Here is a 144179-nt window from a genome sequence, read left to right as displayed (position 1 = left end):
GCAAACCAAAAACAAATACAAACTTCCAAAGATATTGCAATGAGAATGCAATACTCAGAAGTTTACCACAAGCCTTCTTAAGGTAGGCTTATTAGAAAAGCCTCCTAAGAATGCTTAGGTTATGCTCTCGTTAGAAAAATCGATTCAAAACACTTCAAACAATGAGAGCAAAACCTTTTTGAATATACACTCAAAGCATTTACAAATGATTTTGAACTTGAGAAGGAAAGCTAGAGTGTTTGTAGGGAAAGTATAAGCAATAGGAATCAAAAGAGAGTATTTTTTCTTAAAAGAGAAATTTTTAATCCTTTTGCTAATCGATGCTTAATTCTCCCAAATGAAGGAGTATATATAGACATACCAGAATTTTTTACCGTTGGGGACCTACTAGGAATTGTTAGAAAAGTTTAATGACTTTTAAAACATTTTAACCTTGTTTAAAATTTATTTAACCACGGTAAAAGTTAGAGGAACCCGAGAGGTCTGGTCGACTAGGTCACATATGGTTCGGTCGACCAAGGGGATTTTGAACTGAAGTCTCGTTCAACCAGAAGAGGGCGATTTTCCAATTTTCCGAGATTCCGTTAACCGGACCATTTTGAACTTGCTGGTTCGGTCGACCAGTCTGCTGGGATTTCTCCCAAGGACCCTCGGTCGACTAGGTAGTTGGTGTATAAAAATTGTTCAGTCGACCAGATGGTCAAAATGTTGACCAGAGAGGGTTTCGGTCGAACGGGGGGTTTTGAACTACATGGTTCAGTCGACCAGGACCTTGGTCAACAGTTGACCTAGGTCTGGTTTGGTCGACCAGGCCAAAATGAACTGAGTTGGTCGGTCGACCGAAAGTGCACAATGTGTGCATTTCGGCCATGTTTCAACAACCAATTACCCTATTCAAGTGCCTAATAAACATAGATTCAAATGTGTGTGTCCTAGGGTCACTTGGGGTCCAAAATTAAGACATCGAAAAAGTTTGGTATCGGTCGATCGAAGATGAAACCCTAAGGTCTTTCTACGGTCATTTTTAGTTCATTTTTGGGTTGAGCTCACCGAATAAACCATGCATGTGTTGTGTGTGCTTATTACAAACCAAATATCCTAATTACTATTACAGACCATTTTGACCACTAAATATATATTACAACTGAAAAACACAAACTGGTCTTCAAGCTTTAAGCTTTCACATGTCATCAATGTGTCTGCTAATATAGACCTACACATGAGCTGGATACTCATTAAATACAAGAGTATTTGTTATTATCAAAAACGGGCGTGACCCATAAGGTCAACAAATTTCATTCTCTACTTGGATTACAAACATACACAGGATTGTAAAAGCTAAAACTTGTATAAGAGCTAAATCTTATATCTTGGTTGAATATATTGTGGTTGATTGGTTTGATTGATTGATTGGTTAATTAAGTTTTTGTTTAATTGTGTGGTTGAGGATTAAATAAAAAGAATCAAGTTTTTGTGTGATTGCTAAATCAACAAAAAGTTAAGAATTCATTGAAAGTGTAGACATCCTAATTTTTACCAGGCCTTCCTAGAAAGACCCGATGTAATAAAAGTTGACTTCGAATCCCGAGAATTGGAGGACCCTTTCGAAAAACCATATTTTTCTAAATTGAGTCCCAGTATTTTAAATTAAGTCCTAATGTCTTTAATCGAGTCCCGGTGGTTTTAATTGAATCCCGAGTTTTCAAACTGAGTCTTATTTTATCTTAAATTAGAGTCCTGTTTTAAAATTGAGTCCCGTCCCGATTATTTTCAAAAAAAAGTATCTAGGTTGTTTTCCAAAAAGTAATAATAATAAAAATTCAAAAATAAGTCATAATATTTTTAAGTCGAGTCCCGGTATTTTCAAGAAATAAGTCTTTTTGTTCTAAAATGAATTTTAAATTTCGTCGGTTTCCTAGAGGTCTCGTTCTTCTCAAGCTTCGGGAGCATATCGATATCATTCATACTAGCTCACCAGAACAACTATCAGCTCCAGCCTCCTTCACGGATCCCCTCGCAGCTGCATGCATGCTTGACACGCCACATTTGTGGCTATTGTGGGAAGGAGGACATAAAATAAAAAGGAAGGGGCCTCAGCCATGGCTAAACCTCTCCCAATGGGTCATTGTTAAGTTCTCCTTCTAGTTCAGGGAAGGTTTGATTTCCAATTCATTTGTTCTTTAATTCTTTTCGTTCGCGTCATCCAAATCTTTTCATTGATGTCTGTTCAGATGGGTGTTCGCAGGAATTTCAATGTTTTTCTTTTTCTGATCGAAGCTCCATTTTCTCGATTTCCTATCTGTGTTGCGGCGTGCATTTACAGCACTACTGAGATCTGTTGTTCGCTCACTGTTCAAGATGTTATTGCTTCCGCGTGGCATTGTGCATGCATACACACACCACCAACCCAAAAAAAACAGAAATCACTCACACTCCACTCACTTTTTCATGCATATGTATATATGTATATATTATATTTATGTCTTCAATCACCCATGCACGCACCACTCACACACCTCTAACACTTACTGCTACACACACAAAACACACAATAGAAAACACCTACAGCTACACGCACAAAACACACAATAGAAAACACACTCTGTTCACACACACACACACACTGTTTCACGAATACACAAATACACACACTGTTAATACCCACACAACACACACGCATTCACACAGAACCACACATGTAGCACACAATTTTGTTCACTTCAAATACACCCAGTAAAACACACACTGCTCACATACACAGGTACACGCACGCATTCATTTTTATTATGTTCTTTTAATTTATATTCGTGGGACCTTCTTGTTATGTTCATTTTTATTTATTTGTGTATGTTTGGTCCAGCATGTTTTTTTGGGTTTCTCTCATTCTGTGTTTAATATTGATGCTAACATGACTTTTTATTGTGTATTGTGATGTTTTTTTTTATGTGACATTTTTAGCATTTTAATCCTATCATGCCTTTTGTTTTTATTTCTTTTCCTTATGGTTCATGTTATGTTCATTATTACGTTCCTCATGTTAGTTTATTGTCATGTATTGAGATAGTTTGACATATTAATTTACCATTATTAAGTGTTATGTTACTATGTTTAGCTTATGTTTTATGGCATGTTTAAGTATTTTAGTTTATAATGTGTATGTGTAAGTTGTATTAACATGGCCTTTGACCGAGCCTAAAACGGGTCAACCCTCATTGGATTGGTTCTTTCCCGAATCGGTTGGATCTTCTGAACCGGTATGAAACTGGTTTGGTCTTCCATTTTATTTCTTATCATCTTTTCAATTTTTGTGGATTTTTCCTTAATTTTTTTTATTTAATTACTTCGGGAAAAATATTGAAAAATCACCAAAAAATTAGAAATTCCAAAAAAATTGTCTTTGCACTTGAAAAAATCACAATACAAGAAAAGTTTTAGAAAAACTACAAAAAAATATTTTGAGGTCTGTGTCGTCTCGAAGGAGTCCAAAACCCTCCTAGAATATTATTTTCATACTTAGAAAAATCTTACAGATTTCAAAACTCCGGGAGTGTATTTTCATATCCTATTTTCTTGATTTTCCGTCCCGATGATTGCAACAAAGGGCATGGACTCTTCAGAATATTGGATTGCCTCGGTTCTAAGGGAATACTTATATAGTATTTTTATTCTTTCGATTTTTGAAAAGGAGTAATTTTGAAAGGCTTATTATATTTATTTTGGGATAATTTTCGATTAATCTGGTACCGTTCATAAGAACGGGCACATAGGGGGTACTAATACCTTCCCCTCGTGTAATCGTACTCCCGAGCCCGACTCTGGTGATGCAGATCAATTCTACCCCTAATGAGGTAGCAATCAAGTGTTCTAACCGCACTTCAAAAGGTTAGTGGTGACTCCATCACACATTGTTTTTCCACGAAAATATCTTTTTCAAAATACACATCCCATTCTTCCCAGTTCGCAGCCGCACCCCATTTTTGCCAGAGTGTAGGTCCTCTCTAGCAGGGTTCGGGACGTCGCGACAGCTTGGCGACTCTACTGGGGATACTTGAGAGTCGAACCAATAATTTGTTTAAGATTATCCCAAAATTCAAATTTGATAAGCCTTCTTGATCACTCCCTTTCATTTTTGTACAAATTGATAACTTGATTGCACATATGTGAATAATTATGTGTATAAGACTAATTGTAAATGCTTTGCTTACTTTGGTACTTGGATAAGCATGCAATTAGTTTTGTTTTTTCTAGATAAGCATGTGTTTAATTGTAAATATTGTGTTCAAATAAGCGCATGGATGAATGTGGGACAGAAGGTTTAGGCAGAAAATAAGATTTCACACACTCTCATAGCCCTATACCCGGGCTTTCCCTTGCTAGGATTAGAAAAGAGTGTAATAGTGCTAGTTCCCATGTGGCAGAGCCTGTGGGGTCCCACGAACCACTCCGCTCAATGCGAGCTTCGTCCGGACCTCTATGAGGGAGGATAAAGTTTCAATCTGGGGATCTTTTGTTTATAGGGACTAGAGCCTACCTACATATGATTGTCCATAATCCCTTGCCTAAGGTAGAGCATCAGAGAACCCTATGTACATATGTTCTCTTGGGTTGGGACAGAAGCCATATCCTTCTCCACATGTTGTAATGCATGTCTGTTGTATATATGTTTTGAAAAATGTTTTGTGTTGTGTACATCCTACATCCATGTTAGGTATTAGTATCACTTAGAAAATGTTTCAAGAAAAGCCTAATTCACTTAAAAGTCAAATTTATCTCTTAAAGAATCCTACCTAGGGGAAAATGGATTATGCAGGGGACCACTAAGGTTTTTCTCTGAACTCTAGCCAAATGATTGTTTAGGTTGCATTACATGCATACATGCATGGATGTTCTTCTCCAATGGGCTGATAATCACTTTCCAACTTCCTATCAAGCCAAATTAAAATTCATAATTCCAACATTAAGCCCACTTCTACTCACCACTACAACACCAGGAGTAAAGCAAAGATCATGGCCGAACAATTGGAAGGTAGAATCCTGGGAATAGAACAGTGGCAAGAAGAGCTGAATAACAAGATGAATAAGCTTTTGGACCTAATGATGAGCAAGGGTAAGACTGTGCAACCATAAAATGTTTAGGAGGAGTCAGACCCCACCTATCCTCCTGGATTCACCCCGTTACACAGGCAGACCTCAACACAACCTCCGGTTGCTGCAAAAAATCTCCCACCAAATAGTGCTTCATTAATTCCTACCGCACCAACACTAAGAGTCCCAGCAGTAGGAATACCCTCGATGATGATGACAGATATGGGAGCAAACAGAATCACAACTGAGCGTCACTACGATGTACTTGAAGAATGGTTAGGGGCCATCGAAGGGTCTAATTCATTTGGTCCCCTTGATCCGACAGACCTTTACTTGGTACCGAAGATTACTCTGCCACCGAAATTCAAGATTCCAAACTTTGAAAAGTACGATGGAACCAGGTGTCCTCGAGCCCACTAATTGATGTACTGTTAAGCCATGGAGGCATACTCAGATGAGAAGAAGCTAATGATGCATTGCTTTCAAAGCAGTTTGACTGGGTCTGCTATCCATTGGTACATTTAGCAAGATAAGGCTCGAGTCCGTGCAAGATAAGGCTCGAGTCCGTACTTGGAAGGACTTGGCCTACGCCTTTATCACTCATTACTGCCACGTGACGGAGATGGCACCTGACCGCATGACTCTGCAAGAAATTGAAAAGAAACCTACTGAAACATTTAGGGAGTATGCTTATAGGTGGAGGGATATGGCGATCCAAGTGGATCCCTCTATAAGCGACCGAGAAGTCATTTCTTTATTCGTGAGCACGCTAAGAGACTCCTACCGCATGCACCTTCGAGGAGTAATTCCCCATGATTTCATGGATATTGTGGCTATAGAAGGGAGAATTGAAGCCGACATCAAGGCAGGTCTAGTCAAAGATGGTGGAAATGAGGCAAATCCGGGCAAAAGGTGGATGGGTAGGAAGAAGGATGAAGAAGCTCAAATGATTCAAGGGCATTATTACCAGGGAGGTGGAAATCGGTGGCCTAAGAAGAAGTTTGCTTTCAGACCCTCCATTAATCAAATTGCACAAACAAGCATGAGGCCTCAGATGGTTCCTCCCGAGCTTAGACCCGCCCAGCCAATTAACTAAGCACAAGAAAGGGGCATCCGAAGAAATGTCAGAAAGATAGACCCCATTCTGATAGCATATTCAAACTTATTCGCTCAACTGGTGGAACAAAACATGGTTACAACCATTCCAGGGATTTCTATCTCACCCCCTTTTCCTTGTTGGTACGAATGGGGTGTTCGTTGCATTTATCATGCCAATACTCTTGGGCACTCCATTGAGCACTGTTGGGCATTCAAAAACAAGGTGCAGACATTGAGGGATGCGGGGTTGTTACAATTTGATGATAAGCAGTCTGGAGTTCAGAGCAATCATTTACCTGATCACGGGGAAGGCGGCAGCAAGTAAAGGTCTGAGAGCCACGAAAAGGGAGAGAAGCTCATCGATGACAGAGCAGATTGACTTTTTTTTCAATCACTAGAATAGAAAACCTTTTGCTACTAGATTTACTTCATGTCACGCTTTTGTTATTTTTATTTTCCCTTGTAATCCTTTGACAATTCCATTCAATGAAATTATGCATTTTCGTTATGAGTTCAAGTGCTAAGATTTTTGTTTGCTCATGTCTCATGCTAAGATTAAGAAAACAAAAATACTAGTATTCATGAGCCATGAAAATGATGAAAACTTAAGTTGGGAAAGGGAGGATGAAAAGACGAAACAATTTCCCTCACCCCAAGGATTCACGTGAAATAGTGTCTTTTGTGCCATAAGCCTATAATGCTCACCATTTCTATTTTGATCAAATGATAGATGGCAATTGTTGGCTGACCAGTTTTTCCACAAAAAGAACCAAGCACAAATTTATCGTTTGTTACACAACTTGAGCCTGAATGTCAAACCATATCTTCTAAAAAGTCATTTTCCCAAAATTAAACTGGGTTTAGGGTTTTAGGAGTCTAACAAATTGCATGAGACAATAATTGACTATCCAAAATGATGGCAGGCCATATTTCTACTACCAAGAAAGGAGATCTAAAAATCCCTTGCTAGCCCTGTTGAGTTCAAAATATTCAATTGTTAATTTAACCCGTTAAGGGTCACACCCCACACTAGGGCAATTTTGAAAAGTTTAGTCCCTATTGAGCTCCCAACGAGCATGATGCTCAAAAATCCTCCATAAAAGGGAAAGCAAAAGATAAGAAAATGCATAAAAGGAAGAAAAATAAGGGAAATGAAAAGGGACATGCATAAGATGTGACCCTTTACCAATGATTACCCTTGATGATATCAACAAAATTTGAGCCTTATCATACCTTTTTATTCAGTAACCCTTATCCCTAAGCCTACATTACAGTCCAAATGAGAGTCCTAACCAGATTGGTATACGTTGTTGTCTCAAATGACTTATCTAACTCAATATTGAGTCTGAACTATGTAATGACCTGATCCCGAAAAGGGTATGTAGGCAGCTTGTTCAAAAGGACAGGTTCGATCAATACCTTGCAAGTACCCCGCCACAAACTGGGGCAAAAGATATCATTTGGGGAAGGGAATTTTGAGCCCTAGTTTACTTATTTTTATAAGATCCCATGTCCCGATGCCTACATTTCGTCCTGAGTCATAAAGTCCATATCAGATCAAAATAGAGGTAAAAGCTTCATTAAGCTATGGACAACAACCAGAGTAAGGAAGTATCAATGGTTCCCCATCAAAATACAAAAGGGGAATATTTCTTTCAACAAAATTGGGGCAATCAACAATGGGAGAAAGCCAATCATTCAAGCTGAAAGACCAGCATTAATATCATATGACTTTCGAATACTGGTATAAAATTTTCCTATCAGGCATGAACATAGTAAAACATCTATCTTGTACCTATCCCCTTTTGACTCCTCAAATTGATGTCCAAAGTGCATGATTTCTCATCCACAAAAAACCCATTCCATCTTTCAAAAGCTCCAATGAAGTACCCCGCAAAGCTCGCTGATTTACTAAAAGCCAATTCAGAGATTTGCTTACTCAAGAAGGATTTGAAGAGAAAGCCAGAAGCAACTACAGATGCATGTAACTGGGGAAAATTCTGTGAGGAGTTTCATTATAATCAATTCTGGTGCCTTCGCGTCAAATTAGGAATCATAGGATGAAAGCTTGGTCATGATTAGTGGCAACTGGGGCAAATTTTGAGTTGAGCCTTACTATAGCTAGTCTCGGTATCTTCACATCAAGGTGAAATTTGAAAGAATTTAACTGGGGCAAATGATGGGTTTAATTTTTGACAAACCAATTCAGGGACCCTCATTTTGGATTGAAATTTAAAGTGGCCAAAGTAATAGTTGAAACCGTTGATTATCGACGCATTGAAGAATAAAGTTCATGCATCAACATGCATTTCAGCATTGCATACACATGGTATTGTTCAACATGCATATGTCCTTGCATTCTAGATTGTAGTTAGAAACATGCATTCACATAGTAATAGAATACCATGCATTCACACTTTTCCTGTTGAAAACGTTTCTTATGGATCCCCGTTTGAGTCATCCTTATCTTTAGAGTACTTGATATTGGGGCAATTGACCCTAGGCAAAGAATGACATAGCTTGAAACTGGGGCAATTGACCCTAGGCATAGAATGACATACCTTGAAACTGGGGCAATTGTCCCCACGAACAGAATGACATGCTTTGAAATATCACTTTGAAACAGGGGCACAGGCCTTCAAATTCAAAATATGTCTTCAACATTCAAATGAGCTTTTCTAAAATTTTCCTCATTTGTTATAGTACTCAGGTTCATCCCGGTATGAGCGATCATTTGCTATAGCACTTGGGTTCGTCCTAGTGCAAGTTATCTTTGCTATAGCACTTGAGTTCATCCTAGTGCAAGATGTCTTTTCTATAGCGCTTGGGTTCATCTCAATGAAAGTTGTCTTTGCTATAGCACTTGGGTTCATCGCAGTGCAAGCTGTCTTTGCTATAGCACTTGGGTTCATCCCAGTGCAAGTTGTCTTTGCTATAGAACTTGGGTTCATCCCAATGCAAGTTGTCTTTGCAATAGAACTTGGGTTCATCCCAGTGCAAGTGGTCTTTGCTATAACACTTGGGTTCATCCTAGTGCAAGTGGTCTTTGCTATAGCACTTGGGTTCATCCTAGTGCAAGTGGTCTTTGCTATAGCACTTGAATTCATCCCAGTGCTTTGCTATAGCACTCGAGTTCATCCTAGTGCGAGTCATCATTTGCTATAGCACTTGGGTTCATCCCAGTGCAAGTCATCCTTTGCTATAGCACTTAGGTTCATCCCAGTGCAAGCTGTCTTTACTATAGAACTTGGGTTCATCTCAGTGCAAGCTGTCATTTGCTATAGTACTCAGGTTCGTCCTGGTACAAGCTGTCATTTGCTAGAGCACTTGGGTTCATCCCAGTGCAAGCCATCCTTTGGTATAGACCTTGGGTTCGTCCCAGTGCAAGCAATCTTTTGCTATAGCACTTGGGTTCATCCCAGTGCAAGCTATCCTTTGCTATAGCACTTGGGTTCGTCCAGTGCAAGCCATCTTTTGCTATAGCACTTCGGTTCGTCCCAGTGCAAGTTGTCTTTGCTATAGCACTTGAGTTCGTCCCAGTGCAAGCCATCCTTTGCTATAGCACTTGGGTTCATCCCAATGCAAGTGGTCTTCGCTATAGAATTCGGGTTCATGCCAGAGCAATTCATCCTTTACTATAGCACTTGTGTTCATCCTAGTGCAAGCCATCCTTTGCTATAGCACTTGGGTTCATCCCAGTGCAAGCCATCCTTTGTTATAGCACTTAGATTCATCCCAGGGCAAGCCATCCTTTACTATAGCACTTGGGTTTATCCCAGTGCAGGCCATCTTTTACTATAGCACTTGGGTTCATCCCAGTACAAGTCATCCTTGCTATAGCCCTTGGGTTCATCCCAGTGCAAGCTATCTTTGCTATAGCACTTAGGTTCATCCCAGTGCAAGTTGTTTCTGCCATAGTACTCAAGTTCATCCCAATACGAGTTCATCATTTGCTATAGTATTTAGGTTTATCCTAGTATGAGTCATCAATTGTTATAGTGCGCAAATTCTCAAATCCAATTCGAGATACCATGGAATCCACTACAATCACCATTCCAAAAAAAAAAACACTCCCTGATGATCAATTTTCTTTGGCCTCGTAAAAATTGGCATTTTTATCTTTACAGTCATGTTGCTCTAAAATAGTAGAGGAACAGTCTTCACTGTTATTTTGAGCAACAGTGCCTATACAGAGGGGCAACTGTAGACACCCTAATTTTTACCAAAACTTCTTGGAAAGACCCGGTGTAATAAAAATTGACTTCGAATCCCGAGAATCAAAGGACCCTCTTTGAAATGCTTGACTTTCTAAATTGAGCTCCGGTATTTTAAATTGAGTCTTGATGTCTTTAATCGAGTCCCAGTGTTTTTTATTGAGTCCCAAGTTTTCAAATAGAGTCCTATTTTATCTTAAATTAGAGTCCTGTTTTAAAATTGAGTCCCATCCCGGTTATTTTAAAAAATGCGTCCAAGTTGTTTTCCAAAAAGTAATAATAATAAAACTTCAAAAATGAGTCATAATATTTTTAAGTCGAGTCCCTGTATTTTCATGAAATAAGTCTTTTTGTTCTAGAATGAATTTTAATTTGAGTTTTTCCAAGTTTTCAAAATTTTCGGAGTTGAGTCATTTTAATTTTTAAAATTTAACTTTTTATAAACACTTTTATCAAGTTATCTTTCCGAGTCTGGATCCTTCCAATTTCTGGGAACTGGGTTTTAATTTTCAAACTCAGGTCTTTCTTTTTATGAAAACAAAAATTTGATGACCCAAAAATAATGAATACAAAATAAAAAGATAAAATACGAAAAGGGAAAGTATGTTTACACACACTCCCTAACAGAACCACGCACGTAGAGAGAATATTTTAGTATTGGGGAGTTCAGGGAATATTCTGTTTTGCTTTCTCGCGGGCTTTTTGGTGCCATTTCGCACTGCCCAGACTCTATAAAGGTGAGCATTCGCTCACTTCAAATACACACAGCAAAACACCCAGTAAAACACACACACTGCTCACATACACAGGCACACGCACACATTCATTTTTATTATGTGCTTTTAATTTATATTCGTGGGACCTTCTTGTTATGTTCTTTTTAATTTATTTCCGTATGTTGGGTCCAGCATGTTGTTTTGGGTTTCTCTCATTCTGTGTTTAATATTGATGCTAACATGACTTTTTATTGTGTATTGTGATTTTTTTTTATGTGACATTTTTAGCATTTTAATCCTATCATGCCCTTTATTTTTATTTCTTTTCCATATGGTTCTTGTTATGTTTATTATTACGTTCCTCATGTTAGTTTATTGTCATGTATTGAGATAGTTTGACATATTAATTTACCATTATTATGTGTTATGTTACTATGTTTAGCGTATGTTTTATGACATATTTAAGTATTTTAGTTTAGAATGTGTATATGTGTAAGTTGTATTAACATGGCCTTCACCGGGCCTAAAACAGGTCGACCCTCCTTGGATTGGTTTCTTCCCGAACCGGTTGGGTCTTCTGAACCAATATGAAGCTGGTTTGGTCTTCCATTTTATTTCTTATCTTCTTTTCAATTTTTATGGATTTTGCCTTAATTTCTTTTTTGTTATTTAATTACTTTGGAAAAAATATTGAAAAATCACCAAAAAATCAAAAAAAAATTTTAAAAAAAATGTCTTTGCACTTGAAAAAATCACAAAAATCCAGAAAAGTTTTAGAAAAACTATAAAAAAATATTTTAAGGTTCATGTCATCTCGAAAGAGTCCAAAAACCTCCCGAAATATTATTTTCATACTTAAAAAAATCCTATAGATTTCAAAACTCTAGGAGTGTATTTTCGTATCCTATTTTCTTGATTTTTCGTCCCGATGATTGCACCAAAAGGCATGGACTCTTCAGAGTATTGGATTGCCCCGGTTCTGAGGGAATACTTATATAGTATTTTCATTCTTTCGATTTTTGAAATGGAGTAATTTTAAAAGGCTTATTATATTTATTTTGGGATAATTATCAATTAATCTGATACTATTCGTAAGGACAGACGTGTAGGGGGTGCTAATACCTTCTCCTCGCGTAATCGTACTCCCAAGCCTGACTCTAGTGACACAGACCGATTCTACCCCTAACGGGGTAGCAATCAAGTGTTCTAACCTCACTTCAAAAGGTTAGTGGCGAGTCCATCACACATTGTTTTTCCATGAAAATATCTTTTTCAAAATACACATCCCATTTTTCCTAGTTCGTAGCCACACCCCATTTTTGCTAGAGTGTAGGTCCTGTCTAGCAAGATTCGGGACGTCATGATAGAAAGAATTAAAAGAGTTTAAAAATTCATAAAAAGATTTAAAAGAAATTTTTTAAACCCAATTCACCCCCCTCTTGGGACTACACCTTGACTTTCAATATACCTTCATACCGCTCTTAAGAATGGTCACAGCCTTGGCTTGCTCATGATACGTCGAAGGACTAGTAACCGACTCACATTCAACCTCATACTAGCCCTTAAGGTTCACTAAAGGCTGACTTTGCAACTTACCTTCATCTCTCCTACTCAAAGATGTAGCTAGTTTGCCCATGGTGGCTTCTAGCTTGCCAATAGGCTAGACGTGATAGTGGAGTAATTACCTATCAACTTAGCAATCAGCCTCGATGCCCTTAAGGGCTTTCAACATTATTAGAGAGTTACAACTTGAATATGTTCGTGTATCTAAAATGTTAGGCAAAATGACCAAAGAAAATGATAAATTGAAAAAGAAATGTGAAAATTGGTCAAAACTGTTTAATATTGCGAAAACATCTCATGCTTCCATTTTAAAAGAAAAAGACACTACTATTTTTGAGCTCGAGAAGAATTTGGAGGACAGCTACAAAATAGTTTTTAAATTCACTGAGGGCAAACGCAATTTTAAAAAACTACTTAGTGCCTAAAGAAATTCCTTAAGTAAAGAAGGTCTCGGTTTAATGGTGTTGAAAACGTTAATCGACCTAATCTTTACTTAGGACATTTTACGCGTGAGTCGAAGTCCCATATTCCTCCTAAAGAACCTAAGTGCTAACTAAGATGCTTTAAATGTAAACAAATTGGCCATATTCAATTTGATTGTCCACTTAGGAAGAAGCATGCTAGAATTAGGAAAGTATGGATAGTTAAGGGAGGTTCGGCTACTAACCCCTATGGACACAATAAAATTTGGGGACTAGCATCAGTTGCTTAGTTTATCTTGTAGGTTTTCTTAAGATCGTCCTCTTCCAAGGACCGGTGGTACTTGGATAGCGAGTGCTCTCGGCACATGACTAGCAACAAGAAAAAATTCTCTTCAATTGTTCCCAAGGATGGATGCTATGTAACATTTGGCGACAATGTCAAAGGACTCATCATCGGGGTACGTAAGGTTGGTAAGGATTCCTTTCTTACCATTGATAATGTTTTATTGGTTGATGGGTTGAAGCATAATCTACTTAGCATAAGTCAATTGTGTAACATAGGATATAAAGTATCTTTTGAAAATGACAAGTGCATAGTAGAAAACAAATCAGATCATAAAGTGTTTTTTACTGCCTATTGCCATGAAAATGTCTATACTACCTCTCTTGATAATCTAGCTTCACAACAAGTAACATGTTTTTCTGCTGTAAATGAAGCTAGTTGGTTATGGCATAGATGCTTAGGACATGCAACCATGGATTTATTGTCAAAACTTGTTCGAAAAGAACTGGTAAAAGACTTGCCTAAGTTGTCTCTTGTAAAAGATAAAATTTGTAATGCATGTCAAATGGATAAGCAAACAAAGTCTAGTTTTAAGAAAAAGAAACTCATATCTACTACTAGACCTCTAGGTATGCTTCACTTAGATTTGTTTGGACCTAATTCTGTGCAAAGTCTTTGTGGCAAATCTTATGCTTTTGTAATTGTGGATGACTTTTCTAGGTTCACATGGGTATTATTTCTTGCACATAAAAATGAATCATGTGAACAGTTCACCAAAATTTGTAGAAGAATTCAAAATGAAAAAAGATATAAAATAACTCACATAAGAAGTGATAGAGGCACGGAATTTAAAAATAAGAATATAGAAAAATATTGGACTTAGAGGGCATATCACATAATTTCTCTACACCTAGGACACCTCAACAAAACGATGTGGTAGAAAGAAAGAATAGGTCACTGCAAGAAATGGGTAGAACAATATTGAATGAACATAATTTACCTAAATATTTTTGGGCCGAGGCCATTAATACTGCATGTTATGTTATGAACAAGGTGTTAATTAGACCATCAATTAATAAAATCCCATATGAATTGTGGAACAACCATAGACATGATATTTCCTATTTTCATGTGTTTGGTTGTAAATGCTTTGTTCTTAGGGATAATGAACACTTAGGAAAATTTGACTCTAAATCTGATGAAGGTATTTTCCTAGGTTATGCACTCAATAGTAAAGCATATAGAGTTGTCAACAAGAGAACATTAACTATTATTAAATCTATTCATGTTGTCTTTGATGAATCCAATTCATTTTCTAAGAAAGGCGATGAAGATGATATTGATGTAAGAAAATGCTTAGATAAAATGTCTATTGATAACAATGCAAATGAAAATCAAGAAGCAAATGAAAAATCACCTGAAGATAATGAAAATGGAAATCAGGAGTTTCCTAAAGATTGGAAATTCATCAAAAATCATCATATAGATCAAATCATAGGTGAACCATCCCATGGTGTAGCCACAAGATCCTCCTTGAGAAATCTAGTGAATCATTATGCTTTCCTATTCCAAGAAGAACCTAAAAATATTAAAGAAGTCATAGAAGATGAGTCTTGGGTAATGTCCATGCAAGAAGAACTTAATCAATTTGAAAGAAAAAAAGTGTCGACTCTAACTCCTAGGCCTAGTGATCATACCATCGTTGGAATTAAATGGGTATACAGAAATAAGAAAGATGAGAATGGGGTAGTAACTAGGAATAAGGCTAGATTAGTTGCCCAAGGTTATAACCAGCAGGAAGGGATTGGCTTTGATAAAACATATGCTCCTATTACTAGGCTAGAAGCCATTCGTATGCTACTTGCTTTTGCCACTTTTAAAATTTTCAAATTGTTTCTAATGGATGTTAAAAGTGTTTTTCTAAATGGATTTATTAATGAAGAAGTATATGTAGAACAACCACTCAGTTTTGAAAATCTTAAACATCCAGATCATGTTTACCAATTGTCTAAGGCCTTATATGGATTGAAACAAGCTCCTAGAGCTTGGTATGAGAGGTTTAGTGGTTTTCTACTAGAAAATGGGTTCACTCATGGCAAAATTGACACTACACTCTTCATCAAGTCTAAAAATGATGATATGCTCCTTGTTCAAATATATGTGGACGATATCATTTTTGGAGCAACTAATGATAAGTTGTGTAATGAATTTGCCAAATGTATGCAAAGTGAGTTTGAAATGAACATGATGGGTGAGCTTAGTTTCTTCTTAGGCCTACAGATTAAACAAGTTAAAAATGGAACTTTCATATGCCAATCTAAATATATCGGGGATTTACTAAAGAAATTTAATATGGAAAATTGTAAAATTCTTGGTACTCTTATGAGTTCCTCCATTCTGCTTGATAAAGATGAGAAAGGGATCTCTGTTGACGTAAAACTGTATCATGACATGATTGGGAGACTCTTATATCTCACTGCTAGTAGGCCTGACATTATGTTTAGTGTGTTTATGTGTGCTAGATTTCAGGCTGCCCCTAAAGAATCTCATTTAAAAGCTGTTAAAAGAATCTTTAGGTATCTAGTTAGAACTATAGAGTTAGGCTTGTGGTACCCTAAGCATACATCCTTTGAGAATGTGAGTTATACGGATGCTGATTTTACTGGTAGCAAGGTTGATAGAAAGAGTACTAGCGGCACTTGTCATTATTTAGGAGAATCTCTCATTTCTTGGTTCTCCAAGAAGCAAAACTCGATCGCCTGATCCACAGCCGAAGTAGAATATATTGCGGCTGGAAGTTGTTGTGCCCAAACTCTTTATATGAAACAACAACTTGTGGATTTTGGATTGCACTATGAAACAATACCAATTAAATGTGATAATACTAGTGCAATCAATATCTGCTAGGAAATATTTGCACTCAAACAGGTTACAATTATATAGGATTTATTTTTGGAAAGTTCAATTTACAAACGGCACTCTACCGAAATTTTTTCTAAATCTTTCCAAAATGTCTCATGTATAAACGTAACATTTATCCATTGCCTAGAGTATTCACACTTACGGCCCTTTTTGCTGTTGCCAAAAGGGGGAGATGGAGAGACAAAAATAAATAATGGGTAAAATAATTAATTTGGCTAAAATAAATTGGATGCATATTGATAGGGGGAGCCGTCTTAGGCTATACCCATATTTTTGCATGGTATATTTGTCATCATCGAAAAGGGGGAGAATGTTGACCTTATAGGTCGCACCCGATTTTAATAATGACAAATACTAATATTTGATGATTGACAAGTGCTTGTGCAGGTTCAAATTAATATTCCAAGGAAGGATACTTGAGGAAACAAGAAGACCGTGAAGATTTGTAATTTGTAATTGAAATTCATATCGGTCTGTAATAATATGGGTCTGTAATAGTAACTTAGGCATGTGGATGTATACTTATCACATGCACATCATGCACACAAGATATAGTGTAAGCTCAACTAAGACCATAGCAAAACCCTAGGCTCCAACACTCGCACACACATTGCATAAAACATGAGTGTGAAATAATTGTGTTGAAATTGATCATATCTAAGCAAACTAAGAGGGGTCGAGCGACCGAACCTTTGAAGTACAATACTCCTCGGGCGCCCGAACCTTGAAGGTCAAAATGTTGACCTACCCTCAGGTGACCAAACCTTAATTGTGCATATTTTCCTAAGGCGCTTGAACGCCTCGAAAAGAACATCCCACCAACTGGGGCAACCGACCACCTCAGTTCAAAAAGTGGCTCGGGCGACTGAATGGCCTAGTTTGGTTAATCTAACCCAGGACTGGGCACCCTAAACTACGAACAAATGCTTCTAACTTTTGTTCAGGTTGCTGAACCAAGACATGAGCGACCGAATTAGCTTAGAACACTTTTATTGTTGTGTCTGTTCAGGTGATTGAACCTCGGTTCAAATAAATTAATCGCGGTAAAACAGGGTTATTTCGGGCTAACTGAATTTTAATCTTTTGAGACTTTTTAATAATGCCCATTATATCCCAAACGATAATAATTTTTTACCTGACTATAAATATGAGTCCATTTGCTCAATTAATGGGTAAATTAAGAAAAGTGATTAGCAAAAATTCTCTCTCTTGAAAATCCATTTTGTGCCCTAACACTTTCAAACTTGCATCCCTTTGATAAAATCTGAGAGTGCAAGAGTTTCATCTTTGTTTATGTGATTATTGCTCTGTGCTAATACTCCCATTGTTGTGTGTGCTTGAAATTCATTTTATTGGAAGCATAGCTTAGGTTTATCCCAGAGATTTCTCCTTTATAAATCTCGTGTGGGATTAAACCAAGAAATCTTAGGATATTTGCATTCCATTGCAAGTGTCCAAAAGCTTTGTTTTTGGTGTGCAAAGAATTTTTCAAAACAAGCAAGCAAACTTTTCAAACTTGCTTTGTGCTTATTTCATTGAAGAAAACCATTCTGAAACTAGTTTGCTAATCTACCTAGTATACTTAGAATATTGATGTTTTGTTCTGTTTAGATTCCAAGCCACTGCTTGTGTTAATTATTCTTGAGCATCATACTAATCATATTGTGTTGAATACTCTTAAGCTTTATATTGACTATACTGTGTTGAGTATTGATAGAACAAATCTTGCTTCATTGAGCTTACACTATATCCATGCTATTGATGCGTATTTGATTGAGCATATTATTTGGGTACAAATATGCTTTATGTGAAAGCACTATTTCATTGTACCATTTGTTTGTAAATCTGAGTGTTTCTAGGAGTGGCCTGAGGGGGCAGTAATCCAGTCCGGTAAGGATTGTTGTAAAGGTTGAGGTCAGCCTTATGCTAATTAACCTGGGTTGTATAGGTGTTGCTCCACCCTTTAAGTGAGCAAGCTATAGTGGTAATCCTTGTGCTTGTTACCCAAGGTGGGGACGTAGGCAATTGGCCGAACCTCGATAACATCTCTTTGTGTCACCCTTACTTTACTACTTTCTGGTGCACGTTTGTTTGATTAAATTGCTTTATCTGCTTTCTGGTATACATTTACATTACTTGCACTAGATTGACCATAGGGTTGTGAATATACTGGTGTTAGGTGATTGACCTAGAACTTAAAAATTAAAAATACCAATTCACCCCTCCCCCCCCCCCTCTTGGGATCACAATAAAGCTAACAAGTCTTCAACGGTTCATCCTAATATGAATGCATAGAATGAACCTTAAATAAATAAAGGTAATCTGCTCGAGTAGTATAGCGTATCCGGGTTTGCACCAATCATCTGGAGCATGATCAAGAGAACTAAGTATACCTATCTAGTGAACACAGATTCCTTTCCATTAATCTTATTGCATGAACATAGATTTGTCTTGGCCCACTCTAATCTAAGCACTTTCATTATGAAAATTAATTCATAAAATCCTAAATAACATCATGCAACCAAACCCTATTATGAATAATCAATTAAACCCTAGCTTCACAAATCTAACTTAGGGTTTCATCACAACTAAAGAATCTGAGAAATTAGCCAGTCATTATGCACCCAATCAAACAAAATAATGAGATAATAAACAATAATGTAAACATGGCTTTCACTCAAAATCAGAAACTTCATACAACACAAATGAAAACCACATTCAAAACTTTTGCAATCCTAAAAACTAAATTCAATACATGACTTGATGGCTTGATAGCATCCAAAACCAACCCACATTATCTCCTAGAAGTTTAATTTTATACCCCTTAGGGTTTACATGCGTTCAAATTCAAATCAGTAAACAATCAGCAACAAAATCGCAAACAGATTTTTGAAGTCAACCAGCATTGACCTAATCGCACTGCCAAGGTCCCCTGGTCATGCCATGGTTAACACAGTGTAGAAAATCTTCAATTATTTATATGTTCAATCGATGGCATCATCGACCAGGTTGCACTTCCAAGGTCTATTGGTCACACCCTAGTCAAGGATCTCTATGAACCTATTGTTTACTAACACTCTAGAACTTGCTAGTTCGACCTGGTCACCCTTTGTGACTTCTTGGTCACACCATATGATCGATCAGGGAACTTATGCTGCAATTGAATCAAGGCTGTGGAGACCTAGTCAAGTTATGAGTTACACTTGGTCAAGCCTTCTGCTTCTAAATTGTTGCATTGACTCCTTGCACTGCATAACTCTTTGATTTAAACTCTAATTTCCTAAAACAAAAAATATACCACGTGTAACTCCAAACAATAACAAGAAGTGGTAATTACAGAGTAACTAGAAACATCACATAGGTAAATGGGGTACTAAATCAGCATATTTAGGAACACATTAGTAAGACACCACAACAAAATGGTGTGCTGAAAAGGATGAATAAAACTATAATTGAATGAGCACGATGTCTTAGGTTATACATACATGTATATAAACACATTACTTTTTCCTTATATATCTATGCATATATATATATATATATATATATGCATAGATATATGAGGATAAAGTAATGTGGGGCTTGCAAAGAACTTGTAGGTAGAGGCACTAAATATGGTGTGTTTCTTAATTAACAGATCACCAAGGGCATCACTAGATGGGAAATTTTTAAAGGAGGTGTGGAAAGGTAGCGCATTAGACTACTCTAGTTTGAGAGTGTTTGGATGTCCAGCATGTGTGCATGTTTCAAGTAAGGAGAGATTGAAGCTTGATGCAAAGTCTAGACAGTGCATCTTTCTAGGGTATCAAAAAGGGGTGAAAGGGTTCAAGCTATGGGATCTGAAGGCAAACAGGGTCGTGATAAGTAGAGACATGGTTTTCTATAATAAGTCATGTTATAGGAAACTCAGAGATAGAGGTGCAAGAAAACTGCAGCAGCAATTGAGCATATGGTGCAGGTGGAGTTAGAGACTCACGGCAGAGATGACAATGTTTAGAATGCAAGGACTTCTAGCTCCTAGACAGACCCAAATGCACTATCAATCCACCCCCTAGGTATGGATTTGATGATCTAGTTTCTTATGCCCTCATTACTTGTAGTAAGGATCCTACTACTTTTCAAGAGGTGGTGTATAGTCAAGAGAAAAGTATATGGATGGGTGCTATGGTGGAATAGATAGAGTTTTTGAATAAGAATCATACGTGGGAGTTGGTGGAGCTTCTAGAGGGAAGAGAGTGATAGGTTGCAAAAGGGTGTGTAGGAAGAGAGAAGTGGTATCAGAAAAAGAAGAAAAAAAGTTCAAGGTTCGGTTAATAGCAAAGGGTTTCTTATATAGGAAAGGGATTGATTATGATAAGATCTTCTCCCCTGTGATCATACACACTTCCATCAGGGTAGTGTTGGGATTGGTGGTGCATTTCGATATGCATTTGGAGCATATGGACATAAAGACAATGTTTCTCCATGGTGATTTGGAGGAGCTGATTTACATGGTATAACCAGAAGGGTTCAATCAACCTAGATAGGAACACTTGATCTGTAAATTTAGGATCCAAGGCAGTGGTACAAAAAGTTTGACTCCTATTGACTCACTCAAAAAAATGAGCAGCTCGGAAGCTATCTCAAGTATAGGAGTTCTGTCGTATAATATTAAGCCCAAGGGCTAGATCGTCTCCTCAGGGAATGCGTCTTAATCTCAAAATTTACATTCGTCCAATCGAAAATAAAAATATACTGAACTCAATTCAAATTTTAGATTTTCAAGGTTGTTTCAATTTTACTTTTGACAAATTAAATAACACGCGAATTAAAACTCTAAACCTAGCATGCATTGAAATTGAGAGCAAAAACGAAAACTCTAATCTACTCATGGAAACACTGAAACACGTGTTAATGAAATATGGCAACCTAGAACATGGAATCAAAGATGCACAATGGAAACTCAATTAAACACTCACGCGCACAATAAAAATCGAACCTTTAACAAAACTACGAAATTGAAGCAAGGACCATAATTTGAATGCAAACACGAACTCAACAAGAATTTAAAATATGAAAACAATAATTGAACACGATAAAAACACAAACTTTAATGTTACTAAAATAATACAAGGATGAATGCAATTTAAATTAAATAATAACAACCAAGAGAAGGAATTAAAAATTGATGCTTTAATTAAAATTCACAAAACAAAGTTTAACAATTATTCAATGCTAAAAAAAATTGGAAAGAAAAGAAAACTAAACAAATAGAAGGAACAAAATAAGAGAGAGAGAGAGAAGCTGGCCGTGGTTGTTGTAGATGATGGAACACGGTTGTGTGCTAGAGCAGAGGGAGTTGTAGCAGAGGAAAATTGTTCGGATGCAGCAGCTGGAAGACCTTCGATGGAGGCTGAGTTTCTGGAGCAGAGGAGAGCTGTGGCGGTGCTGAAGCTACTGTGGCGGTGCTGTGTGTGGTTGCTGGCAGCAGGCAGTTGAGCTAGTGAAAGGCTATGCTGCTGTGTGCAATGGTTGCAGAGGAGGCCTGGTGCTGTGCTCTGTTCTTCAGTGGTGCTGTTGCTGCAAGAGAACATAGGAAGAGACAGAGAAAAAGGGAGAGGAGAGGGGGAGAGCTAAGGGAAAGGAGAGACAGAGCAAGAAGAGGATAGAGGAGAAGAAGAGAAGGAGACAAGGAAGAGGCAGAAAAAGAAGAAAGGGAGCATAACAAGAAGAAGAAGAAGAAGATGAAGGAGAGAAGAGAAGAACCGGCTGGGGCAGCGCCCAACAGGGGAAAAGAAGGAGAATGGGAAATTTAAATAAAGGATAAGGGAGGCTTTCCCTAAACCCATGACCCGGATGGCTCAACCTGGCCCAATTGGAGCTGACCCGGCAACTTGACCCAACCCGAATTGTTATATATTTTTTTTATTTTTTTCATTCTATGTTCATCACAAATCTGACTCTTCTGGAGCCCATTTCTCACAAAACTCAAAACATAAAAGTTTTAGATAATCCTTTCCTATTTCTCAAAAATTTGAATCATCTCGATCAGAGCTTGGACAAAAAAGTTATGCATGAAATACGAACAGGTGTCGGTTTTGGTTTCTGAGATTTTTCCTGCAACAAAAAATTACCAAAACTTTATAAATAGTGCAATTAAGTTCAAGAATGATAATTTTGGCACTTTATTAAAATATTGGACAGTTTTGGACATTTAATTAAAAATACAAACCGTAAAGCCGGTTAAGATGTCCAATTACGCAATTTTGACGCGTAATCACACCCCCCAACTAACGTTTTGCTAGTCTCTAGAAAATGACGTCAATGAATTTCAGGGCGGTGTCTACAACTACATACTCCGGTGATTATGAAATCAATGCACATGCAACACAAGCATACCATCTCATATACGAGAATACTACTGAATTTCACACAGGCTTGTTCATATTTAGTACACACAACTCCAAAGCACGTCACTTATGCAAGTTTCATCGTTTATATGTCATTTAAGAGCAATATACTCACGTGAAGTTAATCAGAGGCACATTCAAAGTTAATGCAATCATATAAGTTCGAGTATAAACAATTAAACTCTCGAGGTGTGTGTGATGTGTGTGACTCAGTACACCTAGGACGCCAGTGGACACCTACAGAACGGTCGCTTTGACTCGGCCTAACTGGTATACCCTCAAGAACACTCAAAAAAAATGGGTTCACTCATCATATGTTAGGAGGAGTGTCGCGATCAAACATCCCACATATTAAAAGGAACAACGCTAAGTATATGGAGTGCACTAGTCTGGAAAGGATCTAGCCTATCTATGAGGTGTCGGGCCCTTCACCCTAGCATCTTCTCACCTACACACCATATCCAATCGAGACCACCCTAGATCAACTTACTCATAAACTTGTCGTGAATACATCTGAGGCATTAATCGGTTGAAAAATCTTCATACGTGGAAAATATGTGTCATGTCCTTGTGATATATATTTGGATCGGCATTGACATTTCATTTTATGCGCATGTGTATTACTTATTCTTTATTTTGCTCATTCTTCATTTTCTGTCTTTTCTTGATCAATTAGGATAATCATAACACTTCTTTTGTAATCTTCATACCATCAATGGGAATTGAGCTCGAATAGGAGTTCATGAATTAAGTCTAACTCTAGGGGTGGCTTAGCCTTCACATTTTGAGTAGGCTACAAGACCTAGGTTTCTATCTCCCCACTAGGTGTCACCTCTAGGCTAGCAAATCAAAAACAAAGACTAATGTACAAAGGAATCGTCCAGAAAAAGAGAATTGAGTTCCATGAACTTTGATTTGATATTAACGCTCAAAAGGACGATAAATAGCTCAAGGATATCTCACAAGGTGTCATAGTTGCCACGGGTGTTCTCTCAGTGCTCACAAGGAACCCTAAGTGCAATAAATCACGTAAATGTGTTTATTTAGCCTCGTGAGATGCATGTAGATACAGGAAATTATATAACCAAATTAACACGAGTGTACTACCAATTAGTTCTTCATGGAGTCATAAGATCATATAAAGAGAAACTATGCATGATTGACTCAAGTGTGTCATTCTTAAGTTATACATGAGTATGTAAAAGGGTATGAATCAGTGTTAAGCATGGCATAATGCAGTGTAATTCCTCAGTGCTCTTCCTTTCTTTCTCTCTTTCTTTTTGATTTTTTTAATTTTATTATTATTATTATTATTATTTTTTATATAAAACCCGGTACGTGTACGTGCACAGTGTTACATGCGAATGCTCATCCCCCCCCAACTAAAGTGGAACATTGTCCTCAATGTGAAAGCATAGGGGAAATAGAAAATACTGTGCACGGGAAAAGTAAAGCGTACCTGAGTGACGAGTTAATGGAAAAGAAATACTGAACTACGAGAAAATAGACCTAAAAACTATCTAAAAATAAAATGAGATAAAATAAAAGGAAAATAAGGCAAAGAAAAACATCACAATTGTTTGGTGGAGGCTCTGGAGGAATTTCGTCTGGTGGCCGCAGGTCTATAAATTGCAATGGCGATTCTCCAAATTTGAGCCGCCACAGTTGATCAGTCTTCATACCTGCACAAAAATTAGCCTTAAATGAATAAATACGTGTCAAAATACCAAACAATATGTGCACAGGTCGACCCTCTTGTGTGGACAAGAAAGGGTCTTTATTCAACATCGTGTCTAGGAAATGTGCTTCTTTACGAACTAACGTGTGATGGGAAGTTATTGGAGCAATTACCTATGGTTCTTCAGAAGCATTAACACTGAAGGTTTTACCTGGTTCTTTGAAAATTATATGCTCACCAGACTGGTCACCCTCTTTATCGGGTGTACATATCATCATACCACTGCAAGAGTCTGCCTCCACATTAGGCTCCTTAACATCTGATTCAGGCGGGAGTGACGGTTTCACAGTTTCTGAGTTCGGAGTATGAGGTACCACAGGTTGGTACTCCGTATGAGTATCAGTCTCCTCATCAACTAACTGCTCCGCTTCTAGCCCCGTTTCCTCTAATTTTTCGTTAAATTCATCTATTTCAGCCGTAACTTCCGGTGCGGGGGCAATTGAATGTCCGACGATGAGCATCTCAGGTTGGGAGATTTCTTTCTCGCTTCTCGAGGTAGTGGCGGTCTCTGCTATCTCAAGAGAAACATCGTGTATTTGTTGTTGTTGCTAGTAGTACTCTTGAGAACTAGGCTAAGGTTTCACGAGTGATTCCTCTTGTTCTAAGATGTCCAACTGCATGCTCATCGCATTAATGGTATCCCGCAATTCATTATTATGATTGACTTGAGTTTGCATGAACTGCTGAAGCATGTTCGCCATCTCTGTTATGCTTTCCTCGAAAAGGTCTGATGGCATATAGCTCTGAGAGATCTGTTGTGGCTGGTATTGAGGCGAAGGATCATCTGGATAATATGTTGGCTCATACGCTTCTCTACCACTAATTGTGCTGATAGGGTGTGCAGTCATAGGTTCCTGATCGTAGCGTGTATTGCATTGTGGGACATTGTCAACTAGGTAATCGAAGAATGATAATACCTTATCTGGATCCTTGCTGAAGAGTTCTCCATTACACATGGTCTAGACAAAATACTTGCAATCAGGGATAAGAGCAGTATAAAAATAATTAGCTAACCTCCATCAGTCAAACCCGTGATGTGAGCAAGTACTTAGTAGATCCTTGAATCGTTTCCAGCAAGCCCCGAATGTCTCGTCATCCTGCTGCACAAAATTAAGAATCTGTTTCTACAAAAATTGAGTTTTCTGTGAGGGACAAAATGCATGCAGGAATTCACCCTCCATATCAACCCAATTAGTGATAAAGTAAGGTCTCAAGGAATGAAACCAGATCAGTGCCCTATCCTGCAAAGTAGCAAGAAATAAATTCAGTCGAATAGATTCATCAGTTTTAGCATGAGAGAAAAACATGTTGCAGGTTAATTCAAATTCTTCTAGGTGCTGATAGGGGCACTCAGATTCCGACCCGTAAAACTTGGGTAGCAATGACGTCTTCCCGTACTGCATCATGAAATTAAGCTCGTCATAAGGCAAAACAGTGGAAGAGGATGCAGTGGCATATTCAAGCTGCAAAAAGTCCATTATCCTGCGCGGTGCAGGTGCAGCCATTTTTTAAAACTCAAAATTTTTTTTGTTTTTGTTTTCTATTTTTTTTCTTTTTCATAAAACTAATATAAATGACAAGAAAAACATAAATTTGAGACTAAAACCAACATTCCCCGGCAAAGGCGCTAAAAACTTGACTTACTCAAAAAAATGAGTAGCTCGGAAGCTATTCCAAGTATAGGAGTTCTGTCATGTAAAATTAAACCCAAGGGTTAGATCGTCTCCTCAGGGAATGCGTTTTAATCTCAAAATTTACATTCGTCCAATCGAAAATAAAAATGTACTGAACTCAATTCAGATTCGGGATTTTCAAGGTTGTTTCAATTTTACTTTTGACAAATTAAATAGCAAGCTAATTAAAACTCTAAACCTAGCATGCACTGAAATTAAGAGCAAAAACGGAAACTCTAATCTACTCATGGAAACACTGATTACGCATCAAAACTGCGTAATTGGGCATCCTAACCCGGGCTTTACGGTTTATATTTTTAATTAAATGTCCAAAATTGTCCAATATTTTAATAAAGTGCCAAAATCATCATTCTTAAACTTTATTGCACTATTTATGAAGTTTTGGTAATTTTTTATCACAGGAAAATTCCCGAGAACCAAAACCAACACCTGTTCGTATTTCGTGTATAACTTTTTGTCCGAGCTCCGATCGAGATGATTCAAATTTCTGGAGAAAGAGGAAAGGATTATCTACAACTTTCATGTTTTGAGTTTTGTGAGATATGGGCTCCAGAAGAGTCAGATTTGCGATGAACAGAGAATGAAAAAAATGAAAAAAATATAACAATCCGGGTCGGGTCTCCTATCCGGATCCGGGTCTAGGGCTTTCCCCCCCTATCCTTAAATTCCTTTCTCTTCCTCCCCCTGCGCAGGAAGCCCACGAGGGCTCCCCCTCTTCCTTCTCTTCTTCCTTTCTCTTCTTTCTTTTATTTCTTCCATGTTTTTGTTCTTCTTCTTTTTCAATCTTTCCTTCTCTCTGCATCTCAGTTATTCCTTTCCTTCACCTTATCTTCCTCTACTTTTCTTCTTTCTCAAACCTCTCTGTTTTTCAACCTCTCTCTCACTCAGCTTCCTCTTCCCTCTGCAACTCCCCGCAGCAGCCGAGTCCCTCCACTGCAGCTGCTCTGGACAGCCACCGCAGCATCAGCCTAAACTGGTCAACACCAGCAACCCTCTGCTTCAGCCATGCACACACCAGCATCGGCTCTATTCTAGGACTCCAGCCCAGCACCACATCTTCTTGCAGACACAACAGCAGCCTCCATGAACACAGCAGCTCCAGCAAAGGACAGCAACCTCCTGCACAATCACAGCGACCCGAGCACATTAACCCACTACCATACCTACTGCCAGCAACCCATCTCTCTCTCTCTTCCTCTCTCTCTTTTCTTTCTTTCTTTTCCACTTCTTTTAGTTGCAAAAATAACACTTGTTTATTTATTTATTTATTTAAGTTTATTGCTATGTTTAGAAGATGGTTTTTCTTATTTTATTTTTTTTATTGAAGCTTAAATTTTCTTATCTTGCTGTTAGTAGATTTAAAATTTTTAAATTGTTTGTTTTTATCTTTCTCTTAATTTAAATTCTTGGTTTGATTAAAGGTTATGTTTTTATCATATTTCGTCATTGTTTGCGTGTTTTAAATTCTCGTTGAGTTTGTGTTGCGTTTAGAATATGATGCTCGATTTAATTTTTGTAGTTTTGTTAAAGGTTCGATTTTAGTGTGTGCGTTTGTGTCTAATTGAGTTTCCATTCTTGCATGTTTTAGTTCCATGTTCTAGGTTTCCATCCTTAATTAATGCATGCTTTGATGTTTCCTTAAGTAGACTAGGGTTTCCATTATTGTTATTTAATTTAGTGCGTTCCAGTTTTAGGACTTTAATTTGCATGTGTATTTAATTTGTTAAATTAGGTCTCCACAATTTTGAAAATCCCAAATCTGAACCAAGTTCAGTGCAATTTAATTTTTATTGGAAGAACGTGAAATTGAAATTAAAACGCATTCCCTGAGGAGACGATCTAGCCCTTGGGCTTAATATTACACGACAAAACTCCTATACTTGGGATAGCTTCCGAGCTGCTCATTTTTCGAGTGAGTCAAGTTTTTGGCGCCGTTGCTGGGGAATGTTGTTCTTAGTCTCAATTTTGCCTTTTTCCCGTCATTTTTATTAGTTTTAAGAAAAAGAAAAAAAAAGCATAAAACAAAAATAGATATTTTTTTTTTAGTTTTGAAAAATGGCTGCACCTGCATCGCGCACGATAATGAACTTTTTGCAACTTGAATATGCCACTGTATCCGCTTCCACTGTTCTTCCTTATGACGAGCTTAATTTCATAATGTAGCACGGGAGGACGTTACTGCTACCCGAGTTCTACGGGACGGAATCTGAGTGCCCTTATCAGCACCTAGCAGAGTTTGAGTTAACCTACAACATGTTTTTCTCTTATGCTAGAGCTAACGAATTTACTAGACTGAATTTATTTCTTGCTACTTTGCAGGATAGGGCACTGATTTGGTTTCATTCTATGAGACCTTATTCTATCACTGATTGGGTTGATATGGAGCGTGAATTCCTGCATGCATTTTGTCCCTCACAGAAAACTCAATTTTTACAGGAACAGATTCTTAATTTTGTGCAGCAGGATGACGAGACATTTCGGGCTTGCTGGGAGCGATTCAAGGATCTACTAAGCACTACATCACGGGTTCGACTCATGGAGGTTAGCTAATTGTTTTTATACTGCTCTTACCCCTGATTGCAAGTGTTTTGTCCAGACTATGTCTAATGGAGAGCCCGTCAGCAAGGATCCTCAGGTATTATCATTCTTTGATTACTTAGCTGACAATGTCCCACAGTGGAACACACGATGCACTCAGGCACCCATAACTGCACACCCTATCAGCAGAATTAGTGGTGGTAATGCATACGAGCCACAAAACTTTCAAAACAACCCTCCGCTTCAATATCAGCTACAACAGATCCCTCCGAGCTGTACGTCATCAGACCTTTTTGGGGATAGCATAACACATATGGCGAACATGCTCCAGCAATTCATGCAAACTCAAGTTGATCATAATAATGAATTGCGAGATACCATTAATGCGATAAGCACACAGTTGGATATCTTAGAAAATGAAGAATTGCTGGAGCACCTCAGCCTAGTACTCAAAAGTACCAGAAACCACAACAACAAATGCACGATGATCTCTTTGAGGCAGCAGAGGCCACCACTACTTCGAGAAGCGAGAAAGAATTTCCCCAACCTGAGATGCTCATCGTCGGACAACCAGTTGTCCCAGCACTAGAAGTCAAGGTTGAACCAGAAGAGGTCAAAGAAAAATTAGAGGAAACGGGGCCAGAAGCAGAGCAGTTAGTTGATGAGGAGACTGATACTTATACGAAGTACCAACCTGTGGTACCTCATACTCTGAGCTCAGAAATCATGGAACCGTCACTCCCGCCTGAATCAGATGTTAAGGAGCCTAGTGTGGAGGTAGACTCTTGCAGTGGTATGATGATATGTACACCCGATAAAGAGGGTGACCAGTCTGGTGAGCATATAATTTTCAAAGAACTAGGTAAAACTTTTAATGTTAATGCTTTTGAAGAACTGCAGGTAATTATTCCGATAACTTCCTATCACACATTAGTTCGTAAAGAAGCAAATTTCCTGGAAACGATGTTGAATAAAGACCCTTTCTTGTCAACACAAGAGGGTCGACCTACACACAAATTGTTTGGTATTTTGACACGCATTAATTTATCTGAGGTTGATTTTCGTGCAGGTATGAAGACAGATCCACTGTGGCGGCTCAAATTTGGAAACCCGCCGATGCAATTTATAGACCTACAGCCACCAGACGAAATTTCTCCTGAGCCTCCACCAAACAATTGTGATGTTTTTCTTTTCCTTCTTTTCCTTTTATTTTATCTTATTTTAATTTTAGTTAGTTTTCAGGTCTATTTTCTCATAGTTTGATCTTTGTTTCCATTATTTCGCCACTTAGGTACGCCTTACTTTTCCCGTGCACAGTATTTTCTATTTCCCCTATGCTTTCACATTGAGGACAATGTTCCACTTTAGTTGGGAGGGGAGGAGCATTTACATGTGACACTGTACACATACACATACCAGGTTTCATATAAACAAAAAAAAAAAAAACAAAAAAAAAAAAATCAAAAAAATCAAAAAAATCAAAAAGAAAGAGAGAAAGAAAGGAGGAGCACTGAGAAATTACACTGCACTATGCCATGCTTAACATTGTGTATACCTTTCACATACTTATGCATAACTTACGAATTACACACTTGAGTCAATCATGCCTAGTTTCTCTTTATGTGATCTTATGACTCCATGAAGAACTGATTGGTAGTACACTCGTGTTAATTTGGCTATATAATTTCCTGTATCTACATATATCTCACGAGGCAGAATAAACACATTCACTTGATTCATTGCACTTAGGGTTCCTTGTGAGCACTGAAAGAGCACTCGTGACGACTATGACACCTTATGAGATATCCTTGAGCTATTTATCGTCCTTTTGAGCGTTAATATCAAATCAGAGTTCATGGAACTCAATTCTCTTTTTCTGGATGATTCCTTTGTAGACTAGTCTATGTTTTGATTTGCTAGCCTAGAGGTGACACCTAGTGGGGAGATAGAAACCTAGGTCTTGTAGCCTACTCAAAATGTGAAGGCTGAGCCACCCTTAGAGATAGACTTAATTCATGAACTCCTATTCGAGCTAAATTTCCATTGATGGTATGAAGATTACAAAAGAAGTGTTATAATTGTCCTTATTGCTCAAGAAAAGATAGAAAATAAAGAATGAGCAGAAAAAAGAATAAGCAATACACATGCGCATGAAATGAAATGTCAATGCCGGTCCAAATACATATTATAAGGACACGACACATATTTTCCATCTATGAAGATTCTTCAACCGATTAATGCCTCAGATGCATTCACGACAAGTTTGTGAATGAGTTGATCTAGGGTGGTCTCAATTGGATATCACGAGTAGGTGAGAATATGCTAGGGTGAAGGACCCGACACCTCATAGATAGGCTAGATCCTTTCCAGACTAGTCCACTTCATATACTTAGCGTTGTTCCTTTTAATATGTGGGATGTTTGATCGTGACACTCCTCCTCACATATAATGAGTGAACCCATTTTCTTTGAGTGTTCTTGAGGATATACCAGTTAGGCTGAGTCAAAGCGACCATTCTGTAGGTGTCCACTGGCGTCCTAGGTGTACTGAGTCACACACATCACACACACCTCGAGAGTTTACCTATTTATACTCGAACTTATATGATTGCATTAAATCTGAATGTGTCACTGAATAACTTCATGTGAGTATACTACTCTCAAATCACATATGAACGATGAAACTTGCATGAATGACGTGCTTTGGAGTCGTGTGCATTGAATATGAACAAACTTGTGTGAAATTCAGTTATGTTCTTATATGTGAAATGGTATGCTTGTGTTGCATGTGCATTGATTTCATGATTCTTTGAGTATGTAGTTGTAGATACCACCCTGAGATTCATTCACGTCATTTGCTAGAGACTAGCAAAACGTTAGTTGGCGGGTGTGATTACGCATCAAAACTGCGTAATTGGGCATCTCAACCCAGGCTTTATGGTTTATATTTTTAGTTAAATGTCCAAAATTGACCAATATTTTAATAAAGTGCCAAAATCATCATTCTTGAACCTTATTGCACTATTTATGAAGTTTTGGTAATTTTTTGTCGCAGGAAAATTTCCGAGAACCAAAACCAACACCTGTTCATATTTTGTGCATAACTTTTTCGTCCAAGCTCCGATTGAGACAATTCAAATTTTTGGAGAAAGAGTAAAGGATTATCTACAACTTTCATCTTTTCAGTTTTGTGAGATACGGGCTCTAGAAGAGTCAGATTTGCAATGAACAGAGAATGAAAAAAATGAAAAAAATATAACAATCCGAGTCGGGTCTCCTCTCCGGATCTGGGTCTAGGGCTTTCCCCCCTATCCTTAAATTCCCTTATCTTCCTCCCCCTGTGTAGGCAGCCCACGAGGGCTCCCCCTCTTCCTTCTCTTCTTCCTTTCTCTTCTTTCTTTTATTTCTTCCATGTTTTTGTTCTTCTTCTTTTTCAATCTTTCCTTCTCTCTGCATCTCAGTTATTCCTTTCCTTCACCTTATCTTCCTCTACTTTTCTTCTTTCTCAAACCTCTCTATTTTTCAGCCTCTCTCTCACTCAGCGTCCTCTTCCCTCTGCAACTCTCCGCAGTAGCCGAGTCCCTCCACTGCAGCTGCTCTGGACAGCCACCGCAGCATCAGCCTAAACTGGTCAACACCAGCAACCCTCTGCTTCAGCCATGCACACACCAGCATCGGCTCTATTCTAGGACTCCAGCCCAGCACCACATCTTCTTGCAGATGCAGCAGTAGCCTCCATGAGCACAGCAGCTCCAGCAGAGGACAGCAACCTCCTGCACAATCACAGCGACCCGAGCACATTAACCCACTGCCATACCTGCTACCAGCAACCCATCTCTCTCTCTCTCTTCCTCTCTCTCTTTTCTTTCTTTCTTTTCCACTTCTTTTAGTTGCAAAAATAACACTTGTTTTTTTATTTATTTATTTAAGTTTATTGCTATGTTTAGAAGATGGTTTTTCTTATTTTATTTTTTTTATTGAAGCTAAAATTTTCTTATCTTGCTGTTAGTAGATTTAAAAATTTTAAATTGTTTGTTTTTATCTTTCTCTTAATTTAAATTCTTGGTGTGAGTAAAGGTTATGTTTTTATCATATTTTGTCATTGTTTGCGCGTTTTAAATTCTCGTTAAGTTTGTGTTGCGTTTAGAATATGATGCTCGATTTAATTTTCGTAGTTTTGTTAAAGGTTCGATTTTAGTGTGTGCGTTTGTGTCTAATTGAGTTTCCATTCTTGCATGTTTTAGTTCCATGTTCTAGGTTTCCATCCTTAATTAATGCGTGCTTTGTTGTTTCCTTAAGTAGACTAGGGTTTCCGTTATTGTTATTTAATTTAGTGCGTTCCAGTTTTAGGACTTTAATTTGCGTGTGTATTTAATTTGTTAAATTAAGTTTCCACAATTTTGAAAATCCCGAATCTGAACCAAGTTCAGTGCAATTTAATTTTGATTGGAAGAACGTGAAATTGAAATTAAAACGCATTCCCTGAGAAGACGATCTAGCCCTTGGGCTTAATATTACACGACAAAACTCCTATACTTAGGATAGCTTCCGAGCTGCTCATTTTTCGAGTGAGTCAAACACGTGTTAATGAAATATGGCAACCTAGAACATGGAATCAAAGATGCACAATGGAAACTCAATTAAACACTCACACGCGCAATAAAAACCGAACCTTTAACAAAACTATGAAATTGAAGCAAAGACCATAATTTGAATGCAAACATGAACTCAACAAGAATTTAAAATACGAAAACAATAATGGAACACGATAAAAACACAAACTTTAATGTTACTAAAATAAGACAACGATGAATGCAATTTAAATTAAATAATAACAACCAAGAGAGGGAATTAAAAATTGATGCTTTAATTAAAATTCACAAAAAAAAAGTTTAACAATTATTCAATGCTAAAAAAAAACTAGAAAGAAAAGAAAACTAAACAAATAAAAGGAACAAAATAAAAGAGAGAGAGAGAGAGAGAGAGAGAGAGAGAGAGAGAGAGAGAGAGAAGCTGGCCGTGGCTGTTGTAGATGATGGAGCACGGCTGTGTGCTGGAGCAGAGGGAGTTGCAGCAGAGGAAAATTGTTCGGATGCAGCAACTGGAAGACCTTCGATGGGGGCTGAGTTTTCGGAGTAGAGGGGAGCTGCGGCGGTGCTGAAGTTGCTATGGGGCCTGCTGTGTGTGGTTGCTGGAAGTAGGCAGTTGAGCTAGTGGAAGGCTACGCTGCTGCGTGCAATGGTTGTAAAGGAGGCCTGGTGATGTGCTCTGTTCTTCGGTGGTGCTGTGTGGTGCTGTTGCTGCAAAAGAACATAGGAAGAGATAGAGAAAAAGGGAGAGGAGAGGGGGAGAGCTAAGGGAAAGGAGAGACAGAGCAAGAAGAGGATAGAGGAGAAGAAGAGAAGGAGACAAGGAAGAGACAGGAAAAGAAGAAAGGGAGCATAACAAGAAGAAGATGAAGAAGATGAAGGAGAGAAGAGAAGAACCGGCTGGGGCAGCGCCCAACAGGGGAAAAGAAGGAGAATGGGAAATTTAAATAAAGGAGAGGGGAGGCTTGCCCTAGACCCACAACCCGGATGGCTCAACTTGGCCCAATTGGAGCTGACCCGGCAACTTGACCCAACCCGAATTGTTATATTTTTTTTTTCATTTTTTTCATTCTCTGTTCATCGCAAATCTGACTCTTCTGGAGCCCGTTTGTCACAAAACTCAAAACACGAAAGTTGTAGATAATCCTTTCCTATTTCTCCAGAAATTTGAATTGTCTCGATCAGAGCTCGGACAGAAAATTTATGCATGAAATACGAACAGGTGTCGGTTTTGGTTTCCGAGATTTTTCCTGCAACAAAAAATTACCAAAACTTCATAAATAGTGCAATTAAGTTCAAGAATGATGATTTTGGCACTTTATTAAAATATTGGACAATTTTGGACATTTAATTAAAAATAAAAACCGTAAAGACCGGGTTAAGATGCCTAATTACGCAGTTTTGACACGTAATCACCTACATGATCCGAATTGGCTATAGGAGATGTGAGTATAATTACTGTGTTTATGCAAAGAGTTTGGATGATGGTTCACTTATTTTTCTGTTACATTATGTGGATAATATGTTGAATGCTATGAGAAGTATGATAGATGTCAAGTAGTTAAAAATTTTGTTGAGCAAAGAATTTGACATGAAGGATATGAGTGCGATCACAAAGATATTTGGAATGGAGATTCATAGGGACAAAGCTTCAGGGAGATTATGGTTATCTCAGGATAGTTGTATTAAGAGGGTGTTGGAGAGGTTGAGCATGGATAATGCAAAACCAGTGAGTACACCACTGGTAAATCACTTTAGATTGTCTACCACCCGGTGCCAAAAGACAAATGATGATGTTTATGACATGTCCAAGGTCTCATATGCAAGTGTAGTGGGGTGTTTGATGTATGCTATGGTATGTACAAGATCAGATTTGGTACAAGTTGCTAGTGTGGTGAGCAAGTTTTTTTCAAATCTGGATCAACCGCTTTGGGATGTAGTTAAGTGAATTTTCAGATACTTAAGGGATGGCATCATGTTTGGAAAAATATAAAGTGATCCTTCAGCTGCGAGATATATGGATGTAGACTATGCAGGGGACTTAGATGATAAGAGGTCCACCATAGGGTATGTGTTCAATTTTGTGGGAGGGCCTATTTTTTGGAGGACAATGGTTTAGTCTTTAGTTGCACAATCTACAACTAAGTCAGAGTATATGGCAGTGACTAAAGCTCCCAAGGGGGCATTGTGGCTAATAGGATTGGCCAAGGAGCTAGGTATTCAGTAAGGTGGAGTTTAGTTGCATTGTGACAGTCGAAGTGTCATTTATTTGGTAAAGAACTGGGTGTATCGTGTGAGGACCAAGCACATAGATGTGAGGTTTTACAGGATTAGGGAATTGGTTTCTTCCAGTGAACTCTTGCTTGAGAAAGTTAACACTTTTGAGAATGCAGTAGACATGTTGACAAAGCCTATTACCATGTACAAGTTCAAGCATTGCTTGGACTTGATCAACATCTCCAGATACTAGATAGGAGGTGTCCTAACCTATCGTCCTAGGTGGAGTTGCGGGTTATGTTTTCATTTTCTCTTAAGGGGTGTATATTCGCCAAGGTGGATATTGTTGTAGTATTTAGCTAACATCCTAAGTGGAACATATATACAAATAAAGCATGGTGAAGAAAAATAGAGAGGTTAGTTTGCAAAAGAAATCGTTGATGGTTTGTAGAGACACATTGACGGTGTCAAGATCAAGAAGAAACCATCGATGGTTTGGCAAAGACCATTGACGGTTTGGTCTCAGGAAGAAATTGTTGACAGTTTTGTTTGGCACTATTTTTGAATTTTAAATTAGGAAGTTGAATAGGTTGGGGTTTTGAAGGGAAAACCTCAGGGCGGTGATACAGGAGTATTTAAAGAACTTTCTAATTACTCTGTATGAAAAAGGTTAGCATATATACAATGCAGTAACCCTGATTTTTTATGATAGTGAAAATTTGAGCTGCTTGATCTCGTAAACATAGACACATTTCCGAACCACATTAATATTTTATGTCATTGTGTCATTCCTTTCCTTATAATTTGTGTGATTGTATTTTTCGTATTTTTCATTATTAGTTGCTGCATTGCACAATCGATTTTTGTATGTTGTGCATTGATTTGTGAATCATCACCCCCACGTTGGACCTACCATTTTTTTTTTGTGGCACGGAGGGCCCCTCCCCTCCTCGTTTTTCTCTCTTATTTTCTCTCCCATGACACCCTTGCCTCTTTCCCATCATTTTTTCGTTTCCCCCATGCCTTCTATCTCCTTCAGTCCCTTTCCCATCTTCTCCCAACTACATCATCATACCTTTTATTTTATATTTATTTTTATTTATTTTTTTTCTTTTCCTTTTTCTTTCCTCTAGCCTATAAAATCCAAGAGGGGGGTTCTTGGGGAAAGATGGTTTTATCTTTCCTGAGGGGGTCTTCTCATGTGTGGTGTGTGCTCAAGTGTGTGTGTGTTGTGCTTAGTTGTGTGTGTAATGGTGTGTTTGTGTGTGCGTGTGTTTGTAAATGCATGGATATGATGTCAACATGCATGAGTACATATACATATGCATGATGTCATGATGCATGTGAGCATGGTTACATAGATGAATTGATGCATGGTTATGTGTGTGCCTGCATTCATGATGTTGGCGTATGTGCATGAGTAATATGCATGAATGATGTATGTATGTATCCATGGCATGGATGCATGAATGTATATGTATGTGGTTATGTTTGTGTATGGATGTGAAGATGCAAATATGTATGTGAATGTATGTATGTATATATGTACGCATGTAAGCATGTATGGATATATGTATGTATATGAATGCATTTATGTGTGGGAGTGTAAGTATGCTGCATGCATATGTGTGTGTGTGTGTGTATATGCAATTATATGTATGTATGTTTATAATTATGTAGGGATGTATGCATGTATGGATATATATGTGTGAATGCATGTATGTGTCGAAGTGTAAATATGTTGCATGCATATATTTATATATACACTATATATGTACATGTAATTATATGTATGTATTAATATATATATATATATATATATGTTGACTTTTTGAGTCTGATCTCTATTTTGATACCGACAAAGCACAAGCTACTTATGTGTGTATTTAGCATGTGAACAAGTTTATATTTCAAATCACACATAAGGGACAGGAAAATGGAAGCCAAGACGGATCTTAAAGCCTATTTCATGTGGCATTCTCCAAGGATGACAAATGAGCAAAAGAAGAAAGAAGAAGACAATTAATTTTATTATAATTGCATTTGGTTTTCGGGTCTATAATTATAATATAGTCTGTAATATTTGCATCTCATGCATAATTAAGAGTTTATACTCAAGAGGCCTTAGAATGACCATAGGAACCATCGCCCCTCAAAATTAAATGTCATATGCTTGTTCACATAGGGTTGATGAAGCATAAAGACCAAACATGACTTAAATGCACAATTTTAAGTGGTCTCGGGTGACCAAACCCTTGGCATTATAAATGCCTCATTCAACCGAACAAGTTAGGGGTCAACAGTTTGACCAAACCTCAGCCGACCGAACATGATTTGAACACATTCTCCTTAGTCGATCGAACCTTAGATTTGACCATCTCCACCTTCCTCAACCGATCGAACTATTAGTTCAAATTAACCTTGATCGACCAAAGCTCAAATCTAAGCAAACCGAACCATCACCAGGCAACCAAAACCATGAGCTTTGGAAAATTGTCTGGCTCAGTTGACCAACCATTGGCCACAGTTGACTAAACTAGAAAATTGCATGTGTGCAATTGTGAGTGTTCGGGTGACCGACCTCAAGCATCAGGCGACTGAACCTCTTGGGTTGGCAAAATTTTACTGTGGATAAATAGGGTTAAATTTATTTAAACACTACCCCAACGACTATTTTTCATGGATATCTACATATACTCTCTCATTTATCTTAATTAAGGGCAGATTAGCAAATATCATTAGCAAAAATTCTCTTAATTGTAAACTCATTTTGCTCATTTTCTTTCAATCTTTCAAAGCATACTAATCATTCTCCTTATGCTTTGATTTGAAAAACTACTTTTGAGGAGAATTATTTGTTCTACTCCTTGGTTGCAAACTAACTCCAACTTGACAAGGAGTTTGATTTTTGATTGTTGTGCGGATTTCTTACATCTTCTTGAAGCTTATGTTGACCTTTTTCGTCATATCTCGTTTTGATTATGACAAATAATATAATATTTAATGGTTAATGAGTTTGTGTGCAGGACCAATCAGAAGTATCATATGGTTGATTACGCGCCAAAACTGCATAATTTGGCATCTTAATCCGGGTTTTACGGCTTATATTTTTAATTAAATGTCTAAATTTGCCCAATATTTTAATAAAGTGCCAAAATTATCATTCTTGAGTTTTATTGCACAATTTGTGAATTTTTGGTAATTTTTTTATCTTAGGAAAGTTCCCGGGAACCAAAACCGACACTTATTCATATTTCATGCATAACTTTTTCGTCCGAGTTCTAATAGATATGATTCAAATTTATAGAGAAAGAGGAAAGGATTATCTATAACTTTTGTGTTTTAAGTTTCATGAGAAACAGGCCCCAAGAAGGTCAAACATGGCTGTGAACGCAAAGAACAAAAAAATAAAAAGAAAAATGAAAAATAATATATATATACAATGACACTTGATGTGACCCGGCCATGCATGGCCGGGTCGGTTTGGACAATCTAGGTAGGGCAGCCACCAAGTCCTTTTAAAATCCCCTTAACCGTGCACAGCCCACACACCCTTCTTTCCTTCTTCCCCTTTCTTTTCTCTTTTCTATTTTTTTCTTTGTTTTCTCTTGGCTCTCTTCTTCTCCTCTCTTTGTTTTTCTTGTTTCTGTTTTTCTCTCCTTCCCTAAACTTCTCCCTTCTCTATCCCCTGTTCTTTCCTTCTGTTATCCTTCTTTCTTTCACTCAGCTTTCTCCCGTACGATCCCCTGTTCTAAGCTGCCGCTGCAACAGCAGCTTCGAGTCACTACAAGCCCTCTTCTTCTCGGCCACAAGCCCCTGCAACCTGAACAAAAGCTGCTGCTTCGGCCACAGCCACCAGTAGGACCAGCCGTGAGCTCCATCACCACACCAGCACCTTACGACCAGTCCAGCACTCTCATGCTGCAAACCTCTAGCACCCGCGGCCTCCCTCTGTCTTCAGCAGACCCAAGTCCTTTTCCATGCACCAGACCAGCATTGAGCAACACTGTCATGGTCGAAAGCCTCCATGGCTGGATTTCTCTCTCTCTCTCTCTCTCTCTCTCTCTCTCTCTCTCTCTCTCTCTCTCTCTCTCTCTCTCTCTCTTTCTATTTCTTTCTCTTCTTTCTTTCTTTTCTTTTCTTTCTAAATGCAACAGAAGACTAAATTTTTATTATGCTTGGATATTTGTATTAAATTTTACATGTGTTTTTTTTATTTCAAATTTATTTTTTTTTCTTTATCTTTTTTTTCTTAATTAAGATGCTATTAAGTTTATGGAATTTAATTCAGTTTCTTTTATTTAGTTATTGTTCCTTTAATTTAAAGTTCCAGTCTATTTCTTTTAAAAAAAATAATAAAAAGGTAAAAATAAAATAAAATAAAAAATAAAATACAAAAAAGAAAAAAAAATCATTTTTGTTTTAGAAATTAAATTAGTTGTTTTTTTTAAGATTTAAATTTGTTTATTGAAGTTCGGTTTAGTTAGGGTTTATTTGATTGAAGTTTGTGTTTTTATTGTGCCCCATTAACGTTAAAGTCGATTGATAGTTTAATTTCAATTCAAGTTCTTGGTTCGTGTTAAGGGTTCGGTTTTTAGTGCGTGTTTGAATCTGATTAAGTTTCCATTCCCGGGTGTTTTAATTCCATGTCCAAAGTTACCATCTTTAATCTGCGTGTGTTCCGATATTTCCTTGAGTAGATTAGGGTTTCCTTTAGTTTTCTTTAATTCACTGCACATTAGTTTGAGGGCTTTAAATTGCGTGTCATTTAATTTGTCAAAAGTGAAATTGAATAATCTTGAAAATTCTGAATCTGAACTGAGTTCAATACATTTTTATTTTTGATTGGACGAACGTTAAATCTGAGATTAAACGCATTCGCTAAGGAGACAATCTAGCCCTTGGGCTAAGTATTATATGATGTAACTCCTATACTTGGGATAGCTTCCGAGCTGCTCATTTTTTGAGTGAGTCATGTTTTTGGCGCCGTTGTCGGGGAATGTCAGTCTTAGTCTAAAATTAGCATTTTTTCCATCATTTTTATTAGTTTTATGAAAAAGAAAAAGAAAAAAAAAACAGAAAACAAAAACAAAAACAAAAAAAATTGAGTTTTGAAAAATGGCTGCACCTGCACCGCGCACGATGATGGATTTTTTGTAGCTTGAATACACCACTGCACCTTCTTCCACCGTTTTACCTAATGACGAGCTTAATTTCATGATGCAGCGTGGGAGGACGTCACTGCTACCCAAGTTCTACAGGACGGAATCTGAGTGCCCATATCAGCACTTAGCAGAGTTTGAATTAACTGACAATATGTTTTTCCCTCTTGCTAGGATTGATGAATCTATTCAACTGAATTATTTCTTGCTACTTTGCAGGATTTGGCACAGATGTGGTTTCATTCCTTGAGACCTCACTCTATTACTAATTGGTCTGATATGGAGCGTGAATTTCTACATGCATTTTGTCCCTCATAGAAAACTCAATTTTTGCAGGAACTGATTCTTAATTGTGTGTAATAGGATGACGAGACATTTCGGACTTACTGGGAGTGATTCAAGGACCTACTAAGCACTTGTCCACATCACGGGTTCGACTCATGGAGATTAGCTAATTGTTTTTATACTGCTCTTACCAGTGATTGCAAGTATTTTGTCCAGACCATGTGTAATGGAGAACTCTTCAACAAGGATCTAGATCAAGTATTATCATTCTTCGATTACCTGGTTGAAAATGTCCCACAGTGGAACACACGCTATACTCAAACAACCATGACTGCACACCCTATCAGCACAATCAGCGGTGGAGATGTATATGAACCACCGTATTACCCAAACTGTAACGACCCAGAAAAATATTGATATTCAAATATTAAAGAGAGAGGAAAATAGATACAGAAATAGAAGGAGGCCGTAGACTTCGTTGACGACATTGCATTTTGGAGATAATATAATTTCAGAAAAATTGCCAAGCTTCGTCGACGAAGGCCTTCAGAATTTCGTCAACGAACACAGGGCTTCGTCGACGAGAAAATACCGAGAAGGGTTCTGAGGCAGCCTGAATTTCATTGACAAATACAGGGCCTCGTTGACGAAATTTGTGAAGCACTCGTTGACGAATACAAGATCTCGTCGACGAAATCCTCTGTTTATATATACGCGAATCCGAGAATAAATTCATTTTAAGAAGTCTCTCTCTCTCTCCTTTCTCTCCCTTCTCTCTTCGTTTCCGGCCCCACCAGTTGCTGGATCGACGATCCGAGGCTACCACGACGCTCCTGGTGGAATTCCCTACAAGTTTGCCGGAGCGGATCGTCGAGAAAACAAAGTTGGATTTCATCCCAAATTCTGGGTAAGGTCTTTTATTGAGTTTTTGGCTTTATGGTAGTTATAAGAAATGATGTAGGCAGAAAAATAATAATATTTTGTTCTACGATATTGTGTTTTCAGGAGGTTGATCTAGGAATCCTGCGGGAATAGAGCCAAATTTTTATAGGGGCTTTTCAAAGTTGAGATAAGGGAAATATGTTATGTTAGGAATTTTAATAAAATTAATAGAGATTTTATAAGCATATTTTTATGTCAGTCTATTATACAGTTTTTATAAAAAATGAGCATAAATGTTTGTGTGGCCTAAGTAGACTTTCATGTGAAGAATGAATTTATATAGTTATTATGAAACATCATACTATACTAAATATAAAGATATAGATAGTATATACATTTGATATGGTTTTCCAGCATATGAGATTATATAGAGATAGATTTATATTCACAGAGAAATGTACATGCCTATACAGTTTTTATATGAATAGTTCAGGAAACAGCTATATATATATATATATATATATATATATATATACATATATACAGATACATGTATAAAGTATTATTCATATCAATATTTATACCACAGCTTTATACAGAATTTGTAATGCTAGGTTTCCTATTACCGTCAAATACAGACAGAAATACGGAGGTAGCATCAAGATGCTACAGATGCAGTATACAGTTTTATAGTATATATATATATAGTACATAAAGACAGTGTTACGGTAATTTTGGAAACATGATGAAAACAGTAAAAGAATATATATGTATATATGTATATAGTAACAGATCCCTAAGGAAAGGTACACAGACAGATATAGATTACAGAGCACGATACCGTTGCTACATACAAATAGAGTGCAACCACATATCTCAGATAGTATGTTGGTACCGTCAGCCGTGCTCGGAGAGTATGCAGCTCCCCAATACACTGGGTTGAGGGGGCCAGTTTGACGAGGTAGTAGTCAGTCCCAAGCTTAGGAGAGGATGCAGTTTGGCCGAGCTGAGGTAGTGTAGAGTATGATGACTTATCTTGAGGGCCAACCAAATAGAGTCCCGCCTACGGGCCGCACAACCCTGTCATGAGGGGTCAAATCATGACGTACAGAGTCCCAAGGATAAAAGCACAGTTATATATATATATATATATATATATGTATATATATTTACAGTTTTACAGTATATGATGAGAATAGTATGATATATTATCAGTATGAAAAGTAGAAAATACAGACGATACAATGTATTTTAAATTGAGAAAGATAAATATGTTTGAAAGATATGTTTTACAGATTTTTGTATTACAGTTCAGTTGGTATATTTTAAAGTACCTTTAACTTAGTTGCCACACACTAGTGATAGTATATTTTCACTTACTGAGCGTCGACTCACCCCATTACTCTAACATTTTTTAGATAAGCCAGTGAGGCGAGCAAACTAGGCTCGCGAATAGAGTGTAGCTCAGATCACCCCGGGTTGTAGGGTGAGTTTTTGGTAGAGTTGTGTATGTTTTTAGGATAGATGATACTGGAGTGGCATTTTTGTATGGTCTGTATATTCTAGAATCTGGTATTGCACAGTTTATGTATAAATGGTTTTATGATTTGTGTTTCCGCTGTGTAGGAATGTTTATTGTATATAGATATAAAAAAGAAATGATGAAAAATGATAAGAAATTTGAGGTCGTTACACAAACAACCCTCCGCCTCAATATCAGCCACAACAGATCCCTTAGAGCTATACGCCGTCCGACCTGTTTGAGGAAAGCATGACACAGATGGCGAACATGCTCCAGAAGTTCATGCAAACTCAAGTAAATCATAATAATGAATTGTGGGATACCATTAATGCGATAAGCACGCAGTTGGACATCTTAGAAAACAAAGAATTGCTCGTGGAATCTCAGCCTAGTCCTTAAGAGTACCAATAGCCACACCAACAAATACATGATATTTCTCTAGAGACAGCAGAGGCCGCCACTACTTCGAGAAGTGAGAAAGAAGTTCCCCAACTTGAAACGCTCATCGCGAGTCAACCAGTACTCCTAGCACCAAAAGTTACGGCTGAAATAGATGAATTCAAAGAAAAATCAGAGGAAATGAGTCCGGAAGCAGAGCAGTTAGCTAATGAGGAGACTGATACTAACAAGGAGTACCAACCTATGGTACCTCACTCTCAGAGCCCAAAAACTGTGGAACGTCACTCCCGCCTGAATCAAATGTCAAGGAGCCTAATGTGGAGGCAGATTCTTGCAGTGGTGAGATGATACGTACACCCAATAAAGAGGGTGACCAGACTGGTGAATGTCTCATTTTCAAGGAATCAGGTAAAACTTTTAATGTTAATGCTTCTGAAGAACTACGGGTACTTGCTTCAATAACTTCCCATCACACGTTAGTTCGTAAATAAGTAAATTTCCTGGACATAATTTTGAATAAAGACCTTTTCTTGTCAACACAAGAGGGTTGATCTGCACACATATTGTTTGGTATTTTAATGAATATTAATTCATTTGAGGCTGATTTTCATGCTGGTATGAAGACTGATCCAGTGTGGCAGCTCAAATTTGGAGAACCGCCGGTGCAATTTATAGACCTACGGCCACTAGATGAAATTCTTCCTGAGCCTCCGCCAGACAATTGTGATGTTTTTCTTGTCCTTCTTTTCCGTTTATTTCATCTTATTTTATTTTTAGTTAGTTTTCAGGTCTATTTTCTCGTAGTTTAGTCTTCCTTTTCCATTACCTCGTCACTTAGGTACGCTTTACCTTTCCCGTGCACAGGCTTTTCTATTTCTCCTATGCTTTCACATTGACAACAATGTTCCATTTTAGTTGGGGGGGGGGATGAGCATTCACATGTGACACTATGCACGTACATGTACCGGGTTTTATATGGGTTTTATATTATAAAAAAAAAATCAAAAAGAAAGAGAGAAAGAAAGAGGAGCACTGAGGAATTACACTGCATTATGTCATGTGTAACACTGACTCATACCCTTCACATACTTGCATATAACTTAAGAATGACACACTTGAGTCAATCATGCGTAGTTCTCTTTATATGATTTTGTAACTCTATAAAGAATTGTTTGGTCATACATTCGTGTTAATCTGGTTATATAATTTCATGTATTTACATGGCACCTCACGAGGCTGAATAAACACATACACGTGATTCATTGCACTTAGGGTTTCCTGTGAGCACTAAAAGAACACCTGTGACGACTATGATACCTTGTGAGGTATTGTTGAGCCAATTATCGTTCTTTTGAGTTTTTTACGTCAGCTCATAGTTCATGAAATTCAACTTTCCTTTTTTTCTGGATATCCTTTGTACACTAGTCTATGTTTTGATTTGCTAGCCTAGAGGTGACACCTAGTGGGGAGATAGAAACCTAGGTCTTGTAGTCTACTCAAGATATGAAGGCTGAGCCACCCCTAGAGATAGACTTAATTCATGGACCCCTATTCGAGCTCAATTCCCATTGATTGTTTGAAGATTACAAAAGAAGTGTTATGATTGTCCTAATTGCTCAAGAAAAGACAGAAAATAAAGAATGAGCAGAAGAAAGAACAAGAAATAAACATGCGCATGAAATGAGATGTCAATGTCGGTCCACATACATATCACAAGGACACGACACCTATTTTCCATGTATGAAGATTCTTCAACCGATTAATGCCTCAGATGTATTCACGAGAAGTTTGTGAATAAGGTGATCTAGGGTGGTCTTGGGTGGATATGGCAAGTTGTGAGAAGATGCTAGGGTGAAGGACCCGACACCTCATAGATAGGCTAGATCCTTTCCAAACTAGTCCACTCCGTACACTTAGCGTTTGTTCCTTTTAATATGTGGGATGTTTGATCGCGACACTGCTCCTCACATATGATGAGTGAACTCATTTTCTTTAAGTGTTCTTGAGGGTATACCAGTTAGGCCGAGTCTAAGTGATTGTTCTATAGGTGTCCACTAGTATCCTAGGTGTACTAAGTCACACACATCACACACACACCTCGAGAGTTTACCTATTTATACTCAAACTTATATGACTGCATTAACTCTGAATGTGCCACTAATTAACTTCATGTGAGTATACTGCTTTTAAATGACATATAAACGATGAAACTTGCATTAGTGACATGCTTTGGAGTTGTGTATATTGAATATGAACAAGCCTGTGTGACATTCAGTTATATTCTTGTATGTGAAACGGTATGCTTGTGTCGCATGTGCATTAATTTCATGATCACTGAAGTTGTAGTTGTAGGTACTACCCTGAGATTCATTCACGTCATTTTCTAGAGACTAGCAAAACATTAGTTTAGGGGTGTGATTACGCGCCAAAACTACGTAATTGGGCATCTTAATCCGGGTTTTGCAGCTTATATTTTTAATTAAAAGTCCAAATTTTCCCAATATTTTAATAAAGTGCCAAAATTATCATTCTTAAGTTTTATTGCACAATTTAAGAATTTTTGGTAATTTTTTTATCGCAAGAAAGTTCCTGGGAACCAAAACCGACACATGTTCGTATTTCATGCATAAATTTTCCATTTGAGCTCCGATCAAGACTATTCAATTTTTTAGAGAAAGAGAAAAGAATTATCTACAACTTTTGTGTTTTGAGTTTCACAAGAAACAGGCTCCAAGAAGGTCAAACGTGGCTGTGAACACAGAGAACAAAAAAATGAAAAATAATATATATATATATATATATATATATACACAATGACACTTGATGTGACCCGGCCATGCATGGCCGGGTCGGGTTGGACAATCCGGGTAGGGCAGCCCCCAAGTCCCTTTAAAATCCCCTTAACCGTGCGCAGCCCACACACCCTTCTTTCCTTCTTCCCTTTTCTTTTCTCTTTTCTATTTTTTTCTTTGTTTTCTCTTGGCTCTCTTCTTCTCCTCTCTTTGTTTTTCTTGTCTCTGTTTTTCTCTCTTTCCCTAAACTCCTCTCTTCTCTATCCCCTGTTCTTTCCTTCTGTTATCCTTCTTTCTTTCACTCAGCTTTCTCCCATACGATCCCCTGTTCCCAGCTGCCGCTGCAACAGCAGCTTCGAGCCACTACAAGCCCTCTTCTTCTCGGCCACAAGCCCCTACAACCCGAACAGAAGCTACTGCTTCAGCCACAGCCACCAGTAGGACCAGTCGTGAGCTCCATCACCGCACTAGCACCTTACGGCCAGTCCAGCACTCTTCTGCTGCAAACCTCCAGCACCCGCGGCCTCCCTCTGTCTTCAGCAGACCTGAGTCCTTTTCCCTGCACCAAACCAGTATAGAGCAACACTATCATGGCTGAAAGCCTCCATGGCTGGATTTCTCTCTCTTTCTCTCTCTCTCTCTCTCTCTCTCTCTCTCTCTCTCTCTCTCTCTCTCTATTTCTTTCTCTTCTTTCTTTCTTTTATTTTCTTTCTAAATGCAACGGAAGACTAAATTTTTATTATGCTTGGATATTTGTATTTAATTTTACATGTTTTTTTTATTTGAAATTTAATTTTTTTTTCTTTTTCTTTTTGTTCTTAATTAAGATGCTATTAAGTTTATGGAATTTAATTTAGTTTCTTTTATTTAGTTATTGTTCCTTTAATTTAAAGTTCCAGTCTATTTCTTTTTAAAAAAAATAATAAAATAAAAGAAAAAAGAATAAAATACAAAAAATAAAAAAATAATAGTTTTTGTTTTAGAAATTAAATTAGCTGTTTTTTTTAAGATTTAAATTTGTTTATTGAAGTTCGGTTTAGTTAGGGTTTATTTGATTGAAGTTTGTGTTTTTTTTGTGCCCCATTATCGTTAAAGTCGATTGATAGTTTAATTTCAATTCAAGTTCTTGGTTCGTGTTAAGGGTTCGGTTTTTAGTGCGTGTTTGAATCTGATTAAGTTTCCATTCCCGCGTGTTTTAATTCCATGCCCAAAATTACCATCTTTAATTTGCGTGTGTTCCAACATTTCCTTGAGTTGATTAGGGTTTCCTTTAGTGTTCTTTAATTCACTGCAAATTAGTTTTAGGGCTTTAAATTGCATGTCATTTAATTTGTCAAAAGTGAAATTGAACAATCTTGAAAATCCTGAATCTGAACTGAGTTCAGTACATTTTTATTTTCCATTGAACGTACGTAAAATCTGAGATTAAACGTATTCGCTGAGGAGACGATCTAACCCTTGGGCTGAGTATTACACGACGTAACTCCTATACTTGGGATAGCTTTCGAGCTGCTCATTTTTCGAGTGAGTCAATGGTGCATGCACATGACACATGAAGTGAAGACCTGAAGACCCTGGTTATGTGGTATTGTAATTTAATCCTTTATTTGGGTTTGTAATAGTAATTAGGAGAACATAGTCTATAATAATTAATGTCTTACTTGCATGGTAGGATGGATACGCTCAAGACCATAGATGGACTTTAGGGAGCACCCTTCAATCGACCTTTGGTTGACCGACATCAAATTTTTTCAGTGTTCTCAAACTAAAAAGGACCTATAAATGACCCTAGGACACTCACACATGCATATATATGAATGGTCATTTGAATAGGGTGTTTACATGCTTAAAAAGAACCGAAATGCACTTAAGTTGCATGTTCGGTCGACCGTACTGCTCAAGTACAAATTCCCTCGGTCGACCGAACCGGTGCCGTATCAACAATTTGACCATGGCCTGGCAACCGAACTTCCTAGTTCATTACCTACCGGTCGACCGAACCCTGATCGAGTCAATAGATTGACCATAGCCCAATTGACCAAACTTATATAGTTCATTTATACCCGATCAACCGAACCCCCTAGGGAATCAACTTTTTGACCACCTAGTCGACCAAGCCCAAAATATACTCCAACGCTCTAGTCGACTGAGGGTCCTCAGGAGATGTCCCGACGCTATGGTCAATCGAACTATCTAGTTCAAATCTTCCCGATCGACCGAACCTCAAGAATTTCGGTCGACCGAACTTGTCCTGGTCGACCAGTGCTCTTTGGTTGTCCCACATTTTTTACCGCGAACGGGGTTAATTAGGGTTAAATTGGTTTAAAACAATATTAGTAATACCCTACATGTCCTAACGGCTATAATTTTTCCTATCTCTATATATAGGCCTTCATTGGCAAAAATTAGAAAAAGATTAACAAAATAACTAGAAAATATTCTCTGAATCTCAAAAAGCCCATCTTTGCATATTCAAGCCATATACTCCTCCCCTTACACTTTCATATTAAAAATACTTGTTTGTAAGAGTATTCTTGTGCTTATCTCACCAAGCTTAAACTATCTCTTGGTTGTTCTGATTAAGATTTATTTTTCATAGAGAGTAAGCTTCAAATTCTCCTAGGGGGCTTCGTAAATAAGCCTTCCGTAGGGAAACTTCTTAAAGCTTTTGAGTTTTGCATTTTTCATTGCAACACTCAAGAGTTCATATTGTGTTTTGGTTGCAAAAATATTTTTCAAATCGTTTTTCAAATATCTATTGTGCTTATCCTTGAGAAATATTTTGAGATATTTGCTTGTGTGCTAAAGGTCTTTGTTGCTATACCTTTTCATTGAGATTTTCATTTTATCACAAATATCAAATAAATATTTTTACGAACCATTATTTGAATATCTCGTGTGGTTTATATTGACAAAAATATTGGTTGAGATGTTTGAAGTATGCTTGTGATCTTTGCTTGTGCATTGTAATTGAATATATTGTGTGATACAAAGATCATGTCATTTGCACTCTCATGCACTAATTACATCACTGATATAATTATTTAAGAGTAGACACATAAACTACATTGAGCTTATCAAATCCTAACTCTTGGTAGTGTTTTGATTATACTGTCCGTATTGGGGTACATATCTACTTTACATGAAAGCATAATCACTGTATCATTTGATTTTATTGAGGAATCTGTTGTATTCCAAGCGTGGCTTGAGGGGGCGGTAATCCAACCTAAAAGGATTGTGTAGGTTGAGGTCAACCTTGTGTTAATTAACCTGGTTGTAAAGGTTGAGGTCAGCCCTATGGTAATTGACCTGGTTCTTTAAGTGCTGCTCCACCCGTTAAGTGAGTCTATAGTAGTAATCCTTGTGCTTGTTAGCTAAGGCAGGGACATAGGCAATTTGCCCGAACCTTGATAACATATCTAGGTGTTGTCTCCTTTACTGCTTTATTGTGCATGCTTGATTAAATTTCTATTGTAGTTTAAATTCCATTGTATATTTGCATTGATTTATTTTACATGCACTAGATTGACCTTAGGCTTTTGTAATACTGTTGATTAGTGGATTGACCTAGGGGATTCACCATCCCCCCCCCCCTCTTAGGATTGCACCAAAACTAACAGCTTACAACTCTCTCATTTTGCATTATCTTAAATTGATCTTTAGAGAGTAAGTTAAATTTATTCTGGTTCTATTTTATTGATAAATATTATTCGGGAAGAACTCATTCTTGCTTCTGAGTCTTGGCATTCTTATTGCCACATTCAAGGGCTAGCTTGTGCCATTTGATAAAATATATTTTTGCAAGCTTGAATCTATAATCTCAATTGTGCTTAATCTTTGAAAAATATTTTCTAAGATATTAGCATAGAAGTTAATGGTCCTTTGATTATTTGTTTGTTGAATATATTATCTTAAATCAAAGGTACCACTCTCACGTATATACAATATATACACATTGGTTGAGAGTTGACATATAGCTTGACCTTATCTCACTTGAGTATAAATTACTATTATCTGTGAGTGTGCATTGATTGTGCGTATTGGTACATATTTGTTTATTGGAGAAGCACATAAATTGTACACAAAATTTGTATTGATTATTATATTCCAGACGTGGCCTGAAGAAGGTGTACTCTGCCCTATGAAGGAGTGGATTGTAAAGGTTGGGGTCAGTGCTATTAATCTGACTTGGGGTTTCCCTTGCCCAGTAAGGAGAGGGAGGTTGTAATCGGTGTCGCTCCACCTACAAGTGAGTTTTAGTGGAATCCTCGGGCTTATAAGTTAGAGGCGAGGATGTAGGCAGTATTGGCTGAACCCCAATAACATATTGTGTGTCGCTTTCTCTTTCCCTTGTCTCTTTACTTTTGGTATATGTATGCTTGCACTTAAATTATCGTGAATGTTTTATTTGGTTTGAATTTTTGAATACATATCTTATTGGGAAATATTGAGTTTGCTATAACTTTTATAACTTCTGCTCAGTGTTTAATTGTTGGGTGAATGGTATTTGCATAAATAGACCCTACGTTGTGAAATACTTCTTGTGATTTGGATTTAACCTAGGAAGAATTTTAAATTTCCAATTCACCCCCCCCCCTCTTGGGTTTACACCAATTCCAACAATATATATATATACACGAATATATAGTACCATGTATATAAATAGTATATTATCGGTATATATTGGCACCTATATATGTAAATATGTATATGAAACTTATAGTTAAATATTTGTTGGTATATGTATACGTGGACATATTTTAATAATCAACATGTTTATACATATGTCTGTGTGTGTGTGTGTGCGCGCGCGCGTGTGTGCACGCATTAATAAATGCACATGGTGCATGTAGTTGTTATATTAGTATACTTATGTACTATATAAATGTGTTTAAATATGTATATTATTGTTTATTTAAGTATATCGGTATATGTACGTATATGTGTGTGTGTGTGTGTGTGTGTGTGTGTGTGTGTGAGTTTATATTAGGGTGTGCAAATATACATATGCGTGGGTGTGTCCTTGTGTATTAAAAGTTATATATGTATATGTATGTGTTTGTGAGTTAGTATGTGTATTAGTGTGTGTTTTCTTATAATTTAATCTTGTCTTTATTGACCCCCAAAAAATTTTAGAAAATGTAGAAATTCTCAAAAATATAAATTTCGTCTATTAGTTTCCATAGTCGGTTTCTGACTGATGATGGGATAAAAGGGAGAAATCTACTATATAAGGCCTTCTTCCCCTTATCCCTAGGCATGGTAAAAGTTGTTAACCTTCAAGAATTGTATGAATTGAGAAGGATTATGACTCTGACCAACAAAATTAGATCGAACGAATCATGTTTTCTTTGTTAGTGTGAGATTTTTATTTTCCTGAAGATGATTTCGAAAATGCCAAAGATATGCTTTCTTTTAGTGTTTTCTTGACTTTAAAAGGTCGATGATGAAGCCCTAAAATTTCTAAAACTCGTGCATTTCACCATGCATTTCAACTCTAACTCCCATTTCCAAACTCATTTTTTTCACTTACCTTTTCAAATACCGATAATATCAACCCAACCCCCTTTTCTAAAACTTTAATTTTTTTTTTTCAATCGGTAATACAAACCCAATATTTTCAAACCAATTGTTTTCTTTATTCACCATCATCATTATCATGTTTTCATCAAACCTAGAGCTCTAAGGCAAACCCTTTTAGAGAAATATTTCTAGTTCCTTGAAGTCATGTTGGAGTGCTCGAACACTAAAGAACCAAGAGGAGTCTTTTGTTTTAATATTTTGATTATTTTTTTAAGGCAATACATGTGTAATTACGGTAATCGTTCTACGAACAGATGTTGTTGGCAATGTTGAAAAGCTAATCATTATAGAGATAGTTAGATAATCACCTTCCCTAGACACATATGTACTCTCAATCTCAAAATCTAGATTTTGTATACCTTTTTCAAGATTTTTCTTTATTTTTCCTATGCTTTTTCTTAAAAAATAAAAAAATAAGGTGGCAACTCTGTGTCATGTGCTTTTTAACTATTTTAACCCCTTTTTCTTTACAAAGTCCTTGTTGTTTGGGCACCGTCATTCCCTCTTCATCGGCGCCTCGAATCGAATTTCAGCGTCAATAGTTTGCTTTTGATTGGCTGGGTATTTTGGGCATGCCACCTATTTTTGGATGCCACATATCAACCTCTGACATTGATAGTTGATAGTTGGTAGTTATTGGAGATTGCATTTTGATTTTGAATTTTTTAATTTTAAATTTAAAATGGGTTTTCCCTCCCTTCCATTTTAGGTCTATAAAAGAACATCCTTAGGGAGAGATTAGGGCACATCCAAGTAGGGGTAAAGAGAGAACTTTCTAATTGAGATTAGTGTTTCATAAAGGATTGTTTATAAAGAAAAAAAACAAGAAATCATTTTTCTTTGCTGGCGTTTGAAGTGTTTTTGGGTTTGACTAAAGAGGGAGGTGTCCTCACTTGATCTACAATGTAAAGTAATCTTTCACAAGGTCAGTGTCTAATCCTTCTCCATTTCAATTTCCACTCATATTCATGAATGCTTGTATTTATGATACATAAAGGTTTTTTCATGTTTTTGTTTTAATTTTTTATTTTTACAATGTTATTTCATGTTGTTATTTATGTTTTAAAAGTGTTAGGATATTCATATTTCAATCCCATGAATTAAAGCATGCAAAAAAAAAAAAAAATTAGATGCACTTTTGTTTTTGCATTTCAGGTGGTTGACTGGCCCATACAAACGGTCGATCGGTTTCCTTCATTTTGAAAAAGTAGTTGTTGGTTACCAAGCAATCAACCAATCCTCTGCAAATGCTCAACCGCCAAATCCTAAGAGTGCATTTTTTGCATTTTTCTCTTGATTTATACTAAGATTTTTCCAATTGATTCTTTACACTAATTAGAAAGTAGTTGGTTGAGCTATTTATTGATTTGATTATGGTTTTGTGGTTTTTTTCATAAAAAAACCCAAGTTTTTTCATGATTAAATAAAATTCAAGTTTTCAAGAATTCTTCAAGTTTTTCATAATTTTTTTTTCCAAATTTCCTTGGAGTCATGTGTAATGCGGCTTTTGGATGTTCTCCAAGTTTTAGATGAGATTTCAAGGTGGGTTTGTGGTTCTCCCACCAAAAATCCAATAAATTTTCAAGTTTCTACAATGAAAATCATTCTTTCAAAGCAATCACCTATGAAGTGGGTTGAAGGTGGAGAAAAAAATGATTTTTGTAAGTATTAAACTTTATTTCACAAAGGATTTGTTGGCCTAACAAGGATTACGGCTCTTATTTTGATGATAACAAAGCAAGGAAATTTAATATCCTTCAAAGTTATGATGTTTCAGGAAAACGGATCTTGAAAGCTTAAATTCAGGAATCTATGCATACAACAAATGATCACAAGGAATATTTTGAAAACTTACATCAATTCAAGTGATCTAGAATGAAAGCTCAAACAAAGATTAAGTTCCGGACCTAAAGGACTCAAAGCAAACAAATTCATATGCGAAAACTTCAAGGAATTCAAGAATTGAAAAGTTGAAAGAGACTATAAGACATGTTATGTAAGAACTTCAAGTATACACCAATATGAGATTATTTGAAGCTCATTAGATATAAGAGACGTAGAGACCTACTTTTGAATCTTGGAAAATATTTTCTAAGTAAACAAAACAAAATTTCATGATTTGAGAAGCAAAGAGAGCTTTTACAAAAACTTTAAAAATAGTATTTTTGAACTAGACCGAAGCCTGACTGAATACCCTCAGTAAGCTACCATATTTAAAGCTTTTAAGATGGACATACAGAAGGTTGTTAGGCGACTGAACAAACCTTGACAAAAGCCTAACGTGGTAAAATGAGAAGCCTAATTATGTTTTTCTTGGCGACTACCACCTTTCTACCTGTGAAATTAAAATAAGTTTTGTTGGCCTGTTTAGGCTTACAAACTCTTGATTTTGATGATAATAAAGTAAAGTCATCTCATGTGTTTCCAAGTGATAATATTTCAGGCAAAGATGATTTGCTCAAATTTTACATACCCTGACATGAAAGCTTACAAGAATCAAGGAACAAGGAAAGTCACATAGATCCATAATGAAAGCTCATAGAAGTTTGGAAGATTAAAGAGCGGCAACAAAAGGACTCAAAGCAAAGAAGTGTTAAATTTGTTTTTTAGAACAAAGCTTTCTAAGTACTCTAAGTTTATTCAAATATGAATTTTCATATTGAAGCTCATTAGGTAAAGACACACTCAGAAATCTGAAGTCTTAAAATCTTGGAACATGTTTTTCAAAGTTAAACAAGTTTATACTCCAAGAATAACTAAGCAAAAATGAGAGAGATAAAAATGCTTTTAAAAGAAGATAAATCTGCTGACAAACGACTGTCACATGACAGACGACTGTCTGTCACATGACAAACGACTAGCATATTTTTGTAAGAGTTTAAACATGTTATAGAAGCCTGACAGATGACTATTAACCAGCTAACAGATTACTGCCAGTGTCAAGTGAGATGTCTGTATGTGTTCTACTAGCCGACTGCCATCATTCAATGTGTTTTGAAAAAACTGATTTGCTTAGTGACAAACGACTACCACCATGAGGACAACCGACTGCCACCTTTCTATTTGAAAAAAATATGTATGATTTACATGGATAGACGACTGCCAGTGACTACACAGTCGTCTGGCTCGCGGCAGATTTTAATATTTCCAATGGGCGTATTTTTGAAATTTAAATTATTTGAAGCCTAAACTAATTTACAACTTGGACCCTACTCCAAGTAAACTTGGGGAACAAGTTTACTGAAATTTAGACACTAAGAAATCAATTCAGCTCTTATACTCTCCTAAAGCTTACTGAAATTTTGAAAGCTCTCTATTGCTCTCATCACTCACGAAAATCTCTAAAGTCTTGCTGAGTTTTCTCCCTGTGTTTGTGCATCAATTGTTGATTCTTTCATCCATTGAAAGAAACCTATGGTGATAAATCTTTAGAGCTTCAATACTGAATTTCAAATTCTGAATTTACTAAAGTACATAGTTTTTCAATTTGTACTAATCAGCTCTTTGAGGAGCAAGTTTTTATACGCCTTGTTTTGAATCTTTGTAATAGATTGATTGACGGTTTGAGTGCTGAATCGTTGCACCAAACAAGGGGATATTGTTTGGAGAAGGCGGGTTCTAGCCTTATCCAAGGAGTGTTGTAACTAGTATTGTTCCTCCTGGTAAAGGAACGGCGATAGTGAATCCTTTAGTGGTTTTGCCAAGGGCGAGGACGTAGGTTGTATTGAAACCGAACGTCGTAAAACCCTGTGTTCTTCTTTCTCTTTCCTACTCTTTATTTTTCATCAAAAGTTACAATATGTGTGGTTGCTTTAAAATTAATAAATTCTGAGTGCTCGGTAGTTAAATAAACCAGAAGGTAATTTGTTTTGGATTGATCAGCATTGATTGTGGAAACTGAAGGGGACTACATTGGTTTATCATCCTTGACTCATTAATCTAAAAGTTTATTTAAAAGCTAAACATTGGGAAGAAGTGTAATTATGAAACAGGGCTTATATAAATTCAACAAATTTTCATATTGATACAGGGCTATTATTACAAGAATTGAGTGGTTGATAATTTTACTTTGATTGTGATTACTCTGAATTAATTTTGATTGTATTTGAGCATTGATTATTGTTATAACACAAAAGGTATTAAAGGAAGAATAAAATTTTTAAATCCTAATTCCCCCCCCCCCCCTTTTTGGGAAAGCTATTCCAATTACAAGTTTTAAGTTGACAGGTGCCTGACCAAAAGTGATAGGCTGCTACCACGTGGTAAAATTCAAATTTTTATAACGGGAAATTTTTTAAAATTTGATTGCTTGGGGCTCAAACTTATCTAAAACTTGGGCACTACTCCAAGTAAACTTGGAGATAAAGTAAATTTCTTTTCTCAAGTCTATAAATAGCCTCAAGATCATTAATTTTATTCACCAAGCATCAATTTCAACTCTCAAACTCTCTAAATTGCTCTTATCTTTCAAAGGATCTCTTACTCACATATTGCTCACGAAATCCACTGAGATTTGTTGACTTTCAATCACTGATTGTGCGCTCAAAGTCTGAATCTTTCAATCATTGAAAGAATTAGTCGGTGATAAAATTCTTTGAGCTTCAATTTCTATATCATATTGATTTACTAAAATTCAAATTTTTATAATGGGAAAGTTTTTTAAATTTGATTGCTTGGGGCTCAAACTTATCTAAAACTTGGGCACTACTCCAAGTAAACATGGGAATCAAGGAAATTCCTTTTCTCAAGTCTATAAATAGCCTCAAGATCATTGATTTTATTCACCAAGCATCAATTTTAGATCTCAAACTCTCTAAATTGCTATTATCTTTCAAAGGATCTCTTGCTCACATATTGCTCAAGAAATCCACTAAGATTTGCTGAATTTCAATCACTGATTCACTCAAAGTCGAAATCTTTCACTCATTGTAAGAATTAGCCCGTGATAAAATTCCTTGAGCTTCAATTTCAATTTCATATTGATCTACTTTCAAGTATATAGTTTGAAATTGTACTAATCCACCCTATCTGAGGGTAATTCTTTGTACACAAATTATTGATCTTGTTCTTGTAGATTTGATGATTCAAGGAATGTTTGGATCATTGCCCAAGCATGGGGTATTGCTAGGAGAGGCATTGCTCTATCCTAGTAAAGGAGTGTTTGAGCGTGGGGTATCACTTGTAAAGGTTTCGTTCTGCCTAAAAAGGAACAGATATAGTGGAATCCTTAGGTGGTTTGCCTAAGGCGAGAACATAAGCTGGGGATAAGTTGAACCTCATAAAAATCTGGTGTCACTTTATTTCCCTTACTCTTTTTATTTTCAACATAGATTAACTGTGTGGATGATTTATATTTCTTAATCATAAAAACTACGTGGCTTGGATTTTAAATAAGCTGAAGTTTAATTTGTTTTTGATATTGCAGAAACCGAAAGGAAGTACGTTGGTTGATCAATAATTTGTAGAAACTTAAGGGAGTACGTTGATTGGTTAACAACCCAAAACCTATTAATGGAAGGTTTATTTGAAATCTGAATTTTGGAAAGAGTGTGGATGTTATATTGATTATCATATTGAAAGATCAATTACATTAACCACAAGGCTTGAATCAAATAATCATATATACAGGGCTGCATACAACTCAATATCTGGAATTCTTGAAAAGCTGTAAAGTGCCAAAAGAAGTTGCATAGTATATCTTGATTTGAATATTGATTGGTTGATTTAGTTTTTTTGTATGTTTGTGGATTGAATAAGTAAGTAAATACTTTACTATGAGATTGTTAAATCAACAAGAGGTTAAGAATCTTAAAAAGAATTAAAAAAAAATTAAATAACCCAATTCACCCCTCTTTTGGGACTACATCTTAGTTTTCAATTGGTATCGAAGCAGGGTTATAACAAATCCTAACAGGTAGTTATATAAAGTTCTAAATGGCACATATAGGAGTAGCTCCCTTTGGAGAGGGTCAATTCTCAACTAGCACACCCATCTTTTGTGGTTTAAATTATACATTTTGGAAACAAAGGATGAGAATTTATCTTCACACAATGGATTGGAAGGCTTGGAAGGTTGTTACATATGGTGTCTTAATTCCTACTAAAACCATAGATGGCAAGGAAATTCCCAAAGAAGAAAAAGAGATAACTGACAATGACCATAAGATGTTTCAAGTAAATTCAAGTGCTATGAATGCATTATATTGTGCTTTTTACATAAACAAATTTAATAGGGTCATGACTTACAAATCAACCAAAGAAATATGGGATAAATTAGAAGTAACCTATGAAGGTACTATTGATGAAAGGGATAATAGGATTGATATGTTAACTAGTGAATACGAAGCCTTTAGGATCAACCAGGATGAAACAATAACTAGTATGTACACTAGGTTCACCCACATAATAAACTCCCTTAACGCATTAGGAAAAACCTACACCACTTATGAAATGATTAGAAAAATTCTTAGAGTGCTACCACCCATATGGGAACCAAAAGCCATAGCAATAACTGAAGGAAGAAATTTTAAAAACACTTCCCTAGATGAACTTATAGGTTCTCTCCTCACCTATGCAATGGCTATGAACAAAAGAAGTTGTTAGTTTGGTGCAATCCCAAGAAGGGGGGTGAATTGGTATTTAAAAATTTTATCCTCTAGGTCAATATACTAATCAACAGTATTACACAAGCCTAAGGTCAATCTAGTGCATGTAAAACAAATCAATGCAAATATACAATGGAATTTAAACTGCAAAAGAAATTTAATCAAGCATGCACAATAAAGCAGTAAAGGAGACAACACCTAGAGATGTTATCGTGGTTCGGCCAAATTGCCTACGTCCTTGCCTTGGCTAACATGCACAAGGATTACCACTATAGGCTCACTTAATGGGTGGAGCGGCACCTAAACAACCAGGTCAATTAACATAAGGCTGACCTCAACCTTTATAACCAGGTCAATTAATACAGGGCTGACCTCAACCTTTATAACTAGGTCAATTAACACAGGGCTGACCTCAACCTACACAATCCTTCCGGACTAGATTACCACCCCCTCAGGCCACGCCTAGAAATACAACAAATTTCTCAATAAAGAAACTGGTATAGTGATTATACTTTCATGTAAAGCAGATATGTACCCAATAGGCGCAAGTAATAATTAATTCTGACCAAACATGTAGGAGCTGTAAGCTTAGTGGTGTATGTGTGCAATCTACACTCAATATAATGATTTTATCTAATCAAGCACAAGAGTGTTCAAGAGCACAAGAGTGTTCAAGCAAGCTAATCTTTGAAAGCAAAGTATATGAAATCTCAATATCAGCTTAGTGTTTCAAAGATGCTAGCAATATTTATTCAAACGAACTCAAAACTATTTTCTTAACTTGTATTTAGCGCAAGAATTGTTTGAAATCTAACTTTGTAAAATATTTCACATGCACAAAGCAAATAAAGCTTTAAGGAATCTTGCAATGACAATGCTAAGATCCTCAAGCTAATGAGTTTCTACCAGCACAAGATTTATCAAGTAAAACTTGTGGGATAACTCTTTATTTAACTCCCCAAAATCAATATCAAATAAACAAACAAGCAAATGGGAGCATGAGCACCCTATATAATCAATAACACAATATAACACTCTCACAAGGATAGGATGTATCAAAGGAATGAATGTTTGAGAGTATATGGAGTGGAATAGGAAAAAATAGGTTTTTGAGATTGAAAGGATTTTTTCTAATTATTTTGGCTAATCTCATGCTAATTATTCCAAATGAAGCCCTACATATAAAGATAGGAAAATTTCTAGTCGTTAGGACATATAGGGTATTATTATATTTGTTTTAAAACATTTTAACCCTATTAACCCTATTTAAAAAATTAAACCACGGTAAAAAATAATGTCCAACCCGAGAGCACCGGTTGACCAGGACAGGTTCGGTCGACCGAAGTTCTTGAGGTTCGGCCGACCAGGCAAGAAATGAACTATGAGTACGGTCGACCAGACTCGGAGGTCCAAGGGTGATATTTTCAATTAGCGCGGTTCGGTCGACAACGAAGATTTGAACTATTAAGTTCGATCAACCAGACTGTTGATTTCCACATGTGGGAACTCGGTCGACCAGGGCATTAGTTTGCATTTTGGTCACGGTCAACTAGGTGGTCAAAAAGTTGACTTCTAGGGAGTTCAGTCGATCAGGAGCATTTGAACTAACTAAGTTCGGATGACCAGGAAGCGGTCAAATGTTGACCCTATGACCGGTTCGATCGACTGGTAGGTAATGAACTGGGAAGTTTGGTCGATCGGGCCATGGTCAAACTGTTGACCCAGCACCGATTTAGTCTACCGAGGGAGTTTGTACTTGAGTTGTACGGTTCTTTTTAAGCATGCAAACACCCTATTCGAATGGCCATTCATATATATGCATGTGTGAGTGTCTTAGGGTCATTTCTAGGTCTTTTTGAAGGCACCGAAAAAATCCAGTGATGGTCGACCAAAGGGTGTTCCCTAAGGTCTTTCTATGGTCATTTGCTTTTCAAGTGATGTGTAAGGACCTAGAGTCATTCTATGGTCTTTGAGTTTTGTAGTTTCTACATGCATGAAATGCATTAAATATTACAAACCATATCCTATTTACTATTATAGACCCAAATAAATGATTAAATTACAATACAACATAAACAAGGTCTTCAAGTCTTCACTTCATGTGCCATGTGCATGCACTATATGATACTCATTAACCATTAGATACCAGAGAATTGTCATAATCAAAACGGGATATGACCAATAAGGTCAACAGAAGTTGAAAATATAAAGCCCAAGAATTTGTTGCATTTAAAGCCTCAAATAAAAACTCTAGTGAAAAAGATGAAGATGAGATGGATATAAATGAAATAGCCTACATATCCAAGAAGCTTGCAAAAATCCTTAGAAATAAGAATAAATTCACAAGTAACATCTGGAACTCAAAATCTGAATCAGATGAAGAAGAAACCAATAAAAAGAAATCAAGGAATACAATCCCTACATGTTATAAGTACAAAAAGGATGGACACATAAAACCATATTGTCCACAACTTAAGAAGGATTCCAAAAAGAAAAAGAAAAAGGCAATGAAAGCCACTACTTGGGATAACATGAGTACAAGTAGTTTAGAAAGTGAATCAAGTGACCAAGAGGTTGCTTGCTATATGGCATGGAACGATGATGAAGAACAAAGTTCCTCATCCAAATCGGTTGATGAGTATAGTAGTGATTCATCTAATGAATCCAATGATAAGAGCATGTCATCTTATAAAGATTTACAAAATGAATTATTCAAAGTTCATAAGATCCTATTCAAAATAACTAAACAATATACTTCATTGAAAAATAAGAATGAAGGTACAATAAAGGAGTTGGAATCCCTTAAACTTGCTGAAAGAGAAAAAGATTTGAAAATCAAGAGATTAGAAAGCAAGAATGAAAAGTTAATGAAGGAATTAGAAGACTTAAGATCCTTATACTCTATGGAAAATGAGAAAGATCAATATATTTCTGAATTAGAGAATAAAATCAGAAAAATATCTCAAAATCAAGAAAAGGGAAAAAATATACAAAATTCAGAAATTTATTATCTTAAGAAAGAAATTGAGGATCAAGCCAAAATCATTTACAATTTCACAAAAGGAAAAGTAAATTTTGACAAAATGATTGGCTCACAAAAAATGTCTTTGAATAAAGAAGGCATACGATTTAATGGGGTTGAGAATGCAAAGAAAAAGAATCTCTACATAGGATACTTTACAAAACCTTTTAAAGATTATGCTAGCACCTCTTGAAATGCTTACACTCACACCACTTGTTTCCTATGTAAGAAGAAGGAACATATAAAGTTTGAATGTCCATTAAAAAGAAAGGGTGTGAAAACTAAACAAGTATGGAAAATAAAAGAAACATCTCTTGTTAAACCATCCGGACCCAAGAAAGTATGGGTACCAAGATGAAATAAAAAAAAAAATCTCAAAGATGAGTTTTGACTAATGAAAACTATTGGCCTCAATCAATGAATGAATCATATAATGCTTAACTTAGAAAGTATTAAAGATGTGGAAAGCAATATGAATTTTAGTAATTTATATGAAATTAAAAGTAAGAAAATCTGAGCTTATTGCATAAGTTTTTTATTAAGTAAAATATTTGAGAATAAGAAATGCTTAAGCAAAATTGTAGTACAATGCAAATAATAATGATATGCTCCCTGCTTATATACTATATGCTTATATGCTGATAACTTGATAGTGCCAATGACATGAAAATGATTTGACTTATATTAATGATTTATGACTCACTATATATTAAAATTTTGAGCATGATTTTGATGCATGAATTTTGATATGACATTGATATATGAATATAAAATTAATTCTTGACCATACATGCTAATGATGGATCACATAGATAAACTTATTTGTCTTGTGCTGCTCCTTGTACTAGACTACATGTGCTTATTGATAATCTTCTTTATGTTAACTAATGTCAAATAGGAGAGAAAGTTAAATTGAAAAATTGGCATCTAAATAATTTGGTATCCATGAGCAGTCCATGATGTGACATCAACATTAGTATCTATGAAGTATATTGGTATCCATGAAAATATCAATTGGTATTTGAGCACGACAACATAATAATATCCATAAGCATGTTATGATATTGATGATATTGATATGATATTGATGATATTGACATGATATTGGTATTTGATATTAGTATCCATGAGCACATACATGATGAAAATCACTATTTGAAGCATGGGATGATGAATTTAAAAGCTCAATTGGTATCAAATATGAATGTATTAAATTCAAGGGGTGATTATGACTCATTGCTTGTATTATGATTTTTCCCTAATTTTCAATTGGTATCATATGAAATTATCAAATTGGTATTATGAAATAAACAATTGGTGTCATGAATTAATGTCAAAGAGGGAAAGAATGTTGAAAGAATGATGAATTATGAATGACAAATATGACTTTTGAAGTATTTTTAGCTAATATGAATGTTGTGCAACATACGCTTGTTCATGAATTTAAAGATGTTACAATACATATGCAATATGAATTACAAATATGAAATATGCATGACTATCAAAGAAGTTTTTTAGCAAATTTTGAGCATGATAAATTTTGAGCTAATATGAACCTTCACTAAGATCTATACTTATTGCTTATGGTTGCTTATAGCCCTAGTAATTATACGTTTTTCTTGTTTATCTTACTCTTTTTGATTGATGTCAAAAGGGGGAGAAGTTTTGGGCAAAATTTGAGCATGAGTACAACATTAAAAATTGAACATGATATATATATATATATATATATATATATATATATCAAAGGGGGTAGAAGTACTTGATATTTAGTGATATTGATATTGAATGATGTAATTTTGATATATGAGCATGATATGTGAAAATAAAATTTGCCTTGATGTTGCAAATATTGTTAAGAAGATGCTTGTTGAAAGGGGGAGCCTTTTAAGGTTCACTCTCTTTTTGTTCCTTATTTGTCATCATCAAAAAGAGGGAGATTGTTGGCCTAACAAGGCTTATGACTCTTATTGTGATGATAACAAAGTAAGTAAATTTAATATGCTTCAAAGTTATGATGTTTCAGGAAAACAGATGTTGGAAGCTCAAATTCAGGAAATTTAAGCATACAACAAATGATCACAAGGAATATTTTGAAAGCTTACATCAATGCAAGTGATCTAGAATGAAAGCTCAAAGAAAGATGAAGTTTAGGACCCAAAGGACTCAAAGCAAACAAATTCATATGCGAAGACTTCAAGGAATTCAAGAATTGAAAAGTTGAAAGAGTCTATAGGACATGTTATGTAACTACTTCAAGTATACAACAGTATGAGATTGTTTGAAGCTCATTAAATATAAGAGACCTAGAGACCTACTTTTAAATCTTGGAAAATATTTTCTAAGTAAACACAGCAAAATTTCATGATTTGAGAAGCAAAGGGAGCTTTTACAAAGAAATCTTAAAAAAAAAAAAATTTTGAACTAGACAGAAGCTTGACTGAATACCCTCAGTAGGCTGCCATATTTAAAGTTTTTAAGATGGACAGACAGAAGTTCATCAGGCGACCAGACCTTGACAGAAGCCTAACATGGTAAAATGAGAAGCCTGACTATGCTTTTTCAAGCGACTGCCACCTTTCTGCCTGTGAAATTAAAATGAGTTTTAAGTTTACAGGCGCCTGACCTAAAGTGATAGGCTACTGCCACATAGTAAAATTCAAATTTTTATAATGGGAAATTTTTATATTTTGATTGCTTGGGGCTCAAACTTATCTAAAACTTGGGCACTACTCCAAGTAAACTTAGGAGTCAAGTAAATTCCTTTTCTCGAGTCTATAAATAGCCTCAAGATCATTGATTTTATTCACCAAGCATTAATTTCAGCTCTTAAACTCTCTAAATTGCTCTTATCTTTCAAAGGATCTCTTGCTCACATATTTCTCAAGAAATCCACTGAGATTTGCTGACTTTCAATCACTGATTGTGCACTTAAAGTCTGAATTTTTCACTCATTGAAAGAATTAGCCGGTGATAAAATTCCATGAGCTTCAAATTCAATTTCATATTGATTTACTTTGAAGTATATAGTTTGAAATTGTACTAATCCACCCTATATGAGGGTAATTCTTTGTACACATATTATTGATCTTGTTCTTGTAGATTTTACGATTCAAGGATTTTTTTGATTGTTGCCTAAGAGTGGGGTATCACTTGGAGAGACATTACTCTAGCCTACTGAAGGAGTGTTTGAGCGTGGGGTATCACTTGTAAAAGTTTTGTTCCACCCGGAAAGGAACAGGTATAGTGGAATCCTTAGGTAGTTTGCCTAAGGTGAGGACGTAGGCTAAGGATAAGTCGAACCTCCTAAAAAACCTGGTGTGATTCTCTTTCCCTTACTCTCTTTATTTTCAGCATAGATTAACTGCGCTTATGATTTATATTTCTTAATCATAAAAACTACATGATTTGGATTTTAAATTAGTTGAAGTTTAATTTGTTTTTGGGATTGCAAAAACCAAAAGGAAGTACGTTGGTTGATCAATAATTTGCAGAAACCTTAAGGGAGTATGTTGATTGGTTAACAACCCAAAACCTATTAACGGAATGTTTATTTGAAATCTAAATTTTGGAAAGAGTGTGGATGTTATATTGATGATCATATTCAAAGATCAATTATATTAACCACAGGGCTTGAATCAAATAATTATATATACAGGGCTGCATACAACTCAATATCTTGAATTCTTGAAAAGCTGTAAATTGCCAAAAGAAGTTCCATTGTATATGCTGATTTGAATATTGATTGGTTTGATTGGTTGATTAAGTTTTGTTGTATGATTGTGGATTGAATAAGTACGTAAACACTTTGCTGTGTGATTGTTAAATCTACAAGAGGTTAAGAATCTTAAAAAGAATTAAAAGAAAATTTTGAAATAATCCAATTCACCCCTGCTCTTGGCACTACACCTTAATTTTAGGATTCATTGAAAAATCAATTTTCTAATAAATGGATAAGAGATTTTGTCATAAAGTTTCAAGTTATCCAAAAGTTTTCAATTGTTTTTCAAATAATTTTTTTCAAAAGTTTCACCAAAAATGTTTTTAAAAACTTGTTTTGAAAACATTTTTCGAACAAGTAATTGATTCCTCCATTGGAGGATATGGAGATAATCTACCATGGTAGATTCAACCACAATGAAAAAACTTCTTATTTTCTTCATTTATGTCTTTTCTTTCTTCTCGTTTGTTTTATGTGAGTTTGTTTGAGGATTTTTTAAGGGAAGGAGTAGTGGAATTTTCATAAGGCGTTTGCATCTACATGAATTCCATGAAAGCCATTCAAGTGACAAAAGGAGTAAAAGCTTCAAAGTCTAGAAAGAATGGTTGGAATCAAAATCTACACGCGTAGGTCAATCACTATCTTTAGTCGATCGACTCCATAATTCTTGTTTTATTTGGGGCTATTTTTCAACCCTTCTTCTCAAAAATCTTCATTTTTAAATAGAACACACATACACACACAACGTAAGTGATACAATTGTTCTTAGAATGGGTGCTTTTGAGTTCTAGGACTTCTAAATCTCAAATTGAAAAGATTTGAAAGCCTACCTTCCTTATTTACAATGGTACTCTTGAACAAACTTCGAAAAGAAAAGGTTTTTTCTTTATTTATACCTTTCTATGTTGACTTTATGAGTCCAATCTATGTTTTGAGGCTAACGAAACACAGTAAACTTATGTGTGCATTTAGCATGTGAACAGGTCCATAATTGAGATCACACATAAAAGGACAGGGAGAATAGAGGCCAAGATGGATAATAAACATACACTTGCCTTACTCCATAAAGTGAAGAGCAAGGAGAGTGAAGATAATTGTTTTTATTGCTATCGCATTTAGTTTCTAGGTCTATAATATTTGTTTGTAATATTTGCATGTCATGCATGATAAGGCATATATGCTGAAGAGGCCTTAGAATGATCATACGAATCATCACCCATATAGTCTAAAATGGCTTATGTTTATTTACACTGGGTTGATGAAGCATAGAGACAAAATCGAGACTTAAATGCACATTGTAGGCATTCTTGGTTGATCGAACCCTAAGTAGTACTAAAACCTCGGTTGACCGAATTAACCAGAAGTCAACATGTTGACTTTACGGTCGACTGTACTAAAATGAACATGCCTTCCACGGTTAACCAAACTGGCACGTGGGTGACCCCCAACAACTTGGTCAACCAAACCATTAGTTCAAAACTAACTAGGTCGATCAAACCTTAGAATATGGTCAATGGAACCTGCCTTGGTCGACCGAACCTCGAAGGGTTTGAAATCGCCTTAAGATGGTCGACCAAAATTTTTGCCCAACTTTATATATACCTCCTCATTTGTCATAATTAACATCAAATTAGCATATAGATTAGAAATTTTTTTCTCTGAAAATTTATTGTGTTAAATCTTTCATACTCCCATTTTTACAAAGCATATTGCAAAATCTCTTTCTCATACTCATTTAATTACATATCTTCAAGAGAGATTATTTTTGTGGGTATTCATTCATTCTCTTTACAAGCTAACAACTCTCCTATACTTGTATTTGTTGACTGTTGATTTTGGAGAGTAGCTTAAAGTTTTTCCCATTGTATTTTACTTATAAATATTAGATTGGTAAAACTCTTCATTGGCTTAAGAACTTCCATCCTTATTGCAAGTTTCATAAGCTTGCTTTGTGTTTTGATAAAATCATTTTTAGTAAGCTTAAACCCTAATATCCATTGTGCCTGATATTTGAAAAATATCTTTGGGGTGTTTGCTTAGGGTTCTAAAGATGCTTTGAATATTCATATTGCAAATAAATTATCTTGAAAGCAAAGGTCTTACTCTCAAACATACATATTGACACACATATTGTTGAGAGTTAACACATTGGTTAACGAAATCTCACTTGATCTTAATATCCTATCATATGTGAGTGCATTAATTAATTGTGCGTAGTGGTACATATCTTCTTAGTGTAAGAAGCATATTTTTTTGTACAAAAAGACATGTGGTCGGAAGAGGGAGATTTGCCCTGTGAAAAGTCCCATACTAGTTCAGATCCGGTTAGGAGAACTAGGTGCACCACCTTGTTAGATGTTTTATTAGGTGTCGCTCCACTCGTTAAGTGAGCCATAGTGGAATCCTCTTGCTTGTGAGCTTGAGGCGGGGACATAGGCAGTGTTGGCCAAACTCCGATAACATATTGTGTACACACTTTTCAATTTCCACACTTTACATTCCTACACATGTATGTTATATTTGATATATTGTGAATGTTGCGTATGATTTAATTTCTGCAAATTATTTTTATTTGCGCAATTGGTATATGCTTAGAGAGACCCTAGTTTGTGTATTACTGATATCTGGTTTAACTTAGGAAGAAGTTATAAAATTTCAATTCACCCCCCTTTTGGGAATACACCAATTCCAACAATTGGTATCAGAGCCTCTTTGCACTAGACTTGAACATTTTTTGCAAAAAATCGTAATGGCTCAATTTGGTGTATCCCCATTCAGAGAGGGACAGTCACTTATCTGTCCTTCATTGTTTTGTGGTGTTAACTACACCCACTGAAAAATTCAAATGAGCATTTTTATAAAATCTATGGACTGGAGGGTTTGACAGGTGATTGATAGAAGAATTTGTATACCAGTGGAAAATGATAGTAATTTAATACATGCAAATTAACATTCCATTGACTTATTGTATTGTGCTTTAGATTCTACTATTTCGCTTGAGATTATGGCATGTACAAATGTGAGGGAAATCTGGGATGATCTAGAAAAAAAATATGCAGAGTCCAAAGAGAAGAAGATAACTCCTCCAAATGCTCCAAGCTCATATGATCAAGAAAAGGTAAATCATTGGCTAGAAACATTAATAGACACTAAGGTATATGATCCTTAGTTTGCCTCATTTACTGATTCGTGTAATAATTCATGTGATGATTCTTATGCCGAATGATGTGTTGTGTCATATGATGAATCATCTGATATTCTATGTAAAAATCCATTTGACAAAGCATGCAATAATTCATTTGTTGATGATTATGATAATTCCTGTGATAAATCATGTGATGAATTGATAAATGAAAACATGCCTTTGTGTGAAAAACTGGAAGATGCTTTATCATAAATTCATAAACTTCTAGTTAGGATGAACAAACAGAAAATGGTCTTGAAAAATAAAAATAAGGGGATAGCAAAACAGTTAAAAGAATTAATGGAACATCATGCTATCATTGAGAAGAAAAAGATTGGGAAAGTTTTGAAAATCATATGCCTACTAAGAAAACCTGAACACTATTCTAAAATGATTTTCAAACCTGTTTGTGAAAACAATAACAATGATAAACCCTCATAAGTTAAAAAGAAAAACATCCTAAAAAAGGGCTCATTTTTTAAATCTCATTGCCATATGTATGCTTCATCTAGCGTAAATAAGCAAAAGTGTTGGTCGGCATATAAAGCTTGCTTATTTAGTTAAATGAAAAGACACATGTGGTTTGTTTGTTTACTTAGAAGTGCCCGAGGCTTAGATAGGAAGATGATATGGGTTGTCATGATGGCGAATCTCGTAGGACCAAAGGAAAATCAAATCTCTATTGGAATTACATAAATGTTCTTAAATTAATCCTTAGGTCTTTGGATTAGCATTAGTGGTGACTAGATGGCTTGGGAAGTGGTTTAGCTTAGAAATTATTCCAATAGATCTCCCTTACTTGAAAAGTCATAGGTTATTCTTGTAAAGCAAGAAATAGGTCAAAATCAAGTCAAAATTGTAGTATTGACTGAGTTCTGTCAACCATATATGTATGCCCAAATGAGTTGGATCGACTGTACCATTGACTTTAACCTGTTCAGTCAACCATCAAGTTTATACTCAAGATCTTCGCTTGACCAAACCCACTTTGGTCTATTGATAGATGACCGTATTCAAAATTGGATGTTACTCGACCGACCGTCCACTTCAAGAACAAAAATATTCGGTCTACCAAAACATGGAAATTGAAACGTCACATCAAGTTTCGGTCAACCATTCCCTACCATGGTTGATCATAAAGATGCAGTTTATATAGAAGTTTTAACGTTTTGATCGACTCAACCCTCTTTGGGTCGACCAAACCTCATGGGTTTATATATATCCCTGCGTTGATAAGCTCATTTTCACTTCTAAAACTGAGAGCTTTCCTTTATTTTCCTCTGTTTTTCCAATCTCCCTCATAAACCCACCTTCTTGCCTACTAAAAGGCTTTCAATCCTCCACCATGGCTAGGCCAAATGAGCTTGTTGATGCTCAGGAAGTCAGATACATAGAACAACTGGTTTATTTCAGAGCGAGCAAAGACAATATACATAAGGGAGTTCCGGCCCAAAGTAGTTATCTTAGGTAAAGTCCTTGATCTCACTTTCATGAAAAAAAATCACTTTAGAAATGTATTAGACATGTTTAGGCATCAAGACTGGGACTCATTCATATCCTATTAGCCCATAGGGCATTACCCTACCTTTGTCAAACTTTTCTATGCCAATTTGGGTAACGATGAGGATGGGTGCTATTCTAAAGTTTTGGATACTGACATTAGATTTGATGATGAGTACCTGTCTAATACCCTCAATATTAGGTGGGGGGGATTTTGAATATCCTAATGCAGTGTCCGCCTTGATAAATGAACATGCGTTCTCTATTGAAACGTTTGCAAACCTTGTTATAACTGTCCCAGATGCAAGCCCCAATCACCCTCCAAACTATAGGTCCATTATTTTAGAGGCCAAATTGGTTCATCATTTGATTACATACAATATTCTGCCTAAAGTCGGGTTCAGAGTACATGTGTCCTATTTTGATTGCTTTGTCATGTGGTGTCTTTTCACCAAAAGGAAACTAGACCTACCGAGTTTGATGATGAAATGGATGCTAGCAAAGACCACTGGGCATAAGGTCATCAAGCCCTATGGGGGGATATTGAACAAATTGTTTAGAAAGATTGAAGTAACCAAATCAAATTATGCTCTACTTAAGAGAAGGAGGAATGTAGATATGTTCTCTTCGGTCACTCTTAGGCTCATGGGATACGAGTTGGTCGATAATATATGGATGCCTATAGCTGGTAGGAGATAGGAAAATCAGTAGGAAGTTCCACAGGAACTACGACCACAGCTTGCATAGCCTTCAAATGCATATTTGATTGCAGCCATCACAGGGCTCACTAGTTCCTTCACTAAGTATAGGGATTCCCAGTTCCAAATCACACAGTCCATATAAGCAGATATATGAGAGATGGCCTCGTCATCTAATGCTCAGTACACAACTCTTCAAAATGAGTTCAGATAATTTTCGATGACATCATAGCACAGGTACAGGGAGCTGGAGAGGCTCATGGCCATTAATTTCAATAAGCTGAATGATCGTAATCATGAGTTGCACAATGATGGAGATGAGGAGCATATGGACATAGCCAGATATGAGGGTGGATCTTCTAATGATGGAGAGAGTGTGTAGGCCTTGGGGGAGCATCATGAAGAAATTTTCTTTTAGTATTTTTTTATTTGCTTACTATTTATCTTGGTCTATATAACTAAACATCATACATTTTTCTTTTCATCGATTGCACAGCACTTTCACCCACTATCTATTTTGCACATCTGATGGTTAGGTAATTAGTGATAGCTACTGTTGATGGTTAAACTGATAATGTTGATAACTATATTACTTGATAATGCATCGACTATCACTATTGTTTATGTTTTACTATTTATATCTGGAATGCTACCTGCATAGATGATGCAGTGATGTGTAATACTGGTGCATATTTTGTATCATTTTTATGACTTACAGGTTTGGCAAATGTCCGTTTTACAAATGGCATGCTACCAAAATTTCGACAGAAATTTTCCTAAAGTAAAACCGTGTATAAAGATGATTATGATAAAATCAATGATAAAATATGTTTGAAAAGATGAGTGAAAACAAAATAAATATCAAATTTATCCTTACATAATCATTAAATATTTAGGGGAGCAAAGATAGTTGCTTATACTGCTTAGTGTGCTTAATGAGATTAATCATGTCTAGTATAAGCAAATTTACTTCATCTAAGTAATGACCCAAATTGATAGGGGGAGCATCTAAAATAAAAAATTCCATTTTTCTGTGCTCACCAACCTTCTAAAGCTTAGATCTATATTTCAATGTGGCATATGCTTACTTATAATATTGTCATTGAATACCTTGAGTGACATATTTTAATAATTGCCACTTATTCTTTGACTTAACCGTATGATCCATGTTTCAATAAATTTTTTTTTTTTTTTACCATATAGTTGTGCTTCTAGCTATATCATGAAATTGTGCATAAATGTCAAACCAGAATGATGTTGCTTGCATGCACTTTGTTGTAAAGTTTCTTTTTCAGCAAGCACACCCTCAGTACTTCTGGAATATATCATACGGGGAATATATATATACATATCTTTTATCTTGCAAGAAATTGTCGAACGTTAACTATACTCTTTGTTTCTTGCTTGTGTGTGCCAAATTGCTACACCCAATCTCTTAAAATCAAAAAAAGGGGGAGAAATCATTTAAGCAAAATGATTATTGTTTTTAAAGGGGGATTGTCATTCTCAAGCTAAGACTTCTTTTAAATCCATCACACATTCTTCTTAGCTTAACCCTTTTGCTAATGCCAAAAGGGGGAGAGGTTTTATTGAGTAAAATGAATGAGTGCTTGTATCTAACTGCCAAGACTAAATGTAAATGATTTTTAAATGTCTTCTGTCTTCTTTTCTGAATATGCCTGAACTAAATCATTTATTATTGATTATCTTTTTACGATATACATATTCTTATGGGGAGCCTTTTCAAGATGGACCCATTTTGCTCATGCGTGTTTGTCATCATCAAAAAGGGTGATATTGTTGACTTTTTGAGTTTGATCTCTGTTTTGATTCTGAATAAACAAAATGAACTTATGTGTGTATTTAGCATGTGAACAGGTCCATAATTGAGATCACACATAAAGAACAAGGAGAACAGAGGCCAAGATGGATAATACACATACACCTGCCTTACTCCATAAAGTGAAGAGCAAGGAGACTGAAGACATTTGCTTTTATTGTAATTGCATTTAGTTTCTAGATCTGTAATAATGGTTTGTAATATTTGTATGTCATGCATGATAGGTTCTAGTATATGCTCAAGAGGCCTTAGAATGACCATAGGAATCATCACCCATGTAGTCTAAAATGGCTTATGTTTATTTACACTTGGTTGATGAAGCATAGAGACCAAATTAGGAATTAAATGCACATTGTAGGCAGTCTCGGTCGACCAAACCCTAAGTAGTACTAAGGCTTCGATCTACCGAATTGACTAGAAGTCAACATATTGACTTCATGGTCTACCATTCTGAAATGAACATGCCTTCCACGATCGACCAAACTGACATGTGGTTGACCCCCAACAACTTGGTCAACCGAACCATTAGTTCAAAACTGACTTGGTCGACCGAACCTTAGAAAATGGTCAATCGAACCTTAAAGGGTTCGAAATTGCCTTGAGACAGTTGACCAAATCTCCAGTTCAAAATGGCCATGATTGACCGAACTCAGTAATACAGTCGGCTGAACCTTGAATATGGTAGACCGAACCTCTTAGGTTGGTAAAATTTTTACCATAGTAAATGAGGGTTAATTTTCATTAAACTCAATTAAATATATTTTAAAATACCCTTGATGTCTATTGGCCTTACAAGGCTTAAAATCTTGTTATCTTGTTTTGATGCTAATAAAAAAGTGGAATTTAACGTATTTGTGTGAGTAATGTTATCTCAGGGGTCATATATGAGAAAGCAAGGTCAAAGTGCTCACAAGGATCAAATGAAACTTAAAAGAGTCAAAGCATGGATTTAAAGATGATATTTTAAAGTTCGAAGAAAATGAGGACATGGATGATAAGCCAAAGAAAAGTTAGAAGTCAAAAGAGCAAAAGAACAGCAAAGAGAAAGAGCTCAAAAAAAGACAAAGCATGAAGACTCAAGAAACCTAGAATGTGAAAAGTCTTAGAAGTCTTTATGTAAGTACTTTAATGTTTAAATATCGTTTGAAATATTATGAAGCTCCTCAGTTACCTTCTTGGACCTAAATACCTTCTAACATACTTGGAAAATATTTTTATAAGGTCAAAAATTGTTTCAAAAAGGTTAGAATCATTTTTGGAATGAAAAATACCAAAAAGAGGATTTCCCAATTGTTGTAATTTTTCATACATTTGCATTGAGGTTCAATTTGCTATATCAAAAACTCCTTATTTTAAAAAGTGCTCAACATGAAAGTTGTAGGATTTTCTCTTAGATTTTGTTTAACACAAAGAACACCTAATTTGGAGTTGCATAGGAAACGTTATAACTAAAATACTAAAGTAAGGTCGAAGTTTTTAGCCAACTGAACACTGTTCACGGCGGGAACATCAGAAGACTAAATCGAACACTTCGGTTGTCTAACCCTTGACCTTGGTCATCTAAAGAATATCTTCATTTGACTAAAGAGTAAGTTTAGTCATCTAAAGTTTTTGCTGAAATTTTTCTAAAGAGGCAGAACCACCTCAGACGATTGAACTCAAAAGTTCAAACGTCTAAACACTGTTAATGAGCATATTTTTCAAAAATTTTATATTTTAAATATTAGTTGCTTGGGCTCCAAACTTTCTAAAAACTTGGGAAATACTCCAAATAAACTTGGGCAACAAGAAAACCCTTTTAAAATCCTATAAATACATGGTTTTGCAAATCAAAATATACCATGAATTGAAAAATCCGTTTGAGAAGCTGAAAGCACTCTTGTTCTTACAAAGTTCTCTTGTTCACTCATTGCAAAACTCTTTTGTTGAGATATTCTGAAGTGATGATCCTTCCTTCTCTGGATTCCTACTGCTAATTCTTATCTAAGAAGGATATTGGTAAATTCTACACTTGGGCTTCATTCTATTTCATATTGATATTTCTACATTGAAGTATATAGTGTTGAAATTGTACTAACTTTCTATTTGTGAGAGTATATTTGTTCGCAAATTATATCTTGTTTCTTGTAGTTCTTTGACATTCCAAGGATTGTTTGGATCTTTGGTTAAGCAAGGGGATATTATTTAGAGAGGCAAGCTCTAGCCTATTTGAAGGAGTGACCGAACAAGGATACATCATTTGGAGAAGGCGGGCTCTAGCCTTAACCAAGGAGTGTTGTAAAGGTTTGTTCCACCTATTAAAGGAACAGGTTTAGTGAATCCTTTGGTGGTTTACCAAAGGCGAGGACGTAGGCTGGGTACAAGCCGAACCTCGTAAAAATCCCAGTCTCACTCTCCCTTTCCCTTACTCTTTATTTTCGGCATATTTAAATTGCATGGATGGTTTAATTGGATATCATATATACTATGTATATTTGGAAATCAAGTAAACTTAAAGTTTAATTTAGATTTGGGATTGTAGAAACCAAAAGGGAGTACATTGGTTAAACCATTCTTTTCACAAACCATATGGGAGTATGTTACTTGGTTAAACACCCAAAAATAAATTAACTGAGAGTTTATTTGGACTTTAAATATTGGAAAGAGTGTGAATATTGTGTTGTATTTTATATTCACATGATATTAAGCAAATCAATTAATATAAGACTTTACATCAACAAACACAAATTATCATTCACTATAGGGCTTGAATCAAATTTATATACTCAGGGCTAACAACAAAAGCTATATTGTGATTGAATGGTTTAAAGTTTTATATTGAGTGGATTTTGTTTTTATTCCAAAGAGTGTTGAATCTTTATCAATGTAATAGTGTTGCAATTAACTTATACTTGGCAAATAAATTTGTTGTTTGGTTTGGAGATTGTGCTTAATTAATTGGTTGTTTAATTGTGTTGTTGATTGGATAAAGGAAACTAAGTTCTTGTGTGATTAACAAATTAAACAAAGAGGTCAAGTATTGGTTAAAAGAAATAAAATAAGTTTAAGGAATCTTAAAAGGAATTAAAATAAATTTTTAAAATCCAATTCACCCCCCCCCCCCCTTCTTGGGACTACACCTTGCTTTTCAATGTCTCCAACGGTTATATTTTTTACCAACTCTATATATACCTCCTTATTTTTCATAATCAACATCAGATTAGCATATAGATTAGCAAAAAATTTTCTGAAAATTTTTTGTGCTAAATCTTTCATACTCCCATTTTTACAAAGCATATTGCAAAATCTCTTTCTCATACTTATTTAATTACGTATCTTTGAGAGAGATTATTTTTGTGGGCATTCATTCATTTTCTTTGCAAGCTAACAACTCACCTATACTTGCATTTGTTGATTGTTGATTTTGGAGAGTAGCTTAAAGTTTTTCCCATTGTATTTTATTTATAAATATTAGATTGGGAAAAACTCTTCATTGGCTTAAGAACTGGCATCCTTATTGCAAGTTTCATAAGCTTGCTTTGTGTTTTGATAAAATCATTTTTAGCAAGCTTAAACCCCAATATCCATTGTGCTTGATATTTGAAAAATATCTTTGGGATGTTTGCTTAGGGTTCTAAAGATGCTTTGAATATTCATATTGCAAATACATTATCTTGAAATCAAAGGTCTCACTCTCACATATACATATTGACACACATATTGTTGAGAGTTAACACATTGGTTAACGAAATCTCACTTGAACTTAATATTCTATCATATGTGAGTGCATTAATTGATTGTGCGTAGTGGTACATATCTGCATAGTGTAAGAAGCATATTTTTTTGTACAAAAAATGTCATATTTGTTGTATGACTGACGTGTGGTCGAAAGAATGAGACTTTCCCTGTGAAAAGTCGCAGACTGGTTCAAACCCGGTTAGGAGAACTAGGTGCATCCTATAAGGTGTTGTATTAGGTGCTGCTCCACCCGTTAAGCGTGCCATAGTGAAATCCTCTTGCTTGTGAGCTTGAGGCGGGAACATAGGCAGTATTGGCCAAAGCTTGATAACATATCGTGTGTACACTTCTCAATTTCCGCACTTTAAATTCCTACACATGTATGTTATATTTGATATATTCTGAATGTTGCGTATGATTTAATTTCCGCATATTATTTTTGTATGCGCAATTGGTGTATGCTTTGAAAGACCCTAGGTTCTGTATTACTGATATTTGGTTTAACCTAGAAAGAAGTTTAAAATTCCAATTCACCCTCCCCCCTTCTTGGGAATACACCAATTCCAACATTCTAAAAAAATAAAAAATAAAAAGCAATGACTCTGCATTTTAGTAAATGAGTAAGATAAAAAAAAAAAAGAGTTATGTTACTTATTTTGGTTTCATACAAGTCACCAATTATTGGAAACCCAAAACAAATCCTTGACCCAATGTCAACATATTGAATAAAATAATTAGTACAATCTCTATGTACTTTTATAATCAACAATGTGAATATCCTCCAATTCGATCCCCATGAAATTACATTTGTCGGTTTGAGGGTTCATGAGCAAAACTTCAATTAAGGAGATGCTAAATCTTTCAAACCCTAAAATCGATGACTGATGGAAGGTGAATTTGTACTTGCTTCATGAGTGTGAGATTGATCATAAATAGCAGTTGTTTGAATGATAAATAGATTACGAAAGGATGATCAAAGAACTACTTATTCTTTTCTTTACTTTTTCAATCTTCATGATCTTCAAATCTTGATTCTCCTCCTTTTTCTTTTGTATTTTTGGACTCCCTCTTTTGTGAAGCCAATCAAGGCTTTTATAGGTCAAGATTACGGTGGGTTAATTCCAAGAACTCCCATGTTTTATCGTGTGTCCTTGTGTATAGAGGTTGAGCTAATGGGCCAATAGGCTAGCCAATCTTGTTATAAGTCCAAGACTCATTTTTTATTCTTAATAAAACTTAATATCTATATTTATTTATTAGGCCCAACATAACATATATTTAACTTGGTAGTTTTTAATATAACTAGCCAACAATTATATGTTTAACCAATTAATTTTTTACAAAATTCTATGTCTATGTGACAACTTCCATTGTCTTGGGTGGGCCACCAATAATTTTGATGCAACATTTCATCATTGTATGATGAAATTTCATTACCAGCAACCATCAAACTAGTTGTTGGTGAGATGTTTGAGTACCATTTTACCACCAATAAGAAATGTCACTCACTTCTCGACTAAATTTACTATTGTTGTTTTTTACTATTATTATAACTATTTTGAAAGTTAAGCTCCTATAAAATAATAACAAAATAGCATGTAATTGACTCAGAAATTTATACTAGTCTTAGTGAGCTTCATTGATGATTTCTCTTTCTCTATTTTACTTGTTATCTTGTTTTAATCCTACTCAAAATTGAGGACAAAGCTAAAGGCAAGGTGCCATTATCCTAAAAAAAAAATTAAATTAGGGCTGAGAGACCTATTTTTACCGCTTTTGGAAAAAAAATGTTATATTATTTTTATAATTGAATAAAAAATTATTTTCCCGTATAACCAACAAAAATAAATATTATAACAGGGATTAAAAATGCATGGAAAATAAAAAATAAACTGGGATTTGTGAAAAAAACATGGAGAAAAGGGAAAAAAACGTTGTTCACAAATTAAATCTAGAAAAAACAAACTATTGATAAATTCGCACAAGGACTTGCTAGGTCTAATTACCAGCAAGCATCCTTTTATCCTCTCCACTTGAAATAATCACACACAAAATTCAGAAGGAAAAAAAAAAAGCAATGACATTTTCACAAATTATGGAACCATTCTAAAAAGAAAAGAAAACACACCTTCAACAAGTACAAACAGTATGTAAGCATTACAAAAGAAAACTATAGGACCGATATTGCTTATTTATTAGGGGTTATCAAACACAGGTGCTAAGAATCAATCATGTGGTTTATCTCCTTGTCCTTGACAAAAGAGGCAAGGATTTAACTCATTTCCCCAAGGATATTTTTGGTGGGGGGGGGGGGTGTCAGCTTATGAGTGCAAGCATGTGTGTTTAAAGAGAAAGAGAGAGAGAGAGAGAGAGAGAGAGAGAGAGAGAGAGAGCATAACTCAAAATTTTTTATGGCATAAGCTACAAATATTCTAGTGATGACATGAACATGTTTGGGAGGGATGAAGCCTGGTCCGACACATTCACAAATATTGCTTGATGAATGCCTCGAGCCAGACAACATTCCCCTCAAACTGTCTTCATCTATCATCAAACCTTCTTAGTATTCTTCCTCTCACCTAAAACCCTAAATTGATCAAAAAACTACCACATATACATGAAAGCTAGGTGATTTTAAAATAGGAAGAGAGAGAAAAAAAAAAAAAAAAAAGAGACTCTCTTCACATCCATCTCAATGCATGTCTATGGACATGCTTAGGACTCACCATGACTGATGAGAAACCCTAGGTGGCCTTGAAACTCTATTTATAGAGGGTAGGGGAGTGAGGCGAGACCTTAATCAAATGACATTTGACACATACACAGTTTGATGACTACCTTTCACATCTCTAAAAAAAGTCCACCATCACATGTTTCTCTGTCGTTCCATTAATTGAAAAGAATCAAAAAATTTCAACTTTCTAATGTTTTAAATATAAAAACAAAAAACAAAAATCTGTTTTAGCCATTAATAGAGGACTACTTTCCAACTCTCAAAAATCAGTTTTAGAAATTTAATTATTTCAGTTCTTTCTTCCTTTGGGTTGAATATTAACATTAATTTTATAATTATTAAATGCGCATTAAAATACACTTATTATGCCCATTAAATACATACAGTTTCAAAGCATCTTAATGTGAGCTAACTTGGAAATAAGGCATTGACTTATTTTATAAATTTTATCTTTTAAGGCTTTCAAAAAAATTAATATATTACCCTACTTAATTTGAGCACTCCAATCAATCACCTGCCAATGTTATTAATGCTTAGTTTACATAAAGAAAAATTAATATTATTCAATATCACCAATTACTATAGTAAAGTGAAATTAATATTGTTCTTATGTTTTTATGGAAATTTATATTTTTCAATATCACTAAGTAATGAAATATCACCACAATGTTCTTGGCACATTCTAACTGTTGGTATCTATCTGTGCAATGCCCTCCTCCCACGAGTTGATTGGTATACTTACCTGACGTATGGTTCAGATGAGGTCGAAGTGGTAGAACGCAATGGTACTATGAAGATAGAAGATGTTTCCCTCCGAGACACGGGAGTAGGGCCACCGATGGGGGGTATGGCCTATCCAGTGTGAAAGGTGGGCACGGTAGGTAAGCGACGGCTACCAGTGTGAACGATAGCCACAGTAGGTGAATAACGACCACCAGTGTGAACAGCAACTATGATAGGTAAGCCGCCCATGTGTTTCTTCCATGAACCAAAGGCTATAAATAAGACCCCCACCCACCAACGCATAGCACATCTCAACTGCAAGTTGTGTTCTCTTCTTCTTTTATATTTGTTGTCCTTTTGCCATCGAAGCTCATCTAGTGAGTGCATGGTTGGACAGATTGTTGTAATAAAACTTTGTGTTATCTCTTTAATTTTTTCTTCTAAGCAAACCTTGTTGTTATTTTACACTAACGACCTGCTCATTTTATTGTTCCTTTTTTGTGGTCTCTTGATTTTTTCTATTAGCATCGATTTCCATCCATGTGCAATTTGGTGAGGATGGAATGGAGGGATAAGAAAGTGAAAAATTGGAGTCTCCACTTCATCTTTTGAGGGAAGGAGAAAATAAAAAAAAAACTCTAATGACCTACATAACAAAAGATGGGTTTGGGACTCTGACTATGCATAAATAAAGTTTTAGGTACCTTACAACATCTGTTTTAAGAATATTGTCATCATTGACCAAATTTTTGTCCCAGGAAGCTAAATTAAAATGGAAAAGAAAACAATAGAGGGATGGAATGGCCCTTTGTGTGCCCAAACCAAACACTAATGATGGTGTGGTTTTAGGATGAAAGGGGTGGCCCATAAAATCTTATTTTTTAGCCTAAATATTTTAAAGGAAATGACTCAAAAATAAGATGAAAGAGGTATATTGCCCGTGATCACCCAAATCAAATACCAATGGTGGCGTGATTCGAGATTGAAGGGACAACCTAATGCTTTAAATATACATAGTCTTATTTGTTGACTTTTTGAGTCTGATCCCCGTTTTGATGTTGCAAAACACAATTATCCCATTTGTGTATTTAGTGTTTCAATAAATTTAAAATTCAGCACACATAAAATTAAAGGGAAATGGAAATTAGGAGGAACTTGAAGCTTATATACGTGGCATATTCCATGAAGAAGTGAAGAGCAAAAAGAAGAAGAAGACGGATGTTTTTATTTGCAATTGCATATATTTTTCATATTTGGTCTATAATAATGCATGCTCTGCATGATATGGTTGAATGCTAAGATGACCATAGACAGACCTTAGGGCACCCAACACTTTCATGAAAAATCCTTTTCATGGAAACTAAAATCATACAATAGGGTTTTGGAATAACTTTAGGGTCAATCTTAGGCAAAACCTTAGGATTTCACTGAGCTCAATCGACTAAACCCTTCACGTTCAAATTATGTTGACTCTATGAATCTGATCCCGTTTTGATTATAAAAAAACCAATGTTTCTCACCTATGCATTGAGCTTCTTGAACAGGTTCATCCTTAGCATGCACTGATGGTAGGAACTCAAGGAGGCCATATGAACTACAAAGATCATGCTTCATATATATGGCATCTGAAGAAGCAAAAGAATGAGGACCTATTTGATATTGTATTTGTATTCATTTTTTGCTTGGTCTATAATATAATATGGTCTGTAATAACTGCATCACCTGTATAATAAGACTAAATGCTCAAGACCATAGATTGACCTTAGGGATCACCCTTCCGTTGACCAACACCGGATTTTTGGGACTAAGTAAAAAGACCTTAGATAAACCCTAGGTCCTTGCACAAACACTTAGAATAATCCTCACTATCAACTATGTAATCAAGGGTGAACTTTAAATCATAAATAGAACCTAATCTTAAAAATGATAAGGCTTCGGGCGACAGAACCTTGGTGTTGAAAACGCCTCAATCGACCGAACGTGGAGAAAGTCAAATAGTTGACCTGACTTCAGGCGACCAAATCGAAATAAGCTAAGTGTTCACAGTTGACCGAACTCTTATTAAGGAATTTTCCACTTTCCCCAGGCGCCCAAACTTCATGTTCATGTTCACCTCAGGCGACCGAATTAGCAAGTTTGGTAGATCGAACTTAGGTTTAGGCGATCGAACCTCATACATTTTGAAAATCGCCTTGACCTCAACCACCTGAACCCAAAAAACTAAGCTTTTTCATATGTATCTATTCGGGCGATTGAACCTACAGCTCGATCGATCGAAACTCTTGGGTTGCATATTTTTAACTGTGGTAATTAAGAGTAAATGGAATTACAAGGTCATCAAACATTTTGCAAAATTCCAAATAGGTCGCCAACGGTCGAAATTTTAAGGGTTCCTATATATATATATATATATATATATATATATATATATATATATATATCACTTCATTTGACTTAATTAGTAATAAGATTAGCAAAAGTGATTAAAATTTTTCCTCTCAAATTTTTCATACTCTTTGGCTATATTCTTTTCAATCCAAGCTCATATTTTTGAAAACTCTCATTCATAATTTCTTACAAACATTTTTGTGAAATTGAGAGTTGGTTTTATTTGTTCCCATCTCTTGCAAATCAATTGCAAGATTGAAAGGCAGTGATTATTGTTATTGCATACACTCTTACAAATCATTCCCTTGGCAAATACTCTCACATACGCATACGTTTTGAAAATCCATTTTGAGAGTTCTTGCTTATTCGATCTTTCCCATAGTATTTCATTAATAAATACTTGATTGGGAAGATCTTGATTTTTTCTTGCTAGTTTTGACACTCATATTGCAAGACTTCAAAGCTTACATATAATCTTTGATATTGGTTTTGCAAGACTCAATCCAAAATATCTATTGTGCTTTTCATTTACCAAAACTTTGAGATACTTGATTTGGATTGTGCTTAACTTCCTTTGATTATTTGTCTATTGAACATCGTATCTTAAATCAAAGGTTGAACTCTCATATATACATTCACTCACACATTTTGGAGAGTTCACATATTGGATCTCACTTGAGCATTAAATCCATATCATCTTTGAGTGCTTTTTCATATTCATTGATTGTATTTCAAGTGTGATCTGAGGGGGTTTGATCTAGCCCGTAAGGATCGGTAGGGACTTCTCTTCCCAGCAAGGAGAATTTTTAAAGGTTAAGGTCAGCCCTGAAAATTTGACCTTGTTGTAAATGGTGCCACTCCACCCGTTAAGTGGGCATTAGTGGAATCCTCAGGCTTGTGAGTTGAGGCGGGGACATAGGCAGTTGGCTTAACCCCGATAACATATTCGTTGTCACTTTTACTCTTCTTGCATTATATTCTACTTTGTGCTTGATTTAGCTTCCTTACTGAATATACTACAAATCTGGTTGGCACGTTATTGTATTTGGTTAAGAGGTATTGGAAGTGTGTTGCATGTACTAAAAATTGATTGATATATCATCTCTGAAACTTCATATGTATCTAGACTGCCCCTAGGTTGTGTAATACTGTTACTAGATTAGTTGAACCTAAGAAGTATTTTTAAATCTCTAATTCACCCCCCAACTTGGGATTGCACCAAAGTCAACAAATTAGCTCAGTCGACCCACCATGCCTTGAGGGCAAAATCGTAACTTTATCCAAGCTCAGTCGACTGACCAAATTTGAATTTGAAATGCTTAGCTGACTGGCCATTCAAGCCCAGTCGACCGGTTATTAGAATAGCCCACCGAGTCTCGGTCTTTTGGAAATCACCCAAGGCTAGCCGACCAACCATTTCTCCAGTCAATCAACAACTTTAGAAATTTGAATTTTCGTTTAAGCTCAGTTAACTGACGCTTTGTTCAATCAACCGGAACCTGAAAAAGTTTGAATTTCTACTTTAGCTCAGTTGTCTGGTGAAGCCATCAGTTGACCAAACCTCTCAAGTTGCTTAAATTTTCAGTGTTTAAACATAATTAACTTTGTAATTAAATATTTCTAAAATACCAAGTGTGTCCCTCAATGGTCAAACTCCAGAACTCTATACATACCCCTTCCATAAGCTTAACTAGTAACTTTGATTAGCCAAAAATTCTCTCAAATCTTTTTGGGCTACTTTTTAATCAAAGTTCCCCCACACCATTTTTATTGTAAAATTTTTCTTTGGAGTAAAATTTTTACAATCTCTCCAACTCATTTAGTCGTTCTTTGAAAAAAAAAATTGGAAGACAGTATTTTGTTTGGGCATTTATTTTTGTACCATTGCATTTACTCTCACTTGTTCATTAGTTTTGAAAATCATTTTTGAGAGTAAGTTTTGAGTATTTCCCATATTATGTTCGGTTGGCCGAGATGATTTAAACTGTAAAGTACCAGTTAGCCAAAGCTTTTTAATTAAGCCATAAAAACCAACGTCGGTCGACCGAAATCTTTTTCAAATTCATTTTAACCCTAATTTTTTACCCTAACCAATTAGTTATTAAGAAAAGTTTTTTCTGTAAAGTGTGTTGGTCCCTAGGGTCTGTCTATGGTCGTTCTGAGCTTTCATCCACATCATGCATTCAATGCATTATTATAGATCAAATGGAAAACAAAATGCATTTACAATTTAAAACCAAAAGTCTTCTTCTTCTCTGCTCTTCTGCCTTCATGGAATATGCCAGATGTATGATCTTCAAGTTCCTCCTAGCTTCCATTTCCCTTTGTCTTTTGTGTATGCTAAATTAAAAACCTATTTAAACACTCAACGCACAGATAAGACACTTGTGCTTTGTCAGCATCAAAACAGGAATTGGACTCAAAAAGTCAACAACCGAGGTCTTTGAACACCTAAGTTTTTGCCCAAATTTTGACCCTAAAAGTTATTCCAAAACCTTTGTATGATTTAATTTGTATGAAAAAGGTTTTTGAGAGTGTTGATCCCTAATGTTTGTCTAGAGTCTATGTTTGAGCTAAGCATCATATCATATGGAGCATGTATATTACAGAAAAATCTAAACTAAATGCAATTACAAAATAAATAACATGTCTTCTTTCTTCTTTGCTCTTCTATCTTCCATGGAATACGCCAGAATGAATAACCTTTAATTCCTTCAGGCTTCCATTCTTTTTTTCTCTTATGTGTGTACTGAATAAAAGACATGTTCACATGCTAAGTACATAAATAAGATACTAGTACTTTGTCAGCATCAAAATATGGATCGGACTCAAAAAGTCAACAATTTTTTGTCCTATGATGATTTTCATGTTACTTTTCTGAGTCAATCCTTTTTGTTGATGTCAAAAGGGGGAGAAGTGTGACAAAATGATATAGGGTCATGTTAGAGAAGTCATGTTAGAGAAGTGATAAGTGATAGCAAAGCAATAAAATAATTCATGAGTGTTGACATGAGCTTTTTATGTTATATTCATCTTGAATGCATATTTATGGTAAATGCTATACATGTTGATGAGTAGATTATACAGAATGTGTTATGCATGCTGAATGTGTTTATCTTATGAATTTATTAAATACTACATATTGTCTAAGGAGATATTACATTCAAGGGGAGTCATGCATGTTAGTTTGTTATATGGTATTTTAAAATTTTTTTATATGTATTTGAAATTGTTAATATTAATGTAATGAGTTGTTAGATGCAACCTTAATGTAACGGAAGCCTTATTAAGGCTTTCTCATTTTGCTCCTTTTTTGTCATCATCAAAAAGGGGGAGATTGTTGGTCTAACAAAGCTTAATCTCCTTCTGATGATAACAAATCAAGGTTACTAAATGTGTTTTCAAGTTAAGTTTCAAGACTCAAGTAATTTATGAAGTCAAGTGATTCTACTTGAAGATGTTTCAATGAAGCTTAGACTTAAAGCTACAAGTCACAAGGAACATGAAGAATATTGAAAAAATAATCAAAGCTTGGACAAATTTTTGAAGCTACGAACATGAAGACTTAGGAATTCATTTCATTTTATATTTTTAAAGTCTCATGTAAGTACTTCTATTTTCAATATTGTATTTGAAGCTCTTAAGATTCATTATGGACTTAAAGATCTGATATAGAACATGGAAACTATTTTTGTAAGTTCTAAAATATGTTTTCAAAGTTAACAAAAACAAGTTTTGGAATTAAATTTTGAAAAAAATTGAGTGGTTTAGTGGTCAGGCGACTGATGGTTATCTATCATATGACTAATATGCTACTGCCAGTGTTAATGAAAGAATAGAATAGGATCAGGCGACTGACTTGCTACTGACTATTCTGGTGTGCTATTTTGAACAAGTTCAAGCAACTGACCTCATAGATCAAGCGACTAAAGTCGATATTTTAAACTTCTAATAGCGCGGATTTTATTTCCAAATTTGAACGTTTGAGTTTCCAAACTTGGGGAAGATGGTAAGAAAGTTTCCTACTCTATATAAAGCTTAATTTTTTTCACAAATTAGGGCAACTAAACTCTCACATACAATTCAAATTCATCTTATACTCTCGTCATACTTTCAAAAAATCTGCTGGGAGTCTTTCTCTAAAGTCCCTAGCTTATATTCTGATTTTTTCTTATTAAATCTTTATTCTATAATCAAAATACTTTAGATTTCTTGTGAGCTTCAATTTGATATTGATTATCTGAAGTATATTGTGCTTTATTTTGTACAAATTCTACTCTAACTAAGAGTGATTATATTGTATGAATTTTATATTGTCGATGTGCAAATTTTGATGATTTAGGATTGTTGAATCATTGCCTAGTGAGAGGGTGTTCTCGTTAGAGAGGGACTTCTCCTTCGAACAGAGAGAGGGTTGCTTCACTTGTTCAACGAAGTGGTAAAGGAAATCCTTAGAGCGAGTTTCTTGACGCAATGATATAGGCTGCTAGCCAAACCTTGTAAAAAACCTTGTGTTCTGCTCTTCTTCCCTATCTTTTAAATTCAGCACTCTATAAATTTCGTGTATGTTCTTATTGTGTTAGGAAATTTTCTAAAACACTAAGTATTGATTGTGCTTATCTCAAGTTAACAAATTGGTTTCTTTGAAGGGTTGTATGATTTATATTTTTGGCTCAAAATTCAGAAAAGTTTTGAAACCTAAATTTGATTGTGGTTGACAAAGGTAAAAGATATTGTAATTGTTTATATTGTTGAAAATAAAATCATCCCACATATCTTATTTAGATTATTGAATCTTTGAGGATATTTGGTTGTTGCTAAAATTCAGATTCTGATATTGAACTAATACTGAATTAATTGAAGTTTAAATTTGATTTGTAATTTCAGCATTCATATATATATATATATATATATATATATATATATATATATATATATCTAGGATTGTCGATTGGTATAGTACGGTCCATGATTAGATTATCATGAGTGATACTAGAGTGTGGTTAAGGTGATTTAAATTAAAAGGGTTAAAATAAACTAAAATTATGCTAAGTAATTTTTAAATACCCAATTCACCCCACTCTTGGGATTACATCATTAATTTTAGTATGATCAAATAATAATAATAATAATAATAATAATAATAATAATAATAAAAATAATAATAATAGTAGTAGTAGTAGTTGTTGTTGTAGTAGTAGTGGTAATAGTAGTAGTAGTAATAGTAGTGGTAATGATATTGATCCTAGTAATAATAATAATAATCATTATAATAATACTATTAAGATTGATGATAACAACAACAACAACAACAATAATGATGATAATAATAGCAGAATAGTAGTAGTGGTGGTAGAAATAGTAGTAAGTAATAATTATGATTGAAATATTTTTTAAATTTTCTATCTTATTATACTTTTTCTTGCTGGTTAAGGCTAAAAAGTAATAACCATAATAATAATAATAATAATAATAATAATAATAATAATAATAACAATTGTAGTAGTAGCAATAGCAGAAGTAGTAGTAATAATAATAATAATATAGCAGTAATGGTGGTATAAATAGTAGTAATACTAATAAGTACTATTATTATTACTACTACTACTACTAACAATAATAATAATAATAATAATAATAATAATAATAATAATAATAATAATAATAATAATAATAATAATAATTGTTAGAATTAGTGTATTCCCAAGAGGGGGGGTGAATTGGAATTTTAAACTTTTCTCCTAGGTTGAACTAGATGTTAACATAATATTACAACCTAGGGTCTTTCTATGCAGTTCGAAATATGCTGATAAATATAATATACATAAAATTAAATCAAGCGCATCATTCACATAATAACATACACGTGCGGTAAATATAAAGAAACACACGATATGTTATCGGGGTTCGAACAACTGTGCCTACATCCCCGCCTCCAACTCGTAAGCCCGAGGATTCCACTAATAGCTCACTTAAGGGTGGAGCGGCACCGATTACAACCAGGTCAATTAGCACAGGGCTGACCTCAACCTATACGCCTTAACAGGATAACGCACCTAGCTTTCCTAACCGGGTCTAAGTCAATCCGGGACTATTCCAGAGCTAGTCTCTCTCTTCAGGCCCATGCCTGGAATACAACCTTTTTCTCAATAAATGAAATGGTACAGTGATTATGCTTTCAGGTAAAGCAAATGTGTACCCAGTTACGTGCAATCACATACACCACAAATTATTTAATATGTAAGCTCAGTGTGGTCCAATATTTCAACTCTCAAAATATTTTCTATCAGTGTAATGAGGACGTGAGAGTGTCAACCAGTAAGATCTTTGTATCACAATATGTGTTCAATCTAATAGCTCACACAAAGATACTACCCATACAATATATATGTATATTTCAATCAACAAATTTTCTCAATCGTATGATGCTTTAGTAATGTATATATTTGGTTTGCAAAAGAATATTCGATCCTTGTATTCAGAAAAGGATATGTAAGTTAATGAATATTACAGCAAAGATCAATATCTCAAATACAGGTATATTTTCACAAATCAATATAAATCACACAAGATATTTGAGTATGTTTTGAAAATGATTTTGCAACCCAAAGACAAATACAAGCTTCCTAAGATATTGCAACACAAGTGCAATACTCAGAGGCTTAAGCAAGTCTTCCTAGGATAAGCTTATTAGCAAAAGCCCCCTAAGAACACTTAGGTTTAGTTTTCGTAAAATATCAAATCAATCAATCAAGAGTGGGAGAGCAAACCTTTTAGACTAATACTCAATCAACTTATAGAGGGTTTAATCAGTATGAGAAGGTAAGTATGAGTGTAGGAGGCTCAAAAATGAGTATTATAGGTTTCTGGATTTTCAAAGAATTCTCCCTAATCAAATTTTCTAATCTCTTACTAATCTTAGCAAATGAGGGGCTATATATAAACATTAGAAGAATTATAGCTGTTAGGACATGTAGGGTATTATTAATATTGTTTAAGATCATTTTAACCCTAATTAACCCTATTTAAAAATATTTAACGCAGTAAAAATTAGGGCAACCCGAGAGGTCTGGTGGACCAGAACAGTTTCGATCAACCAGAGTTCATATGATTCAGTCGACCAGTGCACTTTTGAACTGAATGGTCGGTCGTCCGAAAGTGGGCGATTTTTCACTTTACCGAGGTTCAGTCGACCGAGCCATTTTGAACTGACTAGTTCGGTCGACCAGACTGTTGGGATTTTTCCCAAGGACCCTCGATCGACCAGATGGTCAAATTGTTGACCTCAGAGGGTTTCAGTCGACCGGGGCATTTTGAACTACACTGGCTTGGTCGACCAGAACCTTGGTCAACTGTTGACCCAGGCTTGTTTCAGTCAATCAGGGCAGAATGAACTGCCAAGGTCGGTCGACAAAAAGTGCACAAAGTGGGCATTTCGGTCTTGTTTTGAATCACACAAAGCCTATTCAAGTGCCTAACATTCATAGGTGCAATGGTGTGTGTCCTAGGGTCATTTATGTCTAATTAAAGACACCAAAAAAATCCAGTGTCGGCCGACCGAACCCTAAGGTCTGTCTAAGGTCATTTTCATTTTGAGCTTACGTATTAAGCCATACAGGTGATGCATGCAATTATTACAATCAAAACCCTATTTACTATTACAGACAATTCCTATTTAAATATTACAGACCCAAATATAAATTACAACAAATAAATTATATCTAGGGTCTTCAGAGTCTTCGTTTTCCTCCGGGTCTCCGAGTGCCATCATAGGATACTACCAAGATAAACCTGCACGTCAACTCGGCAGTCATTAAATACCTGAGTATTTGTCATAATCAAAACAGGGTATGACCCATAGGGTCTACAATAATAATAATAGTAATAATAATAATAATAATAATAATAATAATAATAATAATAATAATAATAATAATAATAATAATAATATAATGATGATAGTTATTACTCTAATAATATTGCTAGTAATATTACTCTAAAAAATCATATTTAAAGCAAACATTTAAAAAAAAAAAAAAGATGCAAATAGAAGCAAAAAATGAAGTATGTTTTTAACATTCTTTGGGCTTTTAAAGTTTTTATTTAAGATTACTTTTAAAAACATACTTCATTTGTCCCTTTTATTTGTATCTTTTTTTTTTTTTGCTTTAAAAATGATTTTTTAGGCTTTGTTATATTTTCAAACAAAAACAAGAGATTAATAAATAAAAATAATAATAAAATAGAAGAGACACTCCCTCGATACGCAAATAGTACTATGCGATTATTCACCATTTTGTTCACTGGTTTAAGCTAAGGATTTCCCAACCCAATTTACAATAATCGCTATGACTACCATCTGGCACTACCCTCTCTCTCTCTCTCTCTCTCTCTCTCTCTCTCTCTCTCTCTCTCTCTCTCTCTCTCTCTCTCTCTCTCTCTCTCTCTCTCTCTCTCTCTCTCATAGGTTTAGTTGCAACCAGTACAGGCCCATGCGACTTTGTTTGTTTCCATAGAAAGAATCACCATAGATGCTAAAGCTCTGACTCACTAATTTCCCTGTAAGTATGTTTTTATTCTCTTCCTCTCTCTGTATTTGTCCATCTCTCTCTCTCTTTTCATTTTCTCTCTCTAGTTCCCTGTGTATCTGTCTCCCTCTACTAATTTGGTTAGCCACTATGAAGCCATCACAACAAAGACCCTAGTTTCTCCTCTAACAAATCACCATGGCTCTAGAAATACCTCTTCCTTCGCTCTCTCTCTATATATATTGACCCCACGGGTCATACCCGATTTTGATTATGACAAATACTCAGGTATTTAATGGTTGTCAAGTTTGTGTGCAGGTTCTTATAATACTCAAATAATGGCATGCGGCAACCTGAAGTGAAGCCTGAATACCCTGAAGATTCAATTTCATATTGTAAAGTCAACTAATGTAATATAGGTATGTAATAGTAACTAAGGATATGGTCTATAATAATCTCTACATGTCATGTATGTAGGTTTGTAAGCTCAGAAATGTCATAGACTGACCATAGGGACCAAATGACCTCAGGGCACCCTTCGGTTGATCGACGCCGAATTTTTTTTGGTACGATAGAAAGACCTTAGGTCCCTAAACAAATGCAAAAACAATCCCCATATCACTTACATAATCAGGGGAGTCAATTGGATTAAAAATGGACTAAATAGGTAAAATTTGTAAAAGGTCAGGCAACCGAACTCGTCATGTCCAAAACACCTTGTGCGCCTGAACCACTATGAAGTCAGCGGGTTGACCAGATTTCGGGCGATCGAACCAAAAATGAGCGCATCACCCTCGGGCGACCAAACCCACGTCAGAGTGCTTTTCACCAACCCAGGCACCCGAATCTTCATGTTCAAAAAGGCCTCGGGTGACCGAACTTACTGGTTCAGTTAACCGAACTTAGCTTCGGACACCTGAACCGTAGACAGAAAGTTTCTGTATTTGGTTCAGCCAACTGACCCTGACTTCGAGCACTCGAACCTTTAAAAATTGAATTTCTGACTGAGTTTATTCGGGCACCCGAACCTCAGACTTGACACCCGAATCTCGCGAGGTAAATTATTTTTTACTAAAAATTAAAAGGGGTAAACTAGGTTAATTTTTCTAAACTAGTTTTAAACTTTTCTAATAATGCCCATTGAGTCCCCAACGATCATAATTTTGCCTATGCCTATATATATCTCTTCATTTGCAAAATCAAGGCAAGATTAACAAATAGGATTAGCCAAAAGTTCTCTCAAATTTCCTAAACCCTATTGGTTCATTCCAACCTCATACACTCATAATACTTTCATTCCTTTGAGAAATATTGCTTTGTGAGTGTTTTATTGATTATTCCATTTAAAAAAAAAAAAAAACCCTCACTTGCTCTTGTGCTTGTGATTTTCATATTGAGGGTTTAGCTTTATTTTTCTCCCGATTTTATTTGATAAATCTTTGTGTGGGAAAAATCTTAAAGCTAAGTGGGTCTGTGCATTTTCATTGCATGACTTATTAAAGCTTATATTTTGTGTGCAAAAATATTTTTATAAAGCTATAATATTTTCAAACTACTTTTATGCCTATTTCATTGAAAGAAAATATTTTGAGTCGGTTTGAATATTTGATTAGTATCTTTGAAACCCTGGTTTATTATTGGGATTTGATAATTTTTTGTTTCAAAGAAATAGTTTGATTAGAACACTCTTGAGCATATTAGTGGTAATACCTTGTTGAGTGATGCTTGCACAAAATCACATCACTGAGCTTACAATTCCTATATTGTTGATGTGTGATTGATTCAGTATACTGTACGCATTGGGGTACATATCTACTTTACTTGAGAAGCATAATCACTGTACCAGTTATGTTGTGAAAAATACTGTTGTATTTCTAGGCATGGCCTGAGGGGGCTTGATCTAGCTCAGAAGGATTAGGTTGGGGTCAGCCCTATGAATTAGACCTAGGGCCTTCTCCACCCTGCAAGGAGAATTTGTAAAGATGGAGGTTAGACCTGTTCAAATTGACGTGATTGTATTAGGTGCTGCTCCACCTGTTAAGTGAGCATTAGTGGAATCCTCGGGCTTGTGAGCAAGAGGCGGGGACGTATGCATAGTTGGTTGAACCCCAGTAACATTTCTTGTGTCTACTCTTAATTTTCACGTTTTAAATTCCAACACTTGAATGTTTATGTTTTACTACTGAGATTTATTGGGTTAATGATATATAGAAAAACCCTAGGTTTGTGAAATACTGGTTGTGTAATTTTGGACAAAACCTAGGAGGAATTTTTAAATACCCAATTCATCCCCCCCCCCCCCCACCCCTCCCCTCCTCTTGGGAATACACCAAAGCTAACATTTGGTATCAAAGCCTCGTGGCATTGATTTAAACGTTTTTGATAAAGATCAAAATGGCTCAATTTGGTATATCCCCATTCGGTGAGGGACACTCACCCTCTAGGCCTCCTATCTAAAAAGTTAGAATGAGCGTATTTATAAAATCAATGAATTGGATGGCCTGGCGGGTGATTGTTAATGGGATTCGTATGCCCTTGAATGAAAATGATATTAAGTTAATGCATGCGAATTCATATGCCATGGACATGTTATCTTGCATTAGATTCTAATATTTTTGTTGAGTTTGTGGCCTGTCAGAGTGCACAAGTGATCTGGGCTAAGTTAGAAAGGAAATATGGAGAGACCCAGGAAAACGAGATTGCCACTCTAAATGCTCCAAGTCTTAATGATCAGGTAGTGGAGATCATGAGTATACTACAATAACCAACGAGGAGGTATATCTTTCTCCTTCTAGTTTAATTAATAATGCATGTGATGATTCATCTGTTGATTCCTTCAACACATTACTTGATGAATCATCTGTTGAATACTGTGATATTACTATTGACATAGCATGCAATGATTCAAGTGAAAATTATTGTGTTAATTCTTTTGTTGAATCATATGCTGAATTGAATATTAAATGCATGTTGTTGTATGAAAAACTAGAAAAGACTTTATTAAAAATGCACAAGTTTCTAGTTAGAGCATCTAAGCATAAAATATTTTTGAAGAATGAGAACAAAAGAATAGCAGAACAATTAAAGGGGTTAGAAAATTATCATGCCATTCTTGGAAAGAAAAAGATTGAGAAAATATTAAAAATTGTCTACTTAGATGAAGAAATAGATGATTATTCTAAAGTTGCTTTCAAAAATAAAAATCAAAAGAATAATCAAACTAAACCCTTAGGAATTAAAAGGAAAATTCTATTCAATAAGGGTTCAAGCTTAATTCATATATCATGTAGTCTTGCCTTATCAAGCAAAAATAATCTAAATAAGCATAATTTTTCACATATATACAAAATATGCTTATTTCATGTAAGAAAAGGGCACGTGTGGTTTAACTTTCTATTTAGAAGTATCAGAGGCTTGAGTAAAGAGATTATATGGGTTATCATGATAGCAAACCCAGAAAGAGTTAAGGAAGGATGGTTTCAATAGAAATTGCATAATTATTTAATTCTTACTTAGTTCCTAGGTTTAGGGGGATGTGATGACTGTAGGTTTGGGAAGTGGTTGTTGCTTAAAATGAAAATCTTAGTATACGCACTCACAAAACACTATCGTGTTATACTAAGAACCTTTGTCCACTTCCAAATGGACATGGCATTTATGCCTGGTATATAATTCAAAATGCTTAACCCACATTTAAATATAAACATCTTAAGTTAAGCATACTTTGTCCACATAATTGAGCTTTAGGGAATTCATCTTGCCTTGTATCATTTTACCCTAAAACATCAATCAAAATTATGTCATCACCCTAGGTATAAGCACCAATGATAATAAATTTCACATCTATCAAGTGCTAATAAAAAGTCATCCTCCTTGTAATCAAAATTAGAGGCATCCACCAGGGGAGTGTTCCTTTTTAAGTTTAGACTGTCAATCATTTAATCTTGGTTCACTTCTTCCATAGGAAATCTTTACCCTATCACGATCACATCAGGTAAAGATCCATCCTCTCATTGGTTCGTATCCTTGCTCCAAATATGTGATCATATCTAAAAAATACTTTCCAATCACCAATGAGCAATGTTCAAAAGTTCATATAGTCCTAGTTGCTCTTTGTCTAAATGGTTTGGACATATTCACTACCATAAAACTATTTTAATAATGTCCTACCTCTCCTAAATACTCTTCTGAACTAGATGATAATTTAATTGTTAAGAGTATTTACTCATTTTAGCTCCATAAGCTCTCAAGTTAAAATCAAAACTATTAGAGCTTCATGTACTTAGAGATGAGTTGAATGGTTAAGTTGGTTGCATTAGGTATAAATCTAGATGAATGCATAAAATTCATGTAGACCTATGCATGTGCATTTTTAAATTGAAAGTCATTCTAACTTGTGCCTCTCACACGTATTGAAATTCATATCAATAGAGGCAATATTGGCTTAGCTTACTTAAAGAAATATCTATTGTGATTTTTTGGTCCTCTAAGCCTATTCATCCAAAGCCAAGCATATATTATCAAAAATCTTAAAACACTTGGCTAAAGAACTAAAAAAATGAAAAAGGCATAAAATGAGTTAAGTGCATGACTCAAGGGGAGCTTTTATTCTTCATATATAAAAATTTGAATGCTCTCATATTCTTATATCGCTTATGCCTTTATGTTTATATGTGTACAACATTATCACACTATCCATGATTCAATAAATGATTAAAATGTCTTTGATGGATAGTTTATGTCTTTTCCTAGAACAAACTTCTGTTAAGCTATATTGAATATCTTGTGTTGATTATACTACTAGAACGCATGCTTAGTCTAGAATGTCTCCTACATAATGGATGCGGTTGATGAGAATTGCATGCTAGTAGTAGATATAGGTTCTTGTGTGCCTTGAACTGAAATATAAATTGCTTATTTGAACCTATCAAGTACAGGTTTTATGGGAAAATGTCCGATTTACAAACGGCATACTGCCAAAATTTCGACAGGAATCTTCCCAAAAGTAAAACCTTGTACATAGATGATTATGATAAAATTAATGTTAAAATATTTTTGAAAGAATGAGTGAAAATCAATTCAATAATTAAACTTCATCCTAGCATAATCATCAGACATTTAGAAAGGCTCAGATCCATCCCTATAGGAAGCGCATAAATGATCTATATGCATCACTTTTATCTACTGAATCATTGAGGCTCTTATGAAATCCCTAAACATTATATCCTGCGCTTGAAGTTTTATGGTTTGATATGGAATGTTCTAGGGTCATGAACATTATTGTATGCCTTAATATATATCTTTTGATGCATCAATGGTCTATAGGGACAACAATACAAATCAAGTGATAATATGTAATTGACAAATATTCAGTATAGTTGATTTTAAAGATTTGGATAATATTCAGTATAGTTGATTTTAAAGATTTGGATTGATGGCTTATACTACTAATCAAAATGAAATTAATTATTGGTTAGTATAAGTAGTTCAAGAATCTAAGCACGTACTCAAATTGATAGAGGGGGCATCTGATTACGCGCCAAAACTGCGTACTTGGGCATCTTAACCCGGGCTTTACAGCTTCTATTTTTAATTAAATATCCAATTATATTAATATTTTAACAAAGTTCCAAATTTATCATTCTTGAGTTTTATTACACAATTTATGAATTTTTGGCAATTTTTTATCGCAGAAAAATTCTCAAGAATCAAAACCAGTACTTGTTCGTAATTCATGCATAACTTTTCCGTTCGAGTTCCGATTAAAATGATTCAAATTTCTAGAGAAAGAGAAAAGGATTATCTACAACTTCTATGTTTTGAGTTTCATGATAAACGGGCTCCAAAAGGGTCAAATTTGGAGGTGAACAAAGAATAAAAAAAGAAAAAAAGAAAATAAAATAATAATTAAAGTCTTGATTTGACCTGACCATGCAAGCCGGGTTGGGTCGTAGCTTCACGGGTCTAGGGCAAGCCATTCCCTTTTTTTTTTTCCTTTAAAAATATTTTTTTTTCTTCCTTTTGCCCTGTTGGGCGCTGCCCCCAGCCGAGATCTCTTCTTCTTCTTCTTCTTCTTCTTCTTCTTCTTATTCTTCTTCTTCTTTTTCTTCTTCTTCTTCTCTTCTCCTTATTATTCTTCTTCTTCTTTAGTTTGCTTTGCTTCATTCCCTCTTGCTCTACTCCTCTTCCCTGTATTCCTCTCTTTATTCTTAGTCCAGCCTCAACTCCTCTGCAATAGCTCCATCTTCTCATCTGCTGTAACAGCTGCTGCACAAGCCTTCCACACAGCAGTCCTCACCGCCCCCCTACTCAGCCTGCAGCAGACCACCACGAGCACCAACTCCGACCAGCAGCCCCCAGACCCGCACACAGCAGTCTCCATGCACCAGACCTCCACAATTCTCCCTCGGCAATCAGCAGAGTAGTAGTCCACGAACCAGACCACTCCACCCGTCGCAGCATCCTCAACTCCATAGCCTTCACCGCTAGTCCTCCTCTCTGCCAGCACCAGCAACTGACCCGAGACTTCCATCCTCTACACCAGCAACCCGAGCAGCCTTCAGCTCCTCCAACAGCAGTAGTCACATTCTCTCTCTCTTCTTTCTTATTTTCTTTTCTTTTTTTTATTTTCAAATTTGCAACTAAATATTTCTTTAGTTATTTATTAGAGTTTTTGAAAAACTTGTTTGAATGAGTGTTAAGTAATTTTAATTTGTTTTAGTGAAGTTTAATTTTTATTTGTTTATGTTTCTCTTAATTAATGTTACCATTAGATTTGAAGAATTTAATTTAGTTTCTTTTATTTATTTATCGTTCGGTTTAGTTAGGGTCGGTTTTGTTAAACTTCGTGTTTTACCGTATTCCGTTATTGTTTGAATGTTCCTTTTTTTTTTTAAAGTTTACGGTTGTGTTTAAATTGTGATTGACGTTCAAGTTCGTGTTAAAGGTTCGATTTTTATTGTATACGTTTGTGTCTGATTGAGTTTCCATTGCGTGTTTTAATTCCATGTTCAAAGTTACCATTTTTAATTAGCTAGTTCCGATATTTCCTTGAGTAGGTTAGGGTTTCCTTTAATGTTCCTTAATTCACTGCATATTAGTTTTAGGGCTTTAAATTGCGTATCATTTAATTTGTCAAAAGTGAAATTGAACAATCTTGAAAATTCTGAATCTGAACCGAGTTCAGCAACTTTTATTTTAGATTGGACAAACATAAAATTGGATATTAAAACGCATTCCCTAAGGAGACGATCTAACCCTTTGGCTGAGTATTATACGACGTAACTCCTATACTTGGGATAGCTTCCGAGCTGCTCATTTTTTTAAGTGAGTCAGCATTTAAAATTAAAATGTCTATCATATTATGCTCACAAACTTTTTAGCTTAGATATTTTGTTGAATCAAATGTGGCATATGCTTGAATAAAATGGTCATATTGAAAATTTTTAAATTGAAATATGTTGTTTTGCAACAGTCAGTTGTGTAGCGATATGATCCTTGTTCTGAATTGCCTAATATCTTTAGGATATTTATGGTTGACTTTTCTAGTTATATTCTTGTATGTGCTTAATTGACAAACCAGAAAATGTTGCTTGCTTGTTTTAAAATTAAAGTTTCTTTTTCAGCAAGCACCCCCCAGCACTTTTTGCAAATATCAAGGGGGATATATACTTATATATATATTTACATATACTTTTTGGAAAGATCGACTTTCAAAACTAAACTCTTTATTTCTTGCCTTATCATCATTATGCATATATTTATACATATTTTAATTGCATAATTGGTTTGATAACTTCACATAAAAATGCATGCGAACTAGTTAGACTATGTTCATGCTCAAACCTTCTTTTTGGTATCATATGTCGTGTGCTTTTAACTCAAATTTTCCACGGGTCTTATGATATGTTTCAATTTTAATGGTTTGTGTATGCTTATGGTCTAACCTTATTTTCATGTCATTTAAATCATTTAAATGACCGATTATATTGTTTTTGTGCTTAATTGTTAAGGTCATCTCTGTCATTCTTTCTGCATTGTATGGCTATTTATTTCTTGAAAGACTAAAAGTGATACTTCTATTTTATGTGTTGAGAATACTGGACTATTTGAGTAAGTAGTTGTGGATATATTGTCAATATATTACTCAATCAGGTCACTTGTATACAGGTATTTTTGGGAAAAATGTTTTGTTTTCAAATGGCATTCTACCGAATTTTCTAAAAACCTTTTCCCAAGCATATCTTGTATTCAGATGATTATTTGCCTATATACATAAATATTTATTTAGACCCTTTTTGCTGTTGCCAAAAGGGGGAGAAGTAGGCAAGTATTTGTCATCATAAAAAAAGGGGAGATTGTTGACCCCATGGGTCATACCCTGTTTTGATTATGACAAATACTCAGGTATTTAATGGTTGCCAAGTTTGTGTGCAGGTTCTTATAATTCTCATATAATGGCATGCGACAACCTGAAGTGAAGCCTAAAGACCCTGAAGATTCTATTTCATATTGTAAAGTCGATTAATGTAATATGGGTCTATAATAGTAACTAGGGATATGGTCTGTAATAATCTCTGCATGTCATGCATATAAGTTTGTAAGCTCAAAAATGTCATAGACTGACCATAGAGATCAATGACCTTAGGGCATCCTTTAGTCGACTAACGCCGGATTTTTCTAATAGGATAGAAAGGCCTTAAATCCCTAAACAAATGCACAAATAGTCCCCATATCACTTACATAATCAGGGGAATCAATTAGCTTAAAAATGGACTAAATAGGCAAAATTTGTGAAAGGTCAGACAACCGAACCCATCGTGTTCAAAGCACCTCGGGCGCCTGAACCGCTGAGAAGTCAACAGGTTGACCAAGTTTCGAGCGACCGAACCAGAAATGAGTGCATCGCCCTCAGGCGACCGAACCCATGTCAGAGTGCTTTTCACCAACACAGGCACCCGAACCTTCATGCTCAAAAAGGCCTCGAGCGACCGAACTTGCTAGTTCTGTTAACCGAACTTAGCTTCAGGTACTCGAATCGTGGACAAAAAGTTTCTATCTTTGGTTCAGCCAACCGACCCTGATTTCGGGCACTCGAACCTCAGACCGGGCACCCGAATCTTGCAAGTTAAATTATTTTTTACTAAAAATTAAAAGGGGTAAACTGGGTTAATTTTTCTAAACCAATTTTAAAATTTTATAATAATGCACATTGAGTCCCCAAAGGTCCTAATTTTTCCTATACCTATATATCTTTATTTGCAAAATTAAGGCAAGATTAACAAATAAGATTAGCAAAAAATTCTCTCAAATTTCCTAAACCCTATTTGTTCATTCCAACCCCATACACTCATAATACTTCCATTCCTTTGAGAAATATTGCTTTGTGAGTATTGATTATTCCATTTTGCTAAAAACCCTCACTTGCTCTTGTGCTTGTGATTTTCATATTGAGGGTTTAGCTTGATTTTTCCCCCGATTTTATTTGATAAATTTTTGTATGGAAAAAATCTTATTGCTAAGTGGATCTTTGCATTTCATTGCAAGACTCATTAGAGCATATATTTTGTGTGCAAAAATATTTTTACAAAGCTATAATATTTTCAAATTACTCTTGCGCCTATTTCATTGAAGGAAAATATTTTGAGTCAGTTTTAATATTTGATTAGCATCTTTGAAACCTTGGTTTATTATTGAGATTTGATATTTACTGTTTCAAATAAATAACTTGATTAGAACACTCTTGAGCATATTAGTGATAATACCTTGTTGAGTGTTGCTTGCACAAAATCACATCACTGAGCTTACAATTCCTATATTGTTAATGTGTGATTAATTGAGTATAATGTGAGTATTAGGGTACATATCTGCTTTACTTGAAAAGCATAATCACTGTACCAGTTATATTGTGAAAAATACTGTTGTATTTCCAAGCGTGGCCTGAGGGGTCTTGATCTAGCCAGGAAGGATCACGTTGGCCTCAGCCTTGTGAATTTGACCTAAGGCCTTCTCCGCCCTGTAAGGAGAATTTGTAAAGGTGGAGGTCAGCCCTATGTTAATTGACCTAATTGTATTAGGTGCCACTCCACCCGTTAAGTGAGCATTAGTGGAATCCTCGGGCTTGCAAGCTAGAGGCGGGGACGTAGGCACAGTTGGCCAAACCCCAATAACATTTCTTGTGCCTACTCTTAATTTTCGCATTTTAAATTCTAGCACTTGAATGTTTATGTTTTACTACTGAGATTTATTGGGTTAATGATATATAGAAAAACCCTAGGTTTGTGAAATGCTGGTTGTGTAATTTTGGAAAAAACCTAGGAAGAATTTTTTAAATACCTAATTTACCCCCCTCTTGAGAATACACCAAAGCTGACACTCTATCTCTTTCTCTCTCTCCCTCCCTCCCTCTCCCTCTCCCTCTCCCTCTCTCTCTCTCTCTCTCTCTCTCTCTCTCTCTCTCTCTCTCTCTCTCTCTCTCTCTCTCTCTCTCTCTCTCTCTCTCTCTCTCTCTCTCTCTCTCTCTCTCTCTCTCTTAACCTTATCTCACCCTTAACTTTTAATCTCTCTATAGGTGCTCTTCATGCAATTAACTAACCTTCGCCACCCCTCTCAATAGTCCCAAAAAAAAAAAAAAAAAGCTAACCTTTCCCTTCTACTTCCCTTTCTCTCATATGTCTTTCCTACTTTATATAGACTAAAACCCTAGTCACGATTTAAACGGCACAAAGATCATGAGTCAAATAAGAACAAATGAATATAGAGCAAAACAAACTTTGAAGCATGCAATCCTTACAAGTCTTATAAGTAAACAATTCAAATATTAAAATAAAAATCTTTACTTATTCAAGATTGGATTTTTTTTTTATGTTAACATGAAATATCTTGATTAATGATGTGTGCTGAAATATGTATGTTTAGGCCTGCTAACTTAGTTTTCTAGGATGAGATTTATGGTCTATTAATGCATATTTATTATATTTTTGAGTTACTTGTAGTTTATCTTATATTTCAAGTATTTTGGAGCTTTAACTAAATAATTAGGTGTGAAAAAGTTGCTGCAAAAATATTCAATATTGGGCTGGTTGGATAGTGCTCGTCGAGTTGATCGCAATGGAATAAATAAATTAAAGGAGTCATGGGATAAGAAGGAGAATTTCATTTTCAAATTCAAATTCTCTTCATCAAGAGTTCTTTTCAAACTTAGATTTCTCTCCCGAATTTCCTGAAACACCCTTCAGTATTTAGAGCATAACTTTTGCTAGAAAACTTTAAAAACGACGATCTTGGTATCTACAAAAGTTAAGAAAAAATCTCATAACTTTTGTGTTGAAGATTGTCGATGATGGGAATATCTCGATAGAGCAAATCCCACATCAAGGCAGCGACAAAAAAGGATGGGATTTGGATGATCTTGTTTTGGGAGATAAGAAGGGAGGACAACCAAAGCTTTATAAAAGAAGGGGATTCAAAGCTAAGAAAGGGGAGGAGCTGCATCATTTTATCTCCCTTTTCTCAATGTTTTCCCTTCCAAATATGTGATATTTAACCTCATGATGAGCGGCTAATTTCATTATACCCAGATCTGGATGAAGCCTAAATTGGTTCAATCATAAATTGTTTCTCCATTCAATAAAAATTGATGTTTTTGTTTAAATTAAATGTCTTGGCATGACTTTGATTTCTTGACTAGTTAGGTTATTTCATTATTTGTGTTTACTAGAATTTTAACAAAGAATCATTATGAACTAAATAGGTTGTTCTAGGTCTAATAAAGAATTAATACAATTCATAACATGATGCCTAGATATTCATGCTATAAGTATCTTGAATGAACTTTAATGTCATATATTCCATAATACTATATTAGCCTCAAGGTATTATGTGTTAGATTATTGAATGGGTAAACTATTGGGATTGACTAATTAGGTGGAGTCTAGGATTTGGGTGCACATTTATATATTGTTTGTTATTAATTCTACTTGTTTTCATTATTTACTACTTACTTTAAAAATAGGAAAAAATTTAAAATTTTTAGGCTAGCATTAGGTAATTGGCCCATGAAAATTGTCCTCTTGAATTTTCTATTATGTCTCTGTGGGATTGACCTCATAACCACTAGTCTACTCTAGATTCATGCACTTGCGAGTTAAAACACATTCAAAATTCAACAACAAGTTTTTGGCGCTGTTACCGGGGATTTGTTCAAGATAATTCAAGATTTTACAATTTCTTAGGAGTCTTTTACTTTGACTAGCCTCTTTAATTTCTTTCCATAAAATTTAAAAACCTTAAAAAGATTTTATCTTTTCTAGGTTGAGTCTTGTTCAGTTTCCGTAGTTTTCCTATTGCTTTCTTGAGTTTATGCCCAATTGGTCGCTTAGTTTTTAGGATGATACAAAGCGAATTTGTTCCAAAGAGTCGTCTCGTAGGAATTATCCTTCTCCCACCATTACGAGCTCTTTTTCTCCTCTTAAAATCTCTAGTAGAGATTCTAGTCCCCTTCGCTATAATGAACCCACCATATTCACTATGGCCGACCACAATCAAGAACCGAAGCCCTTTAAGGATTTTTTTTTTTTTTTCTCCTATTACCACCATTCCACCATCCTCCATTGTGTTGCCTAAGACTATGGCAACCCACTTTGAACCAAAGCCCCAAATCATTGCTCTTTTACCAACTTTCTATGGGCTCGATTAGGAAGACCCTTACTTGCATGAAAAGGAATTCCTAGACATGTGCTTGATGTTCAAGTTTCAAAACTTCATTGATGAATCAGTTAGTCCTAGGCTCTTTCCCTTTTCACTCAAGGAAAAGGTCAAGTCTTGGATAAACTCTCTTCCTACTCAGTCCATAACCTCTTGGGAAATCATGGTTTCTAAATTCCTAAATAATTTTTTTCCCATGGCAAGGACTAATGCTCTTTGTTAGCCTTAGTGGCTACACCATCATTGTTTAATGTGTTTTGATGATATTAACCTATATGTTGTTCCTAGTGTTTTCCTATCTTTGCATATCATGTTTACTATAGGTACTCATACATGAATTATTGGATTGAAGGCAAAGATCGGACCGAGTAGACGTTAAGAAGGAAAGATCAAATGAACACGTACTCGGAATGACCCAAGCACAACCAAAGGAAGCTTAATTAGAGAATTATTTGTAATAAGGGTTGTGTGAGGTAGTACGTTTTGTAATTCTTGTGAGTGTGTTTCTTGCATGATTTCTGAGCAAGAGTTGAGCAAAGCATATGCATACTAGGACACATGAGTTTATAGGATCGCACTAAAGACATAAACACAAACTCACCTTTCATGGCTTTCTAAGTTAAAACAAGAGTTTGTCAAATGAATCCTAAAACTCAAATCTGTTTTCAAAGGGACAAGTTTTTAGCATCCTAATTTTAAGAACATTTTTATACTTAGTCCCAATTGTGTTAAAACAAGTTTAATGTCCTAAAGGTTCAAAGAAAGTCAAGTATATTCAATAAAGGACATACTAAGCATATAAGATATCGAAACAAGTTTTCAAATATGTTTTCATAAAACAAGATATCTTATATTTATGGGGAAACTCACTTGGACAAGTTTTAATCTTCATTAGACTCAATATGTTTCATATACTTTTGTCCAAGAATGTTTTAAGTCATTAAAATGCTTTTTGACAAGGAAAAACAAAGCAATCGTCACTATCATAGTGCAATCTTGAGTCCTAAATACCTTGCGGTATTTTGGGCATAACTTTTTCTATAAAAGTCCAAATGGGACGATCGTGGTGTCCATGGAAAGCTAAGACAAAATTCCCCAACTTTCATTTTGGTGACTTTTCTGATTCAGGGACCTCATCGACGAAATTCAGATTTCGTCAACAAATTCTGGGCAGAAGTGCCCCGACGGGCGGAAAACGGCTAGTTGGCCAAATAAAATATTTTTTCTTCCCCCCAACGGCTAGTTAATGGCTCCTAAGGTTCTTGGGCTATAACTACAAGCTTTTAGACTTGTATTAATATGGTTTTGAGCATTGTTGATCATATTTGTGAAAAATATCATTTTATCCAAAACGTAAGCACTTTGCCCTTTGCATTTTAGTTATTCTTCACAAGTGCTCAATCCTCTCTTGCTCACTTATCTTGTAAGATTCATTCCTTGAGAAAATAGAGTGAGGATTTGGTTATGTTTCATATTGGCTCATTTAAGGAGCATTAAATTGTATTTCCAATCTCTTGTAAGGTTCTTGTGTGAACCATTGTTGTAAGGTTCTTTGTGAACCGAAGCGAAGGCACTTGGTGAGCGCGATAGGGATTTGTTCCCAAGTGTAGGGATTTGTTCTCGAGTTGTAAGGCTTCTCCACCGGTGAAGGAGTATCTTTAGTGGATTGTGGAATCCTTGGCTTGGTTCTAAGGTGTGGACGTAGGCTTGGTGCCAAACCACGTAAAAATACCGAAAAATACGTATTCCACGAAAAGAGTCTATTCACCCCCCCTCTAGACTATATACTTCGGGTTGTGACTTCCAACACTCTTCGTAGGGAAATTTTTGATTTCTCCCATGAGGAGAATGAACAGTTTTATTAGAATTGGGACCGCTTTAAAAATCTCCTTATCAAATGTCCTCATCATGTTTTTGAAGTCTGGCGATTAGTTCAATATTTCTACAATGGACTCATGCAAGCAAACAAGAGTCTCATTGAATCCATGAACAAAGGATGTTTTCTTTAGTTGAGTAACACTAATGCTTATGAGTTCTTAGATTCCTTGGCCGAGAGCTCTTAATAGTGGGATTTCTCTAGTTATGCTCGCTTTGTCACCCCTAAAAAGGGTTGTATCTATCATGTCTCGGAGGATGTGGACGTGCGAGTGAAGCTTGATGCCCTAGACCAAAAGGTTATGGCGTTATCTTTTAGCAAGTCCATGGAATCCACTTTTGCGGGGCAAGGTGTCGCTCCTCCTTCTATTAAGGATGTTTGTTCTATTTGTTCTAATCCTTCCCATGGTTCCCATTGTTACCCTATGATTACCAGGCATACAATGCATAGGCCAATGTTGTGCACAACTTTCATGGGTAGGGTGGAAACACTTATGGAAATTTTATGGGGAACACTTATCATCCTGGGTTAAGAAATCACCCAAATTTCTCTTGGAGACCTCCCATGCAATCTCAAATCAGTGTTGGTGGCCGTCTTGAAATGCCTACATCTCAATTTTCACCTAAACAAAATATTCCTCCTCCCCCGCCTATTCCTATGAAATATCTTTGGGAGAAGGCATTAGAGAAGTTCCAAAAATTCACATATCAGTTCATGCAAACCACCTCTCAACCTATAAATGAGAATAAGCAAGCTATGCAAGAGGTGAAGGCATCAGTCCAACTACATTCTAATTCCATTACACAACTTGAGCATCAAGTTGGACAGTTGGCACCGCAAGTTTATGAGAGGGAGTCGGGTAAATTTCCTAGTCAACATATTCCCAGCGCTAAGGGGCAGTACATGACTAAGGCATCTCCTTCTCCCTTCTATGAGCAAGGTCATACCAAATCCATTATTACCCTTAGGAGCGGGAATTGTGTTGACAACCATGTATAGCTCCCTAATGATACTTTCCAGGAGGATGCACCTCATAGTGATAGCCCACCTTATACATAGCCCCCTTAAGTTGAGACTCCACCTGTTAGAAATTTCACTCCTAAGGCTCCTTTCCCTCAAAGATTGAACTCAACTAAGAAGAACAACTATGATGAGATAAGAGAAGTATTTAAATTTGTATGAATCAATCTTACTTTTATCGATGCCATACAACAGATACCTTCTTATGCCAAGTTCCTAAAGAACCTTTGTACGGTCAAGCGATGTTTGAGTGTAAAAAAGAAGGCCTTCCTAGCATAACAAGCTAGTTCCATTGTGTAGCTTAAAACCCCTCCTAAGTACAAAACCCCGATTGTCCCGCCATTTTTGCTATGATTGGGGACCATTTCATAGAGCAACCCTTGTTAGACTTGGGTGCAAGTGTAAAATTAATGCCCTATTCAGTTTACTTACATTTGGGATTAGTTGAGTTGCGACCCACGTGCATAACCCTTTAGTTTGCTGATCGTTCTGCAAAATCTCATAAGGGGGTTGTGGAGGATGTTTTGGTCAAGGTTGAATCATTCTAGTATTCTGTGGAATTTGTAGTCCTAGACACTCGTCTTGACCATTCTCATAGTAGGACTATTCTGATTATCTTAGGGCGCCCTTTCTTGGCAACAGCCTTTGTAAACTACTGAAATGAGATGTTGAAAATTTCATTCCGTACCATGAATGTGGACTTAAATATTTTCAACATTAATAGTGAAGTCCAAGATTTGGATGATATGGAAGAGGTCCAACTCATAGATACATTGGTTCAGGAATATGTTTCTGAAATCTATGAGCATAACCCACTTGAGGTATGCCTAGCCAACATGGAGGCTGATCTTGACATTGATCATTCTTTTGAGAAAGTGAACTTTATCATAGAGTCTACTCCCTTAATGAATGTTGAAAAATAGCAACCTAAAGCTCTCCCATTGACACTTTCACCGTCCCCACCTCGTCTTTCGATCGTGGAACCACATAAGTTAGAAATCAAGGCATTTCTTGAAAATCTTAAATATGCTTATTTGGGTCCTAATGACATGCTTCGAGATTATAGCTTTAGACTTGACTGATTCACGTGCCACTATTGTGATCAAAGTGCTTCAAGAACATATAGAAGCTATAGGGTGGTCCATCACAAACATTCGAGGTCTTAGTCCTTCTATTGTGATTCATAGGATTTACTTGGAGCTTGATGCTTACCCATCTCATGAGGCACAATGAAGACTTAACCCTGCCATGCAAGAGATAGTGCGAGCAGAGATACTCAAACTATTAAATGTTGGTGTCATTTATCCCATCTCTGATAGTCGATGGGTTAGCCTAGTGCAAGTTGTACCCAAAAAGAGTGGTATCACTGTAGTCCAAAATGATCATAATGAGCTTGTACTAACCTATGCCCACACAGGTTGGCGAGTTTGTATTGACTACAAGAAACTCAATGAAATGACAAGGAAGGACCACTTCCTCTGGCCTTTCATTGATCAGATGCTAGAGAGGTTAGCTAGATATGCTTAATATTGCTTTCTTGATGGGTATTCAGGCTACAACCAAATTCTCATAGCATCAGAGGATCAGGAGAATACCACATTTACCTGCTCTTTTGAGATCTTCGTCTATCATTACATGCCCTTTGGATTGTGCAATGCCCCTTCTACTTTCCAGAGGGCCATGGTGAGCATATTTTCTAACATAGTTAAGAGGATCTTAGAGGTTTTTATGGATGACTTCTCCGTCTATGGTTCCAAATGTGATGAATGCCTTCACCACCTCACTTAGGTATTGGTAAGATGCAAAGAGAAGCACCTAGTACTGAACTAGGAGAAATGTCATTTCATGGTAAAAGTGGCATTGTGTTAGGACATGTGGTATCTCAAAAGGGGATTGAGGTTAACAAAGCCAAGATATAAATTATTTCAAATCTTACAACACCACTAACAATGAAGGAGATTGGGTCTTTTCTTGGCCATGTTGATTTCTATAGGAGATTCGTCAAAAACTTTAGTAAAATTTCTCATCCTTTGTGCAACTTGCTTGGCAAGAACACTCCATTTGTGTCTAATGATGAATGTCTCCATGCTTTCAAAACATTGAAAATCGAGTTGACCTCCGCCCCTATCATCCAACCACCTAATCAGATGCTGCCCTTCGATATTATGTGTGATGCGTTTAATTATGCAATTGGAGCTCTTTTAGGACAACATATAGAAAAATTACCTCGTGTGATTTATTATGCGAGAAAAAATTTGAATGAATCCCAACTCAACTATTCGACCACAGAGAAAGAGTCATTGGTTGTTTTTTTCACACTAGACAAGTTTAGATCCTATCTCCTAAGATCTAAAATCATGATATATTCTGATCATGCTGCATTGAAGTACCTTCTATCTAAGAAAGAAGCTAAACCCCGATTGATTCGATAGATTCTCTTGTTGCAAGAGTTTGATGCAACAATAGATTGATATTGAGATTCGGGATAAGAAAGGTGATGAAAATGTAGTAGTTGACCACTTGTCTAGAATGATCACTGAGTATACGAGATCAACATTGCCTATCTATGAGTCATTTCTCGATGAGCAGCTTATGCTCATCAACTCCCAATTTTTGTGGTATGCTGATATTATGAACTTCCTTGTGACGAACCAAATGCCCCAGCACTGGACGAAACAAGAGAGGTCCAAATTCCTTTCCCTCGTAAAGTATTTCCATTGGTATGACTCCTATTTGTTCAAATATTGTTCTCATCAGTTGATTAGGAGGTGCATCCAAGAGGAAGAGCATAAAAGTGTTACCTCATTTTGCCATGATCATGTTTGTGTGGGGCACCTTTAGTTCCAAAAAGACTGCTCTCAAGATTCTTTAGGCCGTTTGTATCAATCGTCACTCTTTAGAGATTCTCATACATATTGTCTTGCTTGTTCTAGATGCTATAGGTTAGAGTCTTTCTAGATTAGCTATGCTGCCCTTACATCCCATCCTTATTGTTGAAATATTTGATGTTTGGAGCATCAACTTTATGGGTTCATTCCCTACTTCTATGGTTACACCTATATCCTTGTTGCGGCTGATTATGTTTCCAAGTGGGTGGAAGCCATTCCATGTAGATCAAAGGATCACAAAGTTTTTATCAACTTTGTGAAAGAACATATTTTCTCACATTTTGGCATCCCTCACGCCATCATTAGTGATGGTGGGAAACACTTTTGTAATAAGGTTTTTGAGTAACTAATGAAAAAATATGGGGTTACCTATAAAGTAGCTACACCTTACCATCCTCAAATAAGTGGTCAAGTAGAGATATCTAATAGGGATATTAAAAGAATCTTGGAAAAAATCGTGCATCCAAATAGAAAGGATTAGTCTCTAAGGGTAAATGATGCATTTTGGGCTTATAGGATCGCCTTTAAGACCCCTATTGGTATGTTATGAATAGAATTTTTTATGGAAAAGCTTGCCACCTACAGTTAGAGTTTGAGCATAGAGCATATTGGGCCATACAGAACTTTAATTTTGAGATCACACCTACAGGTGACCATAGGAAGCTCCAACTGAATGAGTTGGAGGAGATTAGAAATGATACTTATGATTATGCTGAAATTTACAAAGCAAGAATGAAACGAGTGCATGACCTTCTTATTCTTAGAAAAACTTTTACCATAGGTCAGCGTGTTCTTCTCTATAATACTAGGCTTCATCTCTTTCCAGGCAAGCTTAGGTCTAGATGGTCAGACCCTTATATAGTGAAACATATTTTCACCCATGGTGTAATAAAGATTGAGAATCCTAAAGATGGTTCAGTATTTAAAGTAAATGGCCATTGATTGAAATCATTCTTGGAGCTAGAGATGAAGGAGGTTGACCTCCTACTTCTCACCGAATCAATTTACTCGGATTAAGTGTCAAGTAGTGGGGATTTTGTATATCAATTAGGTTCTCTTAGAATTATTATTATTATTATTATTTTTTATTTTTTTTTTTTATTTTTTTTTTATTTTTACCTTCACAAAAGTTGTAAACTATGTATGTAGTACCGGAGTCCATGAATGTAGAGGTGACTGAAGGACCCATTGATTTTCAGTTAGTGTGTTCCATTTTAAAGACCCAAGCAATTTGTGAAGAAAAACTTCACATTTTGTGGGACACTCTCGTGTATTCCAGCCCCATAGCTAAGGACACCAACAGGAAAAAATATATATATTGTACCCTTAGTCTTTATAGGTGGCATCCCCATCTGAAACTGTTCATGGTCTAGAAGACACAAGTTCTACAACATAGGTGAGGGTTGATTTTCTTACTTTTTATCTAGTTAGTCTTCCTTTTGTTTTATTTATTTTATTTTATAATGCTTCATTTTTTTATTCTTTTCTTCAATATTACACTTCTGTTTGGTAGTGTATTTTTGATCTACAGGTTTCAAAGCAAGTTGGGGGAGTTTCCTATAGGAATAAATCTTTTTTTTTTTTTCAGAAATGTGTTCATTCATAGATTTCAAGTGTGTTCGTTCCCTTATTTATTATAATTGTTTTGATATGCTTTAGCATTATTGAGGACAGTAATATTGTTTTATGTTGGGAATGAGGTTTGCACCTAAATTTTCACTTACCTAAATTTTTCACTTTTGGCCTATTTATTGCATGCACACTAACAAATCAACACATAGTTTTTCGTTTAATAAAAGCTAGTTTTTCGTTTAATAAAAGCCTCATTGGTTTGGTTTCCTAATGAAGAGAATGAATCATAAGTTCTTTTATTATTGGAAACTTTCTCATCAAAGGTGTAAAAATTGAAATCATATTATAGTAGTTGATTATATGATGGATTTTTTATTGTACTCATTATTCTTTCACAGTCTAGTTGCCTTTTTCACATATCAATTCATAGGATTTAATCACTTGATTGCATGCTAGCATCCTTTTAAGTTGCAATGATAGGAATCTTGGAGTTATTTCTACATGTATTACTTGGACAGCCTCACAGTTAATACTTTAAGCCTTTGATGTTTTTTGAATATGAGTTCTATGAGTTTTAATATTGTTGTATGAACACTAGCATTAATCCTTATTGCAAGGCACTATACATTTTTTCAAATGACCAATTATAGCTTAGATATTTTCTAGTCATTACCATTGTGAAGACAATGATGAACCTTGTGAGATTGTTTTTGAGCCTTTTTTGTTTTTTGGAGAGTTATATACATAAACTTCGATTTGATGAAACTAAATCTTCATTTCAGTGTACCATATAGTCTAGTCTCATGTATACCTTTTTTCTAACCTAAAGGTGATAGCTAGTGGGGAAATATAAACCTAGGTCTTGTAGCCTATTCAAAATATAATCACTAGGGTGCATCTAGAGATGACAATAAGTCAAAGTGGTGCTAGAGAAAATGCTAAGGATGACTATGTAAACTTTTTTTATGGCTAAGAGTTGGTATTATTTTATCTTGTATGGCCATGGGAAAATTATAATAAAAAATATATAGAGAGAAAAAAAAAAGATCAACATTGTTAAAAAAAAAAATATGAAAAAAAAAATCATGCTGATTGAATGGCCAATTTGTCATGTAAAGCACCACTCTAGTTGTGTTATTATGTGCATTGAAGACTCTTAGCATTTCCTTCGGTTAGAGGCATTTCATTTTCGGACCTTTCACTTACTTAATTTAGATGAGCCTTAGTAGGATGTGGCAAGTAGGTGAGAAGGCATTAGGGTGAAATACCTGACACCTTAATTATGGTTGGATTCTTTCTCTTAAGACTAGCTTCACTGCATGCTTAATTTCGTTCCATTTTTTATATGCGATACTTTTGTTCATATTCTTCCTCTCATATGGAGGTAAAATAAACCAAATCTCATGAGTGATTTTTAGTGTATGTCTGTGATGCTGAGTCAAGATGATGGTTGCAGGTGATTTGAGAGGTATCTTGGCTATAAAAGGTTAATCACACACTTTGCCTTGCTACTTTATTCTTATGCTAGCTTTCATATAATTATGTTAATGCATATTATGGACTTATATTTGAATGACTGAAGATTATTTATATTATGCACAATTGTAAGGTTATTGTGGTATGCATGTTTGGGCTACACTTGGTTAACTTTCATTGTATCTTATTCATTATTTTGAGCACATTCTTTTGATTTTTTCTAACCACTATTGTGTGTGTGATTAGATATGTGGTAGGAACTTGAGTTGCACTTTATTGGTTGTCCATCATGGTAGGTGTTTGTGGGAATCTCCCTAGAAGCCCTCACGATACTATAACTCATCCACTAGGGCCGCCTAGGGGTTTAAAGTCTTACTGCATATGGTAAATGCAATCATGTTTCCCGCAGAAGTGGAAGTAGTTTATATTTATTTTATCAATTTATTTATTTTGTTCTATACAGGGACTAGAAAAATGTAAGTTGGGGGGTGCAATGCGCACTTAAATATGTAAATTTAGGCCTGCTAACTTAGTTTGCTGGGATGAGCTTTATGGTCTATTAATGAATATTTATTATATTTTTGAGTTACTGTTAGAATTGGTGTATTCCCAAGAGAGGGGTAAATAGGAATTTTAAAATTTATCTCTTAAGTTAAATGAAATACCCGTACAATACAACCTAAGGTCTTTCTATGCAGTTCCAAATGCGCCAATAATATAACGTGCGAAAATTTAAATCGAGCGCATCATTCACACCATAACATATATGTGCGGTAAATATAAAGTGCAGAAATATAAACAAGGCACACGATATGTTATCAGGGTTCAGCCAACTATGCTTACATCCCCGCCTCTAGCTCGTAAGCCCAAGGATTCCACTAAAGGCTCACGTAGCTGGTGGAGCGACACCGATACAACTAGGTCAATTAGCACAGGGTTGACCTCAACCTTTACAAACTCTCTTTGCGGGGCAGAGAAGGCCCTAGGTCAAATTCGTAGGGCTGACCCCAACCTAATCCTTCTGGGTTAGATCAAACCCCCTCAGGCCACGCTTGGAAATACAACAGTATTTTTCACAAAGTAACTGGTACAGTGATTATGCTTCTCAAGTAAAGCAGATATGTACCCAATACGTGCAATCACATACACCACCAATAAGATACAATAAGTAAGCTCAATGTGGTTTAATATATGCTCTCAAATAAATATTTTCTATCAATGTAATCAGTGCGTGAGAGTGCAAACCAGTACGATCTTTGTATCACAAGATGTTCAATCAACGTGCTCAAAAAAGATATCAATCAAATCTCAAATATATCGACCCGCTGGTTATCTCAATCGTGTAAAGCTCAAGTAATGTATATGCTTGGTTTGCAAAAGAGGTTTTAATCTTTGTATTTAGAAAATGATATATAAATCAATGAATATTGCAACAAAGATATTTTTTTATCACATAAACAAATATCTTTTCAAAGGTATGTCAAAATAAATCTCACAAAATATTTTGAAATGTTTTGAAAATATTTTGCAATCCAAAAACAAATATAAACTTCACAAGATATTGCAATGAATATGCAATACTCAGAAGTTTACTAGAAGTCTTCTTAGGAGAGACTTATTTACAAAGTCTCCTAAGAATACTTAGGTTTGGCTCTCAATAAAAATCATCACACACAATCACAATGCTTGAGAGAGCAACCCTTAGCAACACTCAAATCAACTTACAAATGTTTTTTAGCAGTATGCGAAGGTAAGATTGAGTGTATGGAGCTTAAAAATGAGTATTATGGATTTTGGGAATTTCAAAGAATTTCTCTTAATCAAGATTTTTAATCCCATGCTAATTAATCCAAATGAGGGGGTATTTATAGACTTCCCCTGAAATATAACCGTTAGGGACATGGTTGGAATAATTAGAAAAGTTTTAATGATTTTTAATTAGTTTTACCCCGTTTAACCGGGTTAATCATGGTAAAAAATTAAGTCCAACCCGAGAGCACTAGTCGATCAGGACAAGTTTGGTTGACCAAAGTTCTTAGGGTTCGGTCGACCGAGCCAAAAATGAACTGCCCATTCAGTCGACTGGACATGTATGTCCAAGGTGATTTTTTAGTATGTCTGAGGTTCGGTCAACCAGGGGTAATCCCTAAGGTCTCTCTAATGTCATTTTCATTTTGAGCTTACCTATCGTATCATATAGATGATGCATGCAATTATTACAATCAAAGCCCTATTTACTATTACAAGCCCTTTGCATAAATGAAATACATTAAAACACATATATTGGGTCTTCAACTTCAATCTCTTCTTTGTGCCATCATTATGATCTACCAATTTAAACCTGCACATGAACTAGATAGCCAATAAATGGCTGGGTATTTGTCATAATCAAAACAAGGTACGACCCATAAGGTCAACACTGGGACATGCAAGCATGGATCTATTATAAAACTTATCTATAAAGAAGTTAGTCAAAGGTTTACCAAGAACAAAATTCATAAAAGATAAAATTTTTAATGCTTGCCAACTTAGGAAGCAAATTAAAACAAGCTTTAAAAAGAAGAAACATGTTTCTACTAGTAGAGCCTTAGAACTTATTCATTTAGATTTGTTTGACCCTACTAAAACTCAAATCATAGGGGGAAAGCAATATGCTTTTTTCATAGTTGATAGCTACTCCAAGCTTACCTGGGTACTCTTTTTAGCCTCCAAAGATGAAGCTTGTAACATGTTAATAAATTTGTGCAAGAAACTTCAAAATGAAAAAGGATATAGTGTTTCAAATATTAGGAGTGATCAAAGAAGAGAATTCAACAACAAATAAGTTGAAAATTTTTGTAATGAATATGGAATTAATCATAATTTTTCAGCACCTAGAACCCCACAACAAAATGGAGTTGTTAAAAGAAAGAATAGAACTCTTCAAGAAATGGTAAGAACAATGCTCAATGAACATAAGCTACCAAAGTATTTTTGGGCTGAGACAGTAAATACCGCATGCTATGTGATAAATAGAGTATCAATAAGATCAAATTTAAATAAAATTCCTTATGAACTATGGAAAGGAAGAAAGCCTAACATCTCTTACTTCCATGTTTTTGGAAGCAAATGTTTGTTATTAAACAACAAAGACGATTTAGGTAAATTTGATGCAAAAGTTGATGAAGGTTTATTCTTAGGGTATGCATTAAAGAGTAAAGCTTTTAGAATTTATAATAAAAGAACTCTTACAATTGTGGAATCAATTCATGTAACATTTGATGAAGAAAATACATTTAATCAAACAATAAATGTTAAAGAATTTCAAACCACTCAAAAACCAGAAGACTTAGAAATAATAGAAGTAAAAGCAGAGAAAAATGAATCAACTTCAAATGATGATGCTACAGAAAATTTAGAATTACCCAAAGAATAGAAATATGTAAGAAATCATCCTAAAGATCAAATCATAGGAGAACCATCACGAGGTGTAACTAATAGATCTTCTTTGAAAAGTCTATGTAATCATTATGCATTCTTATCTCAAGATGAACCTAAAAACATTGAAGAAGCTCTAAGTGATGATTCATGGATAGTGGCTATGCAAGAAGAATTAAATCAATTTAAAAGAAATAAAGTATGGAAACTAGTTTTAAACCAAATAATCATTCAATTATTGGAACTAAGTGGGTATTTAGAAATAAAAAGGATGAAAATGGAATTGTAGTAAGAAATAAAGTTAGACTTGAGGCTCAAGGATATAACCAAGAAGAAGGAATAGACTATGATGAGACCTTTGCTCCCATAGCTAGAATGGAATCCATAAGAATGCTATTAGCATATGCTTCCCACAAAGAATTCAAACTTCATCAAATGGATGTGAAGAGTGCATTCTTAATGGTTTTATAAATGAAGAGGTATACATAGCACAACCACCAGGCTTTAAGGACATTCAAAATCCAGATTATGTGTTCAAGTTAACTAAGGCTTTGTATGGATTGAAACAAGCCCCTAGGGCTTGGTATGAAAGATTAAGTGGATTTTTACTAGAAAAAAGGGTTTTCTAGAGGAAATGTTGACAGTACCTTATTTATCAAAACTAAAAAGGAAGGTATGCTAATTATTCAAATTTATGTGGATGATATCACATTTGGAGCAAGTAATAATGATTTATGTAAGGAATTTGCTAAGTGTATGCAAGAAGAATTTGAAATGAGCATGATCAGAGAATTAAACTACTTCCTAGGATTACAAATTAAACAAGCTAAGAATGGAACTTTTATAAATCAATCCAAATATATAAAAGTCATGCTTAAGAAATTTGGCATGGAAAGTAGTAAGCTCATAGGAACTCCTATGAGTACTTCCATAAGCCTTGATAGAGATGAAAAAGGAAAACCAGTAGATATGAAATATTATAGAAGTATGATAGAAAGTTTGTTATACTTGACAACTAGTAGGCCGGACATAATGTTTAGCGTGTGCATATGTGCACAATTTCAATCAGCACCCAAAGAATCTCATCAAATAGCTGTGAAAGGAATCCTAAGATACTTGATAGGTACAACTGATTTAGGATTTTGGTATCCAATGGACACCGGATTCAAAAGATTAGTTATTCGGATGCCGATTACGCAAGATGCAAAATTGATAGAAAAAGCACAAGTGGTACGTGTCATTTTCTAGGACGATCTCTAGTATCTTAGTTTTCAAAGAAACAAAACTTTGTTGCTTTATCAACTGCTGAAGATGAGTATGTAGCAGTAGGGAGTTGTTGTGCACAAACCTTGTACATGAAACGACAATTAAAGGACTACAATATAGAATATTCTACTATACCCATTAAGTGTGATAATACAAATGCGATAAACATTTCTAACATTCCAATATCACACTCAAGAACTAAACACATTAACATAAGACATCATTTCCTAAGAGATCACGTGCAAAAGGAGGGTATAATGCTTGAATTCATAAATACAAATGATCAATGGGTGGACATTTTCACAAAACCTCTTCTAGAAGAAAGGTTTATATCAATAAGAAGAGAACTTGGTCTTTTACACAATAGGGAAGTGGTTTATAAAGAATACAAGGAGAGAAAAGAAGAAAAATTGAGATTTTTGGGAAGTCAGGCGACTGAGTTAGTATTCCCTGTCGACTGACAAGCCTCTGTGTCACTGAAATTCATTTTTTCTGTCAATTAGGTGACTGACTACAAAGATCCAGTCAACTGAATCATCAGGGTTTATAAATTTTTTAGTGCCAAACCCTAAGTTTTTGCTTTCTAGTCAATTGGACTTTGCTCCTCCACTCACCTGAAACCTCTTTTTTTTCCATTCCCCTTGCTTCTAAACCTGAAATCCTTCCTTCAAACAAGTGGAAATCATCTTCCCACATCTTCTCCTTCGGATTTCTAGGGTTTCTGCCATAATTCGTGTATCAATATGCCACAAACCAAATGAGCTGCAAATAGAGGTTCTACCTTCAGACAAGAAGAAGATAATCTTGATCAATGGCTCATTACTCCTCAAGAAAAACAACGATATTGGATTCATCTTCAAGCAACTGATCCTATACTTGGTAAGATCATTGACACATCCTTCTTCACAGCAGATTTTCCAAATATTCTGCCACTGTTTGGGGAAATTGAATGGAAAAATCTTGTAGTCTATCAAGCAAAGGTCCTATACCCTAATCTTATTAAAATTTTCTATGCCAACATGACTCAAAATCAATCGGTTCTTACCACTAAAGTAAGAGGACACCGAATTTCATTAGCTCCTCAAACCTTGGCCCCTATTCTTCATATTGACCAAGGTGGTTTTGAGTGTCCTGTATTTTCTCATACTTGGATCATGGACCAAGGCTTCACCCTCGAGGAATTTTTACCTTTGATTATGGTTGAAGCACCATAACAATTTAGGACTCCTCCCAAGTACACACAACTAAACCTACAAGCCCAAATCCTTTAGAAAATCATAACCTACAATATCACACCTCAGGTTAGATCACATGATTACATGTCATATGTGGATTTCTTTACTATGTGGTGCCTTTTGAAAGAGAAGAAGCTTGACTTGTCTAGTTTTCTTTTAAAATGGATGTGGACAAGGTTGGACAAGGTTGGAAGCACGTCGAGTTACGCTTCCATATGGAGGCATCCTCAATATTTTGTTTTCTCATCTTAGTATGATCAGTCCAAATAAGTTGTTCATCAAAAGAACTCAATATGATTTTTCAATTCTGCAACTCTAAAATAGATAGGCTATGAGAAAAATGAGCAGGGATGGTTTTTTAGAGGAAGAAGACCACCTAGGCTAGCTCCTGAGCAAGCTCCACCTCCTGAACAGCAACCCGAACCATAGCTTGATGCTCCTACATGGTTCATGCCATTCCATCATCAGTTCACTACTTTTAGTAGTGATGTACGCTTAGGACTTCAAACTCTTAAGGAAAGTCATTCCTCCCTTCAATCTAGTATTTCCTCCATTGATCAGAGACTTAGTCGTTTGGAACAATATTAGGCTAGTTCCTCACTTTATCCTAGTGATGATGCTTTAAATGAGGAATCTGAGGAAGAGAAAGATGAAGGAGATGATGATAGTGATGGAGATGATAAGGCAGCTGCTGCCACAGCCTGATGTTTTTGTTACACTATGTATTTTAGTAGTCCATCAATTGTTTTTGTTGTGTCTCTCTTTATATATATATTCAGTTTGTCTATGTTTCGGATTGTATTTTAGTTTTTTTGTTTTTGGTATGTATCTTAAGCTACTTATGACACTATGTACACCTATTACTATTTATTTTCTCCCTTTAATTGATGTCAAAAGGGGGAGAAGGATTGAGCAAAATTGAGATATTAAAACAAAATTTGAAAATATTGAAATGAATATGATATGAAATAAGATCTTGCAATATGAACATTTATATATCTGAATTTAATACTATTGAATGATTATTGTACTTTCAAAACATTGTTAAAATTATGCTTATTGTAAGGGGGAGCCATATCAAGGTTCACTCACTTTTGCTCTTTATTTGACATCATCAAAAAGGGAGAGATTGTTGGCCTACCATGGCTTACTAATCTTGTTTTGATGATAAAAAATCAAAGGTCATTTAACATGTTTTTTTGTAAGTGATGATATTTCAGGAATCAGGTTTTCAAGCTCAAGCTCAAGTTCAAGTATATACAAAGCTCATTGCAAGTCTACATTAAAAGGAATATGAAAGCATAAAAAACATGAGCATGAATAATAAAGAGAAGTTGATGAAAGCTTGGAGAATTGAAGCTTAGAGACAAGATTGACTAAGCAAAATGACAAGCATGAGGACTCCAAGCTTAGAATGTGTTTAAAGTCCTAAGAGAGTCTCTATGTAAGTACTTCATTCAAATGATGATTTGATTGAATTTGAAGCTCATTAGGAAATTTATTGACTTAGAGACCATGTTTTTAAAAACCCTGAAAAATACTTTTCAAAAGTCTTAAACTATTTTGGGGAAAGCAAAAGAGCAAAAAGAATTTGGAAATAAACTGAAAAATCAGTTTTTGGTCTGTCCAGACGACTGACAAAGACAACCTATACAACTGACAAATAATTGAACTAATTTTGAAACAACTCGAGAGGATCCAGTCGACTGAATGGTGCTTTCCCAGTTGACTAACTCGTTCTGCCTTTGAAAATCTCTGTGTTTTAATGGATCCAGGTGACTGACTCGTATTTCCCAGTTGACTGACTCTTCGAGATTTCAAATTTTAAACATAACGGGAACTTTCCAAATTTGATTTTTTGAATTCTAAACGTTATGAAAACTTGGAAAACACTCCAAGTCACTTGGGGAACACAAAATACTCTTGATTAAACATCTATAAATACCCGCCCCCCCCCCCCCCTCCCCAAGGCTATGGATTCAATTAAACTAAGTAAATACAGCATGCAAGCCCTCTTCCTCTCAAAACTCTCAAAGCTCTCTTGTGCAATCAATCTCTGAATTTTTCTACTAAGGTTTGCTATGAATTTCTCACCAAAATTTTGAGCCTACTCTGAATTCTTTCAATCTAGAAAGAAAGCTCACAATGATATACTTCTAAGGCTTCAAATTCTTTCAATTGTTATTTTGAATTGAAGTATACTTTAGTGTTAAATTGTTGTACTAATCACCTCTTCTTAGGAGTGTCTTTGTACACCAAAATTTGTTTCTTGTTTTGTAGACGGTTCAAGTTCTTGAATCATTGTTGGACCAAGCATGGGGTATCGTTTGGCGAAGCGAACTCTAGCCTATTGAAGGAGAGATTGTAAGGTTGCTCCTGCCTATAAAGGAGTGGTTATAGTGGAATCCTTGGGTGTGTTTGCCTAAGGCGAGGACATAGGAGGGTATAGTCGAACCTTGTAAAACTCGTGTCTCACTCTCTTCCCTACTCTCATTTAAATTTCTATTCATATTAACTGTGTGGTTGGATTTTAATTTTCAGTTCATATACACTACGTGAATTGGATTATAAATAAAATGAAAATTAATTTGACTTTGGGATTGCCAAAACCAAAAAGGGAGTATGTTGGTTGATCAATACAAATAACGGAAACCATAAGGGAGTACGTTGATTGATTAACACCTAAGACTTATTAATTAAAAGCTTAAGCTTATTTAAAATCTGAGTTTTGGAAGAGTGTTGAAAATTTATATTGTGCTTCATATTGTGAAATCAAGTTCATTAATACAGAGCTCTTATCAGCTACGTACCTAAACTCTAATTTGAGTTACTCAAGTGTTGAAACTTTGAAGCATAGCTGATTTCATTCTTTATTGTGGATTGTGTTGTGGTTATCTTGGTTGTGTTGATTTAGATTGCTGAAAGAAGTATTAAATTTGGAATCCTCATTCATAAAGGTTTATAACCAAATAAATTTTCCGCTGAATTTGTAATTATAAATTAGCTTCTTATGTGTGGTTGCTAAACTTAAAATAAGTTGAAAAAGAATTAATTAAAGAAGGTAAAAATAAATTTTTAAAATCCCAATTCACCCCCCCCCCTCTTGGAAATACACCTTCCTTTTCAAAGACGAAGAGTCCCGCATACCTGGTCAAGGAGCTTCGACGAACTTCAATGAGCAACGGCGGTTGGATAAGGAGCAGCTATGGCGAGCGGCGGAGGTGGTGACAACAACGGCGAGAGGAGCTTCGGCGAGCAATTTTAGGTAGGTAAAGGAGAGGGAGGCAATGAAAGGTTGGAAAGGATCGAGGGAGTCTGAGAGAATTAGGGGAAATTGGGATGTTAACCAGACTATTAGTGACGGTTTTAAAACCGTTACTAAAGCTCTTAAAAAATCGTCACTAATAGTCTATTATTAGTGATGGTTCTCTTAAACCGTCACTAATAGTCTTCCAGTTAAAATTAAAAATGTTGTACTAATTAGGGTGAGCATATAATTCAAGGAAACCTAAATTCACCGAATTAAGTAACCAATTTCTATCAATTTAGTTCAATCAATAAATAGGGTCAGTTCGATTCGGTTACGATTTTACCAATTTTTTGGTTCATTGGTTATCAATTCGGTTAATATAAATTTTAATTCAATTAATCAAATTAACCAATTTAATAATTAATTAAAATTTTAAATATAAATTAAAGCTACGCTGGAGTGTTTTGATAATTCCATATTTAGTCACTAATTTATATTTTATTAATTTTTTTAATAAAATTAATAGATGAGGTGCTTAATTAAGCTGAATGATTAGTGACGGTTCTAAAAACTGTCACTAATATAAAGACTATTAGTGACAGTATTTCTTCCTTGACAGTATAGGCCATAGCAACAGTTCCTATTTGTCCACTGCTACGAAGGTAGTCTCATATTCCTGGCCCATCTAAATTGTAATCATCTTCACAAGAAACCCACCCATGCATGCCCCAACATGGCTGCTGCAGAATCTCATTACGGCTTAACTGTGGCTGATACCGACCTCAAATTCGTCCCCTCAGGCTCCTGGTAATCCATACATATGCATGGTTCACTATCAATGATAGCTCTTCCATTTTTTTCATCCACTATGTTAAAAACAATCTCAGTCCATGGATAAACATATAGATCTTTCCTTTATATTTGAAAGAGGATGCTTCTATTAGGAAAAGTGGCAAAATATTTTCACGACCTGATTCATTGAAGAAGCTAAAAATGAGTAATGCTTCTGTGAAACCTTTGCATGCACATTAACATTACAAAGTCTGTATCAAAGAAACTAGAAAAATCTTTCGCAGATGATGAAAGTGGGACTTTCTAATTAGGGGAAAAGCTATCTAATATGATGTGTAAGGGTTCTAGTCCCATTAAACCTAATACATGCTCTTCTCGTTGTATTTTATCTTCAACTCATCCAGATTCTCATTTGTGGTGTCAAGTTTTGCATACTAGACAATATTAACAACTCTTTTTAATTATCTATCCACTACTACGAAGATATATAGCCTCTTAGCTTACTGGCCCTGCTAAATTTAATAATCATCCCACCCATATATGCATAGACATTTGAACAAAGCACGTTGTTTCCTTCATATTTGAAAGAGGCTGCTTCTATATATTAGGAAAAGTGATAAAAGATCTTTAGGACCAGATTCATTCAAGAAGCTAAAAATGAGTAATGCTTCCATGAAGCCTTCGCATGTTAATACTCCGAAGTATGTCTCCAAGAAGCTGGAAAAATCTACCGCAGATGATGAAAGTGGGACTTCTTAGGGGGAAACGCTATATAATATGATGTGTAAGGGCCCTGCACACAGGAAACCTAGGACATGCTCTTGTGTTGGCCTAATAAGGCTTAAGAAGCATATTTTGATGATAACAAATCAAGAAAACTTAACATATGTGTTTAAGTGATGATGTTTCAGGATTCAAGTGGTTTTAATAAAAGGTTCAAGATATCAAGTGCTTGATGAATTTCATTAAAGCTTGGACTCAAAGGTAAAAGATCAAATGAAGCTTAAAGTCCTTTGAAGAAAGAAGTCAAGATAGATTCAAAGAATGGAAGCAAAATCATGAAGACTTACTGTTATAGAAAGTTAGAATATTAAGAAGTCTCATGTAAGTACTTCATTAAATTTCAATATAAATGGTTGAAGCTCTTAGGAATGATTATGGACTTAGAGACCAATTTTTGAAAACCTCCGAAAATTTTTTTAAATAAGCTTCATTTAAGTTTTATAAAATCAAAGGTTTAAAATGTTTAAAAAAAAAATTTTGGAATATTGTAACGTCGGGCAACTGGCAATATTTGATCAATTGACTGATATGTTTATGCTGAATAAATTGAGCAAATAGAATAGCATCAGGCGACTGATCTTATAGATTCAGGTGACTGACCCCATTCTATGTTTGAATTTTTGCTAAATTATAAAGGATCAAACGCTGACCCTATGGATCACAGTTGGCTGACCTTCGGCTTTTTAAATTTAAAACAGTGAGGGAAAGTTTCCAAAATTGATTGTTTGATCCCCCCAAACTTTGTAAAAACTTAGGGAATACTGCATGTAAACTTAGGGAACACGAAATATTACTTTTTCTATCTATAAATACACACTAAACCCAAGGATTACATACACCAACAAATTACCAACAAGCATTTATTGATTAAATTCTCATACTTTCAAAGAGTTCTTATTGAATACTTTTCCAAAAGCTATTACTAAGTACTTGCTGAATTAAAGCTTACGGTTCTTGTGCTTTAACTAAGTTTTACAATCTAAGAAAGAACCCCGGTGATATTTACTTTGAACTTTATCTCTTTATATTGTTTATTTACTGAAGTTTATTGTGCTTTTAACTTGTATAAATCTGCTCTAATTAAAAGTGTTCTTTGTACGGCTACAAAGTTTTTTTTTCTTGTTGTTTTTGACGATTCAGGGATGTTGAATCTTTGGCTAACGAGAAGGGGTATTCTTGTTAGAGAGGGATCTCTACCTGATAAGGACAGAGGTTGTAACTTGGCCTAATATAAAGTTGGAATCCTCACAACAATTTCTTGGGGCAAGGACGTAGGTTGTTGGCCGAACCTTGTAAAAACTTCAGTTCAAAGCTCTTCTCCCTACTCTCTTTATTTTCTGCAAGTATATTAGCTACGTGGTTGATTTTTATATCTTTCTAAACTTTGGGGAGTGCTGAAATCTTGTTTTGAAAGCATATTTAAATTCAGCATACATTAGTTAGTTGGTTGGTTTAACAAATTCATCAAAGTCCTGATTTTGAATATTAAAACAACTACAAGGTTTTAAAACTCAAATATCTGAAAATTATATTGATTAGAGTAAAGGAATAAAATCTAAGTTTTTAAATTTGAAATCTGAGTTTTATTTTTAAAATATCATAATCTGATTTTTGGAATTTAATTAGCTGAGTGTCAATATCAAAGATTTGAACTTGAGATTGAATATTGGTTAAACTTAATTGATTATCAATAGTATTGTGGTTATTGGTAAATTGCTAAAAGTATATATTGCTGAGATTAAAATTCAACTAAAAAATTTTTAAATACAAAGTAAGTAAAGAAATTTTAAAAACCCAATTCACCCCCCCCCCCTTGGGAGTTCACCTTACTTTTCAATTAATATCTGAGGGGGTTGTAGAAAATATTAAACTAGAAGCTACATAAAGATCCCTATGGCACACCTAGGTGTATCTCCTTTTGCTAAGGGTCAATCCTCGTCTAGACCACCCATCTTCTGCGATGTTAACTGCACTTTTTGGAAACAAAGAATGAGGATACACCTGCAAACCAAGGATTGGAAAGCTTGGAAAGTTGTCACACATGGTGACCTTGTCCCTACCAAAACCGTAGACAATAAAGAAATTCCAAAAGAAGAAAAAGAGATGACTGATAATGATTTAAATATGCTACAAATTAACTCAAGTGCAATGAATGCACTTTATTGCGCCCTTGATGTAAATGAATTCAATAGGATCATGGCATGCAAATCAGTTAAAGAAATTTTGGATAAACTTGAAGTAACTTATGAGGAATGGTTAATGTAAGAGATAGTAGAATTGATATGCTCACAAACGAGTATTGATGAGTCCTTAAAATGCATTATTTTAGACCTTCATTTACCTTTACTTGTCCTCACTTTATTATATATCTACCCATTGTTATCATTGTTTGGAGTTATGCAAGGTTTGTTGGTCTTTTTAGGAAATACAGGTTAGAACCAAGGAATTAGGCATATGAGACACTAAAAGAGTATCTAGAGTACATAAAGCTTAAAGTTAGAAGTTTAGCCAAGCTCCCAAAGCCTCAGATCATCAAAGAAAAGGAAGTCTTTGTCCGACCAAGTGGCGCAACCAACAACACAAAGGGGCGGCCTAGTTTTCCACTACAGATTCCAAAGTTCAAACTAAGATCGAAATACTGAAAGGGTTGACCAAGTGATCGACCATGTGATCCTCAAGGACAACTAAGGTGAGATATTGAACTCTCTTGAGCCAAGAAATACCGAGAGCATCGACTAAGTGGTCGACCAAGATACCATGAGGGGCGACTACGTCGAGTTCCTAAGATTTTCAGAAGTTCGAGATCCTACAAGTCTCAACCATAAATTCGATCAGTAAGACCCTGATGGGCAACTCAGTCGAAGTCATCAAAGATTTGAATTCCTAATTTCCCGAGAGTCTCAACCAGGGCACGCACAAGGGAAGCATGGGAGTGACTTGGTCGACAGTGATGATCTTCTACGCGAGATTTGCTACAAACTTTCCTAAACTGAAAATCAAACCTTATAAACCCTAGAGCCTATAAATAATCGCTTCGAAGATGAGCTCTAGGTTCGTATTTGGCCTCTCTTAGGTTAATGATAGACTTAATATGTCATTGAGAGCCATTGTAGATTAATTAGAGTAGACTTCAATTTTTGTTTCAGTGTGTGCACAAAGTGTCTGACAGCTTGTGACAACCAGCGGCGTTTATGTAATCTCCGTGTATATTACATAATCATTCTCTTGTTCCTTCTAGTGTTGGTGACAGATGTACTGAATACAAAGGATTGATCTTTTTACATGCTTTCTCTTTACCACTTTCATTTAATTGCTTTCCTTTACCGCTTGACAAGATAAGCACTTCTACAGCTTCAGTCATGTACACGTATTGGCCTACATTCTCCCACAGAGTTTCTTGTGATAGTTGTGATAAAGTATACTCTGGTTCCCGACTGTGCTCCGAACAATTGGTGCACCCTTGCTACTCTATGCCATCGAATGGCTCCTTGTATTGTTTAAATGGGTTCTAATTAGTTTAATGTGGTAAACTCACTGAACTTAGATTACGCAAACAACATCCCCGGTGTCATTCATGATTAAGCATTGCTTTGTAAGAGTAGAGTTAAGTTAAATTTACATGCTTTCCAATAGTTTATAGAAAATACCCTGAAAAATATCATCTTTTACTTTTCTTTTACACAAGGCTACAATAGATTAATTTGGATGTGACGCCCAGATTTTTGTACAATTTTTTTTATAAAATAATAAATATATATTCACTCGTCATCAACAACATCCACAAATCGGCCACGTCAACAACCCTACTACCATTTATACGACCTGACCTACATTAGGTACCGGGTAAAAAGTCACTTTATTTATATAACCTAACAGTGGAAGACGATATATACATAACAGTCAAAATACAAAACCCAGAGTATCAACATACATATATATATATATATATATATAAACATCAGCACCCCATACTCAAAAACAACTCAACTCTAAGGAAATTACACCTCCCCTAATCCTAAAACTCACCCTATATGTCAGGGTCCCAGCTCCCTATGATCACGGAGATCTATCACCCGGCCTATCTGTTGACTCTATGAGTCCAATCTTGTTTTAATAATGATAAATCACTTGATATTTGATCTGTGCATTGAGTTTGTGAACAAGACTGACACTAAGCATGCACGGAAAGTTAACAAATCTTGGCAAGATCCATGGAACTCAAAGAGTACGAGAATCAAGATGCAAGCGGCAAAGTTCAAGAATATCTTGGGAAAGGGTATTTAGAACTCATGTACTTACATTTTCGTATGATTTAATTTGAGGCTCATTATAACTTAGAATGGTTTTAGGATTAATGCATTTCGTGTACATCATTAGGAAACTCTCATGGACCTTGAAATGTTTTCAAAATCATGAAAAATATGTTTTATGAAAGACCCAAGAAAAGGAGCCAAGCAGATTTTTAATTAGAAATGAAAATTTAAGAAAATGGGGACTTCGGTCGCCTAAACTCAAACCTCAGTAGCTTGAAGAATTTCTTCAGTTGCCTGAAGATTAAGTTCAGTCACCTGAAGAATTAAACGGGAAAGACAGAACCTGGTAGAGGTACCTCGATCGTCTGAACTTGGAACCTCAGGCGCCTGAAGTTGACACTTCAGGAGCCTGAAGTCGAGTTCGGTTGCCTGAACTAGCGAGAAAGCCTAAAAATCAGTTCTTTATTAAAAAGACACCTGAAGTATCTTATTGATCCAACGGATGAGATTAATTCTAAGGGTAATATACTATATATTATGAATATCTAAACCCTAGAACACAAGTTAGACACACAAGAAAGAGAAGAACACACCTTGTTGCAAGATCATTGAAAAGTGTTATACGATTGCCTATACATCAATCTAAAATCTTCAAGCTTGGGCAAATCAAGTTAGATTTTCAAAGGGAACTTGTTTACTCTACTGGACTTCAATCGTCTAGTGAGGTTTGATCTTTCAAGTTTTTATTTCTCAAGAACCTATCATCACATCTTGTGCTTTCTTGAGTATCTTTAGAAAGAGTTTTAGATCTTGAGTGTGCATACACATATAAAAGTGGATTTTTGTAAAAATCATTTTGTGAGAAAGTCTTGTTAGCTTGGTTCATTGATTATTGGATTCAAGAATATATAAACATATATATATTTTTTGTTCATAGGGCCTTTTTATTGAAAAACCTAGTTTGGTGGAAAGATTGAACTTTGAAAAAAGCTTTGTGATTTTGATTGAGTTTGTATTCAAGACAAAGATTTTGTTAACTAGTTCGCTTCAAATATACTTGTGCATTTTTACAAAGTAAACCAAGAACCCTAGTTAACTCCAAGGCATTTCAAATATATTTTCACTTGGGAGTTTTGATTAAATACGAATTTGTGTGTTGACACATATCATACATCAAACGATTGTATCGTTTTTCAAACATTCTTGAGCTTCAAGTTATATCATATGTTAATGTGCTAGGAAATTGAATTGTCCTCACAAGATTTTGTTAGAAGCATTGTTTTGAGTGTAATTTTCATATTTCATTGTAAACACGGTTCGGGTTGTGAACCGGGTGTGAGGAGGAAGTTGTACCTCTTGTGAGCAGCGGATAAGGAGGGAGTTGTACCTCTTGTAAGCAGCGGTTTGTAAGGGAAGCTCCGTCCCACTTTAAGGAGCAGGGTTTTTAGTGAATCCTTCAGTGGTTGCTCAAGGCGAGGACGTAGGCCAAATCGGCTAAACCTCATAAAATCGCATTTTTCTTCTCTCTTCCTTTTACTCTTTATTTTCCACGTTATATTTAAATTGAGTATATTGCATGCATAGATAGGATTTCCACACTCATACATAATTGAGCAACAAGAAGTAGTTGGTAAATTGATAAGAAGTGTGTAAAAGGAAACTAAGTGGCTTAATTTTTTTTATCCAATTCACCCTTCCCCCTCTTGGGATTACACCTTAATCAACATTTGGTATTAGAGCGGGTTTACTTAGACTTGATAGTTAATTTGTAAAACGATGACATGGCACACATTGGTGTAACTCCATTTGGTGAGGGACACTCATCCACTAGACCACCCATTTTATGTGGTGTAAATTACACCTATTGGAAACATAGGATGAGCATATATCTACTGAACGTAGATTGGAAGGTTTGGAAAGTTGTGACTAAGGGAAATCACATTCCCATGAAAGTAATTGATAAGATTAATGTACCTAAAACTAAAGATGAATATACTGAAGAGGATTGGAAGTCAGTTCAAAGTGATGCCACTGCCATGAATATACTCTTCTGTGCACTATATGTCAATGAATTTAATAGGGTAATGGCATGTAACTCAGCTAAAGAAATTTGGAAAAAATTAGAAGTTTCATATGAAGGCACTAAGTAAAGGATAGCAGGATAGACATGCTCCCTAGTGAATATGAAGCATTTAAAATGACGGCTGATGAATCCATACAATCCATGTACACTAGATTCACACACATCATTAACTCTTTAAATGCTCTTGGAAAAACTTACCCTTCTTATGAGTTGATCAGAAAAATACTCAGGGGATTACCTCCAGTGTGGGAAGCTAAAGCTACTGCAATAGCAGAAGGGAGAAATCTCAAGGAGATGTCGGTGGACAAACTCATTAGATCACTTATCACCTATGAGCTAGTGATAAACGAGAGGAAAATGAACAAAGCAAAGCTAAGAAGGCCACTGTACTTAAGGCATCATCAAGCTACTCAAGTGAAGGAAGCGATTCCGAAACGGATTATGACATGGCCTTGCTAACAAAGAAGTTCGGAAAGTTCTTAAAGAAGAACAAAAAGTTCAACAGAAAATTTCGGAACTCCAAATTGGAAAGAGGAGAGCAAAGCATGAAGAAAAAGAAGGAGGATCATGCTACAATTGCCGAGAAGTTGGACACATCAAGCCCGAGTGCCCCAAACTCGTAAAAGCTTCAAAGAAAAAGAAGAAGGCGCTGAAAGTCGGCTGGGATACACACAGCACTAGTAGTTCATAATATGAATCCAGCGACGACAAGGTTGTCAATCTGTGTCTAATGGCACATGATGACTTTGAGGTACAATCATCTCGTTCATCATCTTCATACTACTCTAGTGAATCTGAAAATGAAAATGATATGATGTCATATGATGAACTGAAACAAGAATACCTATACACTATTAAAATGCTTGAGAAGAAAACAAACAAAATTTCTGAGTTAAGAAGCAAAGTCAAAGAACTTTCAAATCTTGTTGAACACCAAAATGAATCCCATCCATCTTTCATAAAGGATAAAGAGTTGAAAATTGAGGAGTTAGAAAAGGACTTGAAAGACAAAGTTGAAATTATCTATAAATTTACTGAAGGACAAAACAATTTTGAAAAACTCTTAGGATCTCAAAGAAATTCTCTAGAAAAAGAAGGGCTCGGTTTTAATAGTAAAGAAAATATAAGGAAAAGACAACTTTACATGGGGTATTTCACAAAAGAATCAAAGTCATTTGTTCCAACTAAGAATCATTATAGATATACTACATGCTTTAAATGTAGAAGGTTGGGTCACATACAATTTGATTGTCCTTTAAAAAATAAAGATGTAAAAATTAAGAGAGTATGGAAGGTGAAAGGTCAAACTAGCACTAACCCTCCTGGACCCAAGACAATCTGGGTACCAAAGCTAGTTGTTTAATTGTGTCTTGCAAATTTGCTTAAGATCCACATCTTTAAAAGATAGATGGTATATGGATAGCGGATGCTCACGCCACATGACCGGAGACAAATCAAAATTCACATTCTTCACACTCAAGGATGAAGGGTTTGTTACTTTTGGAGATAATGCTAAGGGAAGGATCACAGGTGTCGGTAAAGTCGGTAATGATTCCTCACTCATTATTGATGATGTTTTATTAGTTGAAGGTCTAAAGCACAATTTATTGAGCATAAGTCAACTATGTGATAAAGGCTACAAAGTATCATTTGAACATGACAAGTGCATAGTTGAACACAAAACTGATAATAAGATACTGTTCATTGCTAAGTGACATGAAAACGTATACACCACAAGTTTTGATAACCTAACTTCCCAAAGTGTAACATGATTATCTTCTATGAATGAAATAAGTTGGATTTGGCATAGGAGACTAGGACACGCAAACATGGACTTGATTTCAAAATTAGTTAAGAAAGAATTAGTTAAGGGACTGTCCAAGACAAAATTTGTGAAAGATAAAGTCTGTGATGCATGCCAACTAGTAAAACAAGCAAGAACAAGCTTTAAGAAGAAGAAAGAGATCTCCATTACTAGGCCACTTCAAATGCTGCACTTAGACTTATTTGGACCAAACCAAATTCAGAGTTTAGGAGAAAAATCATACGCTTTTTTCATAGTTGATGACTTCTCAAGATACACATGGGTACAATTCTTAGGTCATAAAGATGAAGCATGTGAAAATTTTATAAATCTATGCAAGAGAGTACAAAATGAAAAGGGATACACAATTACCAAAATTCGAAGTGATAGGGGTAGAGAGTTTAAAAATCAAGGCATGGAAGACTATTGCAACTCATTAGGAATTGCCCATAATTTTTCAGCCCCTAGAACACCACAAGAAAATGGCGTAGTTGAAAGAAAGAATAGATATATACAAGAAATGGCCAGAACTACCCTTAACGAACATAGATTACCCAAATACTTATGGGCTGAGGCAGTGAATACTGCCTACTATGTACTAAATAGAGTTCTAATTAGACCATAACTTAATAAGACTCCTTACGAGTTATAGAGTGGCCATAGACCAAACATATCATATTTTCATGTTTTTGGCGGTAAGTGTTTTGTGCTTAGAGACAATGAGCATTTAGGAAAATTCGATGTAAAATCTGATGAAGGTATCTTCCTAGGGTATGTCTTAGATAGTAAAGCCTATAGAGTATATAATAAATGAACATTGATGGTCATAGAATTTATTCATGTAGTGTTCGATGAGACAAATCCCTTCCTCAAAAGAATTGATGAAGATGAACCTGAATTAAACAAGGAACTAAAAGAACTATCAATTGAGAATGATTCAGAAAATAAAAATAAACTTAGAGAACCATCCATTGAAATTGAAGAAACTACAACTGAGGTAAATGCACCACCTAGAGAATGGAAATACATAAAGAATCATCTCATAGATCAAATAATAGGAGAACCATTACGTGGAGTAGCCATTCGCTCCTCTCTTAGGAACATGGTTAGTCATTTTGCATTTTTATCACAAGATGAACCTAGGAATGTGAGTGAAGCTATAGAGGATGAATCTTGGGTGCTATCCATGCAAGAGGAATTAAATCAATTTGAAAGAAACTAAGTATGGACTTTAGTTCCCAGACTAGAGGATAAATCAATCATAGGGACCAAATGGATATATAAGAATAAGAAAGATGAAAATGGAATAGTTGTGAGAAATAAGGCTAGATTAGTAGCTCAGGGATATAACCAAGAAGAAGGTATAGATTTTGAAGAAACATTTGCCCCAGTAGTTAGGATGGAATCCATACGAATGTTATTAGCATACGTAGCGTTTAAGGATTTCAAGCTATATCAAATGGACGTGAAAAGCGCATTTTTAAATGGCTACATAAATGAGGAAGTGTATGTAGAACAACCCCCAGGGTTTGAAAACCATAAGAATTCATATCATGTTTATAAACTAACAAAGGCCTTGTATGGTTTAAAGCAAGCTCCTAGAGCTTGGTATGAAAGGCTAAGCAGATTTCTATTGGGAAATGGATTTATAAGAGGAAAGATAGATACAACCCTGTTCATAAAGGCTAAGAAAGATAATATTCTCCTAGTGCAAGTATATGTAGATGACATCATCTTTGGCACTACTGATAAAGAATTGTGTAATGAATTTGCCAATACAATGCAAAATGAATTTGAGATGAGCATGATGGGTGAACTAAATTTCTTCCTAGGACTTCAGATTAAACAAGCAAATCATGGAATATTCATAAATCAATCAAAGTATATTAGAGACCTACTCAAAAAATTTAACATTGAAGACGGAAAAATACTAGGTACACCTATGAGCACTTCATTGAAATTAGATAAAGATGAACAAGGTATACCAGTAGATGTAAAACTATATCGTGGAATGATAGGTAGCTTGTTATACCTGACTGCCAGTAAACCAGATATAATGTTTAGCGTATGTTTGTGCACAAGATTTTAGTCTGCTCCAAAAGAGTCTCACTTGCTAGCTGTTAAACGTATACTTAGATATTTGATAGGAACCGTGGACATTGGGTTATAGCATCCTAAGCATACGTCATTTGAGATTCTTAGTTATTCAGATGCTGATTATGCGGGTAGTAAAGTGGATAGGAAGAGCACTAGTGGTACTTGTCACTTATTAGGACACTCCTTGGTCTCTTGGTTTTCCAAGAAACAAAATTCAGTCGCTCTTTCCACAACTGAAGCTGAATACATAGCGGCAGGTAGTTGTTGTGCTCAAACGCTTTACATGAAGCAACAATTGAAGGATTTTGGATTAAGCTATGAAAAAATTCCCATAAGATGTGATAATACGAGTGCAATAAATATCTCAAAAAATCCCATATTACATTCACGAACTAAGCACATAGAAATACGACATCACTTTCTTCGTGACCATGTACAAAAAGGGGATGTAAGACTTGAGTTTGTTAGCTTTACCGTGATCCCAAGGGGGGGTGAATTGGTATTTTTAAAATTTAACCCCTAGGTGTTCCTCCTAACAGCAGTATGTTCACAACCTTATGGTCAATCTAATGCGAATAATGTAAATATATCAAAAATTAAATGAAGCAGTTTAATTAATCGCACAAGCACCAGAAGCAGTAAATAAAGGGTGACACGCAGATATGTTATCGAGGTTCGGCCAACTACCTACGTCCCTGCCTTGGCTAACCAGCACAAGGATTATCACACTAACTTGCTCACTTGAACAGGTGGAGCGGCACCTATACAAACCAGGTCAAATTATCACAAGGCTAACCTCAACCTTTACACCAATCCTTACCGGGCTGGATTACCATCCCCTCAGGCCACGCCTAGAATCTCTCAGATATACAATCAGAAGGTACAATATATGGGTGCTTTCACGTAAAGCAAATTTGTACCACAAATGCGCACAATATTACATACACCACAGATGATTTAATAATGTACGCTCAATGTGGTCTAAGTAGTTTAACTCTCAAAGATGTATTCTATCAATGTAGTGAGTACGTGAGAGTATCAATAATGATCTATGTATCTCAAAATATTCAATCAAAAATGTTTACACATAACACCAAGCAAGCCTCAAGAATATCAATCATAGAATATCTCAATCACACAAATGTGTATATGCTTGGATTGCAAAATGGATGATCTTTGTTTTCGGCAAATGATATATATACTTGTATAAATATTACCACAAAGATTAGTGTAACAAGCACAAATATCTTTTCACAAATAGTTCAATAAATTCCACAAGATATTTGAGTAAGCTTGAAATATGTTTTTGCAAACCAAAAACAAATACAAACTTTCAAAGTTATTGCAATGATAATGCAACACTCGGAAGTTTACCACAAGTCTTCTTAGGGTAGGCTTATTAGCAAAGCCTCCTAAGAAAACTTAGGTTATGCTCTCAAGAGAAAAATCGATTCAAACACTTCAAACAATGAGAGCAAAACCTTTTAGAATAAACACTCAAAGCACTTACAAATGATTTTGAACTTGAAGAGGTAAGCTAGAGTGTTTGTAAGAAAGTTATGAGCAATACGAATCAAAAGGAGTATTTTTGCTTGAGAGAGAAATCTTTAATCCTTTTTCTATAATCACTCCTTAATTTTCCCAAATGAAACAGTATATATAGACATACCAAAATATTTGACCGTTGGGGACCTATTAGGGATTGTTGGAAAAGTTTAATGACACTTAAACCAATTTAACCCTGTTTAAAATTATTAACCGCGGTAAAAAAATAGGAGCAACCCGAGAGGTCCGGTCAACCAGGGGACTTTTGAATTGAAAGGCTCGATTGACCGGAGAGGGAGATTTCCCAAACTTCCAAGGTTCGGTCGACCGGGCCTTTTTGAACTGTATGGTTCGGTTGACCAGACCGCTGGGAATTCTCCCGATGACCCTCCGGTCAACCAGGTAGTTGGAGTACAAAAGTGGTCGGTCGACCGAGAGGTCAAAATGTTGACTCCCAGGTGGTTCGGTCGACCGGGATCAAATGAACTGTAGGATCTCGGTCGACCAGGACCTTGGTCAATGGTTGACCCAAGTATGGTTCGGTCGACCAGGCCAAAAATGAACTAATTTGGCCGGTCGACCGAAAGTGCACCAAGTGTGCATTTCGGTCCCGTCTTGACACAATCAAACCTTATTTAAGTGCCTAAAAATCATATGTGTATATGTGTGTGTCCTAGGGTCACTTGGGTCAAAAATAGAGACACCAAAAACGTCCGGTGTCGGTCGACCGAAGGGTACACCCTAAGGTTATACTAAGGTGATTTTGCATTATGATTTGTTTTGAGCTTACAAGATTAACCATGCATGTGATGTGTGTGCTTATTACAGTTTTGAGCTTACAAGATTAACCATGCATGTGATGTGTGTGCTTGTTACAAATCGAATACCTTAATTACTATTACAGAAAAATTTCACTAAAAATATTACAATTAAGAATATGAATTTGTCTTCAACCTTTGATCTTTTACGTGCCATTAATGACCTGCTAATATAGGCCTGCACATGAACTAAATATTCATTAAATACAAGAGTATTTGTCATTATCAAAACCAGGGCGTGACCTATAAGGTCAACAGAGTTTGTATGCACGGATGAACAATGGGCCGATATATTCATGAAACCACTTGCAGAGGATAGATTTATACAAATTAGACGTGAATTAGGTCTCATGCATAGTCGAGAGGTTGCTTAGAATCATGTTAAATGATATAATTTAGGGGGAGCAACATCTCTTGCGACTTAATCACTTGAAAGTACATATTATTAATATTTGGTATCAACATTTGGATACATTCAAAACCTTAAGATCTCTAAGGGGAGAAGAACATAGCATCTACTCATGTTTTATTTGTTTACGCCTTTTTGTTGATGTCAAAAAGGGGAGAAAATCTGGAAAAGCAAAAATAATAAAATGGAAGCAAAGAACCTTGGTAAAACTAATTTGCAAAGGGTGAGATATTCAAAAGGAGAAATCAAGCATATTACATTCATTATGAGCATATTTCATATTTCATTTGGATTCAGGCTAAACACTTTGTGTATGAACATGAGCATATTGTCATTCATTGAATATTTGATGCATTAATTGAGGGGGAGCCTTGTTAGGCGTAACCCATTATTATATATATTTTTGCTCGTGCATTTGTCATCATCAAAAAGGGGGAGATTGTTGACTCTACGAGTCCAATCTTGTTTTGATAATGACAAATCACTTGATATTTGATTTGTGCATTGAGTTTGTGAATAGGACTTACACTAACATGCACGAAAAGTTAAGAAATCTTAGCAAGATCCATGGAACTCAAAGAGTACGAAAATCAAGATGCAAGCAGCAAAGTTCAAGAATATCTTGAGAAAGGGTATTTAGAACTCATGTACTTACATTTTCGTATGATTTAATTTGAGGCTCATTATAACTTAGAATGGTTTTAGGATTCATACATTTCATGTACATCATTAGGAAACTCTCATGGACCTTAAAATGTTTTCAAAATCATGAAAAATATGTTTTATGAAAGAACCAAGAAAAGGAGTCAAGCAGATTTTTAATTAGAAATGAAAATTTAAGAAAATGGGGACTTCGGTCGCCTAAACTCAAACCTCAGTAGCTTGAAGAATTTCTTCGGTTGCCTGAAGATTAAATTCAGTTGCCTAAAGAATTAAACAGGAAAGACAGAACCTGGCAGAGGTACCTCAGTCGCCTGACCTTGGAACCTCAGGCGCCTGAAGTTGACACTTCAGGAGCCTGAAGTCGAGTTCGGTTGCCTGAACTCGCAGGAAAGCCTAAAAATCAGTTCTTTATTAAAAAGACACGTGAAGTATCTTATTGATCCAATGGATGAGATTAATTCTAAGGGTAATATACTATATATTATGAATATCTAAACCCTAGAACACAAGTTAGACACACAAGAAAGAGAAGAACACACCTTGTTGTAAGATCATTGAAAAGTGTTATACGATTGCCTATACATCAATCTAAAATCTTCAAGCTTGGGCAAATCAAGTTAGATTTTCAAAGGGAACTTGTTTACTCTACTGGACTTCAATCATCTAGTGAGGTTTGATCTTTCAAGTTTTTATTTCTCAAGAACCACTCATCACATCTTGTGCTTTCTTGAGTATCTTTAGAAAGAGTTTTAGATCTTGAGTGTGCATACACATATAAAAATGGATTTTTGTAAAAATCATTTTGTGAGAAAGTCTTGTTAGCTTGGTTCATTGATTATTGGATTCAAGAGTATATAAACATATATATATTTTCTGTTCATAGGGCCTTTTTATTGAAAAACCTAGTTTGGTGGAAAGATTGAACTTTGAAAGAAGCTTTGTGATTTTGATTGAGTTTGTATTCAAGACAAAGATTTTGTTAACTAGTTCGCTTCAAATATAATTGTGCATTTTTACAAAGTAAACCAAGAACCCTAGTTAACTCCAAGGCATTTCAAATATATTTTCACTTGGGAGTTTTGATTAAATACGAATTTGTGTGTTGACACATATCATACATCAAACGATTGTATCGTTTTTCAAACATTCTTGAGCTTCAAGTTATATCAGATGTTAATGTGCTAGGAAATTGAATTGTACTCACAAGCTTTTGTTAGAAGCATTGTTTTGAGTGTTATTTTCATATTTCATTATAAACACGGTTCGGGTTGTGAACCGGGTGTGAGGAGGAAGTTGTACCTCTTATGAGCAGCAGATAAGGAAGGAGTTGTACCTCTTGTAAGCAACGGTTTGTAAGGGAAGCTCCATCCCACTTTAAGGAGTAGGGTTTTTAGTGAATCCTTGAGTGGTTGCTCAAGGCGAGGACGTAGGTCAAGTCGGCTGAACCTTGTAAAATCGCATTTGTCTTCTCTCTTCCTTTTACTATTTATTTTTCGCGTTATATTTAAATTGAGTATATTGCATGCATAGATAGGATTTCCACAGTCATACATAATTGAGCAACAAAAAGTACTTGGTAAATTGATAAGAAGTGTGTAAAAGGAAACTAAGTGGCTTAATTTTTCCTTCGCAATTTTCCATTTCCGGACCTCCCTCTCTCGCAGTCATACCTTATCGTACCCACTCTATCTATGTTACCCAAGTTTTGTCCATCCTCCTTTAACTTGACAAAATGTTGGTGACCTCTCCGATGAAGCTTAGCCTAGTTGTAACTTCCTTTGTATGTGGTTTCCGATCCGCACTGCTTCTAGGGTTCTCTAGTGAGTAATATTTTCATTCCCTCATTCCATTCTTTGGTGTTTGAAACATGCCTCATTGATCAGTATCCAGGGTTGTTTCCAAGAAAACTTAGTTGTCCCATGCCACCACCAAACGACAACGGGTTCCCATTCAACTAAGAAATGAACCTTCGTCATCAAGGTCCAAGCATACGCCGCCCATTTCAGCAATAGTGAGTGGTTGGATGGCTCAGCTATAATCAGAAAGGAGGTAGCAAGGAAGTGGGGCTCAAAAGATGACCCTCAGTGATTATGATCAGCCAATGTATGTATTCTAACTTGGGGGAAACTTGTGTACACCCGTGCTAGAAGTGTTGTGTCAAAATCCTTCATACAAGAAAGTTTGACCATTATATGACCCTACCAACCATGATATGTCATCCACAATTAGTCCGATAATTTTACACCAACATGGTGCATAACCCCACTACGGGGGTCTAGCTCACTATTGTGCAGGGCGTTTCATTAGAGCTGACACTAGCCCTAATTGATCAATTTTGGGCCAATGAGGAAATGAACACTACCCCATGGGCACCTCTTGACTCCTCAAATGTGCACCACATCATCCACCATAGGTTTCACGGTCTCTATTATGACAATTCACTTACTCAGATAGGGATGTGTACAGCAAGGAACTGCCTGCCCGACTATTTGCTACTTCTTGATCTCATACTACAACGCAACATTTTATTGGTCATCATTCAAAAAGGCGCGAGATTCACCTGCAGGTGCTATATGCGGTGCATCAAGGTATGGAAATAAATATCCCCGGGGTTATCTTTGAGGAAATGATCACCTTCTATGAGTAGTATGTGAAGAATCCTCATCTAAAGAAGCCATCACCAAAGCATGTGCGAAGCCAGTCAGTGCAAGAACACAAGAGACCTCTCATTCCATATGCACAGCTAATTATGGCCATCTTGATGAGGAAGAAGATCCATTTAGGTAATCCTGATGAACACATTCAACTTGGTGAGGTTACCACAGAAAAGACAAGGGGTCAGAGTTTGAGCTTAGTCGCCATGGCGCGATTAAAGGATAAGTGGGCACCCTTTAAAGGTGCCTCGGGGACAGAACTACTGATACCAAAATTCCTTTATGACATTGAAGATGAGCCCCCACGGTACAATTCCCCCTCCTCACCGAGCTCCAAATAAGAAATGGAGGATGACAGATGTAACGTCCACAGTTGTACCTCCTTCTCTAACATCATCCCATGTTGTGCCTTCGATTGGGGAGGACTTGGATCATCTCCACCATGATCTGGAGCTTGTTCATTCTATGGTGGTAGATATGCAAAAGGAGATGCACGAATGTTTTCATGCTTTGTTTGAAATTTTGCATCATAGTTCCCCACAGGCTATTGAATCTATTATCTCTCCCGAGTTTCCTGCTGCGGTAGAACCAACTGCAACCCCAGTTCACCCTCTATCTCCAACAGCTTCCCCAATAATGCAATTGCTAGATCATCAGTCATCCTAGGCTAGTCCAAAAATCGTGATTGAGATCAACACCTCTGGTGAGGGGAAACAAGATGCCTCACCGCTAGCTATCACAGCACGTGAGGCTTAGTCCCCTTCTCAGCTCCTTGCCAATGCTAGCAGTATAGCTCCAATCATTTGAACCCCCACCTCCTTCGAAAACAATCCTACCAATGCTCGTTATGACCACTGCCCTAATGTTACTCGTAGATTTACCACGTCTACTAGTTTTTCTGCAAATCCAACCACCTCCCATCATCTAGCGATATAGTAGATCTAGGATTGTTTCCCCACCATCTACTTCATCGGCCCCTCCAATAGCACATGAGCCAGATTCTCATGCGCCTGCTCGTGTCCAACCTTTGACTCCAGTCTCACCAGATTATGTTTCTGCAGAAGAGGGAACTACCATGAATACACATTCTGATGAGGCCCAGCAATCTGCGGCGGGTACTCCGTCTAACATTTCTCGTAACCTAGGAGACAGTGCTTTAGAATATGACACCAGTGGGTCAGCAGAGGAGGATTAGGATAAGTCTAAGGCTAACCGCTTAGGATCCTTTATACGCAATCACCAAGTGTACTGTGCTCCTAAGGCACACTTTTGTTTTTCTTTTGCTTGTATTTTCTTTGCTATTCCTCAATCACCATGTTTTTCTTGGTAGTTCATCTGCTTGTACTGCTCAAATCATTATATACTACCTTTTGATATCAATGCAAAATACATGGTGCTTTTGACTACTACCTATCTGTTGTGCTACAGTGTATTTTTGCATGCATGCTGTTTTTGGATTCTATCTATATTTTTTGTAGGTACACTGATTGTTATTATTGGCCCCATGCACTGTCCTCTCCTATGCCCAGGTTCTGTCTTTCTTTCCACACTTTAGTAAGGACACTGAAGTTCTAAGTTGGGGGTGAGGGGGTAGCACACTGCATGGCATATTTCATGATTTCATGCACAAAAATGACAAATTTTGACAATTTTCCCAGTGAACTTGATCTGTCCAGGCCATGTCAACATATACTATCCCCTCTACATACACCTATATAATCTAGTGTTGACTTTTTGAGTTTGATCCCTGTTCTAATGCTGACAAAGTACAGGTTACTAATGTGTGTATTTAGTATGAGAACAGGCTTAAATTTTAGCACACATAAGGAAGGGGAAAATGGAAGCCAGAATAGAACTTAAAAGCTCACATCCAAGAAGGCAGTAGAGCAAAGATGAAGAAGAAGAGTTATGTTTTTATTTGCAATGCATTTTGTTTTATATTTAGTCTGTAATAATGCATGGCATGCATGACGTGAATGATAAGCTCAGATGACCATAGATTGATCGTAGGGAATCGAACAAAGGCCATAGACTGACCCTAGGACACCATACGCTTATTCTAAAATGCTATAACTTAGTCACATGGTCAAAATTGGGGCAAGAATGACTTTGGTCGACCGACGCCAGGATTGTCGGCTTAATTAAAAGCCTTAGTCGACCAACTACCACAAGGTCATTTGACCTTGGTCAACTGAACTAAGAAAGTTAACCAAAGTCAAAGATTCAGTCGACTAAACCCTTGGCAGTATAAATGTCTCGATCGACTGTTCTAAAATGAACGTGTCCTCCATGGTTGACCGAACTGACGCGTGTCTGACCCTCAACTACTTGGTCGATCGAACTCATAGTTTAAATTGGCCACGGTTGACCGAACCTCATGAATGGTCAACCGAACCTTAGCCATGGTTGACCGAATCTACGAAGGGTTCGAAATCACCTTTGGACGGTCAATCAAAACCTTAGTTCAAAAATGCCACGAACGACCGAACTTAGTGATATGGTCGCCTGAACCTTGAATACGGTTGACCGAATCTCTAGGGTTGATGAAATTTTTAGCACAGTTAAACAGGATTAATTTTTATTAAACATAATTAAACAATTCCTAAAATTTTCATTGTCCCCAACAGTCATATTTTTCCCAATATCTATATATACCCCCTCATAACTCTAGATTAGGAACTTGATTAACCCAAAAACTTTCTCAAATTTTATCCTTAATCTTTCACTCTCTTTTATTATTCTTTTGATATATCTTACAAGAGAACATTGTTTTAAACATTCTTTGGGCATTTGTTTTACAAATCAAATATCTTTCACTCTTATATATTATTCAATTTCATATCTTATTTTGAGAGTATTATTTTAGTTTCTCCAACTCATTTTATTTGATAAATATTCTTGGGAGTTAATATTATTTGCTTGTGAATCTTGCACATCCATTGCAAGATTCAAAGGCTCATTTGTTTGTACTTGCGAAACTATTTTTGAGCTATAAACCCTAGACTCTCCAATGCCATATTGAGAAAATTTTGGAGAAATTTCTTGTTTGGGCATGAAATCTTTGAGCACTCATCATACACATTTTTTTTTTTACTCAAAGATTATATTGAGAAAAACACCATACTCACACTGAGCTTGTATTCATATCATACGTGAGGGCATTGTGCTTATTGTTGTACACATATGCTTAGTTTAGAAGCATCTTTGTTGTATGAAAAATACTTTATTAATTATCTGTTGTATTCCCAATGGGTTGTCGGAAGAGGGAGACTAGCCCTATGAATAGTCCCGGACTTGCTTATACCCAGTTAGGAGAGCACCAGATTGGTTCAGATCCGGTTAGGAGAACTAGGTGCACTAGCCTGTAAGGTGTTGTAATTGGTGTCGCTCCACCTGCAAGTGAGCAATTAGTGAAATCCTCTTGCTTGTGAGCTTGAGGCGGGGACGTATGCAGTATTGGTCGAACCCCGATATCATATCTAGTGTCAACTTTATTCATCTACAAATTTATTTTTTGCACATGTATGATATTTTTCATTACTCTTATTATACTATTTATTTATTGAATTGGTATATGTTCTAGACAGACCCTAGGTTGTGGTATACTACTACTGGATTAGTTATACCTAGGAAGAAATTTTTAAATACCCAATTCACCCCCCCCCCCTTGGGAATACACCAATTCCAACATCTAGTGTACATAGGCTTCTCAGTTACATGATTTTATTATGCTCACTAACAATGTAGTGAATTAGTTGTGTAAAGTTCACATAACATGGTCAACATACTTGTACTACTCTAGGAGGAGTGATTAGTGGTTTGTTTGGGTTAATAATGTTGTGTAAAATCTTGTATTTACATGGTACTTCATGAGGCTAAAATACACTTACACATGATTTGTAGCATTTAGGGTTCTTTGAGAGCACTGAGAGAACACCCATGACGACTATGATACCTTGTGAGATACTGTTAAGCCATTCATTCATTTCCTGAGTTGTTGCGCCAAACTCCAAGTTTATAAACTCAACCTTTCCTTCTATTTGTTGTATTTCCTTTGCCCAACTAATCTTTTTTTTGCATTTGCTAGCCTAGAGGTGACATCCAGTGGGGAGATATAAATCTAGTTCTTTTAGCTTACTCAAGACATGAAGGTTAAGCCACCTCTAGGTACAAACTTTTTTCCATGGACTCCTTTTCGAGCTTAAAGTTCCATTGGAGATATGAAGACAATATGAGAGTGTAATGATTGTCTTAGCTAACCATGAAAAGAAAAAAAAATAAAAGAAATGAAAACAAAAATAAATACCTGCTCTAAATAAATATAAAGAGGTCAAACTAAGGACACAATACCACAATTCTACATATATAAAGAGTTTTCTGCTGACCAATGCACTTGTTGAATTCACGCTTAGTCTATGCGTAAGTCCATCTAGGGTGGTGTTGATTGAATGTGGTGAGTAAGTGAGAAGATGTTAGGGCGAATAACCTAACACCTTATTAAAGCTGGATTCCTTTCCTATACGACTAGTTCACTCCACATTCTTAGTGTTAGTTCTTCAAATATGTGGGACATTTGATCATAACACTCTTCCTCACATATGAGAATGAACCCATTTTCTTGAGTGAATTTTGAGGGAATAAACCAGTGAGGTTGAGTCAAGACGACCATTCTGTAGATATACTATGGCACTCTGAGTGAGGCAAATCAAACACCTTACAAATGCCTAGTGAAGTGGCCTATTCATACCTAAATTTATATGCTAATATTTACTTTGAATTATAACCATTGGTTGATTCTCTGTGAGTTGTCTTGAGATGGTT

The sequence above is a fragment of the Malania oleifera genome, chromosome 13, assembly GCF_029873635.1.
Source record: "Malania oleifera isolate guangnan ecotype guangnan chromosome 13, ASM2987363v1, whole genome shotgun sequence".
Taxonomy (NCBI): domain Eukaryota; kingdom Viridiplantae; phylum Streptophyta; class Magnoliopsida; order Santalales; family Ximeniaceae; genus Malania; species Malania oleifera.
This window is presented reverse-complemented; position numbering follows the sequence as displayed.